We start from the raw sequence: 125,722 nt of genomic DNA, 5'->3' as shown, positions 1-125,722 counted from the left end.
AGGGATCCCTGTGGCCCAGGCTCCACAGTGAGCAAATGAGAAAGACAGCTCAACTCTCGTCCTTCGCTGGGTTGGGGGTACAGGACTATACATCTTTAACTTTCAGCTTGGTCGATGCTTTAGGCAGGTGTGTGGGTGGTGTGTGTAGCTGAAATCTCCATTGATGAGTGATGATTAGCCATTCCATTTGTGTCTACCCCTGTTACAGTTTTTCTCAATTGCTAAAACACTAAAACCCATTGGCTGAACAAAGTTCTCAGTTGCCTGGACTCATTTAGCTAATTATGCAGTCTGTTGTAAATACCTTAAACCATTTCACATGGTAAAACACAATTTGCAGATCTCACTTAGACTTTTCAGCAAAACTCTAAACACATTCTCATTCTCAAAACACATTCTGCACTCTAATGCACATGTCATCCATACTGGTAAACACAAGTGGCAACAATCAAATACAAATAGAGAACACATATCATTGATTGAACACAACCACTCAAAATTGATTTAACCTGTTTCAAGTGATGCGACACAATCAATATAAGCCAGTTCACAGAGCAAACAGGTTGTTGAAGGTGGGGGAGAAAGTCTGAGAATGGATTGAAGAAACAATGTGAGAGGGCGAGGACGAGTGCGTATGCGAGGTGGGCGATGAGGAGGAGGAGGAGGAAGAGGAAGACAAAGAGTGGAAATATCTGATGAAATTCGAGCAACAGTTAAAGACCATGTTCGTGTCCATGGACTGACAATGAGGGAAGCAGGACTTAGAGTGCAACCCAATTTGAGATGATTTTCTGTGTCCACCATAGTAAGGACATTCAGAGAAGAGAACCGGTACAGTATACTACTGTATTTTTGTAATTGTAAATGTACTGTACTACACTGTATGCAGCTGTTTCAATAGACATTTGTAAAGTTAATCACTGTTACTATTGTACTGCATGAATATGTTTTGTAACTGCACAACTATAAATAAGTATTTGGTCATATATGCTGTCTTCTTATACATGTACCACCTAATAGGATTTAGTTTTATTTTGTGTATGTGTGAGTTAAGTTTTGTTTTGTCCTCTAAATTGGCCATCCCATTCAACAGTACAATGAATGTCATTGTTAGTATTGCTGTCTTTTGAATTTGATTTTTTATTGTAAAATAATAAACATATTATAAAAATTAAAAAAATATTTCTGGCTCTCACAGACCTGTAACTTCTTCTTTAAGAGGCTCCTCTGTCCTCCACTCGTTACCTGTATTAATGGCACCTGTTTGAACTGGTTAACAGTATAAAAGACACCTGTCCACAACCTCAAACAGTCACACTCCAAACTCCACTATGGCCAAGACCAAAGAGCTGTCAAAGGACACCAGAAACAATATTGTAGACCTGCACCAGGCTGGGAAGACTGAATCTGCAATAGGTAAGCAGCTTTGTTTGAAGAAATCAACTGTGGGAGCAATTATTAGGAAATGGAAGACATACAAGACCACTGATAATCTCCCTCGATCTGGGGCTCCACGCAAGATCTCACCCCGTGGGGTCAAAATGATCACAAGAACAGTGAGCAAAAATCCCAGAACCACACGGGGGACCTAGTGAATGACCTGCAGAGAGCTGGGACCAAAGTAACAAAGCCTACCATCAGTAACACACTACGCCGCCAGGGTCTCAAAACCTGCAGTGCCAGACGTGTCCCCCTGCTTAAGCCAGTACATGTCCAGGCCCGTCTGAAGTTTGCTAGAGAGCATTTGGATGATCCAGAAGAAGATTGGGAGAATGTCATATGGTCAGATGAAACCAAAATATAACTTTTCGTGTTTGGAGGACAAAGAATGCTGAGTTGCATCCAAAGAACACCATACCTACTGTGAAGCATGGGATGGAAACATCATGCTTTGGGGCTGTTTTTCTGCAAAGGGACCAGGACGACTGATCCGTGTGAAGGAAAGAATGAATGGGGCCATGTATCGTGAGATTTTGAATGAAAACCTCCTTCCATTAGCAAGGGCATTGAAGATGAAACGTGGCTGGGTCTTTCAGCATGACAATGATCCCAAACACACCGCCCGGGCAACGAAGGAGTGGCTTCGTAAGAAGCATTTCAAGGTCCTGGAGTGGCCTAGCCAGTCTCCAGATCTCAACCCCATAGAAAATCTTTGGAGGGAGTTGAAAGTCCGTGTTGCCTACAACAGCCCCAAAACATCACTGCTCTAGAGGAGATCTGCATGGAGGAATGGGCCAAAATACCAGCAACAGTGTGTGAAAACCTTGTGAAGACTTACAGAAAACGTTTGACCTCTGTCATTGCCAACAAAGGGTATGTAACAAAGTATTGAGATAAACTTTTGTTATTGACCAAATACTTATTTTCACCATAATTTGCAAATAAATTCATTAAAATGTGATTTTCTGGATTTTTTTTTTCATTTTGTCTGTCATAGTTGAAGTGTACCTATGATGAAAATTACAGGCCTCTCTCATCTTTTTAAGTGGGAGAACTTGCACAATTGGTGGCTGACTAAATACTTTTTTGCCCCACTGTACAATGTATGTGAATCAGAAGTCTAATTGTGCCCTACAGTATAGCACTCTCTCTGTACGACTTACAAAATCCTACATAAAGTATATTGTATTTCTACACAGACAATATTTGACTTGGAATCCTTGGACAGACCCCATAAGTTCATCTTTGTCGATGAAGCAGGCTTCAATCTAACAAAGAGGAGAAGGAGAGGCTGAAACATGATTGGACAGCGGGCCATTGTTGAAGTCCCTGGTCAACGAGGTGGCAATGTCACAATCTGTGCTGCTATCAGCAACCATGGTGTTCTACATCACCATGTTACACTCGGGCCATATAACACCCACCTTCTAAGATTTATTGCCAATCTAAGAGATATTTTATTTGAGCAGCAGGTTCAAGAGCAGCAGGGTCAAGAGCTAAATGAGAATCCAATTCTCACCTATGTGATAGTGTGGGACTGTCAGTTTCCACCGAGCTGCTCAGGTAAGGGAATGGTTTAACATCAATGGGCAGTTTATGAACTTGTACTTCCCTCCATACTCGCCTTTCCTGAATCCGAGGAGTTTTTCTCCTCTTGGAGATGGAAAGTGTATGATAGACAACCCTACACCAGAGTAAATCTGCTGCAAGCCATGGATTTAGCCTGTGGTGATGTAGGTGAGGAATCATGTCAGGGCTGAATACGGCACACAAGAGGCTTCTTCCCCCATTGCCTCAGGAGGAACAATATTGCTTGTGATGTCGACGAAGTGCTCTGGCCTGACCCAGCCCAAAGACAAGAAGAAGCACATTGATCACATGTTTACTCCTTTGATTGTTGTCCCTTTTAGTATTGTATACTGTAGTACAGTGCATTGTAGGCTGTATACTGTACAATGGACAAATTGTATGGCCCTGAACATTGTGCTTTCCATTTATTAACAGTACTGACTGCTCAATAGATTTTGACTGGTTGCAGGTTCATATCAACAAAGAACAAGAATTACGATATCACAGAGACAAAGGACAAGTTTGTGAGATGGGTACAGTACTGTAAAAATAGGGGTACAAGAGGAGGAGGAAGAACAAAAAACAAAATTGCAAAGAGCAAAGCAGAGTAGTAATTTCTGATCAATTTTGAGCTACTATGATAGAACATGTTTTCGTTCATCAAAAGAAAATGACGGAAAATATGAATATTTTTTTAGATTAAAAATGTACTTCTCCTTGAGAATTGTATGTTTTAAACAATGTGTTTTCTATTTTCGGTGTATTGTTTACTGACTGCTTAAGAGTGTATATCATTTTGATCACTTTGTTTATGATTTGAGAGCAGTGTTTGGTTTTGGACACAGGTAAATCTGTTCTGAGGAGAATGTTTCATTTTGCGAGAGGAGTCAGAGGTTATGTAAATGGTGCTTGGAGATGAGGTTTTGTGTTTAATGTTTTCAGGAAATGGAGCAAAGGTTTCAGAAATTGTGTTTTAGCAATTGAGAAAACTGTAATAACTGACTGTGAGGGACCAATGACTGTGGCGCTCCCTGCTGAGTGATTCTGATTGGCCGCAACGAGGTGACATGAAAACATTGACTCACTCAGCATTGCTATGAATTGCTTTGAACTAGTCTAAGGATAGAGTGCTACTTTTATTAAACTATTTTACGCTAGCCTAACTCCAGGATAGAGTCAGGGGGTTAGACAGTGGGTGATGGGTTGGTGTGGGTGTGATGGGTTGTGGTGGGGGGAGGGGTTGGGGGTGGGTTTCTGTGGGTGTTTGTGTATGGATGGATTACAATCACAGATAATTGGGGAGTGCTTAAAAACCCTCTCTGTATCCAGCGGTTTGTAGGATTAGGAAGGGATTTAGTCATGGAGAGATTTTGATGGCAGAAATGCAGGTCATTTATTTTCATAACTGAAAGTAGTATACTCTCTCTCACACACACACACACACACACACACACACACACACACACACACACACACACACACTCACACACACACACACACACACACACATGGGTCCATAATTAGTCTTCTGGCATCGTGGAATTGGCCTCAGGAAAGAGGGAGAAAACACAAGTACCCTGCCACTCCTCTAAACAGCCGGCACAAGGAGAGGGAGCCTTGAAAGAAAAGCCTAATTGAATTAGCGTAGCAGCGCGGTTGTTAAGTATAACAATCAGATCATGTGGAGGAAGCATGGCGGATGGGAGGGGGAACTGATAACGAGGAGGGGGGCGGACGATTCAGCGGTGCAAGAGAGATGCATGCAGGGAATAATGTGGCGCTGCTTGTCCAAACATTGTGTCTGTGTGTGCAATTCTATGAAACATTCCCAAGAGTGAAATGTTGAGTGGCTCTGAGTTGTGGTCTACGTAGGCTACTATACATCCTCCATCTGCACCAAAAATGATGCAGAAATTACAAACGCTTGAATAAACGACTCGGGAATAGAGGTCAGAGGTTGAGTAATGGGGATAGCGAGGGATGCCGAGCACTCCCATAACATACCGGCATAATGATTCAGTATGATGTATGTGGACCCTCCCCATACACACACCTTCTAAATGTGAATGTTAGTACAGAGACACTATTCTCGGCTCCCCCCCGAGAGTTGTTGGAATAACTCCGACCCCGGTAGAAGACTAATGAGTAGAAACTCAACTTAGCTGAAAAGAAGACAATAATATCCTTGTTATTATATCTCAATGTTGGGAGTATCCCCTTTCACTGTTTGATAATGTTGTAGTGATAACGGGGTAAAGGGGACATGATAGCAGACAACGGTGTGGTTTCTTCCCCTCAGGCAGGTGTCACAGTAATAACCCACTGGGTATGGCAGTAGCCCCTCTGTCATCAATATTGGACTCCTTCGTCTCAATTAAATAATGAATTGGTTGGAGATCACATGACAGGCATGGTGGCTGAACAACCCAAAGGGGGAGATGTACCTAGTGGGGTACACTCAGGCACAAGAGGCAGTAAGTCTATTGACTATTCAGATTCAAATGACTCTAGAAACCTATGTTTTTTATATTCTATAATATGAATCCCAAGTCATTAGAAATTGCCTGTGAAAGCGTGTGTGAAATCCTGTATATAATACATCATTAAATTATGATTCAAAAGACATATGACAGTAATCAAAACCCTTAATATAACATAAAAGTTGGACAGAGGTTGTCACCTGTGACAATGGTATGTAACAAAAAGTGGGGGGGTTACAGGTACAGTACGTTTTCAATTTCAATGTATACGTTTATAGAACATGTACCCGTAGGCTTCCACCCCAAAGAAAAACAACAGGAAGAAATACATACAGAGTTTTAAGTGATAATAAATTCAATATGAACAGGAAAAGAAAACAAAAAAGAAGTGGGCCTCCACCCCATTACCCCAACCCCATTACCCCAACCCCCACCCCACCCCATTACCCCAACCCCATTACCCCAACCCCACCCCATTACCCCAACCCCATTACCCCAACCCCCCCCACCCCATTACCCCAACCCCACCCCATTACCCCAACCCCCACCCCATTACCCCATCCCATTACCCCAACCCCCACCCCATTACCCCAACCCCCACCCCATTACCCCAACCCCACTTACCCCAACCCCATTACCCCAACCCCACCCCATTACCCCAACCCCACCCCATTACCCCAACCCCATTACCCCAACCCCCACCCCATTACCCCAACCACCACCCCATTACCCCAACCCCATCCCATTACCCCAACCCCCACCCCATTACCCCAACCCCCCCCATTACCCCACCCCATTACCCCAACCCCCACCCCATTACCCCAGCCCCACCCAGCCAACATGTCTCCATCCAAACCCCACCCCATTACCCCAACCCCACCTAGCCAACATGTCTCCATCCAACCCCCCCTTTGTGCATTCAAATTGCCATTGATAAAATGCAATTGTGTTTGTTGTCTGTAGCTTATGCCTGCCCATAACATTACCCCATTGCCACCATGGGGCACTCTGTTCACATCAGTAAACCGCTTGCCCACACAACACCATACATGTGGTCTGCGTTTGTGAGGCCATGGACATACAGTACATCCAAATTCTCTAAAATGACATTGGAGGCGGCTTATGGTAGAGAAATGAACATTGGCAACAGCCCTGGTGGACATTCCTGCAGTCAAAAAACTTGAGATGTCTGTGCCATTGTGTTGGGTGACAAAACTGCACATTTTAGAGTGGCCTTTTATTGTCTCCAGCACAAGGTGCACCTGTGTAACGATCATGCTGTTGAGTCAGCTTCTTGATATGCCACAACTGTCCGGTGGGTGGATGATCTTGGCAAAGGAGAAATGCTCACTAACAGGGATGTAATATACATTTGTGCCACCTTTTCCTTAGAGAAATAAGGTTTTTGTGCATATGGAAAATTTCATGGATCTTTTTTTTCAGCTCATGAAACATGGGACCAACACTTTTTGTGTTTATGTTTTTGTTCAGCGTATATATATACTGTATATTGTTTTGATGTATTTGTTGGGTTTTATTAATTGTTTATTTGTATGTGACTTTAGCTGAGATTATTCTTTACAGAGTATATTTGTCCAGGACTCATTTGTTCCTTGATGAGCACCATTCATTCTCGCTGTCGATAAGTCTAATGCTATAACTTCTAACAATAACTGTATCCACTGGTGAATTGTTAGTGAGGTGATTGCCATCTAAGAGACAACATATTTTTGCGGCAGTGCTGCCTGCCAGCAGTAATGGTCTCTGATTGGTTGAGAGGTTCAAGGAGCTATCATCGTTAAGTAACTTCATAGATGCAAAGCTTTGAATAATAACATTCATGCATTTCAAAATGGATTTTGTAACTTTGGCCCAGAAGCATTTAACTGCAGAGCACTTCCACATCATTTGAAGAAATTTACCTACCTGATTTAGGGAACAGTTGGTAGTTGGGGCAAATTTCATCATAAAATGTTTCCTTGGTGTTAAATACAGTCTGTGAAGAAACAATTTATTATTAAGTTGATATCTTTATTTTTTTCTGCCCAAACAAATCAGCAGCATCAGACCCTCGTAAAAAGAGAAAAGGGTTATTTAGCTCATTCAGGTAGCTTTATTTAAATGATCCACAGGTCTGAAATGAGGACAAACTGAGAAATGTAGCCGCAGGTTTCAGAAATAATCTCTCCTGCAGTTGAGTTGGTTGTTTGTTACTATTTTTCTCCTGCTGCTACCTGATGCTCAGCTATTCATCTTGTTCTAAAGGGGATTTAGGGCTCTACTCACGCCGATACACTTTAGCCAACATCTGCATAGATTGTCACGGGAAGTAGGGGTGCTGACGGCGCTGCAGCACCCCCTGATAAATCACAAGTAAAACATTTTACATTTTTAATTGTGACAAAAATGTCCATCCGTTATGCGGGTGTCTGCTATCGCAGGTTAACGCTTGATCTGATTGAATAATAGTGTCTATGAGGTTGGCAGTTTTGGACTTGTAATTGATCAGCGGCTGCTGCAGCATTTCTGCAATGATGGTGGCAGGGAAATCAGGCGCAGGAGAGTGAACTTGGTATAAATGGAGCAGTTTAATAAATGCTAAAAAACTCAGAAAACCAATATATACAAAAATAATATAGAAGGATACAAAACCCATCACACACCAGAACATGACTTGGACAAAACATACAACAAACAATCACTGACAAAGACATGAGGGGAAACAGAGGGTTAAATACACAACATGTAATTAATTGATGGGATGGAAACCAGGTGAGATGGAAGACAAGACAAAACCAATGGAAAATGAAAAATGGATCAGCGATGGCTAGAAGGTCGGTGACGTCGACCACCGAACATCGCCCGAACAAGGAGAGGAACTATGGCGGAAGTCGTGACAATTTCAGAGTGATGTTGATGTTCAGTTAGTGACGCATGAGTGACTTAATATGTTTAAGTCACACATACCAGTAAAGCTATCAGTTACATAAAAAACAATACAGTGCATACAGTATACCACACAGAATGGGACCAATACAGTGCATACAGTATACCACACAGAATGGGACAAATACAGTGCATACAGTATACCACACAGAATGGGACCAATACAGTGCATACAGTATACCACACAGAATGGGACAAATACAGTGCATACAGTATACCACACAGAATGGGACCAATACAGTGCATACAGTATACCACACAGAATGGGACAAATACAGTGCATACAGTATACCACACAGAATGGGACCAATACAGTGCATACAGTATACCACACAGAATGGGACCAATACAGTGCATACAGTATACCACACAGAATGGGACCAATACAGTGCATACAGTATACCACACAGAATGGGACAAATACAGTGCATACAGTATACCACACAGAATGGGACAAATACAGTGCATACAGTATACCACACAGAATGGGACAAATACAGTGCATACAGTATACCACACAGAATGGGACAAATACAGTGCATACAGTATACCACACAGAATGGGACAAATAAAATTAAATGGTGGCCTACATAATCATGTCTGACAGTACCTTGCTACTATCAGCAGTGACAGTGGGCTGAATAAGATGTTCTACCTGTGGTACAGAGCGGGTGAGAGGAAAGTGGAGGAGGAAGGTGACATTTCCCAGAAGCTGAGCCTCACCAGGCCACGACAGCAGACACCTACTTATGTCTCTCTCTCTCTGGGATGATTACAACAAAGATGGAACTGATTCAGTCCCCTAGCAGAACCCTGCCTCTAACCATCTGCCCCAAACAGTAGTCTCACACGCAGCCCACCTCTCCAGAGTGGCACAAGGTATTTTATATCCCATCGATCAACTTAACACAACGGCCTCTGTTCTCTAACTCGAAGAAAACTACTTCCTGGAGTGCCTACTAACAGCTTTCTTTGTCAAATGCCACATCCAATGCAGAGTCACAATGTATAAACTACGGAATCCTTAACTTTTGCCAAAACTTCAAATCAAACAAGCCACCAGGCTGCTGAACACTTGAACTGGACTGACTCACTCACTCACGCACGCATGCATGCACGCACGCACGCACGCACACACACACACACGCAAACACACACACACACACACACACACACACACACACACACACACACACACACAACACACGCTGCTACCAGACAGACTCTTTTTATGCTGCTCAGTTTATACACTGCCACCCCGCTTTCCCCAATATACATGTAAATATTGGACTATAAATTATTTCTTACTTCATTATACTTCTGCTAGAATGTTTATTCTATTCTACTGAGCAATTTCCAAAATGTTCGTATTCTTATCTTGTATTATTTCTTATTACTGCAAGTAAGCATTTGGTTGGACGATGTATACCATGCATATCCCGTACATACGACTAATACTATAGAGTGAATATTAAATAAATGTGGCTACCCTGCCGCCTATGGGGGCGCCGAGTGGTTAGAGTGTTGGACTAGTAACCGAAAGGCTGCAAGTTCGAATCCCTGAGCTGACAAGGTACAAATCTGTCGTAATGCCCCTGAACAGGCAGTTAACCGTCATTGAAAATAAGAATTTGTTCTTAACTGACTTGCCTAGTAAAATAAAGGTCAAATTAAAAATACAACTTTTTAATACTATTTCATCTTTGTTGCTGAGTCATGGTGGGTGCAGTCGGCTGAAATGGAGAGCAGGGTATGCTGAGGTCAGCGTTAGGCCTCAGTGAACACCGTTTTCTAGTGGCTCCCATTAACAATTTGGCTACTTTGTCCGTCTTAAATATGAGACCGTAAACAGTAGAAAGATGTGTGTCAGGGGGAAGGACAGCTGTAGTGAAGCCAGGTGTCAGAACCACTCTAAATGCTGGTTCTCAACGCAGAGGACTCTTGTCGATGGGTGACTTTGGACGGCTCATAATAATGACTGCAATGAAGTGAATGGAATAGTATCAAACACAAGGAAATCATGGGTCTGATTTGTTTGATACCATTCCATTCATTCCATTCCAGCCATTACTATGAGCAGCCATTACTATGAGCAGCCATTACTATGAGCTTGTCCTCCCCAATGAAGGTACCACCAGCCGTCTGTGTGTTAGAATGTCATTAGCACAACATAAGAGGTTCCCTGTGTTTAGTCATGTTTAGACCGTTAACATATCAAATTATGTAACACTGTCATGCTGCATGGAGCAAACAGCTACTCTAAATTGCAGCCCGTGGCAAACCTGTTATTATGTCTGACAGGCAGGTACCGTAGCTAAACACTTTGACATGAGGGCGTAAAGTCACTTTTCATCAGTGCTGTGTCTGTTCGTCAACTGTGCTGTGTCTGTACAGTCATCGTTCTTCAGAGGCTAGCTCCCTCCCAGTCACCAGTCTATGCTAGCTAGCAGCTCAATTACGATATGTCCTCTCTGAAGCTAATCAAGCCCTTTCACTGTTCTTCCTCTGTGAACAAGACCGTCATTAGCCCAATTCCCCTCCCTCTGATGGTTAATGTGCATGGCATCAACCTCCTGAGCCAAATAGCAGGTTTAGACACAATACGAAGACTAGAGGGACATTCTGGACACCGGTTTAGACAATAGAGGAATCAACAAAGCAGGAAATGAGTGTTTTTATCTGGGGTAATAACCACCTGTGTCTGTGGGAATGTTGGGTGTTCTGGCACAGCTGTTAGGACAACTTGGAGACTGCATAAGAAGATGACTTACTGAAGAGTCTTACCTTCAGAATCAAGACCTTTAGAATCAAGACCATTAGAATCAAGACCTTCAGAATCAAGACCTTCAGAGTCAAGACCTTCAGAGTCAAGACCTTCAGAATCAAGATCTTCAGAAACAAGACCTTCAGTATCAAGACCTTCAGAGTCAAGACCTTCAGAGTCTTACCTTCAGAATCAAGATCTTCAGAAACAAGACCTTCAGTATCAAGACCTTCAGAGTCAAGACCTTCAGAATCGAGACCTTCAGAATCAAGACCTTCAGAGTCAAGACCTTCAGTATCAAGACCTTCAGAGTCAAGACCTTCAGTATCAAGACCTTCAGAGTCAAGACCTTCAGAATCAAGACCTTCAGAGTCAAGACCTTCAGAATCAAGATCTTCAGAATAAAGCCACAGCTATTTTTTTCTTATTTTTTTTCTGCAGAGATGCCATGCTCGCCATCCTGGCTGAATTACTCATTAGTAGCATTCAAACACATTTATTTAATATTCAGTAATCACAGAATGTACACAAACGGCATGTTTCTTTAACAGTAAATCATTTATATTTATTCTACTCTAACTGTATGTAGTTACACTATCAATTGGTATAATTTGAGGCAAACAAACAATATACTTTCTCAATTCTTTTCATCAGATAGACATCTAGAACATTGGCAATTTAGAGTGAAAATTGCCAAAATTGCTCCCAGCTAGAAAATATATATTCAGCTAGTCTAGCGGCAAACTAGTGGAGAACGGAGATGGTAATGAAGGCTGTGGGTTATCTGGGAGACACATTTCTTCCCATTAAAATGTTTCCTCCCACTATTACCACCATAATTGCACCCACTTGACATGAACATGGTCCACTGCTTGGTCAGCTGAAGATGAGTCACTCTGAACAATAACACAGACAGCAGGTTTATACAAATCCCAATTGTTGGTTAAAAGATGGGGATATAATGTGTTAAAAATAAGCCTTATTGCTTTGCTTTTCACTTGTCATTTGCCGTGGTGTGTGTAGTGATACTTCAAATAGAACAGTAAACAAGTATTTTTGCCTCATACCCATGGTATATAGTCTCACATACACACGGCTGGGATGCAGTTTTAGCCAATGTACATTATTAACTGAGTAGTTCGAGCCCTGAACGCTGATTGGCTGAAAGCCATGGTATATCAGACCTTATACCATGGGTATGACAAAACATGCATTTGTATTCTACTAACTATGATGGAAACCTGTTTATAATAGCAATAAGGCACCTCAGGGGTTTGTGGGGTATGGCCAATATACCATGGTTAAGGGCTGTATCCAGGCAGTCCGCGTTGGGTCATGCACAACAACAGCCATTAGCCAAGGTATATTGGCCATATACCACACCCCCTCTGGCCTTATGGCTTAAATAACACAATAACTATATGGCAACAACAGTCCTCTTTCTGCCAATCCAAGCCCTGACAGGGGAACCAGGCTAATGATTGAAGGTTCATGGTTTATTCTGCTCTTTACCTGACATTTAAATAGGAAGGTACCATTTGGTAGGTAGCTAGTTACTAATTGTGTTGAATTGAAGTATCAATACCTTTTGTTTCCACATAATTTCTTAGTAAATACTATATACAAGAATTACCATATGAAATAATACTGTGTAATTTAAGTGTTACAGATTGAAGCTCTCCTGTCTCCTGGCACTGGCAGATCAACGATGGGTCTAATTATGAACCCTTGGCCAGTGAGCGTTCTCTATGGATTTTTTCATTGGAAAATTACCATGGCAGTGACCCGCGACACTACCAACCAAGGAGCTGGTTGGCGCTGGGGGTTTTGGATACACAATATATGTAGAGGAAATGTAAATGTTTTAAATATCCTCTCCGGTGTGAGTGGAAAACGTGGGAAAGATGATTTATTCTCAGGACAGAAAACGTCTTATGATTCTCTAGAATCTAGATGGGATATAATGTATATCCAGGAGGAAAGAGAACATTTCCCTTGATGACACATTGCACCCTCAACCATTTATAACTCTATCTGAAATGTGTGGCGCACGGACACACACACACACACACACACACACACACACACACACACACACACACACACGCACACGCACGCACGCACACACACACACACACACACACACACACACACACACACACACACACACACACACACACACACACACACACACACACACACACACACACACACGCACACGCACACACACACACACACACACGCACACGCACGGTATAAACCTCAAGTCATTTTCATTTCAGACGTTGGTTAAGAGATACAGCCATGCAGAAAATGGAAAATATCCCTTGAATTTTGAGTTACCTATTTGAATGTCCTTCCCTTACTTCCCAAAGATATACAATACAACCCAAAATGTCAGAATCCTTAACCTATAGCCTTTAGATCAATTTGCTTAAAATAGTATAGTCAGATGTTAGCAGTTAAGCAATTAGAGAGTGAAATACTTTCCAAGAACAGCCGGGACAAGGACAAAGCCAATTCTAAATTGGTGTGACATTTACATTACGTGACTCATATGTGACTCATACAGTATGTGATGAACTATAAGCAGTGATTGAAATCAAACTACCCATCGTTGTCTAATCTGATGTAATGTAATTATGATTTATTGTTTATGCGTTGAGTATTCAGTAATATTTGATTAGAGACCCCATTAACAGTTGCCAAGGTTGCAGTTACTCTTCCTGGGTTCCAAACACATTAGGCACATAAGAAATACATAAAACAACAGTTACATCAAAAACATTATGACACCACTACAAATCTACAACACCAAATGTACAATACCAACATACAACTATACTAGAGTGTACGTGTGTGTAGAGTGTGTCTGCTAGTGTATATGTGTGTGTGTGTGTGTGTGTGTGTGTGTGTGTGTGTGTGTGTGTGTGTGTGTGTGTGTGTGTGTGTGTGTGTGTGTGTGTGTGTGTGTGTGTGTGTGTGTGTGTGTGTCTCCGCATTGTTCCATATTTCCTCAGCACCAGTCCTAACGGGGAGTTGTGTTGACGAGCCCATTTCTTGCCTGTCAGACATACCGTTTGGTGCTGTCATGTAGTCCTCCATAACAGATGATTCACTGCAACTCTTCCCCATCATAGGACTCTTACTGATGTAACACCAGCCCCCCTACAGTATGTACCCATCAACAGATGTCGACTTTCACAGAACGCAGCAGGGAAGGCTGGTTCAAACAAAACGCTCACGGCACAAACACAGGACACACACCTCGAGGTGTCATCACTCCAGTATCAAATCAAATCAAATCGAATTGTATTGGTCACAAACACGTGATTAGCAGATGTTATTGCGGGTGTAGCAAAAGGCTTGTGCTTCTAGCTCTGACAGTGCAGTACTATCTAACAAGTAATACATAACAAATTAAACAACATACACCCCATACACACAAATCTAAGTAGGAATCTATTTAGACTATATACATATGAAAGAGCAATGTCAGAGTGGAACGGACTAAGATACAGTAGAATAGTATAGAAAAAAACTGTATATACATATGAGGTGAGTAATACACGATATGTAAGCATTATTAAGTGAATGAGATACCGTAGAACAGTTTAGAATACAGTATATACAATGAGATGAGTAATGCCAGATAGATATGTAAACATTATTAAGTGAATGAGATACCGTAGAACAGTTTAGAATACAGTATATACATATGAGATGAGTAATGCCAGATACATATGTAAACATTATTAAGTGAATGAGATACCGTAGAACAGTTTAGAATACAGTATATACATATGAGATGAGTAATGCCAGATAGATATGTAAACATTATTAAGTGAATGAGATACCGTAGAACAGTTTAGAATACAGTATATACATATGAGATGAGTAATGCCAGATACATATGTAAACATTATTAAGTGAATGAGATACCGTAGAACAGTTTAGAATACAGTATATACATATGAGATGAGTAATGCCAGATACATATGTAAACATTATTAAAGTGAGTAGTGTTCCATTCCTTAAAGGTGCCAGTGATTCCTGGTCTATGCCTACAGGCAGCAGCCTCTAATGTGCTAGTGATGGCTGTTTAGCAGTCTGATGGCCTTGAGATAGAAGCTGTTTTTCAGTCTCACGGTCCCTGCTTTGATGCACCTGTACTGACCTCACCTTCTAGATGATAGTGGGGTGAACAGTCAGACGTTTTTGGCCTTCCTGTGACATCGGGTGCTGTAGGTGTCCTGGAGGGCAGGTAGTTTGCCCACTACTCACTTTAATAATGTTGGGAAGACCGCACCACCCTCTGGAGAGCCTTGTGGTTGCGGGCGGTAAAGTTACCGTACCAGGCTGTGATACAGCACGACCGGATGCTTTCAATTGTGCATCTGTAAAGATTTGTGAGGGTTTTAGGTGACAAGCCAAAGGCTTTGTTGCGCCTTCTTCAGCATGCTGTCTGTGAGGGTGGTCCATTTCAGTTTGTCAGTGATGTGTACGCCAAGGAACTTGAAGCTTTCCACCTCCTCCTCTGCGGTCCTGTTGATGTAGATAGGGTGGCGCACCCTCTGCTGTTTCCTGAAGTCCATGATCATCTCCTTTGTTTTGTTGATGTTGAGTGAGAGGTTGTTTTCCAGGCACCACACTCCCAGAGCCCTCACCTCCTCGCTGTAGGCTGTCTCGTCATCGTTGATAATCAGGCCTACTAGTCTGCAAACTTGATCTTTGAGTTGGAGACGTGCTTGGCCACGCAGTAATGGGTGAACAGGGAGTACAGGATGATGCTGAGCATGCACCCTTGTGGGGCCCAGGTGTTGAGGATCAGCGGAGTGGAGGTGATGTTTCCTACCCTTACCACCTGGGGGTGGCCCGTCAGAAAGTTCAGGACCCAGTTGCACAGGACGGGGTTCAGACCAGGGCCTCAAGCTTAATAATGAGCTTGGAGGGTACTATAGTGTTGAATGCTGAGTTGTTTAGTCAATAAACAGCATTCTTACATAGGTATTCCTCTTGTCCAGATTGGATAGGGCAGTGTGCAGAGTAATGGCGATTGCATCGTCTGTGGATCTATTGGGGCGGTATGCAAATTGAAGTGGGTCTAGGGTGGCAGGTAAGGTTGAGGTGATATGATCCTTGCCTCGTCTCTCAAATCACTTCATGATGACAGAGGTGAGTGTTATGGGGCGATGGCCATTAAGTTCAGTTACCTTTGCTTTCTTGGGTATGGGAACAATGGTGGCCATTGAATCATGTGGGGACAGCAGAGATTGAAGAGATTGAATATGCCCATAAACACACCAGCCAGCTGGTCTGTGCATGCTCTGAGGATGCAGCTAGGGATGCCGTCTGGACTAGCAGCCTTGTGAGGGTTAACACGTTTAAACGTTTTACTCGCGTCGGCCACGTACAAGGAGAGGCCACAGTCCTTGGTAGCAGGCCGCGTCGGTGGCACTGTGTTATCCTCAAAGCGTGCATAGAATGTGTTTAGCCTGTCCTGAAGCAAGACATCATTCTCATGGGACATGACATGTACAGTTGAAGTCAGAAGTTTACATACACCTTACCCAAATACATTTAAACTCAGTTACACACAATTCCTGACATTTAATCCTAGTAAAAATTCCCTTTCTTCGGTCAGTTAGGATCAGCACTCTATTTTAAGAATGTGAAATGTCAGAATAATAATAGAGAGAATGATTTATTTCAGCTTTTATTTCATTCATCACATTCCCAGTGGGTCAGAAGTTCACATACACTCAATTAGTATTTGGTAGCATTGCCTTTAAATTGTTTAACTTGGGTCAAATGTTTTGGGTAGCCTTCCACAAGCTGAATTTTGGACCGTTCCTCCTGACAGAGCAGCTGTAACTGAGTCAGGTTTGTAGGCCTCCTTGCTCGCACACACTTTTTCAGTTCTACCCACAATTTTCTATAGGATTGAGGTCGGCGCTTTGTGATGACCACTCCAATACCTTGACTTTGTTGTCCTTAAGCCATCTTGCCACAACTTTGGAAGTATGCTTGGGGTCATTGTCCATTTGGAAGACCCATTTGCGACCAATCTTTAACTTCCCGACTGATGTCTTGAGATGTTGCTTCAATATATCTACATAATTTTCCTCCCTCATGATGCCATCTATTTTGTGAAGTGCACCAGTCCCTCCTGCAGCAAAGCACCCCCACAACATGATGCTGCCACCCCCGTGCTTCACGGTTGGGATGGTGTTCTTCGGCTTGCAAGCCTCCCATTTTTCCTCCAAACATAACGATGGTCATTATGGCCAAACAGTTCTATTTTTGTTTCAGGACATTTCTCCAAAAAGTACGATATTTGTCCCCATGTGCAGTTGCAAACCGTAGTCTGGCTTTTTTATGGCGGTTTTGGAGCAGTGGCTTTTTCCTTGCTGAGCGGCCTTTCAGGTTATGTAGATATAGGACTCATTTTACTGTGGATATAGATACTTTTGTACCTGTTTCCTCCAGCATCTTCACAAGGTAATTTGCTGTTGTTCTGGGATTGATTTGCACTTTTCGCACCAAGGTACATTCATCTCTAGGAGACAGAACGCGTCTCCTTCCTGAGCGGTATGACGGCTGCGTGGTCCCGTGGTGTTTATACCTGCATACTATTGTTTGTACAGATGAACGTGGTACATTCAGGCATTTGGAAATTGTTACCAAGGATGAACCAGACTTGTGGAGGTCTACAATTTTTTATCTGAGGTCTTGGCTGATTTCTTTTGATTTTCCATGAAGTCAAGCAAAGAGGCACTGAGTTTGAAGGTAGGCCTTGAAATACATCCACAGGTACACCTCCAAATGACTCAAATGATGTTAATTAGCCAATCAGAAGCTTCTAAAGCCATGACATCATTTTATGGAATTTTCCAAGCTGTTTAAAGGCACAGTCAACTTAGTGTATGTAAACTTCTGACCCACTGGAATTGTAATACAGTGAATTGTAAGTTAAATAATCTGTCTGTAAACAATTGTTGTCAAAATTACTTGTATCATTCACACAGTAGATGTCCTAACCTACTTGCCAAAACTATAGTTTGTTTACAAGACATTTGTGGAGTGGTTGAAAGCGAGTTTTAATGACTCCAATCTAAGTGTATGTAAACTTCCAACTTCAACTGTATGTTACTGTCACTATTGAGAGTGAAGGCACTTACAACTGAATGCAATGTGTTTTATTAGCCACATGGTTTGGTTGTTTTTGGAGGCTGATCCTTCTGGCTGTCTCCATGGTGCTGCCTGTCCAACTCGTCAGATAGTTCATGTTGAACCAGGACAGAATTAATTGACTGCGGGCTGCTCTGGATATGAAAGGGCCCTTGCCTGCCCTTTCTATAGTATTCATCACGCATCTCAGAAATCTCTGTCCCTCTCATTGCTATCAATCCCTCCATCCCTCTCTTCTCCCCATCTCCCTCACTCTCTCCACCCCATCTCACTCTCTCTCTTCATCCCCATCTCCCTCCCTCTCTCCCCATCTCCCTCCCTCTATTCTCCCCATCTCCCTCCCTCTCTCCCCCATCTCCCTCCCTCAGTCCTCCCCATCTCCCTCACTCTCTTCTCCCCATCTCCCTCCCTCAGTCCTCCCCATCTCCCTCCCTCCCTCCTCTCCATCCCTCCCTTCTCCCTCCCTCTCTCTCCCCATCTCTCTCCCTCTCTCTTCCCATCTCCCTCTCCCCTCCCCATCGCCCTCTCTCCACCCCCCATCTCTTCTCCCCATCTCCCTCCTCCCCATCTCTCTCCCTCCTCCCCAGACACCTCAAAGGGAGAGTCGTGACTTACTCCAATCCTAGGAGGAATTGTCACCGTCCTCACATGGCTGCACATGGACAGACTTGTTCTGTTCAACTTCAATCAGAACATTCCCATCATTTTTATGGAGGTTTTTAAATCAATAGAATACATTGGAAATGCTAAGAAAGTGACCCCAATTCCCAATTCCTTTGAGTAGTTTGACATGCACACCAAAATATTGAAATTCTGCCCATTCAGTTCTCCGCATTTTCTACGGATTTTTCATAGAATGAATTCAAATTGATATGACCACACTTCCAATTATGTTTTTGACTTGAAACCCAATAGTTTTTTTTTAACATAGTACAAGTCACAAGCATATTGATAAAGCTTTTATTATTATAAGTAATTCGTAATTTCACAGAATACTGCATTGCAACATGACAACGGCAAACTATGTGCCCATAATATTCTCCAGTGAACTTCCAGAATACTCCATTTGTGCTGTCAACATGCTTCATAGTAGAATGTCCTTTATCCCTACAATACTGTCAACTCTATTGTTCACTAAGAAAACAACATGAACCGTGAGAAAACAGTGTCTGCTTTATTACCAGCATGCAAAACAACAGTTCATGCATCTGCCTTATCTGCAATATGGACTACTGAGGACGCAGACATTTCTAAAGGTAGCTAGTTCATTCACTGTGGTCCAAAATGTTTTACAATGTATGAATATCAAGAAATTTAGCAAAATCTCAACAAACTCTTATAAAAAAAGGAACGGGGGTGTTCTATACATTCCTTCATCGATAGTTGTTCATCTGTAGGGATGACAGTTTGGTTGTTCGTTTGTGTGTCCCCACCATACCAATGCTTTGAATGATACAGTTGCTTTACAGATGCAAGCCTCGGAGGCCACGCATGCACAATGAAAAGAACAAACAAACGAAGAGCAAAACAGTAGACTTTTCAGTTAGTCAGCGTAAGGTGCTTTCTGTTGTATCGAGTGCGTTGGGCCCTTCCTCTCAGGGGGCGAATGTCCTGGAAGACTCGAACTCACTGGGCACTTTGGGCTTGATGCCCTTGTTGTTGTAGTAGTCAACCACCTGGTTGGGCACTTCTGCTAGGACAGTCTTCGCCAGCTCTGCAGGTGAGCCCTGGAGAAGGACAGAGAAGGACCTGTCACTTCCTGTAACACTCAGGTAACCTCCCAGTTCCCCAGGTAACCCTCCCAGTTCCTCTGGTAACCCTCTTAGTTCCTCAGGTAACCCTCCCAGTTCCTCAGGTAACCCTCCTAGTTCCTCAGGTAACCCTCACAGTTCCCCAGGTAACCCTCCTAGTTCCCCAGGTAACCCTCCTAGTTCCTCAGGTAACCCTCCTAGTTCCTCAGGTAACCCTCACAGTTCCTCAGGTAACCCTCACAGTTCCTCAGGTAACCCTCACAGTTCCTCAGGTAACCCTCCCAGTTCCTCAGGTAACCCTCCTAGTTACTCAGGTAAACCCTCCTAGTTCCTCAGGTAACCCTACCAGTTCCTCAGGTAACCCTCCCAGTTCCTCAGGTAACCCTCCTAGTTCCTCAGATAACCCTCACAGTTCCTCAGGTAACCCTCACAGTTCCTCAGGTAACCCTCCCAGTTCCTCAGGTAACCCTCCCAGTTCCTCAGGTAACCCTCCTAGTTCCTCAGGTAACCCTCCTAGTTCCTCAGGTAACCCTCCCAGTTCCTCAGGTAACCCTTCCAGTTCCTCAGGTAACTTCCTAGTTCCTTAGATAACCCTCCCAGTTCCTCAGGTAACCCTCCTAGTTCCTCAGGTAACCTCCCAGTTCCTCAGGTAACCCTCCCAGTTCCTCGGGTAACCCTCCCAGTTCCTCAGGTAACCCTCCCAGTTCCTCGGGTAACCCTCCCAGTTCCTCAGGTAACCCTCCCAGTTCCTCGGGTAACCCTCCCAGTTCCTCGAGTAACCTCCTAGTTCCTCAGGTAACCCTCCTAGTTCCTCAGGTAACCCTCCCAGTTCCTCAGATAACCCTCCCAGTTCCTCAGATAACCCTCCCAGTTCCTCAGATAACCCTCCCAGTTCCTCAGGTAACCCTCACAGTTCCTCAGATAACCCTCCTAGTTCCTCAGGTAACCTCCTAGTTCCTCAGGTAACCCTCCCAGTTCCTCAGGTAACCCTCCCAGTTCCTCAGGTAACCCTCCCAGTTCCTCAGATAACCCTCCCAGTTCCTCAGGTAACCCTCACAGTTCCTCGGGTAACCCTCACAGTTCCTCGGGTAACCCACCCAGTTCCTCGGGTAACCCTCCCAGTTCCTCAGGTAACCCTCCCAGTTCCAGTAAAGACTCACATGTTTGAAGTTGCGGAAGGGGACGAACTGGACGATGTCTCGTAGGCAGGGCTCCCCCTTGGGCGAGCGAAGGATTCCGTCATCTCCATCCAGCATCTGCATGTCACTGAAGTCAGCACTTCCCACACCTACAATAATGATGGACATGGGCAAGTGGGAGGCTTGGACGATGGCCTCGCGGGTGTCTGCCATGTCTGTGATCACTCCGTCCGTTAGGATGAGCAGAATGAAGTACTGCTGCAGAGATAAAGGAAGGCAATGACTGGGGAGAAACGTGAGAGAGTAATGTCTGTGGGGTGTGTTGGAAATACATGTTGAGCATAACTCTAAAACGTTGCGGAAGTCTCCCATTGACATCAATACATGATTTAAGCTCAATCTAGGTTCAAGCTATCCTCCCAATCAATTGGTTCCAAGGAGAGGAGGACAACTGACAGCTAGCTTACCATGGCCTCCTTGGTGTGCATTTCCTGTGAAGCGGAGCTGGCTACTTTCTGGATGATGGGGGCGATGTTGGTGGGGCCGTAGAGCTGAAGCTTAGGAAGGCATGTCTGATAGGCCTCCACCACCCCTTGGATACCTGCACACCCATAGACATATGTTGGAAAAACACAGAATAACACACACACAGTAACACTCACAGTCATGAACTTCTGGAGAACTCTGGGTATTTGGGGACACACGACCAACAGCAATGCACACAGGTGGGAAGGTATCTTTGTGGAGTAATTGAGACCCATGATATTCCAGGATATTTTTCACTTTGTGGGAAGCAGTCACTCTGTGAATAGTTAGTTACCTTCACAGCTGCATTGACTTGTATTTATCTCTTCTCACCACCACATGGATCACCACATGAGTGGCCTCCCATTCGGCTGAGCAGCAGAAGTAATGCTATTTACTGATTGAGTGGGCATTTGAGGTCACACACACACATCTGTGGAGAACTTCACTTAATTAACAACCCCTCCATCACAACCTCACTGGTCACACACACACACACACACACACACACACACACACACACACACACACACACACACACACACACACACACACACACACACACACACACACACACACACACACACACACACACACACACACACCCACACCCCCATCCACCCATCCACCCATCCACCCACCCACAGCTAGTGTAGACTAACAGTGAAATGCTTACGGGCCCTTTCCAAAAATGTAGAGAGGAACATTTTAACAAATTATTATAACAAGTGTAATAAATCCACAATGAGTAAGGATAACTTGGCGATATACACAGGGTAGCAGTACTGAATCCATGTCCATGGGTACGAGGTAATGGAGTTCGATATGTAGATATAGGTAGGAGTAAAGTGACTAGGCAACAGGGTAGATAATAAACAGTAGCAGCAGTGTCTGTAATGAGTCAAAAGAGTTAGTGCAAAAAGGGTCAATGCAGATAGTCCGGGTAGCTATTTGGTTAACTATTTAGCAGTCTTATGGCTTGAGGGTAAAAGCTGTGTGCCGGGCCCTGTTAGTTCCAGACTTCAGTACCGCTTTCTGTGCAGAAGCAGGGAGAACAGTATATGACTTTGGTGGCTGGAGTCTTCCTCTGACACCACCTGGTATAGAGGTCCTGAATAGCAGGGAGCTCAGCACCAGTGATGTACTGGGCCGTACACACTATCCTATGAAACGCCTTGCGGTCGGATACCAAGTGTTGATGCAGCCAGTCAAGACGCTCTCAATGGTGCAGCTGTAGAAGGGGAAGAGTTGTGCCTTATTCATGACTTTGTTGGTGTGTGTGGGCTATGCAAATTCCTTAGTGATGTGGACACCGAGGAGCTTCAAGCTCTTCACCCGCTCCACTACAGCCCTATCGATGTAGATGGGGATGTGCTCTGCCCTCTGTCTCCTGTCGTCCACAATTGGCTCCTTTGTCTTACTGACATTGAGGGAGAGGTTGTTGTCCTGGCACCACACTGCCAGGTCACTGACCTCCTCCCTATAGGGTCTCTCATCGGGTCATGTTGTCAGCAAACATAATGATAGAGTCGTGAGTGGCCAGGCAGTTGTGGCTGAACAGGGAGTACAGGAGGAGACTAAGCACACACTCCTGAGTGGCGGCTGTGTTATTGCCTACCCTCACCACCTGGGGGCGGCCTGTCAGGAAGTCCAGGATTCAGTTTCAGACGGTAGTGTTCAGTCCAAGGGACCTGAGCTTAGTGATGAGATTTGTGGGCACTATGGTGTTGAATTGCTGACCTGTAGTCGATGAACTGTGTTCTCACACGGGAGAGGGCAGTGTGGAATGCAATAGAGGTTACGTCATCTGTGGATCTGTTGGGGTGGTATGCAAATTTAATTGGAATGGGTATGTGAATTGGAGTGGGTCCACACACAGAGAGAGAGAGAGAGATTTCATTTCATCAGTGAGAGGCTCTCCTGAGGGGATGAGAGTGTGAGTGTGTGGAGAGGTGTAGAGCAGCAACATTAAGATATCTGGAGGTCTCATTACTGACCACTATACTGCAGACATCTGGAGATCTGATCACTGACCACTATACTGCAGACATCTGGAGGTCTGATTACTGACCACTATACTGCAGACATCTGGAGATCTGATCACTGACCACTATACTGCAGACATCTGGAGATCTGATCACTGACCACTATACTGCAGACATCTGGAGGTCTCATTACTGACCACTATACTGCACACATCTGGAGGTCTCATTACTGACCACTATACTGCACACATCTGGAGGTCTGATTACTGACCACTATACTGCAGACATCTGGAGGTCTGATCACTGACCACTATACTGCAATGTGGATGTGGACAACTGCTCGTCGAACATCTCATTGTCATGCTGAAACAGGAAAGGGCCTTCCCCAAACTATTGCCACAAAGTTGGAAGCACATAATCGTCTAGATTGTCATTGTATGCTATAGCGTTAAGATTTCCCATCACTGGAGCTAAGGGGCCTAGCCCGAACCGTGAAAAACAGACAGAACTTTTATTCCTCCTTCTCCAAACTTTACATTGGCATTAGACATGGTTATCTTAGGTCTGTGTGCGGCTGCTTAGCCATGGAAACCCATTTCATGAAGCTCCCGACGAACAATTGTGCTGATGTTACTTCCAGAGGCAGGTTGGAACTCGGTAGTGAGTGTTGCAACCGAGGACAGATGATTTAAACATGATACGTTCTTCCAGTTCTGTGAGCTTGTGGCATACCACGTCGCGGCTGAGCCATTGTTGCTCCTAGAGGTTTCCACTTCACAATAACAGCACATACAGTTGACCGGAGCAGTGCCAGCAGGGCAGAAATTTGACGAACTGATTTTTTGGAAAGGTGGCATCCTATGACGATGTCATATTGAAAGTCACTGAGCTCTTCAGTAAGGACATTCTACTGCCAATGTTTTTGTATGACTGTGTGCTTGATTTTATACACCTGTCAGGAACAGGTGTGGCTGAAATAGCCGAATCCACTAATTTGAAGGGGTGTCCACATACTTTTGTATATATAGTGTATCTTACACAAGCACAAACACCGGCACGTACACACACAGGCACAGCTTGCCACTCCCTCTACCCACAGTAATGCAAACGTTCACCTTCAAACAGATATCAATATCAATAATTGGTACAGGCACAAAGAAAGACAGTTTTTGACTGAGCGTGTGTGTGTGCGCGCATTGGTGTGTGTCCACATCTAACAGCATCTGTACGACAGTCAGTTTTCATGCATGAAAAACAGCAAGCTATGCCCTCTGCCTTGGGAGGTGGGCTGGAAGCTTGCCTGACAGAGGAGTACTGAGACTGATCTATTCTTGGCAAGAATCTCTGGACTGGATCAGAACCTGTCTGGCTCCTCTCCATCCATCCAGGGCAGCTGCCAATCAAAAAAAGCAAGATAATAAAGTGACACGAATACAAGGTAGAAAGTGGAGGATGAGCTGAAAAGCTGAAAAAGTGTTAGGGCTGTGTGCAGGTAAGCTGGATAGATCAAATGAGATCAATTGAATTAAACTTGGCAACTTTGTAACATATTTAACTGTTTCTATGAGAATGAAGCCTCACTTTTCAAGGAGAATCATATTCACTTGATAATGATGCACTTGAAGTCAGAAGTTGACATACACTTAGGTTGGAGTCATTAAAACTCATTCTTCAACCACTCCACACATTTCTTGTTAACAAACTATAGTTTTGGCAAGTCGGTTAGGACATCTACTTTGTGCAAGACACAAGTAATTTTTCCAACAATTGTTTACAGACAGATTATTTCACTTATAATTAACCATATCACAATTCCAGTGGGTCAGAAGTTTACATTCACTAAATTGACTGTGCCTTTAAACTGCTTGGGAAATTCCCTAAATTGATGTCATGGCTTTAGAAGCTTCTGAAAGGCTAATTGACATCATTTGAGTCAATTGGAGGTGTACCTGTGGATGTATAGTACGCAAGTATAAACAACAATGGACCACGCAGCCGTCATACCGCTCAGGAAGGAGACACGTTCTGTCTCCTAGAGATGAACATACTTTTGTGTGAAAAGTGCAAATCAATCCCAGAACAACAGCAAAGGACCTTGTGAAGATGCTGGAGGAAACAGGTACAAAAGTATCTATATCCACAGTAAAACGAGTCCTTGTATTGACGTAACCTGAAAGGCCGCTCAGCAAGGAAGAAGCCACTGCTCCAAAACTGCCATAAAAAAGCCAGATTACGGTTTGCAACTGCACATGGGGACAAAGATCATACTTTTTGGAGAAATGTCCTCTGGTCTGATGAAACAAAGAACTGTTTGGCCATAATGACCATTGTTATGTTTGGAGGAAAAAAGGGGAATGCTTGCAAGCCGAAGAACACCATCCCGACCGTGAAGCCGGGAGGGCAGCATCATGTTGTGGGGGTGCTTTGCTGCAGGAGGGACTGGTGCACTTCACAAAATAGATGGCATCATGAGGAAGGAAAATGATGTGGATATATTGAAGCGACATCTCAAGATATCAGTCAGGAAGTTAAAGCTTGGTCGCAAATGGGTCGTCCAAATAGACTATGACACGAAGCATACTTCCAAAATTGTGGCAAAATGGCTCAAGTACAACAAAGTCAAGGTATTGGAGTGGCCATCACAAAGCCCTGACCTCAATCCCATAGAAAAATAAAGTGGCCAAATAACTTCCTAAAATGAATCCTCTTTACAAGGGGTGTAGAGTCTGACTGGCATACACATGCAGTGTGTTAGTTTCACGTTTGGGGAAGATCATTTTCACAAAAGAAATGCACCTTTATAATAAAAGCATTACAAGCCAAATCACATTTGTGGCCACTTTTGATTATGGTGTTTTCCCACTAATGGAACATTCGTGCATATAGCCTATGTGTGCGCATTGCTGCGCTTATAATGTGAAGAAATAGCATAATAGTGTATCACATTTTAAGTTAAACGTTCTAATCTGTTGCGTCAGCCTCATTGCGTAAATGAGGGGGGATGCTAGTGGTTGTATTAAATTTGGGGTCTATCATATCCCACAACTGTTCCAGACTATGTTTGGAATATTTATTTCTCGCACAGAATAGGTCAACTTTTGTACTATGGGGGATGGTAGATTTACATAGGTTAGTTCTTTTGCTGTTGGTTAGGCCTATTCATCTTGTAGGTTGAAAAGTAAATGTTGACAGTTCTTCCAATATCTTCAATATGCACCTTGGAATTGGATAAGGACGCGCGCAGTTGTGTCCCCAAAGTGTCTGTCTTCACTTGTAGCCTGTGAGAAAGACCCGATCACGAGAGCCATATGAGTGAGAAGTGCTTTGGAGCAGCAGCACTCAAGGAGTAGGGAACAACAGCCACTGGCCGCAAAAGGAATGGAGTTTCTTTAGGGTGCATTAGGGCCACACAAAGGGGATGCTGCCGGGAAGTTGAGGCATTATCAAGTGCTTGTCAAATTCTGAATGAGAGACTGATGAAGTGTGTAGAACCAAAAAATGTGATCATATTACTCCAGTGCTAGCCTCCCTACACTGGCTTCCTGTCAAGGCAAGGGCTGATTTCAAGGTTTTACTGCTAACCTACAAAGCATTACACGGGCTTGCTCCTACCTATCTCTCTGATTTGGTCCTGCTGAACATACCTACACCAACGCTACGGTCAAAAGAAGCAGGCCTCCTAATTGTCCCTAGAATTTCTAAGCAAACAGCTGGAGGCAGGGCTTTCTTCTATAGAGCTAAATTTTTATGGAATGGTCTGCCTACCCATGTGAGAGACGCAGACTCGGCCTTTATTTAAAGACTCATCGGTCTTTATTAAAGACTCATCTCTTCAGTGGGTCATATGATTGAGTGTAGTCTGGCCCAGGAGTGTGAAGGTGAATGGAAAGGCTCTGGAGCAACGAACCGCCCTTGCTGTCTCTGCCTGGCCGGTTCCCCTCTTTCCACTGGGATTCTCTGCCTCTAACCCTATTACAGGGGCTGAGTCACTGGCTTACTGATGCTCTTTCATGCCGTCCCTAGGAGGGGTGCGTCACTTGAGTGGGTTGGGTCACTGATGTGATCTCCCTGTCTGGGTTGGCGCCCCCGCTTTGGTTGTGCCGTGGTGGAGATCTTTGCGGGCTATAGTCGGCCTTGTCTCAGGATGGTAAGTTGGTGGTTGAAGATATCCCTCTAGTAGTGTGGGGGCTGTGCTTTGGCAAAGTGGGTGGGGTTATATCCTTCCTTTTTGGCCCTGTCTGGGGGTATCATCAGATGAGGCCACAGTGTCTCGTGACGCCTCCTGTCTCAGCGTCCAGTATTTATGCTGCAGTAGTTTATGTGTCGGGGGGCTGGGGTCAGTTTGTTATATCTGGAGTACTTCTCCTGTCTTATCCGGTGTCCTGTGTGAATTTAAGTATGCTCTCTCTAATTCTCTCTTTCTCTCTTTCTTTCTGCTGCTCCAGTTTCAACTGTTCTGCCTGCGGCTATGGAATCCTGACCTGTTCACCGGACGTGCTACCTGTCCCAGACCTATTATTTGACCATACTGGTCATTTATGAACATTTGAACATCTTGGTCATGTTGTGTTATAGTCTCCACCCGGCACAGCCAGAAGAGGACTGGCCACCCCTCATAGCCTGGTTCCTCTCTAGGTTTCTTCCTGGGTTTTGGCCTTTCTAGGGAGTTTTTCCTAGCCACCGTGCTTCTACACCTGCAATGCTTGCTGTTTGGGGTTTTAGGCTTGGTTTCTGTACAGCACTTTGAGATATCAGCTGATGTACGAAGGGCTATATAAATAAATGTGATTTGATTTGAACAGCCTGCACAAAAAAAAACAAAGCAGAGCTCATGCCTTTCAAGCAACGTTTTTAAAATCATCATTAGAGTCTCATCATGCAGCCTTACAATGTACTAAAAATCAAAACATATAGCCCAACGTTTGTAGTACCTATTTCTATGTTAACCACTCAATACGGAATAGCCGCATGTGCGCACTTCCTCAAATCAATGGGAGGAAATATCTATTTCCTATTTCAATGGGAGGAAATTCTATTTTATTCAGCTTTGTTCAATTGTATTCCTCATACTATACAATAATGCCATGGAATTCTAACCAGATCTTGTCTACTAAATGAACTAGTGTATCCCACAGCCATATGGCATAGCCAGATCAGGACCTAACATAAGGACAACTCAGAGTATGCTATTCTGTTGTTCTGAAATAGACTACATTTTCTTCATATCATGTTTCTTTAGACCTGTCTAAAATACATAATGGATTCATTAGACTTTTTAAAATGTAGATGTTCCAAAGGTCTGCATCAGTAGCTTGTAGGCTGTGTGGAAGCCAAGAGATGTTAAATGTGTTTATGTTAATTAACGGTCAATTGGAACACTGCTTGACAATTACCGGCTGACGAAATGTTGTGACTGCCACAGCCCTAACCCAGACCATTATTCATTCGGACTGCCAGATGGTGAAGATTCATCACTCCAGAGAACGGGTTTCCACTGCACCAAGTCCAATGGCAACGAGCTTTACACAACTCAGCCGACACTTGGCATTGCTGTTAAGGGAATTTTTATCAATATTGACTAATTATGTATACATTTCAATCAGAATACTATTATGTTACTGTATATCTACTAATCAGAATACTATTATGTTACTGTATATGTATGAATTTTCTTTCTTAATCCTAGTACTGAATATAATGTGTGTAAATATAATCAAGAATTAGAACAATGACTGTCTGTTCCTTGGTAGAAATGAATGAACTATATATCTTCAGACTGGCTAGAATGCTTATCTACACAAGAAGACCTTGGCTCGGTCATAAATTATATTAAATTGGTAGGGAGACGATTTGGGAAGGCTTGAGATACTGCCTTTGTACCAGGGTGGGAGAAGAGACGGGTTGGTACTGGAACTAATGACGTCATTTTCAGTTTATAACCTGTGGTAAACTATATCGTGTTCAGTACTCTCGTGAATAAAATCTGCTGTTTGACTTTAAGACTGGGCTCTGTCCATTACTATAAAATAAGGGTCTTACAAATCCTTATGAATTGACAGAGTGTTTAATTTTAATTGGGTGGTAAAACATAGCGCAATTTAATTCATGCAACAATTGTGCATAGTGATATTAGGCTTGTGTGTGCATAGTGATATTAGGCTTGTGTGTGCATAGTGATATTAGGCTTGTGTGTGCATAGTGATATTAGGCTTGTGTGTGCATAGTGATATTAGGCTTGTGTGTGCATAGTGATATTAGGCTTGTGTGTGCATAGTGATATTAGGCTTGTGTGTGCATAGTGATATTAGGCTTGTGTGTGGCTGCTCAGCCATGGACGAAGAGTTCTTGTACTGATGCTTCCAGAGGCAGTTTGGAACTCAGTAGTAGTGTTGCAACCGAGGACAGACGATTTTTACATGCTAAGCGCTTCAGCACCCAGCGGTCTGTTCTGTAAGCTTGTGTAGCCTACACCACTTCGAGGCTGAGATGTTGTTGCTCTTAGATGTTTCCACTTCACAATAACATCCCTTACCGGGGCTGCTGTTGCAGGGCAGAAATTTGAAGAACTGACTTGTTGGAAAGGTGGAATCCTATAACGGTGCCATGTTGAAAGTCACCTAGCTTTTCAGTAAGGCCATTCTACTACCAATGTTTGTCTATGGAGATTGCATGGCTGTGTGCTAGATTTTTTTACACCTGTCAACAACGGGTGCGGAGGAAATAGCAGAATCCACTCATTTGAAAGGATGTCCACATACTATTGTATATATAGTGTACATTACAATCAAATAGCCACAGTAGCCTACTACTTGGCCATTGTTAAAACAGTCAGATAAAGCTGGTACAGCCTCAGTGTTCACAGTAAAACAGTCAAATAAAGCTGGTACAGCCTCACTGTTCACAGTAAAACAGTCAAATAAAGCTGGTACAGCCTCACTGTTCACAGTAAAACAGTCAAATGAAGCTGGTAGAGCCTCAGTGTTCACAGTAAAACAGTCAAATAAAGCTGGTACAGCCTCAGTGTTCACAGTAAAACAGTCAAATAAAGCTGGTACAGCCTCACTGTTCACAGTAAAACAGTCAAATAAAGCTGGTACAGCCTCACTGTTCACAGTAAAACAGTCAAATGAAGCTGGTAGAGCCTCAGTGTTCACAGTAAAACAGTCAAATAAAGCTGGTACAGCCTCAGTGTTCACAGTAAAACAGTCAAATAAAGCTGGTACTGCCTCACTGTTCACAGGAAAACAGTCAAATAAAGCTGGTACAGCCTCACTGTTCACAGTAAAACAGTCAAATAAAGCTGGTACAGCCTCACTGTTCACAGGAAAACAGTCAAATAAAGCTGGTACAGCCTCACTGTTCACAGTAAAACAGTCAAATAAAGCTGGTACAGCCTCACTGTTCACAGTAAAACAGTCAAATAAAGCTGGTACAGCCTCACTGTTCACAGTAAAACAGTCAAATAAAGCTGGTACAGCCTCAGTGTTCACAGAAAAACAGTCAAATAAAGCTGGTACAGCCTCACTGTTCACAGTAAAACAGTCAAATAAAGCTGGTACAGCCTCACTGTTCACAGTAAAACAGTCAAATAAAGCTGGTACAGCCTCACTGTTCACAGTAAAACAGTCAAATAAAGCTGGTACAGCCTCACTGTTCACAGTAAAACAGTCAAATAAAGCTGGTACAGCCTCACTGTTCACAGTAAAACAGTCAAATAAAGCTGGTACAGCCTCAGCCTAAAACAGTCAAATGTGGTACAGCCTCACAGTAAAACAGTCAAATAAAGCTGGTACAGCCTCACTGTTCACAGGAAAACAGTCAAATAAAGCGGGTACAGCCTCACTGTTCACAGTAAAACAGTCAAATAAAGCTGGTACAGCCTCACTGTTCACAGTAAAACAGTCAAATAAAGCTGGTACAGCCTCACTGTTCACAGTAAAACAGTCAAATAAAGCTGGTACAGCCTCTGTGTTCACAGCAAACGCTGCGGTTGCTGGCATGCCTCTCTAACCGTTACCCACCCTGGTGTCTGTGCGGTAGTTCTAACCCTCGGGGCTCATTATCTGACTACAGCACAGACCTGGCCTCTCTCCTCCAGACATGATGTCCCTGTGGGGCAGTCAGGGTATTTAGCATTAAGAGTCCACTTTAATGTGAAGAAAGGAAGGCTGGCTGCCACCAGGTTGATTGACGTACGTTGATCCCCTGTGGTGCGCGATGACAGCGGCTTCATCCAGGCCTGTCTGTGGGACTTTATGCAGGTCACCTTTGGCTGTTCAACATTTTCCTGAAGCTGATTCTGAACAAACTGTAGACTCACTGTTAAAGAGATGTGCTTCTATTATCTGGTTAATGTGTTATTAAAGATATGTGGTTCTATTATCTGGTTAATGTGTTATTAAAGATATGTGGTTAATGTGTTATTAAAGAGATGTGTTTCTATTATCTGGTTAATGTGTTATTAAAGAGATGTGGTTCTATTATCTGGTTAATGTGTTATTAAAGAGATGTGCTTCTATTATCTGGTTAATGTGTTATTAAAGAGATGTGCTTCTATTATCTGGTTAATGTGTTATTAAAGAGATGTGCTTCTATTATCTGGTTAATGTGTTATTAAAGAGATGTGCTTCTATTATCTGGTTAATGTGTTATTAAAGATATGTGGTTAATGTGTTATTAAAGATATGTGGTTAATGTGTTATTAAAGAGATGTGCTTCTATTATCTGGTTAATGTGTTATTAAAGATATGTGGTTAATGTGTTATTAAAGATATGTGGTTAATGTGTTATTAAAGAGATGTGCTTCTATTATCTGGTTAATGTGTTATTAAAGATATGTGGTTCTATTATCTGGTTAATGTGTTATTAAAGAGATGTGGTTAATGTGTTATTAAAGAGATGTGGTTCTATTATCTGGTTAATGTGTTATTAAAGATATGTGGTTAATGTGTTATTAAAGAGATGTGGTTCTATTATCTGGTTAATGTGTTATTAAAGAGATGTGGTTATATTATCTGGTTAATGTGTTATTAAAGATATGTGGTTCTATTATCTGGTTAATGTGTTATTAAAGAGATGTGGTTCTATTATCTGGTTAATGTGTTATTAAAGAGATGTGGTTCTATTATCTGGTTAATGTGTTATTAAAGAGATGTGGTTCTATTATCTGGTTAATGTGTTATTAAAGAGATGTGGTTCTATTATCTGGTTAATGTGTTATTAAAGATATGTGGTTCTATTATCTGGTTAATGTGTTATTAAAGAGATGTGGTTCTATTATCTGGTTAATGTGTTATTAAAGAGATGTGGTTCTATTATCTGGTTAATGTGTTATTAAAGAGATGTGGTTATATTATCTGGTTAATGTGTTATTAAAGATATGTGGTTCTATTATCTGGTTAATGTGTTATTAAAGATACATTTATGCTTTTAATATTTAATAGTTAATAGTTATTCAGTGCAAGGGGAAATTGACCCCAATTTTGCCAATTTAAGGTAACAACCCACCCCAGAGCTGGTGATGAGCATTTGAAATAAAGCATTTTGACAGTCTGATTTCAAAGGCAGGGTGAACCTCTAATCTGTTTGAGGCGAAGCACCTACCTGCACATTCTGGGTTTTCCTCATTAAAATTCACTGCAAAATCATGAGAAACCTGGAGGAAGATAAAAAATATGGACTATTGATCATCATGGAACAGTGAGACAAAGGAACACACACACACACACACACACACACGCACGCACACTAACACAGAGTTGGCCAGAAGCAATTCAATCACACAATCAAATGTAAAAGTCGACTGATGCATTTATGTGGGTTGGATAATGAGCATAATTGCGAGCCATGGTACCCCCCTCCCCTCCTCTCTGGACCAGAGGCAGCATCATGTGTCAGCCAGGGGTAGCACCAGTCACCCAGGCAGAATGGCCAGTATTTCCTGCTGGGCAGTTCAGTGACTCAGAGAGTCAATCCAGCAGTAGAGAACCCTGGGCTGGACCGGCCCATTCTGTGTGACAGAACAGTGCAGAGCAGAGGCCAACGGGGTCCAGCGGGGGCCAGCGGGGGCCAGCCGGGTGTCGTAATCACTACAGAAGCAGGAGAGCAGAGCCAGAGTCTCACCTCATCTCATCTTGTCACAGGAGTGATTACGACACCCTGCTGAGGCTGAGCCATAGCCCAACTCTATGAAAAATATGGTTGGAAATTACCTTGAAGTCGGGCGGAATCTGAGCGCCGAAGCCAAACGCTGGGAACATTTTGTCACTGGATTGAAATGCATGCAGGGATAGAAAACAAAAGAGTGATTAGAATTTGAGCAATGGCACACTTGATTTTGAGCCAGGGATTGTTATCTGAAACACATGCCCATAAACAAGTCCATTCTGCTGGCGACCCAGGACTACCATGGGCTCTGAATGACTTCTCATTTACATAACCTCTGAGTCACTGGACAACTAGAGGAAACTTTCAAACACAAACTTTGAAAAGTTATTTTTTCAGGAGAGGAGGAATCAACATTGAAGTCACGAGCAACAGTCATTGCACAACATTTCATATAATAGCTGTTAACGATTGGCCTCACCTGTCGTAATCCTGGCAGATCTCCCCTACAGCGACCAGAGCTTTGAGGTACTCGTTAGGCTGGTATGGGTGGATGTAGTGTAGGGAGCAGCTGTTGTGAGGATCCCCGTTCGAGGCGGTGAAATCAATAGCTACCTGGGAAGACAAGTGGCAATCAAAGGGGAGTTTGACTCCAATTACCTCAAATGTATGCACCTTCCCTTTACACCTCTCACTCTGACACATACACCATCGCACCTTCCCTTTACACCTCTCACTCTGACACATACACCATCCCACCTTCCCTTTATACCTCTCACTCTGACACATACACCATCTCACCTTCCCTTTACACCTCTCACTCTGACACATACACCATCCCCCCCTTCCCTTTACACCTCACACTCTGACACATACACCATCGCACCTTCCCTTTACACCTCTCAATCTGACACACACACCATCCCCCTTCCCTTTTACACCTCTCACTCTGACACACACACCATCCCACCTTCCCTTTATGCCTCTCACTCTGACACACACACCATCCCCCATTCCCTTTACACCTCTCACTCTGACACACACACCATCGCACCTTCCCTTTACACCTCTCACTCTGACACATACACCATCCCACCTTCCCTTTACACCTGTCACTCTGACACATACACCATCCCACCTTCCCTTTACACCTCTCACTCTGACACATACACCATCCCACCTTCCCTTTACACCTCTCACTCTGACACATACACCATCCCACCTTCCCTTTACACCTCTCACTCTGACACATACACCATCGCACCTTCCCTTTACACCTCTCACTCTGACACATACACCATCCCACACTCTCACTCTGACTTCACTTTACACTTCTCACTCTGACACATACACCATCCCACCTTCCCTTTACACCTCTCACTCTGACACATACACCATCCCGCCTTCCCTTTACACCTCTCACTCTGACACATACACCATCGCACCTTCCCTTTACACCTCTCACTCTGACACATACACCATCCCACCTTCCCTTTATACCTCTCACTCTGACACATACACCATCTCACCTTCCCTTTACACCTCTCACTCTGACACATACACCATCCCACCTTCCCTTTACACCTCTCCCTCACTCTGACACATACACCATCCCACCTTCCCTTTACACCTCTCACTCTGACACATACACCATCTCACCTTCCCTTTACACCTCTCACTCTGACACATACACCATCGCATCTTCCCTTTACACCTCTCACACACACACCATCCCCCCCTTCCCTTTACACCTCTCACTCTGACACATACACCATCCCACCTTCCCTTTATACCTCTCACTCTGACACACACACACATCCACCTTCCCTTTACACCTCTCACTCTGACCTTCCCTTTACACCTCTCACTCTGACACATACACCATCACACCTTCCCTTTACACCTCTCCCTCACTCTGACACATACACCATCCCACCTTCCCTTTACACCTCTCCCTCACTCTGACACATACACCATCCCACCTTCCCTTTACACCTCTCCCTCACTCTGACATATACACCATCCCACCTTCCCTTTACACCTCTCCCTCACTCTGACACATACACCATCCCACCTTCCCTTTATACCTCTCCCTCACTCTGACACATACACCATCCCACCTTCCCTTTATACCTCTCACTCTGACATATACACCATCCCACCTTCCCTTTACACCTCTCCCTCACTCTGACACATACACCATCCCACCTTCCCTTTATACCTCTCCCTCACTCTGACACATACACCATCCCACCTTCCCTTTACACCTCTCACTCTGACATATACACCATCCCACCTTCCCTTTACACCTCTCCCTCACTCTGACACATACACCATCCCACCTTCCCTTTATACCTCTCCCTCACTCTGACACATACACCATCCCACTCTGTCTGCTCTGCTATCCTCTTCTACTCTGTTGGGCTTGTTCCCCCCCTCTCTCTTTTGTCATCTCTTATTCTTTTTCTCCTTATTTAAAGTCAGTAATCTCTTTGATTCTTTCTCTCTCGTCTGTGATCTATGGATACATTGTTCCTTGTTAGAAACGGTTCGAGGCAGAACGTTTCTCATCTGTTGTTCAGCCTGGCACAGAGAGAGAGCCTAACACTCTCGCCAAGGGATCTGAAGGAAGTATGGAGCCCATTTAAATGTCAACATCAACCACGGTCGCCTTTTAGGTGGTAGGAATAAAAGGAAAAGTTAGTGTGTCATAAGAGCAAACACTTCCTGGTCAATTAAGTGTACCTCAGTAAAACCTCCCTTGAGAAGTAGTTTCACACAAACACTATTTACAGGCAGGGGGCAGAGGGCATCCCTTAGCCAGATAAACAACAGATAATTAGTGTTCACAGCTTGGAGAAAGGGATTCTTGAAAAGCTGCAGCTAATAGCAGAGGTTTGTTTCCCAGGTGGTGAAAATGAACCATTCTAACTATTAGAACAAAAGAGGATTATTTATGTAAGCTCCCTAAGCTAATGCCTAGGCTTAAGCTCGGCAGGCTAACTCAGTCTTGTGGCATACACATGACCCTGGTTAAAACCCAGTCTGTCACATATACGTCACCCAACTAAAAAGAGAATAATGAGGGCAGTGTCATTTTTTAAATGTCATATGCATTATTTTGTGTATTTGAATACATTTTGGCATCCTGTGTGTGAATGTGTGAGTCATGCATGTTAGTGTGAGTGTCAGTGTGAACTCACTGTAAACTGGATCTGACAGCCTCCCATGATGTAATCCAGGAAGGAGTGCATCTTGATGATCTGTGGATGGGAGACAGCAGTTGAGGGCGGGGGACCTCAGCTATCCACAGTGAGAATTGGCACCAATCTCTTGGGGATGACATGACAGACACAGTAACTGACCACTTAGGAGCATCTTATCCCTTATTCCAGCCTATTACAAAGCAGCTAGTTTAGCATGTTACCCATTAGCTTTGAGAAAGCAGCTGGCTGTGGGTGTTGTTCATTATGTCTCTGTTACAACTGGTGTCAAATGTTGGCCAGTGTTGGGAAATATCAGAGAGGAAGAAGTGGGGATTTACTCCGGCCAAAATCTGTCTACGTGAGATAAGCCTTTTTTTGGTCTAAGCGAGTGTGTCGAATTACGAGCCTTATTTAATCTAACAGAAGTTAAATAATGTTTAGGCTGTTACAAATTATATAAGTGGATGAACATGGCATTCCGGCAACTTTAGGAAATACGACTTAGTTGTGCCTGTTGTTCACACACGTATCTGCCCTCTCATTAGCTAGAATCCTTCCACTTTATCTCGCCTCCTCCCACCTGCCTCCCATCTTTGAGAACATGTAAACTCAGCAAAAAAAGAAACGTCCTCTCACTGTCAACTGCGTTTATTTTCAGCAAACTTAACGTGCAAATATTTGTTTAAACATAACAAGATTCAACAACTGAAACATAAACCAAACAAGTTCCACAGACATGTGACTAACAGAAATTGAATAATGTGTCCTCCTCATGGACTGCACCAGATATGCCAGTTCTTGCTGTGAGATGTTACCACACTCTTCCACCAAGGCACCTGCATATCCTGGACATTTCTGGGGAAAATGGCCCTAGCCCTCACCCTCTGATCCAACAGGTCCCAGATGTGCTCAATGGGATTGAGATCCGGGCTTCTTCGCTGAACATGGCAGAACACTGACATTCCTGTCTTGCAGGAAATCATAAGCAGTATGGCTGGTGGCATTGTCATGCTGGAGGGTCATGTCAGGATGAGCCTGCAGGAAGGGTACCACATGAGGGAGGAGGATGTCTTCCATGTAACGCACAGCATTAAGATTGCCTGCAATGACAACAAGCTCAGTCTGATGATGCTGCAACACATCCCCCAAGACCACTACAGATCCTCCACCTCCAAATCGATCCCGCTCCAGAGTACAGGCCTCGGTGTAACACTCAGTGAAGAGCACTTTTTGCCAGTCCTGTCTGGTCCAGGACGGTGTGTTTGTGCCCATAGGTGACGTTGTTGCCGGAGATGTCTGGTGAGGACCTGCCTTACAACAGGTCTACAAGCCCCCAGTCCAGCCTCTCTCAGCCTATTGCGGACACTCTGAGCACTGATGGAGGGATTGTGCGTTCCTGGTGTAACTCGGGCAGTTGTTGATGCCATCCTGTACCTGTCCCGCAAGTGTTGTCATGTCTGCTCCTGCTCTTTCCTCCCCCTGGTGCTTGAAGGCCACAGGTTGCCCTGCATCATGCACTCCTGCCATCCATCACACACACCTGCCTGCCCTCGTCATGCGCATCAGCGTTATTGGACTCACCTGGACTCACTTATCACCTGTTAATTTCCTCCACTATATTTGTCAGTTCCCCAGCTCTGTTCCCTGCTGCATTGTATTGTTTTCTGACGCTGTTCCTGTCTCGTTCCATGTCCGTTATTTATAAAATGTTTTACGCCCTGTACCTGCTTCCTCTTTCCAGCGTCAACTCATGTGACAGAATGCAGCAGCCAACGCCCTAGCTGGCTCGAGAGGTTTCCTTGCCCTAGCTGACTCGAGAGGTTTCCTTGCCCCGGTTGGCTTGGAAGGCGCCCATCCCACATCGGGCCTCAGCCAGATCGCCAGTTCTTGTTCGCCCAGCCGGTCCAGGAGTTTTTGTTTTTGTGTTGTTGGTGACGTCGGGGTGGATTCTGCGGCCGATGGAACCTGGGGTGCCTAAGCCGGCCCGTCGGGCTTTTACGCCCTGGCTGGCTCGGGAGGTTTCCTTGCCTCAGTTGGCTCGGTGGCTTCCCATCCCACGTCACACTCCACCGGATCTTTGGGCTCCCTCTCTGCAGCGGGATCGACAGGCGTCTTGACTCAGCCAGATCCTCGGGCTTCCATGCCTCAGCTGGGTCGCCAGGCACTCACGCTCCTGCCGTTTGTCAGGATTCCACGCCCCAACCGGCTTGCCCAGCGCCCACGTCTCGGCCGGTTAGCCCAGGTGGGACGCCTGGGGGGGTACTGTCACGTCTACTCCTGCTCTTCCCTCCCCCTGGCGCTTGAGGGCGCCAGGTTGCCCTGCATCATGCACTCCTGCCATCCATCACGCACACCTGCCTTCCGTCGTCACGAGCATCAGCATTATTGGACTCACCTGGAAAGTTTTACTCCCCGTTCCTGCTTTGTCTCTCAAGCGTCAACTCATGTGACAGGTGTGATGTTCGGATGTACCCAGACACGTGGTCTGCCACTGCGAGGACGGTCAGCTGTCCACCCTGTCTCCCTGTAGTGCTGTCTTAGGCATCTCACAGTATGGACATTGCAATTTATTGCCCTGGCCACATCTGCAGTCCTCATGCCTCCTTGCAGCATGCCTAAGGCACGTTCACGCAGATGAGCAGGGACCCTGGACATCTTTCTTTTGGTGTTTTTCAGAGACAGTAGAAAGGCCTCTTTAATGTCCTAAGTTTTCATAACTGTGACCTTAATTACCTACCATCTGTAAACTGTTAGTTTCTCAACGACCATTCCACAGGTGCATGTTCATTAATTGTTTATGATTCATTGAACAAGCATGGGAAACAGTGTTTAAACCCTTTACAATGAAGATCTGTGAAGTTATTTGGATTTTTACTAATTACCTTTGAAAGACAGAGTCCTGAAAAAAGGACATTTATTTTTTTGCTGAGTTTATTTCCTTTGTTGGAGCGGTCACTCGACTATCTTCTCAATATAATAGATCATCTTGGTAAGTAGCAATCTGCCTATAAAGACACTGAGAAAGGCCAGCACTTATTTAATGGGAATATGTCTGCATTTAAAAACAACATTAGCTATTCCACAGTGTCTCCATGCAGACATAGTTGTCCCCAAAATGATACTAATTTTAAGGTCATCCGTGGGTTCAGCAGATGGAAGAAATGTCATATTAGTCAGATTCCATCTGATCACAATCGTCCTTCACATCCACAACAGCAACAGGATGATAAATGTTCTGGAACCGTCTGCCAATGAGACTTAGACATCAGGTTAGAGAAAGTGGTGGGTGGAGGAAGGATGGAATGAGTGTGTGAATGAGAGAGAGTCGTGAATCACCTTGCACTGATTGAGAATGACGATACCAGAGTTCTTGTAATTCTTCTTCTTGATCTGATACTTGGGGTTTATACACTCCCATTGGACCTGGCGTTGATCAAATATAAAAAAACACTATCACAATAAGTACAGTATCATCCCTACAGTATGTGACTTGGTGGTGGGAGACTGACTGTGCTAAACAGAGATGAAAAGAATCATTAAAAAAATAACAGGATTGATAGACTATATCATCCCATTGGATAACATGGAGTGATGGTAGTGGAGGCCAGACAATGGAGTGAAAGAAAGCAATATGATCCACAGCAATGAGAAGATGCAAGGAAATGGAACTGTGGAGCGTGTTAGGGAGAATAATTAGCAAATCCAAGCAACAACAGCCTGACGAGGTTTGGTTTCTGGATCATTTGTTCGTCACTAATGAGGGGAGCGTTATCCATACATGCCTGTACAGATTAGCCCAGACATTTCAATCTGCTGCTCAAAAACAGAAAACTCCTGTGTTAAAATCCACCACTTTTTCTCTAAGGGTCATGGGAGAGAAAAACAAAGCATCAGTCACCTAATCGTCTCAGGGACAGGCTGTCCGTGCTGTTCTCTGTCGTTCTCTTTAGCTCACAAAACCGATTATATAACCATTATCATAAAAGTGGATACCCAACTAGTTGTAGCTCCATGAATGATTAGCAGATAATGGGTAAAAAAAAAACTAGATATCTCCATCAGCCAAATCACCAATTTCAGTAGGAGTCAAAAAGCCCCTGTGTATCCTACAGCATATGTGGCATTGGAGTCTAATGAAATGGGCCGCACTGTAATGGGTTTAATGCCAGCAGGTCCTGCAGTCTTCTTAAAATCCATGAAGGAGCCAATTAGTGGTGTGACCGGCCTTTAAAAGCTTGCTGCGTTTGAGGCCCGAGCACCGTAGGGTTTATTTAGACTACGAAGTGAGCCACATTGTACTATAATTAGCCTAGAAGCCTCAGCCTGGAGCTCCTTTTGTGTGCTAATGAAGACACAGCTGTCTGCCTGGGCCAGTCGGCGTGATGAAGGAGAGGCGTCCAGCGTTGTACGGCAGTACGGGTTGTCACCTGTCATCCTCACCATGAACGTCGACTAATTAAATGCATTCTTTCTTGTTCTTGTTCCAAGGGAAGCTGTTCGGTTTGCAAAACTCTGGACATTAGGTAAAAACTTAAAATGTCTTAAAACAGTCTCCTCAAACTGTCTCTTTAAGTGGTGATGAAGGCTGATCTCCATTAAAAGAGTAAAAAATAAATCTGTCTATATCAAAGTGCCTTCAATTGAAATCAAGGTTAAGTACCCTTTGACCTTTCAGGGCTGCAGTCCCGTTATCATTTTACAGAAATAATAATTTTTTTAGGGCTTAGGTATACAAAACGCTTGTGCAGATCCATCCGAATGTCGGACGAAAACTTCAAAAAGTTATATTACAGGTCGAAGAAACTTGTCAAACTAAGTATAGAATCAATCTTTAGGGTGTTGTGGAGAGTTCTCCAACTGGAGAATTCCTTTGTGTGTAGAGTTTGGATTTCATCTCAGGTTTTTGCCTGCCATATGAGTTCTGTTATACTCACAGACATCGTTCAAACAGTTTTAGAAACTTCAGAGTGTTTTCTATCCAATACTAATAATAATATGCATATATTAGCAACTGTGACTGAGGAGCAGGCTGTTTACTCTGGGCACCTCTGGGCAACTTTCATCCAAGCTACTCAATACTGACCCTGCAGCCATAAGAAGTAAGGTAAGGGTTATGGTTAAGGTTAGGGTGAGGGAAGGGGTTAAGGTTAGGGTAGGGTAGGGATGTCACAAGGATGCCGAATAGCACTAACCATGGCTCAATGGATCCATTACCAAGCATTCTGAGCTGGAAGGAAACGGCAAGGATTCTTTCCTAAACACACCAGGCAGGACAGAACTTTCACTCTCTCACACCCTTGTCCTCCATACATTGAAGGAGAGAGTGCTGATTTCTGAATTACACTGGTACATAGAGAGAGACAGAGGAGACGGTGGCTACCGGATGATGGGGAGGCTCCTAGCTGAGAGAGATCCATTGTCATTTGTTTGGTTTTTCCTGAAGGCTTCTGTCCTACTCTTCCCTGTGGAGCGCTGAAATATCCTCAGCACCCAATGAGAGAAGTAAGTATCTCCTCCGGGGGAGAAAAATGTCCTGAGCCCCAAATGGCCCCATGCCACTGCATTTGGTCACGTCCCCCAGAGAGAGGACTCTACCCTCTGGTCACATCCCCCAGAGAGAGGAGTCTACCCTCTGGTCACATCCCCCGGAGAGAGGACACTACCCTCTGGTCACATCCCCCAGAGAGAGGACGCTACCCTCTGGTCACACCCCCAGAGAGAGAGGACGCTACCCTCTGGTCACATCCCCCAGAGAGAGAGGACGCTACACTCTGGTCACATCCCCCAGAGAGAGGACGCTACCCTCTGGTCACATCCCACAGAGAGAGGACGCTACCCTCGGGTTACATCCCCCAGAGAGAGGACGCTACCCTCTGGTCACATCCCCCAGAGAGAGGACGCTACCCTCTGGTCACATCCCCCAGAGAGGACGCTACCCTCTGGTCACATCCCCCAGAGAGAGGACGCTACCCTCTGGTCACATCCCCCAGAGAGAGGACGCTACCCTCTGGTCACATCCCCCAGAGAGAGGGACGCTACCCTCTGGTCACATCCCCCAGAGAGAGGACACTACCCTCTGGTCACATCCCCCAGAGAGAGGACTCTACCCTCTGGTCACATCCCCCAGAGAGAGGACGCTACCCTCTGGTCACATCCCCCAGAGAGAGGACGCTACCCTCTGGTCACATCCCCCAGAGAGAGGACGCTACCCTCTGGTCACACCCCCAGAGAGAGGACGCTACCCTCTGGTCACATCCCCCAGAGAGAGGACGCTACCCTCTGGTCACACCCCCAGAGAGAGGACGCTACCCTCTGGTCACATCCCCCAGAGAGAGGACTCTACCCTCTGGTCACATCCCCCAGAGAGAGGACACTACCCTCTGGTCACATCCCCCAGAGAGAGGACACTACCCTCTGGTCACATCCCCCAGAGAGAGGACACTACCCTCTGGTCACATCCCCCAGAGAGAGGAAGCTAGATAAACCTTCAGAGGAGTTGGATGAAAACAAATCTCCAGTCGGCAACCCACATGAGCTCTGCCTCTCTAACCCACTTTCTCTCTGCTCTGACATTTCATCTGGAGAGACATACATTGCAGTGAGTACAGAATCATATCAGAGTGTGATTCCTACAGTCTGAGAAGTCTTAGGTATATAATAATGATCATGTTTCACATTGTATAAATGATTGGAGACAAGCGCAGGAATACGTAATAGGGGGGTTTTAATACTCCACCCAAATTACACAACATGCCATGAAAGGCAGGACGAAGCCCAAAACAAACACGTATACAAACACACAGGGATGTAACCCAGACAAAAGAACAAGGTTAAACCTCTAATAAATACAAAGGACGAGACCCAGAATAACAAGGCACGGGATGAGACCAGTAATTACACTGCACGGGATGAGACCAGTAATTACACTGCACGGGATGAGACCAGTAATTACACTGCACGGGATGAGACCAGTAATTACACTGCACGGGATGAGACCAGTAATTACACTGCACGGGATGAGACCAGTAATTACACTGCACGGGATGAGACCAGTAATTACACTGCACGGGATGAGACCAGTAATTACACTGCACGGGATCCGTAATAACAATTGCATAAAACACGCAGCATGAACGCCAAAACAAAGGTACTCACAGGACCAACAGACATGGTAACAATAATCGACCAGGACAATGGGGAACAGAGGGCACATATACAGTATACAATTACTAATCAGGGAAAATGGTATCCAGGAGTGCGTAATTAGACAGTTCAGTATAGAACTACAGAACTGGTGCAGGAAGTAGCAGCAGTACTGGGGGAATCCGTGACAGGCATCTAGCAATGATCATTTTACAAACCTGATTGATGCCTTCGCTACCTAAAAGAAAAACAACCAACACTATCTAAAAAAAACAGCCAACCCCACTTTTAAACTCGCACAACACCTGTACAGCCTACCTGTCTCCCATCCATTGCCCCTCTCATCTCTTTGAATGTGGCCTGATATTCACCAATATAGTCGTGCTTCCCATTGGAGTCCCAGTCCCACACTGTGCACTGATAGAGAGAGAAAGAGAAAGAGAGAGAGAGAGAGAGGAAAGGGAGAGAGAGAGAGAGAGAGAGAGAGAGAGAGAAGAGAATGAGAGAGAGAGAGAGAGAGAGAGAGAGAGAGAGAGAATGAGAGAGAGAGAGAGAGAGAGAGAGAGAGAGAGGAGAGCAAAGGGAGAGAGAGAGAGAGAGAGAGAGAGAGAGAGAGAGAGAGAGAGAGAGAAGGGAGGGAGAGAGAGAGAGAGAGAGAGAGAGAGAGGAAAGGGAGAGAGAGAGAGAGACAGAGAGAGAGAGAGAGAGAGAGAGAGAGAGAGAGAAAGAGTAGGTTAGAAAAAGTGACTTCAGTTAATGATCAAATACTACGGTGTCAATATGTACATATCACCTAACCCATCTGTGAATGCTGCAGTTGAACAAGATCTCCAGACTGAATGTGATCAACTATGTGGTGTCATGTAGATTCTGGTATGGTTGAAAGCTCTTCCCCTGGTGTTCACACTCGTTACAACTCACTGGGACCAGTTCCAGAACTAGAGCAGACTCCCCTGTGATGCTTCTTCATTAATAAATCAGTAAGGCGACATTGCTGGAGTTTTAATAGTCTCATGAAATATAGAATTGAGGATGTGAAAGGCTTTTGACATAAGACAGAGAGAGAGAACATTGAATTTGTGTGTATATGTTTATTTTGTTTAACATTATACATTTTTAAATTAATCATTACACTTAATTTTTAAGCACACGTTTCATCATAATTTCTTATAAAAAGATCTGTCAGCGGTATTTTGCAGAGGGAGAACACTAACTGTACCAGGCAAAAAGTACCCCCTCAACCCCCCTCCCTTTTCTCCTTAGTAAGTGGTTTCTTCCAAGGTGCGCCACCGAGCAAAGATATGCTAGGCAGGTCGCTAGATACTCTTGTGCATGCAGACAGTATCGTCAGTTGAGGAGGAGAGAGAGTGTTGAGTTACATGCACAGCGTTTGATTTGATTTTAGCTGCCAGTGATGGGTAGGACTCGCAGGAGTTTATGTTTGTAAATCGTTGTCCGGGTCGTTGTCCCGTTGGAAGGTGAACCTTCACCCCAGTCTGAGGTCCTGAGAGCTCTTGAGCAGGTTTTCATCAAGGATCTCTCTGTGCTCCATTCATCTTTTCCCGGATCCTGCTTGTCTCCCAGTCCCTGTTGCTGAAAAACATCCCCACCGCATGATGCTGCCCCCACCATGCTTCACCGCCAGACGTGACACTTGGCATTCAGGCTAAAGAGTTCAATCTTGGTTTCATCAGACCAGAGAATCTTGTTTCTCAGAGAATCTTGTTTCTCATGTTCTGAAAGTCTTTAGCTGCCTTTTGGCAAACTCCAAGCGGGCTTTTATATGCCTTTTACTGAGGAGTGGCTTCCGTCTGGCCACTCTACCATAAAGGCCTGATTGGTGGTGCTGCAGAGATGGTTGTCCTTCTGGAAGGTTCTCCCATCTCTACAGAGGAACTCTGGAGCTCTATCAGAGTCACCTTCGGGTTCTTGGTCACCTCCCTGACCAAGGCCTTTCTCCACCGATTGCTCAGTTTGGCCGGGCGTCCAGCTCTAGGAAGAGTCTTGGTGGTTAAGAATGATGGAGGACACTGTGTTCTTGGGGCCCTTCAATGCTGCAGACATTTTTTGGTAAACTTCCCCAGATCTGTGCCTCGACACAATCTTGTCTCTGAGCTCTATGGACAATTCCTTTGACCTCATGGCTTGGTTTTTGCTCTGACATACACTGTCAACTGTGGGACACAAGTGTGTGCCTTTCCAAATCATGTCCAATCAATTTAATTTACCACAGGTGGAATCCAATGAAGTTGTAGAAACATCTCAAGGATGATTAATGGAAACAGGATGCACCTGAGCTTAATAGCAAAGGGTCCTAATACTTATGTAAATAAGGTATTTCTGTTTTTTTACTTTTAATACACTTGCAACATTTCTAAAAAACTGTTTTCGCTTTGTCAATATGGGGTAGTGTGTGTATGTTGATGAGTATTTGTATTTATTTTAATATTTAAAAAAATAAGGCTGTAACGTAACAAAATGTGGGAAAAGGAATGGGGTCTGAATACTTTCCGAATGCGCTGTATGTACAGTAACAGTGTGGCAGTTGTACTAAACTCCTATGGCATAACATTTGTCATGGAATCAATGTGCATCATTCATTAAAATGACATTTGAACAGGTACAGAGGTAAGCTTAGATAGCCTTCTTTTTCACTTCTTTTTTTGTACATAGTATTAGACATAATGATTATGGCTCTAGATTGCAGGAACAAGCTGTTTCAGTTGTTCGAAAAATACTAAACCCTCAGAATTCCAGATGGGGGCTGCCAGTCCCACACACACAGCCTTCATCCTCACGTACCTCTAAAATAATGGCTGCATCACGCCACTCTTCGTGTGTGTGTGTGTGTCTAGGTTTCACATGGATCATGGATAAATAAACTGACCTCTGACCCTCATTTGGCCATTAGCTATGCTGAACATTCATCTATGATACACATTCACTACAGTGGCCATTCCAGGACAGCCTCCTACATCCATGGTTGTGTCAAGTGTCAGAACCGTGGCATTGTAACGTCTGTTTAATAAATGTGTGTTCAATGAATGCTCTTGTATTATACAGTTTGTGATAAGGAGGTTAACCTGAGCTAACATTAACAGCATCTTGTGAAAAGTCCCATTGGAGGGGACTTTGATGCTATGATGCTACTATTATGATGTTACTATTATGATGTTACTATTATGAGACTACTATTATGATGTTACTATTATGATGTTACTATTATGAGGCTACTATTATGATGCTACTATTATGATGTTACTATTATGATGTTACTATTATGAGGCTACTATTATGATGTTACTATTATGAGGCTACTATTATGATGTTACTATTATGAGGCTACTATTATGATGTTACTATTATGATGCTACTATTATGATGTTACTATTATGAGGCTACTATTATGATGTTACTATTATGATGCTACTATTATGATGTTACTATTATGTGCTACTATTATGATGTTACTATTATGATGTTACTATTATGAGGCTACTATTATGATGTTACTATTATGAGGCTACTATTATGATGTTACTATTATGAAGCAACTATTATGATGCTACTATTATGATGTTACTATTATGTGCTACTATCATGTGCTACTATTATGGTGCTAGTGGGCAAGGCAGCATGGGACACACCATGTCCCACTGGATGACCAATCCCAACTAACAAACAGGAAGCTCTTTCCCTGAAACCACTGGTTGTTAAGCAGTGGCTCTGTATAATTTGAATACTTATTTCAAAAGGGTTTGCTGATACCGTGGGTGCAGTTAATATTAGTAGTAATATGGTCAGACAGTTTCTTAGCCTTCAACGTTTAAATGTGAATGATCTCTTTAGCTCCATGTCATTTCCTGCCCTGGGGTTAATTGCTGTTGGCCCCACCAACACACATCCAACCCTACAGTGACCTCATCCCTCATACCCCTAAAGAGCACCACCGTGGCAACTGGGGCTGATTGAAATCTTGGGATGGAGAGGAGAGGTGTGATTGGTAACATGGAGGGATTGGGACAAAAGGTAGGTGGGAGGGAGTTGGGGGTGGGGGCATCGAGAGCTTCACCTCCTCCCACCTCAGCACCACCCTCTCTATCTCCTTGACTGGAGAGGAGGGAATGAAGAATAGAGGGAAGGAGAGAGAGAAAGAGAGAGAGAGAGACTCAGTGCCCCTAAACACAATGAGACACTGCTGCAGCTCATTGTTGGTGCCTAAATGTTTAATGAGAAAGTCTTATTTGTTTAGAGCAGGCCTTTCAGGCGCTCATTAGACTAACTGTAGTTTAATGATTTAGTAATGCCAGGGAGTTAGAAAGGGGGGAAAAGGCAATAATACACACACACACAAACAAGCACACACACACGAGGCAATAAAGGAAAAGGGGAAAGATGCCGACCATGTGAGACAGAGGGAGGGTGGCTGAAAGAGTACACGAGAGGGAGGAAAGAGGTGGTGGGGGTGGGGCGTTTGAGAGTCTCTCTCTTTCCACTCCCCTGGTCTAATAGACGTCCCCTGTCTTGGTCCTGTATGATCAGGCCAAGCCACAAATGACTCGTCTAGAGAGCCCTCAAACTCAACTCTGGACCTCGATGCCAGTTCATTTTTACATTGTTCCCCTCTAATCAGGGACTGATTGACTGGAGAGGAGGAAATGAAGAATAGAGGGAAGGAGAGAGAGACCTGAGAGACTGATTTAGACCTGGGACACCAGGTGGGTGGTATTAATTATCAAGTAGAACAGAAGACCAGGGGTAAGAGTTGAATACCCCTGCTATAGAGAATCCCCTTCCTCCCTAGTCTAGCCCTCCCTCCTGACTCTAGTATACAAACCCCTTATAGGATTGAGGCCATGGTGCTGAAATCAGTATTGCTCACCTGCCAGTCAGTCCACTACTGTGGCAAAAGTGCTCAATCAGGTCCCCTGGGCTGGCAAGAAGACATAGAGCCAAGCACATACATACATACAATCAATCAGACACACACGTCTATACCTTTAGAGGCCGGTCATGGTCTCCACTGCAGAGGGAATTCAGGGAAGTCTTGAAGGTTTTCCACACCGGGTTAAGGTTGTTCATAACAGTCTGTGAGTGAAACAGGAAAGAGAAATGTAAATAGGCTAAAGTAATTGGATGGATCCGTTTGAACAAAACGACTGCTGGTTTTACCTCTGTTCTGTGCACAAGCTGTAGCGTGTCGTCATCGTTCATCCTGAAGATCTCCAGGAAAGGGTCTGATTTGCTAAAAAAGTCCTGCACAGAGAGATACACAGTGGGCTTTCAGAAATACATCAACGACCATCTTAATGCCATGCTGAGGGATTGCAATATTTCCCTCCCAACCGCTTTGGCCCTAAAACTGTGAAAGTGGTCAATAAAATACCTAACGTTGTTGTGAGGAAGATGGTTGCCATGTTGTCCAAATTCATGCGTTTATCAAAGTCAACAACACACTGAGGTCCTCTACAAACGCTCCTGTATGTGTATAGGTAATCTACATGGAATATATATTACACATAGAATATACTGTACTGACATCTATCTAACTCTCTGCCACTATATATCTTCCTGTGAGGCTGGTCTCTCTCCTTCCTGTTCAATGATTCATAGAGCTGAGCTGTGATGCAATCTGTAGGAGGGTTATCTCTGGTAACTCCCTAGACGGGTGCCAAAACTCCTGAACAGCTAAATTAGCTGAAGAAATACTGTACCTCATACAATACTCCAGACCCTGAGGTTGTAACTCGTTACAGTATACAGCTAAGACGCCTTTCAAATTGTCTTGGTACTTTGACTTATCTAATAAGAGCAGCACTGGGAAGTAGAAAATCACAGATTGTTCACAACACTTTTGAACAACAAGTAGAAATGTAAAATTGCAGATTGCATTTCTTCAACGAGCAGGACGCACAGGATGTACTTCAGACACCCGGCAAGGCCAAAATCCCTGTCATTGGAAAGAGACGCAGGTATAGAGGATATAGGGCGGGGTGCCTTGTAAGGATCTGCCAACGGCGAGTGGGAAATCAGCCCTTACCATCAGTATTACTTGCCAACGTACAATCATTGAACAATAAATTAGACGACGTACGATCAGGAATATCCTACCAACAGGACATCAAAAACTGTAATATCTTATGTTTCACCAAATCGTGGCTGAATGACGACATGGATAACATTCAGCTGGTTGTAACGCCCGGGGTGTAGTGGGAAAGAAGTCAGGCGCAGGAAGCAGAGAGTTCAGGGTAGCGCTACTTTGTAATGCACCACAACGGTGAACAGACGCCATCCCAAACAAATGCCCCAAACACAGGGGACTTAAACAGTCCAGCAAAATCCAAACACATGGACAACCGTGACATACAGCCGTGTACACAGGTACACTGAAAATAATCCTGCACAACCAGCAGGCGGGCCGGGTGGTAAATAAAGCCCAACCAATTAACCTAAACTAAACACAGGTGCAACCAATAAACAGAAAAGGGGGAAAAGGGATCAGTGGCAGCTAGTAGCCTGTGACGACGACCGCCGAGCGCCACCCGAACAGGAAGGGGAGCCACCTTCGGTAGGAGTCGTGACACTGGTGGGATATACGCTGCACCGGCTAGATAGAACAGCACACTCCGAAGACGAGGGTGGTCTGTGCATATTAGTAAACAACAGCTGGTGCACGAAATCTAAGGAAGTCTCTAGATTTTGCTCGCCTGAAGTGGAGTATCTCATGATAGTGTTCATCTATATTTTTTGTGGCTGTTTATTTACCACCACAGATGGATGCTGGCACTAAGACCTCACTCAGTCAGCTGTATAAGGTAATAAGCAAGCAGGAAACTGCTCACCCAGAGGCGGAGCTTCTAGTGGCCGGGGACTTTAATGCAGGGAAACATTAATCCGTTTTACCTCATTTCTATCAGCATGTTATATGTCAACCAGAGGGGGGAAAAATTCTAGATCACCTTTACTCCACACACAGAGACGCGTACAAACCTTTCCCTCGCCCTCCTTTGGCAAATCTGACCGTAATTCTATCCTTCTGATTCCTGCCGACAAGCAAAAACTAAAGCAGGAAGCACCAGTGACTCGGTCTATTAAAAAGCAGTCAGATGAAGCGGATGCTAAACTACAGGACTGTTTTGCTAGCACAGACTGGAATATGTTCCGGGATTCTTCCAATGGCATTGAGGAGTACACCACATCAGTCACTGGCTTTATCAATAAGTGCATCGAGGAAGTCGTCCCCACAGTGAAAGTACATACATAGCCCAACCAGAAGCCATGGATTACAGACAACATTCCCACTGAGCTAAAGGGTAGGTGCGGAACTCTAACCTGGAAGCTTATAAGAAATCCTGCTATGCCCTGCAACGAACCATCAGACAGGCAAAGCACCAATAAAGGACTAAAATTGAATCGTACTACACCGGCTCCGATGCTCGTCGGGTGTGGCAGGGCCTGCAAACTATTACAGACTACAAACGGAAGCACAGCCGTGAGCTGTCCAGTGACATGAGCCTACCAGACGAGCTAAATCACTTCTATGCTCGCTTCGAGGCAAGCAACACTGAGGCAACACTGAGGTAGCCGTTGTGAGTAAGGCCGCTGGCAAGGCATGAGCTGACCAACTGGCAGGTGTCTTCACTGACATTTTCAACATGTCCCTGATTGAGTCTGTAATACCAACATGTTTCAAGCAGACCACCATAGTCTCTGTGCCCAAGAACACGAAGGCAACCTGCCTAAATGACTACAGACCCGTAGCACTCAAGTCCGTAGCCGTGAGTGCTAGGCTGGTAATGGCTCACATTAACACCATTATCCCAGAAACCCTAGACCCACTCCAATGTGCATACCGCTCAAACAGATCCACAGATGATGCAATCTCTATTGCACTCCACACTGCCCTTTCCCACCTGGACAAAAGAAACACCTACGTGAGAATACTATTCATTGACTACAGCTCAGCGTTCAACACCATAGTGCCCTCAAAGCTCATCACTAAGCTAAGGATTCTGGGACTAAACACCTCCCTCTGCAACTGGATCCTGGACTTCCTGACGGGCCGCCCAGAGGTGGTAAGGGTAGGTAGCAACCCATCTGCCACACTGATCCTCAATACTGGAGCATCTCAGGGGTGTGTGCTCATTCCCTTCCTGTACTCCTTGTTCATCCACGACTGCATGTCCAGACACGACTCCAACACCATAATTAAGTTTGCAGATGACACAACAGTGGTAGGCCTGATCACCGACAACGACGAGACAGCCTATGGGGAGACACCTGGCCGGGTGGTACCAGAATAACAACCTATCCCTCAATGTAATCAAGACAAAGGAGATGATTGTGGACTACAGGAAAAGGAGGACCGAGGACGCCCTCATTCTCATCGAGGGGGCTGTAGTGGAGCAGGTTGAGAGCTTCAAGTTCCTTGGTGTCCACATCACCAACCAACTTGAATGGTCCAAACACACCAAGATAGTCGTGAAAACCTTTCCCCCCCAGGAGACTGAAAAGATTTGGTATGGGTCCTCAGATCCTCAAAAGGTTCTACAGCTGCAACATCGAGAGCATCCTGACTGGTTGCATCACTGCCTGGTACGGCAACTGCTCTGCCTCCAACCGCATGGCACTACAGAGGGTAGTGCAAACAGCCTAGTACATCACTGGGGCTAAGCTGCCAGCCATCCAGGACCTCTACACCAGGTGGTGTCAGAAGAAGTCCCTAAATATTGTAAAAAGACCCCAGCCACCCCAGTCATAGACTGCTCTCTCTTCTACCACATGGCAAATGGTACCGGAGCGCCAAGTCTTGGTGCAAGAGGCTTCTAAACAGCTTTCACCCCCAAGCCATAAGACTCCTGAACCGGTAATCAAATGGCTACCCAGACCATCTGCATTGTGTGTCCCCTCCCCCAACCCCTCTTTTTACGCTGTTGCTACTCTCTGTTTATCATCTATGCATAGTCACTTTAACTATACCTACATGTACATATTACCTTAATTAGCCCGACTATCCGGTGCCCCCACACATAGACTCTGTACCCCTGTATACAGCCTCGCTACTGTTATTTTCACTGTCATTTTACTGTTTTTTTATTTCTTTACCGATCTATTGTTTACCTAATACCTATTTTTTACTTAAAAATTGCACTGTTGGTTAGTGCTTGGAAGTAAGCATTTCACTGTAAGGTTGTTGTATTCACTGTAAGGTTGTTGTACCTGTTGTATTCGGCACACGTGACAAATACACTTTGATTTGATTTGAATTGGGGCCAGCAATGGTCATGATATATCCTGGTCTGGTTAAGCACACCTGATGTCTGATCCTAGTACTACAATCAACTTGACTGGATGCTCCAGGAGAAAAATTCTCTCAAAACACCTGCTGATCAGAATAAATCTGCAGTTCCAAAAACACGAAATCAATCATTTATAAACACGATTCTTACTGATAGGATACTGATAGGAAAGTTAAGAGCACATCGCTTTGATTGATTGCATTTCTCCCTGCAGATGCAATGCTTATTTGCATTTTAGTGCTGGAATAATGTACTATAGCACCTGTGGTGAGGGAAAACTTATTTCAGTTGAAGGCGGACACACACACACACACACACACACACACACACACACACACACACACACACACACACACACACACACACACACACACATCTTCCATTTAGTGGAGATTAACTCATTTAAATTAGACTGTGATTAGAGATACACTGGGGCTGAGAAAGACACCAGGAGACTTAAAAACATCTCTTGTACTTAACCACAAACACACCACACACACCTCTGCTCTCTCTCTCCTTTCTTATCTCCCCATCTGTGTGAGCCAGAACCACAAACACAGCAGGAGAGACTGAGATGGGGAGTTGGGTGGATCATAGATCCTCATTGAGGAGGGATTGGTTCTCTGTATCTAATGTGTTTCTGTTGTAATTATTCTTCTGATGGGATTTTCCCAATGAAGCATAGCTCTATGTGTATAATCACTGTTCTGAGACCAGTTGATGCCATGGTTAATGGAGAGGATATACAATAATGTAATGCATTCATAATCAATTACCGAGCACAAATTAAACATGTTCTGTAGCGTTGCAACCTTACCTTGTCGTCAAGTTTCCTGGCACTGAAAGAAAGTTCCACATAATCATCATTCCCTGTCAGCTCCTCGGCGGTGACCTGCAGGTACATAACACACACCTGGATCTAATATTCACACACAACTGGTTCTAATATTCACATACCTGGTTCTAATATTCACACATACCTGGTTCTAATATTCACACACACCTGGTTCTAATATTCACACACCTGGTTCTAATATTCACACACAACTGGATCTAATATTCACACACAACTGGATCTAATATTCAAACACCTGGTTCTAATATTCACACACCTGGTTCTAATATTCACACACACCTGGTTCTAATATTCACACACCTGGATCTAATATTCACACACAACTGGATCTAATATTCACACACAACTGGTTCTAATATTCACACACCTGGTTCTAATATTCACACACCTGGTTCTAATATTCACACACACCTGGTTCTAATATTCACACACACCTAGATCTAATATTCACACACACCTGGTACTAATATTCACACACACCTGGTTCTAATATTCACACACACCTAGATCTAATATTCACAAACACCTGGTACTAATATTCACACACACCTGGTTCTAATATTCACACACCTGGTTCTAATATTCACACACACCTGGATCTAATATTCACACACACCTAGATCTAATATTCACAAACACCTAGATCTAATATTCACAAACACCTGGTACTAATATTCACACACACCTGGTTCTAATATTCACACACACCTAGATCTAATATTCACACACACCTGGTACTAATATTCACACACACCTGGTTCTAATATTCACACACACCTAGATCTAATATTCACAAACACCTGGTACTAATATTCACACACACCTGGTTCTAATATTCACACACCTGGATCTAATATTCACACACACCTAGATCTAATATTCACAAACACCTAGATCTAATATTCACAAACACCTGGTACTAATATTCACACACACCTGGTTCTAATATTCACACACAATATTCACACTACCTGATCTAATATTCACACACACCTGGTACTAATATTCACACACACCTGGTTCTAATATTCACACACACCTAGATCTAATATTCACAAACACCTGGTACTAATATTCACACACACCTGGTTCTAATATTCACACACCTGGATCTAATATTCACACACACCTAGATCTAATATTCACAAACACCTAGATCTAATATTCACAAACACCTGGTACTAATATTCACACACACCTGGTTCTAATATTCACACACCTGGTTCTAATATTTACACACACCTGGATCTAATATTCACACACACCTGGTACTAATATTCACAAACACCTGGTACTAATATTCACACACACCTGGATCTAATATTCACAAACACCTGTACTAATATTCACAAACACCTGGTTCTAATATTCACACACACCTGGATCTAATATTCACACACACCTGGTTCTAATATTCACACACACCTGGATCTAATATTCACAAACACCTGGTTCTAATATTCACACACACCTGGTTCTAATATTCACACACACCTGGTACTAATATTCACAAACACCTGGTTCTAATATTCACAAACACCTGGATCTAATATTCACAAACACCTGGATCTAATATTCACACACACCTGGTTCTAATATTCACACACACCTGGTTCTAATATTCACAAACACCTGGTTCTAATATTCACACACACCCTGGTTATAACCAGAAACCAGAAAAAAGGTATGTTTATGAATGAAATAGTGAACTTGTAATCATTGTAGTAAAACGCATGATAGGCATATTGTCTTTCATACTTTGTTCTGTATCTGCCTCCAGATTCATATGTATTTGTCAACTGTTTAGATATGAAATACTGTGGAACCACTCCTCATCTGGTCTAATATAAGTCCTATTGACACTTTCTTTCTGCTGGGAGCTCGTTTTTCATAATGACCTTGAGATACCGCTCTATTTAGTTCTCTCTTTATATAGTACTATTGTGTGTGTGTGTGTGTGTGTGTGTGTGTGTGTGTGTGTGTGTGTGTGTGTGTGTGTGTGTGTGTGTGTGTGTGTGTGTGTGCGTGCGTGTGTGCGTGCGTGTGGCCCAATAAAATATGATTTACACTATTAAGAATGCCTTGATGCCTTTGTTAAAATAGGTTATTTTCCATGCATAAGCAAACAGGCAATGTGCTTCAGAAACAACAATATGTATGTTCATCTCAAACAGACACATGCATGCATATCTATTTGTTAAGTTCAGATGCTACTCTACACCAAACTCAGAAAGTGTCAAAAATAACTCCCGTATCTGAATTAAAGTTTGCCTGGTCACTTTTGAATTTAGATTAGGTGGTAGTCTTCTCAAATCAAATCAAATTGTATTGGTCACAGACACCTGATTAGCAGATGTTATTGCGGGTGTAGCGAAATGCTTGTGCTTCTAGCTCCGATAGTGCAGTAATATCTAACAAGTAATATATAACAAATTACACAACATATACCCAACACACAAATGGAATGAATTAAGACTATATACGTACAGACGAGCGATGTCAGAGCGGAACGGACTAAGATCCAGTAGAATAGTAAAGAATGGAGTATATACATATGAGATGAATAATGCAAGTTCAAATGTAAACATTATTAAGTGAATGAGATTTTATTTATTTGACCTTTATTTAAGTCAGTTAAGAATTCTTATTTTCAATGCCTAGGAACAGTGGGTTAACTGCCTGTTCAGGGGCAGAACGACAGATTTGTACCTTGTCAGGTCGGGGATTTGAACTTGCAACCTTCCGGTTACTAGTCCAACGCTCTAACCACTAGGCTACCCTGCTGTAGAATAGTATAGAATACAGTATATACAAATGAGATGAGTAATGCAAGTTAAAATGTGACCATTATTAAGTGAATGAGATGCCGTAGAATAGTATAGAATACAGTATATACAGTATATACAAATGAGATGAGTAATGCCAGATATGTAAACATTGTTAGTGTTCCATTCCTTAAAGTGGCCAGTGATTTCTAGTCTATAACTATAGGCAGCAGCCTCTAATGTGCTAGTGATGGCTATTTAACAGTCTGATAGCCTTGAGATAGAAGCTGTTTTTCAGTCTCTCGGTCCCTGCTTTGATGCACCTGTACTGACCTCGCCTTCTGGATGATAACGGGGTGAACAGGCAGTGGCTCGGGTGGTTGATGTCCTTGATGATCTTTTTGGCCTTCCTGTGACATCGGGTGCCGTAGGTGTCCTGGAGGGTGGGTAGTTTGCCCCCGGTGATGCGTTGGGCAGACCGCACCACCCTCTGGAGAGCCTTGCGGTTGCGGGCGGTGCAGTTGCCATACCAAGCATTGATACAGCCCAACTGGATGCTTTCAATTGTGCATCTGTAAAAGGCGCTGTTGCGCCTTCTTCACCACACTGTCTGTGTGGGTGGTCCATTTCAGTTTGTCAGTGATGTGTACGCCAAGGAACTTGAAGCTTTCCACATTCTCCACTGCTGTCCCTTCGATCTAGATAGGGGGGGTGCACCCTCTGCTGTTTCCTGAAGTCCATGATCATCTCCTTTGTTTTGTTGATGTTTAGTGAGAGGTTGTTTTCCAGGCACCACACTCCCATAGTCCACACCTCCTCCCTGTAGACTGTCTCATCATCGTTGGTAAGTAAGCCGACTAGTGTTGTGTTGTCTACAAATTTGATGATTGAGTTGGATGCGTTCTTGGCCATGCAGTCATGGGTGAACAGGGAGTACAGGAGGGGGCTGAGCACGCACTCACCCTTGTTGAGGATCAGCGGAGTGGAGGTGATGTTTCCTACCTTTACCACCTGGGGGCGGCCCGTCAGGAAGTTCAGGACCCAGCTGCACAGGACGGGGTTCAGACCAGGGCCTCAAGCTTAATGACGAGCTTGGAGGGCACTATGGTGTTGAATGCTGAGCTGTAGTCAATAAACAGCATTCTTACACAGGTATTCCTCTTGTCCAGATTGGATAGGGCAGTGTGCAGAGTGATGGCGATTGCATCGACTGTGGATCTATTGGGGCAGTAAGCAAATTGAAATAGCTCTAGGGTGGTAGGCTTAGGTAGAGGTGAAATGATCCTTGACTAGTCTCTCAAAGCAATTCGTGATGACAGAGTTGAGTGCTATGGGGTGATAGTCATTAAGTTTAGTTACCTTTGCTGTGCTTTAGACAGACAGACAGACAGACAGACAGACAGACAGACAGACAGACAGACAGACAGACAGACAGACAGACAGACAGACAGACAGACAGACAGACAGACAGACAGACAGACAGACAGACAGACAGACAGACAGACAGACAGACAGACAGACAGACAGACAGACAGACAGACAGACAGACAGACAGACAGACAGACAGACAGACAGACAGACAGACAGACAGACAGACAGAAAGAAAGCTAGAGAGAGAGAGGGAACTAGGTGACAGACAGGGGCCTTACCATGATGAAGGACTTGCTCACTGTGCTGCCCTGTTTGAGCAGTGGTTTGGTGAGCTTCCTCTGGGACACAATCTGTTTGGAGAGAGATAAGAGGTGAGACTCCCCTGACTCGGTGCCTCACATCAACAACACAGCAACTCAGGAGAACCAGAAGGGGGGAACTGGGACGAGGGAATCACCGGCAGTCAAAAGAGTTTTGCACAAATGTCTGAAGTAAAAGAGAGTGTGGTTGTATAGGGTGAGGTTGGGGAGTTCTGACGAGAAGTTTTGCCGTAAACACATGCTGGAAAGATGCCATAAAATAATTGGATGCTGTGAGGCTTTCCACATTATGCAAGTAAGATGCAATGTGAGAGTCTTTGTAAAGGTTCAAAGCCCTCTCAGTAAATTCTCAATGCTGGAATATTTGCATGGTACAGTAGGTCTATTGGATGATTTTGAGAATAAAATATGAAGTAAAACTGTAGAAATACAGTAAAACCCCGTGGCGAATCCTATTCACAATATATGGTGTTTCTAAATGATGCCTCTTATTTGCATTGAGATGTACCCACAGTCCCACCGTCTCCTTGGAGACACAACAGAGTGGAACAAAATGAACAGCTCATCCATATGAACATCTCCCAGAAGTTAGAGGGAAAAGACAGAGAGAGAGAGAGAGAGAGAGAGAGAAGGGGGAGAGAGGGAGGCAGAGAGTGGTACTTTGAAACTTGGATCAAACTCAAAATAAATACTGGAGTTCATAACACATGAAATTAGTTTCTGGAGAATTCCTCAGTACAACTAGATGAAGATAGCAGGGCCTATGAACCTTGTGTCAGCAGTGGTGGGGAAGAATCATTTAATGTTGGCATAGACACACAATAATACCAGAGAGAGGCTCAGAAGGCTCAAACATTCCAGGCCTGCTGGCGTACCGGACGCCAACTGTTTCAGCCGACAGCTGCATGTAGCAAAACACTCTTAATGAAAGTCTGGGGGATTATTTCATTACGTGCCTTATCGCTATTTGCACGTGGCATGTCATTGTACTGGAGACGGACTGTATGCAAACATTACACAGAGAGAGCTCCCTTTTGCCGGTGAAAAGCGTTGATTTAAAAACACGCTACACTGCCCGACCAACTGCCACTAAACCACTTAACTTGCTTGTTTTTTTTACGTTACAGGAAATGACCCGTGCAGAGAGGGAGGGTGAGAGGTAGGTGTTGTCTTTCTTGAGTAAAAAGCCTCTGCTAACTGCTTTTAATGGTATCTAAGTTCAGCTCGGTCCAGCATTAGCACTTAGCACTTAGCTTTGTGTCAGAGATAGCGTGTCGGAGTTAGTGTGGCGTTGCCGTGAGAACACACCTGTCCCAGTGTGCACTCCATGGCCCCCAGAAAGTCAGCCTCCTTGATGCCGTTGTGATTGCTGCTGATGTCATAGAGCTCGTAACGTAGCCGCTGTACTTCCTCAAAGTAGAAGTCCACGGTGAAGACTTTAGAAAAGGTGGGGCTTATAGAGCTACGGATCACCTCTGTCCTGTCAACCTGCAGAGAGAGAGAGAGAGAGAGAGAGAGAGAGAGAGAGAGAGAGAGAGAGAGAGAGAGAGAGAGAGAGAGGGAGGAGAGGGAGAGAGAGAGGAGGAGGGAGAGAGAGAGGGAGGGAGGGAGGGAGGGAGGGAGGGAGGGAGGGAGGGAGGGAGGGGGAGGGAGGGAGGGAGGGAGGGAGGGGGAGGGAGGGAGGGAGGGAGGGAGGGAGGGAGGGAGGGAGGGAGGGAGGGAGGGAGGGAGGGAGGGAGGGAAGGGAGGGAGGGAGGGAGGGAGAGGGAGAGAATGATTGTGTGCCCAGTGGGTTTCAGAAATAAATAAAATAGTGAAACATCTAAAAAGTTATCACTTTAAGATAAAACTAAATATTTAATTAAAATACCAAATAATTAATTAAAATACACTGTTTGCAATGAAGGTCTACAGTAGCCTCAACAGCACTCTGTAGGGTAGCACCATGGTGTAGACGGAGGACAGCTTGCTTCCCCCTCCTCTGTATACATTTACTCCAAAACAAAACCTACGGACCCGGAATTCTTACTGGTTGGTAGGTGATCAAATACTTATGTCATGCAATAAAATGCAAATTAATTACTTAAAAAGCATACAATGTGATTTTCTGGATTTTGTTTTAGATTCCGTCTCTCACAGTTGAAGTGTACCTATGATAAACATGACAGACATCTACATGCTTTGTAAGTAGGAAAACCTGCAAAATCGGCAGTGAATCAAATACTTGTTCTCCCCACTGTATATCCATCCTGCCCTGCCTTTCTAAAATCTTCGAAAGTCAAGTTAATAAACAGATCACCGACCATTTCGAATCCCACCGTACCTTCTCCACTATTCAATCTGGTTTCCGAGCTGGTCATGGGTGCACCTCAGCTACGCTCAAGGTACTAAACGATATCATAACCGCCATCGATAAAAGACAGTACTGTGCAGCCTTCTTCATCGAAGTTTGTGAGACTTTTTGGTGACAAGCCAAATTTCTTCAGCCTCCTGAGGTTGAAGAGGCGATGCTGCGCCTTCTTCACGATGCTGTCTGTGTGGGTGGACCAATTCAGTTTGTCTGTGATGTGTACGCCGAGGAACTTAAAACTTACTACCCTCTCCACTACTGTCCCATCTCTGCTGTTTCCTGAAAGCCACAATCATCTCCTTTGTTTTGTTGACGTTGAGTGTGAGGTTATTTTCCTGACACCACACTCCGAGGACCCTCACCTCCTCTCTGTAGGCTGTCTCGTCATGGTTGGTAATCAAGCCTACCACTGTAGTGTCATCCGCAAACTTGATGATTGAGTTGGATGCGTGCATGGCCACGCAGTCGTGGCCGAACAGGGAGTACAGGAGAGGGCTCAGAACGCACCCTTGTGGGGCCCCAGTGTTGAGGATCAGCGGGGTGGAGATGTTGTTACCTACCCTCACCACCTGGGGGCGGCCCGTCAGGAAGTCCAGTACCCAGTTGCACAGGGCGGGGCAAATTGGAGTGGGTTTAGGGTGTCAGTGTAACAGTATAACTTTAGACCGTCCCCTCACCCATACCCGGGTGTGAACCAGGGACCCTCTGCACACATCAACAACAGTCACCCACAAAGCATCGGTACCCATCGCTCCACAAAAGCCGCAGCCCTTGCAGAGCAAGGGGAACCACTACTTCAAGGTCTCAGAGCAAGTGACGTCACCGATTGAAAAGCTATTTAGCGCGCACCACCGCTAACTAGCTAGCCATTTCACATCCGTTACATCAGGTGATATGGTCCTTGACTAGTCTGTCAAAGCACTTCATGATGACGGAAGTGAGTGCTACGGGGCGGTAGTCGTTTAGCTCAGTTACCTTAGCTTTCTTGGGAACAGGAACAATGGTGGCCCTCTTGAAGGATGTGGGAACAGCAGACTGGGATAAGGATTGATTGAATGTGTCCGTAAACACACCAGCCAGCTGGTCTGCGCATGCTCTGAGAGCGCGGCTGGGGATGCCGTCTGGGCCTGCAGCCTTGCGAGGGTTAACACGTTTAAATGTTTTACTCAAGTCGGCTGCAGTGAAGGAGAGTCCGCATGTTTTAGTTGCGGGCCGTGTCAGTGGCACTGTATTGTCCTCAAAGCGGGCAAAAAAAGTTATTTAGTCTGCCTGGGAGCAAGACATCCTGGTCCGTGACGGGGCTGGTTTTCTTTTTGTAATCCGTGATTGACTGTAGACCCTGCCACATACCTCTTGTGTCTGAACCGTTGAATTGCGACTCTACTTTGTCTCTATACTGACGCTTAGCTTGTTTGATTGCCTTGCGGAGGGAATAGCTACACTGTTTGTATTCGGTCATGTTTCCGGTCACCTGGCTCAAACAGAGAGGGATGCTATGTTAGCTAGCTGGCTATGCTATCCAATACTGGAACTCTTCCAAGTCAAGGTAAGCTTTTTAGGTTTAATTTATTTATTTCCACCGGGGTTTGCCCGGTGTAACTGCTAAACTGCTTGCTACACTGTACAGCATGATTGTAGCAGGTTTACTAATGCGTTCGTTTTCTAAAGACTTGACATTAGCTAAATAGGTGATAACGATGTAGGCTGTGTGTAGCAGTTATGATATGAAGGTTTAGCTTGGAATGTTTTTTTTTGCCTAGTCACAGAAAGCTCATGTGTTGTGCACTGAAGTCCACAAGCAAAGGGAAATGTGAGAGAAGGAGAGAGCGTAGATGTGAGAAGGAATTATCCAACGATCAAAATGATCATGCTGTTTGTATATGGGGAGGCAGGTAGCCTAGTGGTTAGAGTGTTGGACTAGAAACTGAGAGGTTGCAAGATCAAATCCCAGAGCTGACAAGGTAAAACATCTGTTGTTCTTCCCCAGAACAAGGCAGTTAACCCACTGTTCCTAGGCTGTCATTGAAAATAAGAATTTGTTCTTAACTGACTTGCCTAGTTAAATAAAGGTCAAATAAATAAATATGGGAGTGAAATGTGTTTGTGTAACAGTTGTTAAAGTACTATGTGAATTTCACCAGGTTCATATATCAATATGTTGTGTTGATGTGTTATGCATGCCTGCATCCTGGGAGAAGGGGAGTGTGTACTTACGTTTTGCCCTGCGTGCTCGTGCTCAAATCATTTTGATGCACTGAGAGAGGTAGGCACGCTTTTTCTGTCTTCAGAAAAGTTAGATTCTTTTAAGTACAAAGTCATACACAGTGTTTTGTTCATGAATAATGATGTATATTTAGAGGTTACTCATAAGTGGATGGTATTGTTAAGATGCACTTGTAATTGTACTTTTTAGGATGATATCAACATTCTGAATTCAACATGTGGTTAATAGCTAGCTAAGGTATTAGCAGGCTATTGTATGTGTGAACGATGGCTAGCTCCTCGAATGATCCCAGTCCCTCCTATTGTGCATCTGTTGTAGAAAGAGGCGACGATTCTCAGAACAGATGTGCTCTACAAATGTTTTATTTCCTTTTGGATGCAGATGCAGAGAGTCAGTTCTGCTTGATTAAAACAACCTGATCTCCAAAGTCCACGTTTATAGTCTCTATCAACCACACACAACGCAGAGTTACATCGGTGCAGTATAGCACCGGTTACATTTGCGTCCGATCAGTGGTATATTAATTCTGTTGAAAAAATATATTAAACGGAACAAAATGGGGATAAACATACTTGAATCTGTCCAAAGGAAACTGTTGTTTGCAACTGTTGGACTAATTACAACACCCTAGATCCGCTAGATGAAGGCAAGAGTGTGCAAGGAGGTATTTAATGTGTCTCTGTCTGTCATCCAATTACTCACATTTCTTGCAACCTTTGCACTTGAAAACTTCAATTCATAGGCTAGGTTGTAGCAACCTCATGATGAGTAAAGCCTAAACCCTATCGCTGTTACATTAAAGCTAGGTAAATGGAATGTGAATGACAGGCAGCAGGTAGCCAAGTGGTTACAGGGCTGGACTTGTAACTGAAAGGTTGCAAGATCAAATCCCAGAGCTGACAAGGTAAAAAATATGCTATTCTGCCTGAACAAGGCATTTACCCACTGTTCCTGGGCTGTCATTGAAAATAAGAATTTATTCTTTACTGACTTGCTTAGTTAAAATAAAATCCAATATGCTACAATAGAAATAAGGCCATGCTAATAAACACATATATTGTCCTCCCTCATCTTAAATGGCACCGACTGCCACTGGTATATTCTGATAGTGTTAGTCTGGGGGGAGAGGGACACAATGCAGAAATAATGATATCTATTGATATTGTAATGTTGCATTTTTTTTGGTTCAGCAATTTAGCTTCAGGCATGCTTTAATTGGCTCCTGAGAGGTATTTCTTGGCAGTGCCATCTGGCTGTTAAGTAGAAGTATTGAGATCTAGTCACAGACTAACAGACCTAACAGGCAGTAAGACAGAGAACAGTAGAAGGACCTAACAGACAGTAAGACAGAGAACAATAGAAGGACCTAACAGGCAGTAAGACAGAGGACAATAGAAGGATCTAACAAGCAGTAAGACAGAGAACAATAGAAGGATCTAACAGGAAGTAAGACAGAGGACAATAGAAGGATCTAACAGGCAGTAAGACAGAGAACAATAGAAGGATCTAACAGGCAGTAAGACAGAGGACAATAGAAGGATCTAACAAGCAGTAAGACAGAGAACAATAGAAGGATCTAACAGGAAGTAAGACAGAGAGCAATAGAAGGATCTAACAGGCAGTAAGACAGAGAACAATAGAAGGATCTAACAGGCAGTAAGACAGAGGAGCAATAGAAGGATCTAACAGGCAGTAAGACAGAGAACAATAGAAGGATCAGGCAGTAAGACAGAGACAATAGAAGGATAAGACAGAGAACAATAGAAGGATCTAACAGGCAGTAAGACAGAGAACAATAGAAGGACAACAGGCAGTAAGACAGAGGACAATAGAAGGATCTAACAGGCAGTAAGACAGAGGACAATAGAAGGATCTAACAGGCAGTAAGACAGAGAACAATAGAAGGACAACAGGCAGTAAGACAGAGGACAATAGAAGGACCTAACAGGCAGTAAGACAGAGGACAATAGAAGGATCTAACAGGCAGTAAGACAGAGAACAATAGAAGACCTAACAGGCAGTAAGACAGGACAATAGAAGGACCTAACAGGCAGTAAGACAGAGACAACAGGCAGTAAGACAGAGGACAATAGAAGATCTAACAGGCAGTAAGACAGAGAACAATAGAAGGATCTAACAGGCAGTAAGACAGAGGACAATAGAAGGACCTAACAGGCAGTAAGACAGAGGACAATAGAAGGATCTAACAGGCAGTAAGACAGAGGACAATAGAAGGATCTAACAGGCAGTAAGACAGAGAACAATAGAAGGATCTAACAGGCAGTAAGACAGAGGACAATAGAAGGACCTAACAGGCAGTAAGACAGAGGACAATAGAAGGATCTAACAGGCAGTAAGACAGAGGACAATAGAAGGATCTAACAAGCAGTAAGACAGAGAACAATAGAAGGATCTAACAGGAAGTAAGACAGAGAGCAATAGAAGGATCTAACAGGCAGTAAGACAGAGGACAATAGAAGGACCTAACAGGCAGTAAGACAGAGAGCAATAGAAGGATCTAACAGGCAGTAAGACAGAGAACAATAGAATGATCTAACAGGCAGTAAGACAGAGGACAATAGAAGGATCTAACAGACAGTAAGACAGAGGACAATAGAAGGATCTAACAGGCAGTAAGACAGAGAACAATAGAAGGATCTAACAGGCAGTAAGACAGAGGACAATAGAAGGACCTAACAGGCAGTAAGACAGAGAACAATAGAAGGACTAACAGGCAGTAAGACAGAGGACAATAGAAGGATAAGGCAGTAACAGGCAGAGGACAATAGAAGGATCTAACAGGCAGTAAGACAGAGGACAATAGAAGGATCTAACAGGCAGTAAGACAGAGGACAATAGAAGGATCTAACAGGCAGTAAGACAGAGAACAATAGAAGGATCTAACAGGCAGTAAGACAGAGGACAATAGAAGGATCTAACAGGCAGTAAGACAGAGGACAATAGAAGGATCTAACAGGCAGTAAGACAGAGGACAATAGAAGGATCTAACAGGCAGTAAGACAGAGGACAATAGAAGGATCTAACAGGCAGTAAGACAGAGGACAATAGAAGGATCTAACAGGCAGTAAGACAGAGGACAATAGAAGGATCTAACAGGCAGTAAGACAGAGAACAATAGAAGGATCTAACAGGCAGTAAGACAGAGGACAATAGAAGGATCTAACAGGCAGTAAGACAGAGGACAATAGAAGGATCTAACAGGCAGTAAGACAGAGGACAATAGAAGGATCTAACAGGCAGTAAGACAGAGGACAATAGAAGGATCTAACAGGCAGTAAGACAGAGGACAATAGAAGGATCTAACAGGCAGTAAGACAGAGAACAATAGAAGGATCTAACAGGCAGTAAGACAGAGGACAATAGAAGGATCTAACAGGCAGTAAGACAGAGAACAATAGAAGGATCTAACAGGCAGTAAGACAGAGGACAATAGAAGGATCTAACAGGCAGTAAGACAGAGAACAATAGAAGGATCTAACAGGCAGTAAGACAGAGGACAATAGAAGGATCTAACAGGCAGTAAGACAGAGAACAATAGAAGGACAGTAAGACAGAGGACAATAGAAGGATCTAACAGGCAGTAAGACAGAGGACAATAGAAGGATCTAACAGGCAGTAAGACAGAGACAATAGAAGGATCTAACAGGCAGTAAGACAGAGGACAATAGAAGGATCTAACAGGTAGTAAGACAGAGGACAATAGAAGGATCTAACAGGCAGTAAGACAGAGGACAGAGGACAATAGAAGGATCTAACAGGCAGTAAGACAGAGAACAATAGAAGGATCTAACAGGCAGTAAGACAGAGGACAATAGAAGGATCTAACAGGCAGTAAGACAGAGGACAATAGAAGGATCTAACAGGCAGTAAGACAGAGGACAATAGAAGGATCTAACAGGCAGTAAGACAGAGGACAATAGAAGGATCTAACAGGCAGTAAGACAGAGAACAATAGAAGGATCTAACAGGCAGTAAGACAGAGGACAATAGAAGGATCTAACAGGCAGTAAGACAGAGAACAATAGAAGGATCTAACAGGCAGTAAGACAGAGGACAATAGAAGGATCTAACAGGCAGTAAGACAGAGGACAATAGAAGGATCTAACAGACAGTAAGACAGAGGACAATAGAAGGATCTAACAGGCAGTAAGACAGAGGACAATAGAAGGATCTAACAGGCAGTAAGACAGAGGACAATAGAAGGATCTAACAGGCAGTAAGACAGAGGACAATAGAAGGATCTAACAGGCAGTAAGACAGAGGACAATAGAAGGATCTAACAGGCAGTAAGACAGAGAACAATAGAAGGATCTATAGTAGAAGAACAGACAGAGAGCAAGCTGCTACTCAGTGAGAAATGCACTTGAATTGAATCAACCACATTTGTCTGTTCTGTGAAACCCCCAGACAAGGAATCCCTCTGGTGCTGCTCAGTTTACATTGATCTGGGTTCATGTGTCCAAAATGGTAGCTGTGTTGGTATCAGTCTGTTTTTGGGTGTCAGACTGAACTGAAGTCAGCATTTTACTGGATTCATGATGGTCATTTCAAAGAATGTGTCACTCAATTGTGTTTCCCTTTCAGTTGTATATCATAAGGGATCAATGCTGTGTTCGTACTATAAATTATTTCTGCCAACATTGGGTCCCTTGCTCTGTTTTCAAGATTCATTGTGTTATGTCTCAAATCATGTGGTCCCTGATGGTGGAATACAATGGCAACACCAAATAGTCGTCTGTCATTTATCTGCTTTGTCCTGTGCCCTTTTCATGTGCCAGCTTGTGTCAGGGTGCAGGTAGCCTCTTGTAATAGCCATGTGTCTCCTATAGAGGGGAATCTAGAGGTCTGGCATGTGGCACAAGGCTAGAGTAAAGGCCTCTCTGTGTTCTAGATCCTCCCAACAATACCTATAGAGGGGAATCTAGAGGTCTGGCATGTGGCACAAGGCAGAGTAAAGGCCTCTCTGTGTTCTAGATCCTCCCAACAATACCTATAGAGGGGAATCTAGAGGTCTGGCATGTGGCACAAGGCAGAGTAAAGGCCTCTCTGTGTTCTAGATCCTCCCAACAATACCTATAGAGGGGAATCTAGAGGTCTGGCATGTGGCACAAGGCAGAGTAAAGGCCTCTCTGTGTTCTAGATCCTGAGGTCTGGATGTTAATGTGGCAAAGGCAGAGTAAAGGCCTAATCTGTGTTCTATCCTCCCAAAAAAACTACTGTCTTATACACAGAGGTCTGGCATGTGGCACAAGGCAGAGTAAAGGCCTCTCTGTGTTCTAGATCCTCCCAACAATACCTATAGAGGGGAATCTAGAGGTCTGGCATGTGGCACAAGGCAGAGTAAAGGCCTCTCTGTGTTCTAGATCCTCCCAACAATACCTATAGAGGGGAATCTAGAGGTCTGGCATGTGGCACAAGGCAGAGTAAAGGCCTCTCTGTGTTCTAGATCCTCCCAACAATACCTATAGAGGGGAATCTAGAGGTCTGGCATGTGGCACAAGGCAGAGTAAAGGCCTCTATATTTATAATTTCCCATCAATTCCCATGATTAAAGTGGCTGTGTTCTAGATCCTCCCAACAATACCTATAGAGGGGAATCTAGAGGTCTGGCATGTGGCACAAGGCAGAGTAAAGGCCTCTCTGTGTTCTAGATCCTCCCAACAATACCTATAGAGGGGAATCTAGAGGTCTGGCATGTGGCACAAGGCAGAGTAAAGGCCTCTCTGTGTTCTAGATCCTCCCAACAATACCTATAGAGGGGAATCTAGAGGTCTGGCATGTGGCACAAGGCAGAGTAAAGGCCTCTCTGTGTTCTAGATCCTCCCAACAATACAAAGGAAATGTTTTGTTGTTGTTGGACATGTTTGTCCCATTTTCACATGGAATAACCCTTCAATGAATCCCTTTGATCCAATGTACCACGTATTAGACATCAGACCACACCTGTCCAACTGCACTGACTTTGAAAACAAACCATTTATTTAACAAAGGGAAACTTGTAATGTACCTAATTGAACAAAATAAACACATTTTCTAAAGGGGCCACTTTTGCACTCCATCTCTCCCTGAGAGCAGGCTCTCTCTCTCTCACCGGCTGGTGAAAAGGTTGTGAAAACATCACCAGCCCATTTAGTAGCTCCAGACAGATGTTCCCTGGTCACCATAGCAACATCTGCCTTATTCTCTAGCTCTGGCACCTACCCAGAATGCAACATTGCACAGAAAGAGTAGATAGACATGAGCAGATCCCCTCCTGACTCCACAGTGCCAGGATGAACACCTGTTATCAGAACTTCATCCAACATACCGACGGGGAGATCTAGTGAGTCTGTTGAACATCCGGTTGATCACAGTGCACCTTCTTTCAGATTCTGCTCCAGTTGTTTGGTTAAGTTAATGGTGCTCAGTTTATAAGGCTGTTGCATTCATATTCTCCATGGCTGAGTCACAGAGGAGGGAACGAACCTTGGAGCAACAGGTCCATTATGCAGGTCAGGAAGAAGATACAAGAGAGACCAATAGGATAAAGGCTCTGGGTTGAAAGCCAGTAGAATAATGAAAAGTATAGGAACATAGCATTAAAAATATTGCACTCCTATCTTTTTACTTACATCCTCTAGACCAAAGGAGAGGAGAGGAGATTGAACATGATTAGATAACAGAGGAAAAGATGAAGAGGAGAGAGGAAGAGAGGAGAGGAGAGATGAGAGGAGGAGAGGAGGAGAGATGAGAGGAGAGAGGAGGAGAGATGAGTGAGGAGAGGAAGAGAGGAGAGGAGGAAGAGAGGAGAGGAGGAGAGAGGAGGAGAGGGAAGAGATGAAGAGAGGAGGAGTGATGAGAGGAGGAGAGGAGGAGAGAGGAGGAGGGAGGAGGAGAGATGAGTGAGGAGAGGAAGAGAGAAGAGGAGGAAGAGAGGAGAGGAGGAGAGAGGAGGAGAGGGAAGAGATGAAGAGAGGAGGAGTGAAGAGGAGAGAGGAAGAGAGGAGAGGAGAGAAGAAGAGAGGAGAAGAGAGGAGAAGAGAGGAGAGAGGAGAGAGGAAGAGTGGAGAGGAGAGAGGAAGGGAGGAAGGGAGGAAGAGAGGAGAGAGGAGGAGAGGAAGAGAGGAGAGATGAGAGGAGAGATGAGAGGAGACAGGAGAGAGGAGACAGGAGAGAGGAGAAAGGAGAGTGGAGAGGAGAGAGGAGACAGGAAGAGTGGAAAAGTAGAGAGTGGGAAGTGTAGAAAGGAGAGGAGAAGAGAGAGGAAGAGAGGAAGAGAGATGGGAGGAGAGAGAGACGAGAGGAGAGATGAGAGGATAGAGCAGGAGAGATAAGTGAGGAGAGGAAGAGAGGAGAGGAGGAAGAGAGGAGAGAGGAGAGGAGACAAGAGAAGAAGAGAGGAGAAGAGAGGAGAGAGGAAGAGTGGAGAGGAGAGAGGAAGGGAGGGAGGAAGAGAGGAGAGAGGAGGAGAGGAAGAGAAGAGAAGAGAGATGAGAGGAGACAGGAGAGAGGACACAGGAGAGAGGAGAGTGGAGAGTGGAGAGAGGAGAGGAGAGAGGAGACAGGAAGAGTGGAAAAGTAGAGAGAGGAAACATTTAGAAAGGAGAGCAGAAGAGAGAGGAAGAGAGAAGGAGAGTAAGAGAGGTTGAGAGAGGAGAGATGAGAGGAGAGATGAGAGAGGAGAGGAGAGGAAGAGTGGAAAAGTGGAGAGGAAGAGTGGAGAGAGGAGAGGAGAGTGGAAGAGAGGAGAAGAGTGACGAGTAAGAGAGGAGAGGAGAGAGGAAGAGAGGAGCTAGGAAGAGAGGAAAAGAGGAGAAGAAATGAGAGAAGAGAGGAAGAGAGGAAGATAGGAGAGGAGAGAGGAAGAGATGTTAAGAAGAGAGTATGAGAGATGAGAGGAGAAGGGAGAGAGGAAGAGTGTAGAGGAGAGAGTAAGAGAGGAGGAGCAGGGTCTCTAAGATGAAGATAGGGAGAGAGGAGAGGAGGAGCAGGGTCTCTAAGATGAAGAGAGAGAGAGGAGAGGAGGAGCAGGGTCTCTTAGATGAAGAGAGGGAGAGGAGGAGCAGGGTCTCTAAGATGAAGAGAGGGAGAGGAGGAGCAGGGTCTCTAAGATGAAGAGAGTGTGAGAGGAGAGAGGAGTGGAGGAGCAGGGTCTCTAAGATGAAGAGAGGGAGAGAGATGAGAGGAGAGAGCAGGGTCTAAGATGAAGAGAGAGAGAGAGGAGAGGAGGAGCAGGGTCTAAGATGAAGAGAGAGAGAGAGGAGAGGAAGAGCAGGGTCTCTAAGATAAAGAGAGAGAGAGAGGAGAGGAGGAGCAGGGTCTAAGATGAAGAGAGAGAGAGAGGAGAGGAGGAGCAGGGTCTAAGATGAAGAGAGAGAGAGAGAGGAGAGGAGGAGCAGGGTCTCTAAGATGAAGAGAGAGAGAGAGGAGAGGAGGTGCAGGGTCTCTAAGATGAAGAGAGAGAGAGAGAGGAGGGAGGAGCAGGGTCTCTAAGATGAAGAGAGGGAGAGGAGAGGAGAGGAGAGGAGAGGAGAGGAGAGGAGAGAGGAGAGGAGAGGAGAGGAGAGGAGAGGAGAGGAGAGGAGAGGAGAGGAGAGGAGAGGAGAGGAGAGGAGAGGAGAGGAGAGCAGGGTCTCTAAGATGAAGAGAGGAAGAGAGGAGAGGAGGAGCAGGGTCTCTAAGATGAAGAGAGTGAGAGAGGAGAGGAGAGGAGAGGAGAGGAGAGGAGAGGAGAGGAGAGGAGAGGAGAGGAGAGGAGAGGAGGAGGAGAGAGAGAGGAGAGAGGGAGAGGAGAGGAGAGGAGAGGAGGAGGAGAGGAGGGAGGGTCTCTAAGATGAAGACAGGGAGAGAGGAGAGGAGGAGCAGGGTCTCTAAGATGAAGACAGGGAAGAGAGTGAGAGAGGAGAGGAGAGGAGAGGAGAGGGAGAGGAGAGGAGAGGAGAGGAGAGGAGAGGAGAGGAGAGGAGAGGAGAGGAGAGGAGAGGAGAGGGAGAGGAGAGGAGAGGAGGAGCAGGGTGTCTAAGATGAAGACAGGGAGAGAGGAGAGGAGGAGCAGGGTGTCTAAGATGAAGACAGGGAGAGAGGAGAGGAGGAGCACGGTCTCTAAGATGAAGACAGGGAGAGAGGAGAGGAGAGGAGGAGATATGGGAAAAGAAAGGAGGGTCTACTTTGACAAGAGAAGTTATTCCACCACGCGTGTTAACATCCAAACATACAGTAGCTCAGATAATTGCATTTCTCAGACAAGCCTGTTAAAAGGCTGCTCTCTAAAAATACACTTTTTCCGAGTACTTCTGGTGCGGTGAAGCTTAATGACTCTACCGTGCTAACACTTCAGCCTCATTGTTGTGTTGCCATGGTGCCAGCATTGATATGAGGAGGAAGAGAGACCTGATTTACAGCAAGCACTTCAGACGGCCCAAAAATGTTAAGTGACTGTCCCAGAGGTATCTCCCTGAAACCCAGCGGGACCAACCAGGCTCCAACGCTGTCTGGAACGGATGCAGAGGGAGGGTGAGAGCGAGAGGTGTGTATATATTTTTCTCTCACGTCTGTCATCTTTCTCTCCCTTCTTCAACATAGGTCCGTGACCCACACAAAATAACCAACCAAGCCCATATTAGTATCCCACATTTCTCCTCAGTTCCTCCTCTTCACTCCTCCCATTGGTGGCCACTGGGTTTGATTTCATTCATATCACATAATATAATTCAATATTATTTCACATTCCCACCTCCACATCAGGTAGTCAGAGCGCAGGCTGCGGGTTAGAGGTAGTTTCCCTGAGGCTAATCAACGTTAGCCTTTTCTCATATGACTCTCGTGCAGAATGGAGGACCCACGGGGGCACACGGTGGAGCTGGGAAATGCCACCCTGCATACATTACCATTTCAACCTTCTCTGTGCTCCGCAGCTACAATAATTCTCCTCTTCATTAGTTTGTCATTTTAAAGGCTAAGTGGAGTATAATGTAATTGCTCATATGAACCACTACAGGTAACAGATGACCCTAGATAACTGTAAATAACTGACCATCATGAGATCAAAACAGTTAGTGATAGTCCCACCAACTAGTTTATAAACTAGGGCTTCTCAGAAACCTTCAGAAACATCTAAATGATTTCTTAAACCGTTGAAACTGGAACCTGGAGGACAAATGTTCCCACTTTGGCTGTACTGCTTCATCAGGATGCCAATATCCTGTCTGTTCATCGCCACATTACAGACAGGGATGTCTGAATGGGTTCACAGACACGCCTCCTACATCAGATAGTGTAACTTAATGCTCCAGAGGTGAATACACTGCTCACAAAAGGCTCTTTTCACCATCGCAATAACGCTTTTCTAGATGAGTGCAACTCGTGTGACGAAATGGGAGAGAGAGAGGCAGAAGCTACTGTGTGTGTGTGTGTGTGTGTGTGTGTGTGTGTGTGTGTGTGTGTGTGTGTGTGTGTGTGTGTGTGTGTGTGTGTGTGTGTGTGTGTGTGTGTGTGTGTGTGTGTGTGTGTGTGTGTGTGTGTGTGTGTGTGTGTGTGTGTGTGTGTGTGTGTGTGTGTGTGTGTGTGTGTGTGTGTGTGTGTGTGTGTGTGCTACAATTACTGATGGAAAGCAAACTTACTAACGCAAAAGAGATGTTCAGCTCATGCCAACATCTGGTGCAGAAGAGTCAAGCTGAGTGGAGACAAGTGTACACTTCACAGGAGTCAAAGCCAGCACTTTGACAAGTGTACACTTCACAGGAGTCAAAGCCAGCACTTTGACAAGTGTACACTTCACAGGAGTCAAAGCCAGCACTTTGACAAGTGTACACTTCACAGGAGTCAAAGCCAGCACTTTGATAAGTGTACACTTCACAGGAGTCAAAGCCAGCACTTTGACAAGTGTACACTTCACAGGAGTCAAAGCCAGCACTTTGACAAGTGTACACTTCACAGGAGTCAAAGCCAGCACTTTGACAAGTGTACACTTCACAGGAGTCAAAGCCAGCACTTTGACAAGTGTACACTTCACAGGAGTCAAAGCCAGCACTTTGACAAGTGTACACTTCACAGGAGTCAAAGCCAGCACTTTGACAAGTGTACACTTCACAGTAACCCAAGACCTCCACTTTGCAGAAATCAGAACAACATCGTATTATTGCTGCATATACAGTAATTCTGCTATTCAACAATGAGACCAATGAGTGATGTTAGAAGTGCCACCCACAACAACATTTATTAGTCTGGTTACCCAGAATACAGTTCAAATGGGTAGTCAAGGAGTCAAACCAATACAGTTCTTTTCTCAAGGTAGGACTGGGTGCTATACCGTATTTTACGGTACCGGTATTGATGCACGGACCGGCTTGGGTTTTTACTTTACCTTCTATAACGGTATTTGAATGTTTGGTTTGTTAAAATGTGATACGCAGTGTGTAACGTCCATTTTATAGTTTACTTCGCTACTTGAGTCATCTCTCTCCACAATGCTTTCCACACAGACCTAGCCCCGCCCCCTGTCACTTAAGGAGTTTGTTGTTCCTCGACCAGGGGACACGTGTTCTCACTTAAGGAGCACATTTGTTGTTCCTCGACCAGGTGTTCAGTCTGCATGGTCAATGCAGCACATGCAACAATGTTGATGACAATGACGCTGTTTTCACTTTGCTTCTTATTATAAATCCACTAGTGTTTTATAATGACACTATTGTTTGTGTTTCTTATATCTGCAAACAGCTAGTTTGTATTTTATTAGCCTCTAATGCTAATCGCTCTTTAGCTGCCTAGCTAGTTAATAAATGTACTGAATCAGAGCAAACGTAATTAGCTGTACATCCTGATAATACCAGTGATGGTTTAGACCTAAATCATCATGTTGTTTGTGCAACAGTATCTTCTAAATCAAAGAGGAATATGCAGAGCATGAATATTTTAGCTACATGAAGTAGCACATTAAATGTAACCAAATATTACAAGGTCTCCTAGGAAACACTTATCAACACATTAGTTCCTACCCTGTCACAATAACTCCTCCCTGGCATTTTCATTCGTTGTCATGTCAAACAACACTGTATTAAAAGTGCCCACAATTATATTCTACCTATACCTCTGGACCTCTGGCAGTCTCTACGGGGGTGCCACAGGGTTCAGACCTCGGGCCGTCTCTCTTCTCTGTATACATCAATGATGTTGCTCTTGCTGCTGGTGATTCTCTGATCCACTTCTACGCAGACAACACCATTCTGTATACTTCTGGCACTTCTTTGAAAACTGTGTTAACTAACCTCCAGACGAGCTTCAATGCCATACAACTCTTCTTCCATGGCCTCCAACTGCTCTTAAATGCAAGTAACACTAAATGCATGCTCTTCAACCGATCGCTGCCCGCACCTACCCGCCCGTCCAGCATCACTACCCTGGACGGTTCTGATCTAGAATATGTGGACAACTACAAATACCTAGGTGTCTGGTTAGACTGTAAACTCTCCTTCCAGACTTACATTAAGCATCTCCAATCCAAAATTAAATCTAGAATCGGCAACAAAGCATCCTTCACTCATGCTGCCAAACATACCCTAGTAAAATTGACTATCCTACCGATCCCTGACTTCGGCGATGTCATTTACAAAATAGCCTCCAAAACTCTACTCAGCCAATTGGATGTAGTCTATCACAGTGCCATCCGTTTTGTCACCAAAGCCCCATATACTACCCACCACTGCGACCTGTATGCTCTCGTTGGCTGTCCCTCACTTCATATCTGTCGCCAAACCCACTGGCTCCAGGTCATCTATAAGTCATTACTAGGTAAAACCCCGCCTTATCTCAGCTCACTGGTCACCATAGCAGCACCCACCCGTAGCATGCGCACGATATTGTTCTTTATTTGATTTATTTTGCTCCTTTGCACCCCAGTACTGCTACTTGCACACTCATCTTCTGCACATCTATCACCCCAGTGTTTAATTTGCCATACTGTAACATTTTTGCCACTATGGCCTATTTATTGCCTCACCCCCCTTATCTTACCTCATTTGCACACACTGTATATATACTTTCTCTATTGTATTATTGACTGTATGTTTGTTTATTCCATGTGTAACTCTGTGTTGTTGTTTGTGTCAAACTGCTTTGCTTTATCTTGGCCAGGTCGCAGTTGTAAATGAGAACTTGTTCTCAACTGGCCTAACTGGTTAAATAAAGGTGAAATAAAATTTAAAAAATTGAATTAGAATAATCATTCTATTTCCATGAATAGAATGATTCACTCAAGTGTTTTGCTCTAAATCGCAAGCCAAATCACAATTGCAACATTTGGTTAAAAAGAAGGCCTAGATTGTTTGCCCAGATTGTGCAGCCCAATGTAGCAGTGTGGAAATTATATCAAATGACTACAGGAAATGCAGAAATTGATAAAAATGCTGAAAATGATTTTTGGTTGAAGATGAAATTAACAACATAAAACAATGAGAATGGAGAAAGCCCTTTTGAAATCACTTAGAATCTATGTGTTGCCAACCTAGAGTCACACACTACCATTAATTCTTATGGATATGACAACAGCCAGTGAAAGTGCAGGGCGCCAAGTTCAAAACAACAGAAATTTCATAATTACAATTCCTCAAACATACATGTATCTCAGACCATTTTAAAGGTAATATTGTTGTTAACCCCACCACAGCGTCCAATTTCAAATAGCACCACAAACGATTATGTTTGGTCACCACCAAGCCACAGAAAAACACAGCCATTTTTCCATCCAAAGAGAGGAGTCACAAAAAGCACAAATAGAGATAAAATGAATCACTAACCTTTGATGATCTTCATCAGATGACACTCATAGGACTTCATGTTACACAATACATGTATGTTTTGTTTTATAATGTTTATATTTATATTTAAAAAATCTGAGTTTACATTGGCGCGTTACGTTCACTAGTTCCAAAAACATCCAGTGATTTTGCATAGCCACATCGATTCAACAGAAATACTCATCATAAATATAGATGAAAATACAAGTTATACACATGGAATTATAGATATACCTCTCCTTAACTTCCTATGGTATAGGGGACGCTTGCGTCCCACTTGGCCAAAAAGCAGGGAAAATGCAGCGTGGCAAATTCAAATAAATTGATATAAAAATCAAACTTTCATTATATCACACATGTAAGATACTCAATTAAAGCTACACTCGTTGTGAATCCAGCCAACATGTCAGATTTTTAAAAGGCTTTTCGGCGAAAGCATAAGAAGCTATTATCTGATGATAGCACAACAGTAAACAAAGAGGGTAGCATATTTCAACCCTGCAGCGCTATACAAAACGCAAAAATAAAATATAAAACATGCCTTACCTTTGACGAGCTTCTTTTGTTGGCACTCCAATATGTCCCATAAACATCACAATTGGTCCTTTTGTTCGATTAATTCCGTCCATATATATCCAAAATGTCAATTTATTTGGTGCGTTTGATCCAGAAAAAAACAGCTTCTGCAAACGTCACTAAAAAAATATTTCAAAAGTTGCCTATAAACTTTGCCAAAATATTTCAAACTACTTTTGTAATACAACTTTAGGTATTTTTAAACGTTAATAATCGATCAAATTGAAGACAGGTCTATCTGTGTTCAATACAGGAACACAACAAACCAAGCTACTTTTCAAGTCTTGCGCAACTCTCAACAGTGTTACGCAGTTCCTAGTTGGCCCTACTTCTTCATTGCACAAATGAATAACCTCAACCAAATTCCAAAGACTGGTGACATCCAGTGGAAATGGTAGGAACTGAAAACAAGTTCCTAAGAAATATCGTTTGCCAATGAGAAATCAGTGAACAGACAGAGACCTCAAAAAAAATATATGAACGGTTAGTCCTCGGGTTTTTTTCTGCTACATAAGTTCTGTTATACTCAAAGACATGATTTAACGTGTTTTCTATCCAAATCTACTAATAATATGCATATCTTATATTCTTGGCATGAGTAGCAGGAAGTTGAAATTGGGCTCGCTATTTATCCAAAAGTGAAAATGCTGTCCCCTATACCGTAATAAGTTAATGCAACCGCTGTGTCAGATTTCAAAAAAACTTTACGGAAAAAGCAAACGATGCAATAATCTGAGACGGCGCTCAGAAAAAATAATAAAATCATCCGCCATGTTGGAGTCGACAGAAACCAGAAATAACGTAAATATTCCCTTACCTTTTTATTTAACTAGGCAAGTCAGTTAAGAACAAATTCTTATTTTCAATGACGGCCTAGGACCAGTGGGTTAACTGCCTGTTCAGGGGCAGAGCGACAGATTTGTACATTATCAAGTCGGGGGCTTAAACTTGCAACCTTCCGGTTACTAGTCCAACGCTCTAACCACTAGGCTACCCTGCCACTACCCTTTGATGATCTTCATCTGAATGCACTCCCAGGAATCCTAGTTCCACAATAAATGCTTGATTTGTTCGATAATGTCCATTATTTATGTCCAAGTAGATACTTTTGTTAGGGCTCAGGTATACAAATCCAAACGCTCGTGCAGGTCCCGCATAACTTCGGACAAAAACTTCAAAAAGTTATATTACAGGTCTTAGAAACATTTCGAACTAAGTATAGAATCAATCTTTAGGATGTTTTTATCATAAATCTTCAATAACGTTCCAACCGGAGAATTCCTTTGTGTGTAGAGAAGCCATGGAACGCAGGTCGATATCATGTGAAATGTGCCAGGAAATGACCAGGAAATGGCTCTCTGCCAGTAACCTGACTCATTCAGCTCTTATTCAGGCCCCTAACACAGTAGAAGCCTCATTCAAGTTTCTAAAGACGGTTTACATCTAGTGGAAGCCCTAGGAAGTGCAACTTCATCCATATCCCACTGTGAATTCAATAGGGGCTGGGTTGAAAATCGACCAACCTCAGATTTCTCACTTCCTGTTTGGATTTCTTCTCGGGTTTTTGCCTGCCATATGAGTTTTGTTATACTCACAGACATCATTCAAACAGTTTTAGAAACTTCAGAGTGTTTTCTATCCAATACTAATAATAATATGCATATATTAGCAACTGGGACTGAGGAGCAGGCCATTTACTCTGGGCACCTTTCATCCAAGCTACTCAATATTGCCCCTGCAGCCATAAGAAGTTCATGCAAATTTGGAACTGTTATTATTCGAAAACATTAAATACTGTAAAATACCATCCAATTTGTTTAAAATACCATGATATGATATTTTGGCCATATCGCCCGGCTCTAACTCAAGCTATGGTTAACTGTAGATTCATACACACATACATGTAATCAAATCAAATCCAATTTTATTGGTCACATTCACATGGTTAGCAGATGTTAATGCGAGTGTAGCTAAATGCTTGTGATTCTAGTTCCAACAGTTCAGTAAGAGGGGCACCATAGGGAAACAAAGAGAGAGGAGAGTGGAGGAAGAGGAGCACCATAGGGAAATAGAGGGAGAGGAGAGTGGAGGAAGAGGAGCACCATAGGGAAATAGAGGGAGAGGAGAGTGGAGGAAGAGGAGCACCATAGGGAAATAGAGGGAGAGGAGGGTGGAGGAAGAGGAGCACCATAGGGAAATAGAGAAAGAGGAGAGTGGAGGAAGAGGAGCACCATAGGGAAATAGAGGGAGAGGAGGGTGGAGGAAGAGGAGCACCATAGGGAAATAGAGAAAGAGGAGAGTGGAGGAAGAGGAGCACCATAGGGAAATAGAGGGAGAGGAGAGTGGAGGAAGAGGAGCACCATAGGGAAATAGAGGGAGAGGAGAATGGAGGAAGAGGAGCACCATAGGGAAATAGAGAGAGAGGAGAGTGGAGGAAGAGGAGCACCATAGGGAAATAGAGGGAGAGGAGAGTGGAGGAAGAGGAGCACCATAGGGAAATAGAGAGGAGGAGAGTGGAGGAAGAGGAGGACCATAGGGAAATAGAGAGAGAGGAGAGTGGAGGAAGAGGAGCACCATAGGGAAATAGAGGGAGAGGAGAGTGGAGGAAGAGGAGCACCATAGGGAAATAGAGGGAGAGGAGAGTGGAGGAAGAGGAGAGGACCATAGGGAAATAGAGAAAGAGGAGAGTGGAGGAAGAGGAGCACCATAGGGAAATAGAGGGAGAGGAGAGTGGAGGAAGAGGAGCACCATAGGGAAATAGAGAAAGAGAGAGAGGAGGAAGAGGAGCACCATAGGAGATAGAGGGAGAGGAGAGTGGAGGAAGAGGAGCACCATAGGGAAATAGAGGGAGAGGAGAGTGGAGGAAGAGGAGCAATCATAGGGAAATAGAGAGAGAGGAGAGTGGAGGAAGAGGAGAATCATAGGGAAATAGAGGGAGAGGAGAGTGGAGGAAGAGGAGCACCATAGGGAAATAGAGGGAGAGGAGAGTGGAGGAAGAGGAGCACCATAGGGAAATAGAGAGAGAGGAGAGTGGAGGAAGAGGAGCACCATAGGGAAATAGAGGGAGAGGAGGGTGGAGGAAGAGGAGCACCATAGGGAAATAGAGAAAGAGGAGAGTGGAGGAAGAGGAGCACCATAGGGAAATAGAGGGAGAGGAGGGTGGAGGAAGTGGAGCACCATAGGGAAATAGAGAAAGAGGAGAGTGGAGGAAGAGGAGCACCATAGGGAAATAGAGGGAGAGGAGAGTGGAGGAAGAGGAGCACCATAGGGAAATAGAGGGAGAGGAGAGTGGAGGAAGAGGATAACCATAGGGAAATAGAGAGAGAGGAGAGTGGAGGAAGAGGAGCACCATAGGGAATTAGAGGGAGAGGAGAGTGGAGGAAGAGGAGCACCATAGGGAAATAGAGAGAGAGGAGAGTGGAGGAAGAGGAGCACCATAGGGAAATAGAGGGAGAGGAGAGTGGAGGAAGAGGAGCACCATAGGGAAATAGAGGGAGAGGAGGGTGGAGGAAGAGGAGCACCATAGGGAAATAGAGAAAGAGGAGAGTGGAGGAAGAGGAGCACCATAGGGAAATAGAGGGAGAGGAGGGTGGAGGAAGAGGAGCACCATAGGGAAATAGAGAAAGAGGAGAGTGGAGGAAGAAGAGCACCATAGGGAAATAGAGGGAGAGGAGAGTGGAGGAAGAGGAGCACCATAGGGAAATAGAGGGAGAGGAGAGTGGAGGAAGAGGATAATCATAGGGAAATAGAGAGAGAGGAGAGTGGAGGAAGAGGAGAATCATAGGGAAATAGAGGGAGTGGAGAGTGGAGGAAGAGGAGAATCATAGGGAAATAGAGAGAGAGGAGAGTGGAGGAAGAGGAGCACCATAGGGAAATAGAGAGAGAGGAGAGTGGAGGAAGAGGAGCACCATAGGGAAATAGAGAAAGAGGAGAGTGGAGGAAGAGGAGCACCATAGGGAAATAGAGGGAGAGGAGGGTGGAGGAAGAGGAGCACCATAGGGAAATAGAGAAAGAGGAGAGTGGAGGAAGAAGAGCACCATAGGGAAATAGAGGGAGAGGAGAGTGGAGGAAGAGGAGCACCATAGGGAAATAGAGGGAGAGGAGAGTGGAGGAAGAGGATAATCATAGGGAAATAGAGAGAGAGGAGAGTGGAGGAAGAGGAGAATCATAGGGAAATAGAGGGAGAGGAGAGTGGAGGAAGAGGAGCACCATAGGGAAATAGAGGGAGAGGAGAGTGGAGGAAGAGGAGCACCATAGGGAAATAGAGAGAGTGGAGAGTGGAGGAAGAGGAGCACCATAGGGAAATAGAGGGAGAGGAGGGTGGAGGAAGAGGAGCACCATAGGGAAATAGAGAGGAGGAGTGGAGGAAGAGGAGCACCATAGGGAAATAGAGAGGAGGGAGAGAGGAAGAGGAGCACCATAGGGAAATAGAGAAAGAGGAGAGTGGAGGAAGAGGAGCACCATAGGGAAATAGAGGAGAGGAGAGTGGAGGAAGAGGAGCACCATAGGGAAATAGAGGGAGAGGAGAGTGGAGGAAGAGGAGCAACCATAGGGAAATAGAGAGAGAGGAGAGTGGAGGAAGAGGAGCACCATAGGGAAATAGAGGGAGAGGAGAGTGGAGGAAGAGGAGCACCATAGGGAAATAGAGAGAGAGGGAGAGGGAGGAAGAGGAGCACCATAGGGTAAATAGAGGGAGAGGAGAGTGGAGGAAGAGGAGCACCATAGGGAAATAGAGGGAGAGGAGGGTGGAGGAAGAGGAGCACCATAGGGAAATAGAGAAGAGGAGAGTGGAGGAAGAGGAGCACCATAGGGAAATAGAGGGAGAGGAGAGTGGAGGAAGAGGAGCACCATAGGGAAATAGAGAAAGAGGAGAGTGGAGGAAGAGGAGCACCATAGGGAAATAGAGGGAGAGGAGAGTGGAGGAAGAGGAGCACCATAGGGAAATAGAGGGAGAGGAGAGTGGAGGAAGAGGATAATCAGGGAAATAGAGAGAGAGGAGAGTGGAGGAAGAGGAGAATCATAGGGAAATAGAGGAGAGGAGAGTGGAGGAAGAGGAGCACCAAATAGGGAAATAGAGGGAGAGGGAGAGTGGAGGAAGAGGAGCACCAGGGAAATAGAGAGAGAGGAGAGTGGAGGAAGAGGAGAATCATAGGGAAATAGAGAGAGGGAGAGTGGAGGAAGAGGAGCACCATAGGGAAATAGAGAGAGAGGAGAGTGGAGGAAGAGGAGCACGAGGTAAATAGAGAGAGAGGAGAGTGGAGGAAGAGGAGCACCATAGGGAAATAGAGAGAGGAGGAGTGGAGGAAGAGGAGCACCATAGGGAAATAGAGAGAGAGGAGAGTGGAGGAAGAGGAGCACGAGGTAAATAGAGAGAGAGGAGAGTGGAGGAAGAGGAGCACCAGGGAAATAGAGGGAGAGGAGAGTGGAGGAAGAGGAGCACCATAGGGAAATAGAGAGAGAGGAGAGTGGAGGAAGAGGAGCACGAGGTAAATAGAGAGAGAGGAGAGTGGAGGAAGAGGAGCACGAGGTAAATAGAGAGAGAGGAGAGTGGAGGAAGAGGAGCACGAGGTAAATAGAGAGAGAGGAGAGTGGAGGAAGAGGAGCACGAGGTAAATAGAGAGAGAGGAGAGTGGAGGAAGAGGAGCACGAGGTAAATAGAGAGAGAGGAGAGTGGAGGAAGAGGAGCACGAGGTAAATAGAGAGAGAGGAGAGTGGAGGAAGAGGAGCACGAGGTAAATAGAGAGAGAGAGAGTGGAGGAAGAGGAGCACGAGGTAAATAGAGAGAGAGGAGAGTGGAGGAAGAGGAGCACCATAGGGAAATAGAGGGAGAGGAGAGTGGAGGAAGAGGAGCACCATAGGGAAATAGAGAGAGAGAGGGAGGAAGAGGAGCACGAGGTAAATAGAGAGAGAGGAGAGTGGAGGAAGAGGAGCACGAGGTAAATAGAGAGAGGAGAGTGGAGGAAGAGGAGCACGAGGTAAATAGAGAGAGAGGAGGAAGAGGAAAGAGGAGCACGAGGTAAATAGAGAGAGAGGAGAGTGGAGGAAGAGGAGCACGAGGTAAATAGAGAGAGAGGAGAGTGGAGGAAGAGGAGCACGAGGTAAATAGAGAGAGAGGAGAGTGGAGGAAGAGGAGCACGAGGTAAATAGAGAGAGAGGAGAGTGGAGGAAGAGGAGCACGAGGTAAATAGAGAGGAGGAGGAGAGTGGAAATAGAAGAGGAGCACCATAGGGAAATAGAGAGGAGGAAGAGGAGGAAGAGGGAGGAAGAGGAGCACCATAGAGGAGAATGGAGGAAGAGGAGCACGAGGTAAATAGAGAGAGAGAGGAGAAGAGGAGCACCATAGGGAAATAGAGAGAGGGAGGAAAGGAGAGAGAGAGGAGAGTGGAGGAAGAGGAGCACCATAGGGAAATAGAGAGAGAGGAGAGTGGAGGAAGAGGAGCACCATAGGGAAATAGAGAGAGAGGAGAGTGGAGGAAGAGGAGCACCAGGTAAATAGAGAGAGAGGAGAGTGGAGGAAGAGGAGCACGAGGTAAATAGAGAGAGAGGAGAGTGGAGGAAGAGGAGCAGAGGTAAATAGAGAGAGAGGAGAGTGGAGGAAGAGGAGCACGAGGTAAATAGAGAGAGAGGAGAGTGGAGGAAGAGGAGCACGAGGTAAATAGAGAGAGAGGAGAGTGGAGGAAGAGGAGCACGAGGTAAATAGAGAGAGAGGAGAGTGGAGGAAGAGGAGCACGAGGTAAATAGAGAGAGAGGAGAGTGGAGGAAGAGGAGCACGAGGTAAATAGAGAGAGAGGAGAGTGGAGGAAGAGGAGAGGAGCACGAGGTAAATAGAGAGAGGAGAGTGGAGGAAGAGGAGCACGAGGTAAATAGAGAGAGAGGAGAGTGGAGGAAGAGGAGCACGAGGGAAATAGAAATAGGGAAGAGAGAGTGGAGGAAGAGGAGCACGAGGTAAATAGAGAGAGAGGAGAGTGGAGGAAGAGGAGCACCATAGGGAAATAGAGAGAGAGGAGAGTGGAGGAAGAGGAGCACCAGGTAAATAGAGAGAGAGGAGAGTGGAGGAAGAGGAGCACCATAGGGAAATAAATAGAGAGAGAGGAGAGTGGAGGAAGAGGAGCACCATAGGGAAATAGAGAGAGGAGAGGAGAGGAAGAGGAGAGGACCATAGGGAAATAGAGAGAGAGGAGAATGGAGGAAGAGGAGCACCATAGGGAAATAGAGAGAGAGGAGAGTGGAGGAAGAGGAGCACGAGGTAAATAGAGAGAGAGGAGAGTGGAGGAAGAGGAGCACCATAGGGAAATAGAGAGAGAGGAGAGTGGAGGAAGAGGAGCACCATAGGGAAATAGAGAGAGAGGAGAGTGGAGGAAGAGGAGCACGAGGTAAATAGAGAGAGAGGAGAGTGGAGGAAGAGGAGCACGAGGTAAATAGAGAGAGAGGAGAGTGGAGGAAGAGGAGCACGAGGTAAATAGAGAGAGAGGAGAGTGGAGGAAGAGGAGCACCATAGGGAAATAGAGAGAGAGGAGAGTGGAGGAAGAGGAGCACGAGGTAAATAGAGAGGAGGAGAGTGGAGGAAGAGGAGCACGAGGTAAATAGAGAGAGAGGAGAGTGGAGGAAGAGGAGCACGAGGTAAATAGAGAGAGAGGAGAGAGGAGGAGAGTGGAGAGGAGCACCAGGGAAATAGAGAGAGAGGAGAGTGGAGGAAGAGGAGCACGAGGTAAATAGAGAGAGAGGAGAGTGGAGGAAGAGGAGCACCAGGGAAATAGAGAGAGAGGAGAGTGGAGGAAGAGGAGCACGAGGTAAATAGAGAGAGAGGAGAGTGGAGGAAGAGGAGCACCATAGGGAAATAGAGAGAGAGGAGAGTGGAGGAAGAGGAGCACGAGGTAAATAGAGAGAGAGGAGAGTGGAGGAAGAGGAGCACCATAGGTAAATAGGAGGAAGAGGAGAGGGGAAATAGAGAGAGAGAGAGAGTGGAGGAAGAGGAGCACGATAGTAAATAGAGAGAGAGGAGAGTGGAGGAAGAGGAGCACGAGGTAAATAGAGAGAGAGGAGAGTGGAGGAAGAGGAGCACGAGGTAAATAGAGAGAGAGGAGAGTGGAGGAAGAGGAGCACGAGGTAAATAGAGAGAGAGGAGAGTGGAGGAAGAGGAGCACCATAGGGAAATAGAGAGAGAGGAGAGTGGAGGAAGAGGAGCACCAGGGAAATAGAGAGAGAGGAGAGTGGAGGAAGAGGAGCACGAGGTAAATAGAGAGAGAGGAGAGTGGAGGAAGAGGAGCACGAGGTAAATAGAGAGAGAGAGAGTGGAGGAAGAGGAGCACGAGGTAAATAGAGAGAGAGGAGAGTGGAGGAAGAGGAGCACGAGGTAAATAGAGAGAGGAGAGTGGAGGAAGAGGAGCACGAGGTAAATAGAGAGAGAGGAGAGTGGAGGAAGAGGAGCACCATAGGGAAATAGAGAGAGAGGAGAGTGGAGGAAGAGGAGCACCATAGGGAAATAGAGAGAGAGGAGAGTGGAGGAAGAGGAGCACGAGGTAAATAGAGAGAGAGGAGAGTGGAGGAAGAGGAGCACGAGGTAAATAGAGAGAGAGGAGAGTGGAGGAAGAGGAGCACGAGGTAAATAGAGAGAGAGGAGAGTGGAGGAAGAGGAGCACGAGGTAAATAGAGAGAGGAGAGTGGAGGAAGAGGAGCACGAGGTAAATAGAGAGAGAGGAGAGTGGAGGAAGAGGAGCACGAGGTAAATAGAGAGAGAGGGTGAGTCAGATGGAGGGACAAAGAAGAAGGAAGATAAGAAAGAGAGAGGGAGAAAACAATTAAGTAAATATTTCAACCTGAGGCGAAAACTATGAACTGTGACAGGTTTTTTCTTTCTCTATATCCTTTATGTGATTGTGAAATGAACCTTGCAACAAAACAAATAAATTACATGACAAATGTACTGTTGTGATAGTAGGCCTATAGCCTGTTTCTGCCTGGCTAGCTAAGCCCTGTTTCTGCCTGGCTAGCTAAGCCCTGTTTCTGCCTGGCTAGCTAAGCCCTGTTTCTGCCTGGCTAGCTAAGCCCTGTTTCTGCCTGGCTAGCTCAAGCCCTGTTTCTGCCTGGCTAGCTAAGCCCTGTTTCTGCCTGGCTAGCTAAGCCCTGTTTCTGCCTGGCTAGCTAAGCCCTGTTTCTGCCTGGCTAGCTAAGCCCTGTTTCTGCCTGGCTAGCTCAAGCCCTGTTTCTGCCTGGCTAGCTAAGCCCTGTTTCTGCCTGGCTAGCTAAGCCCTGTTTCTGCCTGGCTAGCTAAGCCCTGTTTCTGCCTGGCTAGCTAAGCCCTGTTTCTGCCTGGCTAGCTAAGCCCTGTTTCTTGGCATAGCGAGTTGAGCAACGATGATAAAATACTGCTTTATCTATGACAGACTTTCACACTGGGCTACCAAAACGCCTGTGACTGAGACAGACGTGTGTGTGTGTGTGTGTGTGTGTGTGTGTGTGTGTGTGTGTGTGTGTGTAATAATAAGTGTAATAACTTCAACATTTCACCTCATCAATCATTTTGTTCCAAATCATTCTCGTTTTTGTCATGTTCTTCTTTCAGGTTCCCTTGTCTATGTGTACAGAAGAAGCAGAAATAACAACCAATCATGAAAGCATTGCTTAGCTTTCAATATGGCTGCCAAGCTGATACATTCACAGGAACACTGTTGCCAATTAATGGAGGAACACCGAAGGGAAAGTCAGGACAAAGGATTCCACTACGGCATAGTTGGAATGTTGTCCTTTTTTCAAATCTGTCTAAACATGGGCTCATATGCCTGTTTTAATGAGCATGTGTGTGTGTGTGTGTGTGTGTGTGTGTGTGTGTGTGTGTGTGTGTGTGTGTGTGTGTGTGTGTGTGTGTGTGTGTGTGTGTGTGTGTGTGTGTGTGTGTGTGTGTGTGTGTGTGTGTGTGTGTGTGTGTGCATTCGGACTGTGGCATCACTTGAGATAACAGATGCTGCAGGCCCATTCAGCTCACTGGCTGACAGGCAATCTGCAGAGCAGTGTGAGTTCACTGTGGAGACAGACCCCTATATCAGACAACCACACACACACAGACACACACACACACAGACACACACAGACACACACAGACACACACAGACAACCACACACACAGACACACACAGACACACACAGACACACACAGACACACACACACACTCAAACCTTTTCCAATTGAAAGAAAAATAGACAGGGTGGTAAATAATATATCAAAGATCGAGGAAACCTTCAATTACTTTTTTGTTTAAAGTAAAGGCTACCTGACGGCCTTCCCATTCCTAATTCATACCGTACCTTACGCTTGGATAGCACACACACATTCTATTTTGATTGGAGGGGTGTAACAGCGAAGTCTTTCTCCTACAGAATGGATGGCTGCCCATGATATATTCCCTTGGGCCACAGACAAGGTAAGAAGCTGCTCGCAACAACTGTGAGTCGAGCATCACTCTCCAACTAAGCCGAGAAATCCCTCATTAAAATCCCGAGGACATTTCATTAAAGAGAAGCAACTTCATTCCACAGGCACAGCATTAAAGTGTCATGAACATATAATTAGAATTAGTTCTATTTCTATGGTTATGAACAGGGCAGAGAACAGTGTTATGATGATGATACTTAACTACAAAGGGCATAGTGTTGAAGTCGCCCAAAACAATAAAATGCCACCACATGATAGCCTGGTACATCTAGTAAAGTTCAGGGGTATTCAAACCTGTGTGGCGACCCCACTGCAATTTCCCCACGACCCCACTTTACAAACCACTATTAAGCCATAATGCCAGAGAGGCTGTGGTGCATATTGTCACGACTATAGTGGAAGTTAAAGGCAATTCCCCAAAAGAAAGATGGTGGCTTTAAAATGTCATTTCAACCAATTAGTACCATTAAATATGTCTAACAATAATGATGAAATATGATTCAAAGACTCTTTCAATTAATTGGTTGCCTTTACCAGAGGCATTCAATTAGTATCTAATTAATGTTCAGCTAAAAATGGTATATTCATAGATGGTGCATGCCCAGGATAAAATGACAAGAAACACTACTTTAGGCTTAACCAGTGAAGATGGCCATCAAATCACCTCCCAGGTGAAACCAGCCTACAATCACCTCTACAATCACCACCAGGACAGACAAAGACAACATTGTTAGAGACCCATGAAATGAGACTGCTAACAAGACAATTTTCCACAACATGAACACAATAAGCACCTAGAAGACATCCAGTCCTCCTCCAGACCAGGGGATCAGGGGAGAGAGGTGGCCTGGTTAGGGTGGAGAGGAAGCTGAAATAAACCAACCACCTAGGGGTAGCTGGGGCTGGCATGAGGGTGAATACATATGCATGCACCACTTTTCAGTTTGTTAAATAAATAACAAATAAAGTGCACTTTTCATTTTAAATATACATTTTATTTTATTTATTTTTTCCATTTTTTTTTATATATATATATATATATATAAATATTACTTCATATTTTTTTAAATTATATATATATATATATATATATATAAATATTACAAAAAAATCTTCATATTTTTTAAATTTATATATATATATATATATATATATATATATATATATATATATATATATATATATATATATATATAAATTTAAAAAATATGAAGAAAAAAAATGGAAAAAATAAATAAAATAAAATGTATATTTAAAATGAAAAGTGGTGCATGCATATGTATTCACCCTTTGCTATGAAGCCCCTAAATAAGATCTGGTACAACCAATTACCTTCAGAAGTCACACAGTTTGTTAAATAAATAAAGTGCACTTGTGTGCAATCTAAGTGTCACATGATCTCAGTATATATACACCTGTTCCGAAAGGCCCCAGAGTCTGTAACACCACTAAGCAAGGGGCACCACCAAGCAACGGGCACCATGAAGACCAAGGAGCTCTCCAAACAGGTCAGGGACTAAGTTGTGGAGAAGTACAGATCAGGGTTAGGTTATAAAAAAATATCTGAAACTTTGAACATCCCACGGAGCACCATAAATTATATATACATTTAAAAAATATGAAGAAAAAAAATGGAAAAAATAAATAAAATAAAATGTATATTTAAAATGAAAAGTGGTGCATATAAATATATATATATATATATATATATATATATAAATATATATGTCATTTTTTTCATTTCACTTCACCAATTTGGATATTTTGTTTATGTCCATTACATGAAATAAAAATAAAAATCCATTTAAAGTACAGGTTCAATAGGCAACAAAATAGGAAAAACGTCAAGGGGATGAATACTTTTGCAAGGCACTGTATTATCTCTAACCAGACATGAAGTACACAGGAGAGCAGCACTAGTAAATATGTTGTTGAGTGACGCAACACACAGCACGGCGCGTTGGAGCCGTCATGGCACATCTGCAGTACAATGCTAATTTGTGTCTCCAGATGGACAACCAGTTAATAACAAATCAATGGAACAAATCAATGGCACAATTAAAACTGGAGTAATTGGATTAAGGGACAAATAGAGAGATCAACCATCTGCTTTGTTGTCATGGTCACTTGGCAGGCACAACAAGCTTCCCACTAAAGTCAGGAAAGCGGAGTCCCTGCCCATCTCCCAAAAACATCTGAAACCCTACCTCTTTGAAGAGTATCTCAAATAATGGTAACAGGGCACTTCTCTTTTCCTAAAATACTTTGTTCAGAGAAAATGTACTTGACACGATTGTGATGTGTTGTTGTCTCACCTAGCTTGAGTCAATGAGTATCAAACTCTTTGTTATGGCAAGCCTAAATCATTTCAAGAGTAAGCATTTGCTTAACAAGTCACATAATAAGTGGCATGGACTCCACACATACAATTAGCTGTAAGGTCCCTCAGTCAAGCTATTAATTCAAACACAGATTCAATCACAAAGACCAGAGAGGTCTTTCAATACCTCGCAAAGAAGGGCAGCTATTGGTAGATGGGGGGAAAAAATCATAAAGCAGACAATGAATATCCCTTTGCTCATCGTGAAGTTATTAATTACACTTTTGATGGTGTATCAATACACCCAGTCATTACAAAGATACAGGCATCCTTCCAAACTCAGTTTCCAGAGAGGAAGGAAACCGCTGAGGGATTTCACCATCAGGCCAATGGTGACTAAAAAACAGCTTCAGAGTTTAATGGCTGATGGGAGAAAGCTGAGGATGGATCAACCACATTGTAGTTACTCCACAATACTAGCCTAATTTGTCAGGGGAAAAGATGGAAGCCTGTACAGAATCAAAAATATTCCAAAACATGCATCCTGTTTGCAATAAGGCACTAAAGTAAAACTGCAAAACATGTGGCAAAGAAATGAACATTATGTCCTGATTAGAAAATGATATGTTTGGGGCAAATCCAACACAACATATCACTGAATACCGCTCTTCATATTTTCAAGCATGGTGGTGGCTGCATCATGTTGTGGGTATGCTTGTCATTCAAGGACTAGGGAGTTTTTTTAGGATAAAAAGAAATGGAATAGAGCTAAACACAGAACAAATCCTAGAGGAAACCCTGATTCACTCTGCTTTCCACCAGACACTAGGAGACAAATTCACCTTTCAGCAGGACAATAACCTAAAACACAAGGCCAAATATACACTGGAGTTGTGTACCAAGACAACATTGAATGTTCCTCGGTGGCCTAGGTCTGACTTAAATCAGCTTAAAAATCTATGGCAAGACATGACAATGGCTGACTAGCCATGATCAACAACCAACTTGACAGAGCTTGAAGAATTTTGTAAATAATAATGTGCAAATATTGTATAATCCCAGTGTGCAAAGGTGATTCCACTGTAGCCCTCAGGGGGATGAACACGTAAATACAGAGCATTTTGTGTAGATCGTTGACAGAAACTGACAATTAAATCCATTTTAGTCTCACTTTGTAACACAACAAAATGTGTGAAAAATCAAGAGGTGTGAATGCATTCTGAAGGCACTGTATCTTAAGATGAATGCACTAACTGTAAGTAGCTCTGGATAAGAGAGTCTGATGACTAAAATGTTAAAATGTAACACGGATGTAATGTCCAATCATCAGTTTTGGAGGGTTGATTGGTACCTCATTTTGGTTTGGTAAACACATTGATTAAGACTTTTATGGGTTTCTTTTTTCTTTACTCAGCAAATAGCTTCATTATGCAAATGCATTTCCTGTGAATAAATATCTCTTTTGACAGAATCCTCTTGCTTATTTGGTGAAGCATTCAGAAATTCATATCCATGTACTAGGCAAACCTCATAGCTGGTAATACTGTATATTCCACATCCTTGAGGTGAACCAAATCAACATTTAAAAACACATAAGGGATAGTAAGAGAAGGAAACATCTCAGTCCGTTAGCAAGCCAATGTTTTTGATTCGACATACAGAATAATGAGACTTCTTCCTGTATCTCCAACTCTTCAGAAAGTCCATGTAGTCATCTGTAATCACATGTTGAGATCTATCTCACCAAAGAAAGCCCTGAGGGGATTTAGGATTGAACAGAACCATCTACAGGACATATCCTCCAATTGACCCTGAAACATTACACCATTGTTAACATTGAAGATGGTTCTTATATTGCAAGTTGTAATAAGACTGGCACTGCAATGTTAATTACTTGTCAGAACAGAGTGAGAGGCCACTTACCTCCAGCCACTGTCCGTGGGACTGCATTTTGATGAGTACGCAGGGATCTGGCTTGGACAGGGCGTCCCGGTCTGAGATGCCCTTGCAGGTCACCCGCAGCTCCACTTTGGCCAGGCATGGGCTGTTGAACAGACCAAGGGTGTTGGCCGCAGACTCATAGATGTTGCTCATGGTGTGTGTGTGTGGCGAGTGTTCTGCGAGGGAGACAAACACACATATCACAGTGATTACAGGGAGTCGTCACTCATCATTCAGCACACGCACGCGCACACACACATACTTCCTCTACTTTATTCACAAATACACACAAACATCCCCAAACACTGTACATTCAGGAAACTTGATTATCACGAGGACTCTTTGTTCCTTTAGAAGCCCCTCCGCCCCCACAGCTGTCAAACTGCTGCTAATTATCCCATGCTGATTTGATGAGCACACCAGACAGGATATGATAGCATTTTCCTGTCCAGCAATCACCTAATTAATCTCAACCCTCCAATTAGACCGTCAAGGTAAATGAGATCCGTGAGATGAAGTGATGATCCCAATCAAGCTCTTGCTGCTAGTGATTCTCTGATCCACCTCTACGCAGACGACACCATTCTGTATACTTCTGGCCCTTCTTTGGACACTGTGTTAACTAATCTCCAGACAAGCTTCAATGCCGTACAGCTCTCCTTCCGTGGCCTCCTACTGCTCTTAATTGCAAGTAAAACTAAATGCATGCTCTTCAACCGATCGCTGCACGCACCTGCCCACCCGTCAAGCATTACTACTCTGGACGGTTCTGACCTAGAAAATGTCAATAACTACAAATACCTAGGTGTCTGGCTAGACTGTAAACTCTCCTTCCAGACTCACATTAAGCATCTCCAATCAAAAATTAAATCTAGAATCGGCTTCCTATTTCGCAACAAAAGCATCTTTCACTCATGCTGCCAAACATACCTTCGTAAAACTGACTATCCTACCGATCCTTGACTTCGGCGATGTCATTTACAAAATAGCCTCCAATACTCTACTCAGCAAATTGGATGCAGTCTATCACAGTGCAATCCATTTTGTCACCAAAGCCTCATATACTAACCACCACTGCGACCTGTATGCTCTTGTTGGCTGGCTCTCGCTTTATATTCGTTGCCAAACCCACTGGCTCCAGGTCATCTATAAGTCATTGCTAGGTAAAGCCCCACCTTATCTAAGCTCACTGGTCACGTGGACTGGGAGATGTTTCGTATTGCGTCAGACAACAACATTGACGAATACGCTGATACGGTGTGCGAGTTCATTAGAACGTGCGTTGAAGATGTCGTTCCCATAGCAACGATTAAAACATTCCCTAACCAGAAACCGTGGATTGATGGCAGCATTCGTGTGAAACTGAAGGCGCGAACCACTGCTTTTAAATCAGGGCAAGGTGTCTGGTAACATGACTGAATACAAACAGTGCAGCTATTCCCTCCGCAAGGCTATCAAACAAGCTAAGCGCCAGTACAGAGACAAAATAGAATCTCAATTCAACGGCTCAGACACAAGAGGCATGTGGCAGGGTCTACAGTCAATCACGGACTACAGGAAGAAACCCAGCCCAGTCACGGACCAGGATGTCTTGCTCCCAGGCAGACTAAATAACTTTTTGCCCGCTTTGAGGACAATACAGTGCCACTGACACGGCCTGCAACGAAAACATGCGGTCTCTCCTTCACTGCAGCCGAAGTGAGTAAGACATTTAAACGTGTTAACCCTCGCAAGGCTGCAGGCCCAGACGGCATCCCCAGCCGCGCCCTCAGAGCATGCGCAGACCAGCTGGCCGGTGTGTTTACGGACATATTCAATCAATCCCTATACCAGTCTGCTGTTCCCACATGCTTCAAGAGGGCCACCATTGTTCCTGTTCCCAAGAAAGCTAAGGTAACTGAGCTAAACGACTACCGCCCCGTAGCACTCACATCCGTCATCATGAAGTGCTTTGAGAGAGTAGTCAAGGACCATATCACCTCCACCCTACCTGACACCCTTGACCCACTCCAATTTGCTTACCGCCCAAATAGGTCCACAGACGATGCAATCTCAACCACACTGCACACTCCCTAACCCATCTGGACAAGAGGAATACCTATGTGAGAATGCTGTTCATCGACTACAGCTCGGCATTCAACACCATAGTACCCTCCAAGCTCGTCATCAAGCTCGAGATCCTGGGTCTCGACCCCGCCCTGTGCAACTGGGTACTGGACTTCCTGACGGGCCGCCCCCAGGTGGTGAGGGTAGGCAACAACATCTCCTCCCCGCTGATCCTCAACACTGGGGCCCCACAAGGGTGCGTTCTGAGCCCTCTCCTGTACTCCCTGTTCACCCACGACTGCGTGGCCATGCACGCCTCCAACTCAATCATCAAGTTTGCGGACGACACAACAGTGGTAGGCTTGATTACCAACAACGACGAGACGGCCTACAGGGAGGAGGTGAGGGCCCTCGGAGTGTGGTGTCAGGAAAATAACCTCACACTCAACGTCAACAAAACTAAGGAGATGATTGTGGACTTCAGGAAACAGCAGAGGGAACACCCCCATCCACATCGATGGAACAGTAGTGGAGAGGGTAGCAAGTTTTAAGTTCCTCGGCATACACATCACAGACAAACTGAACTGGTCCACTCACACAGACAGCATCGTGAGGAAGGCGCAGCAGCGCCTCTTCAACCTCAGGAGGCTGAAGAAATTCGGCTTGTCACCAAAAGCACTCACAAACTTCTACAGATGCACAATCGAGAGCATCCTGGCGGGCTGTATCACCGCCTGGTATGGCAACTGCACCGCCCTCAACCGTAAGGCTCTCCAGAGGGTAGTGAGGTCTGCACAACGCATCACCGGGGGCAAACTACCTGCCCTCCAGGACACCTACACCACCCGATGCTACAGGAAGGCCATAAAGATCATCAAGGACATCAACCACCCGAGCCACTGCCTGTTCACCCCGCTGTCATCCAGAAGGCGAGGTCAGTACAGGTGCATCAAAGCTGGGACCGAGAGACTGAAAAACAGCTTCTATCTCAAGGCCATCAGACTGCTAAACAGCCACCACTAACATTGAGTGGCTACTGCCAACACACTGTCAATGACACTGACTCTACTCCAGCCACTTTAATCATGGGAATTGATGGGAAATGATGTAAATATATCACTAGCCACTTTAAACAATGCTACCTTATATAATGTTACTTACCCTACATTATTCATCTCATATGCATACGTTGATACTGTACTCTATATCATCGACTGCATCCTTATGTAATACATGTATCACTAGCCACTTTAACTATGCCACTTGGTTTACATACTCATCTCATATGTATATACTGTACTCAATATCATCTACTGTATCTTGCCTATGCTGCTCTGTACCATCACTCATTCATATATCCTTATGTACATATTCTTTATCCCCTTACACTGTGTATAAGACAATAGTTTTTTTGGAATTGTTAGTTAGATTACTTGTTCGTTATTACTGCATTGTCGGAACTAGAAGCACAAGCATTTCGCTACACTCGCATTAACATCTGCTAACCATGTGTATGTGACAAATAAAATTTGATTTGATTTGATTTGATTTGACCATAACAGCACCCACCCGTAGCACATGCTCCAGCAGGTATATTTCACTGGTCATCACCAAAGCCAATTCCCCCTTTAGCAGTCTTTCCTTCCAGTTCTCTGCTGCCAATGACTGGAACGAATTGCAAAAATCACTGAAGCTGGAGACTCATATCTCCCTCTCTAACTTTAAGCACCAGCTGTCAGAGCAGCTCACAGATCACTGCACCTGTACATAGCCCATCTGTAAATAGCCCATCCAACTACCTCATCCCCACACTGTTTATTTTTTGTTGTTGCTCCTTTGCACCCCAGTATCTCTGTTTGGACATTCATCTTCTGCACATCTATCACTCCAGTGTTTAATTGCTAAATTGTAATTATTTCACTACTATGGCCTATTTGTTGCCTTATCTCCCTTATCTTACCTCATTTGCATACACTGTAAATAGACTTTTCTATTGTGCTATTGACTGTATGTTTGTTTATTCTATGCTTAACTCTGTGTTGTTGTTTGTGTCGCATTGCTTTGCTTTAACTTGGCCAGGTCGCAGTTGTAAATGAGAACATGTTCTTAACTGACCTACCTGGTTAAATAAAGGTGAAAATAAAAAATAAAAATGGACTAATACCAAATCTCCTGGTGCAGTGTTAGGCTCTTATATTCCTTTGAGAGCTTGGTAATAGGTTCTATCTGCAAAAAGATGATTCTGAGATAATTGGCATTGAATTGTGTCAGCTATTTTTTATCTTCTATTCTTTTGAACGTAACATGAATTGTGGGGTATTTAGAGTACTGTATAGGTAGAGAACATTGAACAGAACAAGGCTATGTCAATAACATACATCTAACAAATATGCAGATAGAACCTTATAGTCCCAAGCTCTTGGCTTGATAATAACTAATCAAAAGGAAGTGATACTATGGATCAGAAGACAACAGCAGCTTGTTAATTCAGACAAGGTTACCACCAATGTAGCCCTGGGGAAGAAGACAGGGTTACCACCACTGTAGCCCTGGGGAAACAGACAGGGTTACCACCACTGTAGCCCTGGGGAAGAAGACAGGGTTACCACCACTGTATAGCCCTGGGTAAGCAGACAGGGTTACCACCACTGTATAGCCCTGGGTAAGCAGACAGGGTTACCACCACTGTATAGCCCTGGGGAAACAGACAGGGTTACCACCACTGTAGCCCTGGGGAAACAGACAGGGTTACCACCACTGTATAGCCCTCGGGAAGCAGACATGGTTACCACAACTATAGCCCTGGGTAAGCAGACAGGGTTAGCACCACTGTAGCCCTGGGTAAGCAGACAGGGTTACCACCACTGTAGCCCTGGGGAAGCAGACAGGGTTACCAGAACTGTAGCCCTGGGGAAGCAGACAGTGTTGCCACCACTGTAGCCCTGGGGAAACAGACAGGGTTACCACCACTGTATAGCCCTGGGTAAGCAGACAGGGTTGCCACCACTGTAAACCTGGGGAAACATACAGGGTTACCACCACTGTAGCCCTGGGGAAACAGACAGGGTTACCACCACTGTAGCCCTGGGGAAACAGACAGGGTTACCACTACTGTATAGCCCTGGGGAAACAGACAGGGTTACCACTACTGTATAGCCCTGGGGAAACAGACAGGGTTACCACCACTGTAGCCCTGGGGAAACAGACAGGGTTACCACCACTGTAGCCCTGGGGAAACAGACAGGGTTACCACCACTGTAGCCCTGGGGAAGTAGACAATGTTACCACCACTGTAGCCCTGGGGAAACAGACAGGGTTACCACCACTGTAGCCCTGGGGAAACAGACAGCGTTACCACTAGTGTATAGCCCTTGGGAAGCAGACAATGTTACCACCAATGTAGCCCTGGGGAAACAGACAGGGTTACCACCACTGTAGCCCTGGGGAAACAGACAGGGTTACCACCACTGTAGCCCTGGGGAAACAGACAGGGTTACCACCACTGTAGCCCTGGGGAAACAGACAGCGTTACCACTAGTGTATAGCCCTTGGGAAGCAGACAATGTTACCACCACTGTAGCCCTGGGGAAACAGACAAGGTTACCACCACTGTACCCTGGGGAAACAGACAGGGTTACCACCACTGTACCCTGGGGAAGCAAACAAGGTTACCACCACTGTACCCTGGTGAAGCAGACAAGGTTACCACCACTGTACCCTGGGGAGGCAGACAAGGTTACCACCACTGTACCCTGGGGAAGCAGACAAGGTTACCACTACTGTAGTCCTGGGGAAGCAGACAAGGTTACCACCACTGTAGCCCTGGGGAAGCAGACAAGGTTACCACCACTGTACCTTGGGGAAACAGACAGGGTTACCACCACTGTAGCCCTGGGGAAGCAGACAGGGTTACCACCACTGTAGCCCTGGGAAAACAGACAGGGTTACCACAACTGTAGCCCTGGGTAAGCAGACAGTGTTACCACAACTGTATAGCCCTGGGGAAACAGACAGGGTTACCACCACTGTAGCCCTGGGGAAGCAGACAGTGTTACCACCACTGTGGTCCTGGGGAAACAGACAGGGTTACCACCACTGTACCCTGGGAAGCAGACAGGGTTACCACCACTGTAGCACTGGGGAAACAGACAAGGTTACCACCACTGTACCTTGGGGAAACAGACAGGGTTACCACCACTGTACCCTGGGGAAACAGACAGGGTTACCACCACTGTACCCTGGGGAAGCAGACAAGTTTACCACCACTGTACCCTGGGGAAGCAGAGAAGGTTACCACCACTGTACCCTGGGGAAGCAGACAAGGTTACCACCACTGTAGCCCTGGGAAAACAGACAGGGTTACCACCACTGTAGCCCTGGGTAAGCAGACAGGGTTACCACAACTGTGCCCTGGGGAAACATACATGGTTACCACCACTGTAGCCCTGGGGAAGTAGACAGGGTTACCACCACTGTAGCCCTGGGGAAGCAGACAAGGTTAACACCACTGTACCCCTGGGGAAACAGACAGGGTTACCACCACTGTACCCTGGTGAAACAGACAGGGTTACCACCACTGTAGCCCTGGGGAAGTAGACAGTGTTACCACCACTGTAGCCCTGGGGAAACAGACAGGGTAACCACCACTGTAGCCCTGGGGAAACAGACAGGGTTACCACTAGTGTATAGCCCTGGGGAAGCAGACAATGTTACCACCACTGTACCCTGGGGAAACAGACAGGGTTACCACCACTGTACCCTGGGGAAGCAGACTGGGTTACCACCACTGTAGCCCTGGGGAAACAGACAAGGTTACCACGACTGTACCCTTGGGAAACAGACAGGGTTACCACCACTGTACCCTGGGGAAGAAGACAAGGTTACCACCACTGTACCCTGGTGAAGCAGACAAGGTTACCACCACTGTACCCTGGGGAGGCAGACAAGGTTACCACCACTGTACCCTGGGGAAGCAGACAAGGTTACCACTACTGTAGCCCTGGGGAAGCAGACAAGGTTACCACCACTGTACCTTGGGGAAACAGACAGGGTTACAACCACTGTAGCCATGGGAAAACAGACAGGGTTACCACAACTGTATAGCCCTGGGTAAGCAGACAGGGTTACCACCACTGTATAGCCCTGGGTAAACAGACAGGGTTACCACTACTGTATAGCCCTGGGTAAGTAGACAGGGTTACCACCACTGTAAAGGGTAAGCAGACAGGGTTACCACTACTGTAGCCCTGGGGAAGCAGACAGGGTTACCACCACTCTAGCCCTCGGGAAGCAGACATGGTTACCACAACTATAGCCCTGAGGAAGCAGACAGGGTTACCACCACTGTAGCCCTGGGTAAGCAGACAGGATTACCACCACTGTAGCCCTGGGTAAGCAGACAGGGTTACCACTACTGTAGCCCTGGGGAAACATACAGGGTTACCACTACTGTATAGGCCTGGGTAAGCAGACAGGGTTACCACCACTGTAGCCCTGGGGAAACAGACAGGGTTACCACCACTGTAGCCCTGGGGAAACAGACAGGGTTACCACTACTGTATAGCCCTGGGGAAACAGACAGGGTTACCACTACTGTATAGCCCTGGGGAAACAGACAGGGTTACCACCACTGTAGCCCTGGGGAAACAGACAGGGTTACCACCACTGTAGCCCTGGGAAAACAGACAGGGTTACCACAACTGTAGCCCTGGGTAAGCAGACAGTGTTACCACAACTGTGCCCTGGGGAAACAGACAGGGTTACCACCACTGTAGCCCTGGGGAAGCAGACAGTGTTACCACCACTGTGGCCCTGGGGAAACAGACAGGGTTACCACCACTGTACCCTGGGGAAGCAGACAGGGTTACCACCACTGTAGCACTGGGGAAACAGACAAGGTTACCACCACTGTACCTTGGGGAAACAGACAGGGTTACCACCACTGTACCCTGGGGAAACAGACAGGGTTACCACCGCTGTACCCTGGGGAAGCAGACAAGTTTACCACCACTGTACCCTGGGGAAGCAGAGAAGGTTACCACCACTGTACCCTGGGGAAGCAGACAAGGTTACCACCACTGTAGCCCTGGGTAAGCAGACAGGGTTACCACCACTGTAGCCCTGGGGAAACAGACAAGGTTACCACCACTGTACCCTGGGGAAGCAGACAGGGTTACCACCACTGTAGCCCTGGGGAAACAGACAAGGTTACCACCACTGTACCCTGGGGAAGCAGACAGGGTTACCACCACTGTAGCCCTGGGGAAACAGACAAGGTTACCACCACTGTAGCCCTGGGGAAACAGATAGGGTTACCACACCTGTAGCCCTGGGGAAACAGATAGGGTTACCACACCTGTAGCCCTGGGGAAGCAGACAGGGTTACCACCACTGTACCCTGGTGAAACAGACAGGGTTATCACCACTGTAGCCCTGGGGAAGTAGACAGTGTTACCCCACTGTAGCCCTGGGGAAACAGACAGGGTTACCACCACTGTCGCCCTGGGGAAACAGACAGGGTTACCACTAGTGTATAGCCCTGGGGAAGCAGACAATGTTACCACCACTGTACCCTGGGGAAGCAGACTGGGTTACCACCACTGTAGCCCTGGGGAAACAGACAAGGTTACCACCACTGTACCCTGGGGAAGCAGACAAGGTTACCACTACTGTAGCCCTGGGGAAGCAGACAAGGTTACCACCGCTGTACCCTGGGGAAGCAGACAGGGTTACCGCCACTGTACCCTGGGGAAGCAGACAGGGTTACCGCCACTGTAGCCCTGGGGAAGCAGACAAGGTTACCACCACTGTACCTTGGGGAAACAGACAGGGTTCCAACCACTGTAGCCCTGGGAAAACAGACAGGGTTACCACAACTGTAGCCCTGGGTAAGCAGACAGGGTTACCACCACTGTATAGCCCTAGCTAAACAGACAGGGTTACCACCACTGTAGCCCTGGGTAAGCAGACAGGGTTACCACTACTGTAGCCCTGGGGAAGCAGACAGGGTTACCACCACTCTAGCCCTCGGGAAGCAGACATGGTTACCACAACTATAGCCCTGAGGAAGCAGACAGGGTTACCACCACTGTATAGCCCTGGGTAAACAGACAGGGTTACCACTACTGTATAGCCCTGGGTAAGTAGACAGGGTTACCACCACTGTATAGCCCTGGGGAAGCAGACAGGGTTACCACCACTGTAGCCCTGGGGAAACAGACAAGGTTACCACCACTGTAGCCCTGGGGAAACAGATAGGGTTACCACACCTGTAGCCCTGGGGAAACAGATAGGGTTACCACACCTGTAGCCCTGGGGAAACAGATAGGGTTACCACACCTGTAGCCCTGGGGAAACAGATAGGGTTACCACACCTGTAGCCCTGGGGAAACAGATAGGGTTACCACACCTGTAGCCCTGGGGAAACAGATAGGGTTACCACACCTGTAGCCCTGGGGAAACAGATAGGGTTACCACACCTGTAGCCCTGGGGAAACAGATAGGGTTACCACACCTGTAGCCCTGGGGAAACAGATAGGGTTACCACACCTGTAGCCCTGGGGAAGCAGACAGGGTTACCACCACTGTAGCCCTTGGGAAACAGACAGGGTTACCACCACTGTAGCCCTGGGGAAGCAGACAGGGTTACCACCACTGTAGCCCTTGGGAAACAGACAGGGTTACCACCACTGTAGCCCTGGGTAAGCAGACAGGGTTACCACTACTGTAGCCCTGGGGAAGCAGACAAGGTTACCACCACTGTACCCTGGGGAAGCAGACAGGGTTACCACCACTGTACCCTGGGGAGGCAGACAAGGTTACCACCACTGTACCCTGGGGAAGCAGACAAGGTTACCACCACTGTACCCTGGGGAAGCAGACAAGGTTACCACCACTGTACCTTGGGGAAACAGACAGGGTTACAACCACTGTAGCCCTGGGAAAACAGACAGGGTTACCACAACTGTACCCTGGGGAAGCAGACAGGGTTACCACCACTGTATAGCCCTGGGTAAACAGACAAGGTTACCACCACTGTACCTTGGGGAAACAGACAGGGTTACCACCGCTGTACCCTGGGTAAGCAGACAAGGTTACCACCACTGTACCCTGGGGAAGCAGAGTAGGTTACCACCGCTGTACCCTGGGGAAGCAGACAGGGTTACCACTAGTGTATAGCCCTGGGGAAGCAGACAATGTTACCACCACTTTACCCTGGGGAAGCAGACTGGGTTACCACCACTGTAGCCCTGGGGAAACAGACAAGGTTACCACTACTGTAGCCCTGGGGAAGCAGACAAGGTTACCACCACTGTACCCTGGGGAAGCAGACAGGGTTACCACCACTGTACCCTGGGGAAGCAGACAGGGTTACCACCACTGTACCCTAGGGAAACAGAAAGGGTTACCACCACTGTACCCTGGGGAAGCAGACAAGGTTACCACCACTGTAGCCCTGGGAAAACAGACAGGGTTACCACCACTGTAGCCCTGGGGAAGCAGACAGGGTTACCACCACTGTAGCCCTGGGGAAGCAGACAAGGTTACCACCACTGTAGCCCTGGGGAAACAGACAGGGTTACCACCACTGTACCCTGTTGAAACAGACAGGGTTACCACCACTGTAGCCCTGGGGAAGTAGACAGTGTTACCACCACTGTAGCCCTGGGGAAACAGACAGGGTTACCACCACTGTAGCCCTGGGGAAACAGACAGGGTTACCACTAGTGTATAGCCCTGGGGAAGCAGACAATGTTACCACCACTTTACCCTGGGGAAGCAGACTGGGTTACCACCACTGTAGCCCTGGGGAAACAGACAAGGTTACCACCACTGTACCCTGGGGAAGCAGACAATGTTACCACCACTGTACCCTGGGGAAGCAGACTGGGTTACCACCACTGTAGCCCTGGGGAAACAGACAAGGTTACCAACACTGTACCCTGGGGAAGCAGACAAGGTTACCACTACTGTAGCCCTGGGGAAGCAGACAAGGTTACCACCGCTGTACCCTGGGGAAGCAGACAGGGTTACCGCCACTGTACCCTGGGGAAGCAGACAGGGTTACCGCCACTGTAGCCCTGGGGAAGCAGACAAGGTTACCACCACTGTACCTTGGGGAAACAGACAGGGTTCCAACCACTGTAGCCCTGGGAAAACAGACAGGGTTACCACAACTGTAGCCCTGGGTAAGCAGACAGGGTTACCACTAGTGTATAGCCCTGGGTAAACAGACAGGGTTACCACCACTGTAGCCCTGGGTAAGCAGACATGGTTACCACCACTGTAGCCCTGGGTAAGCAGACAGGGTTACCACTACTGTAGCCCTGGGGAAGCAGACAGGGTTACCACCACTCTAGCCCTCGGGAAGCAGACATGGTTACCACAACTGTAGCCCTGAGGAAGCAGACAGGGTTACCACCACTGTAGCCCTGGGTAAGCAGACAGGGTTACCACCACTGTATAGCCCTGGGTAAGCAGACAAGGTTACCACCACTGTACCCTGGGGAAACAGACAGGGTTACCAGCCAGTACCCTGGGGAAGCAGACAGGGTTACCACCACTGTAGCCCTGGTGAAACAGACAAGGTTACCACCACTGTAGCCCTGGGGAAACAGACAGGGTTACCACACCAGTAGCCCTGGGGAAACAGACAGGGTTACCACACCTCTAGCCCTGGGGAAACAGATAGGGTTACCACACCTGTAGCCCTGGGGAAACAGATAGGGTTACCACACCTGTAGCCCTGGGGAAACAGATAGGGTTACCACACCTGTAGCCCTGGGGAAACAGATAGGGTTACCACACCTGTAGCCCTGGGGAAACAGATAGGGTTACCACACCTGTAGCCCTGGGGAAACAGATAGGGTTACCACACCTGTAGCCCTGGGGAAACAGATAGGGTTACCACACCTGTAGCCCTGGGGAAACAGATAGGGTTACCACACCTGTAGCCCTGGGGAAGCAGACAGGGTTACCACCACTGTAGCCCTGGGAAACAGACAGGGTTACCACCACTGTAGCCCTGGGGAAGCAGACAGGGTTACCACCACTGTAGCCCTTGGGAAACAGACAGGGTTACCACCACTGTAGCCCTGGGTAAGCAGACAGGGTTACCACTACTGTAGCCCTGGGGAAGCAGACAAGGTTACCACCACTGTACCCTGGGGAAGCAGACAGGGTTACCACCACTGTACCCTGGGGAGGCAGACAAGGTTACCACCACTGTACCTTGGGGAAACAGACAGGGTTACAACCACTGTAGCCCTGGGAAAACAGACAGGGTTACCACAACTGTATAGCCCTGGGTAAGCAGACAAGGTTACCACCACTGTATAGCCCTGGGTAAACAGACAGGGTTACCACTACTGTATAGCCCTGGGGAAGCAGACAAGGTTACCACCACTGTAGCCCTGGGGAAACAGACAGGGTTACCACCACTGTAGCCCTGGGGAAACAGACAGGGTTACCACTAGTGTATAGCCCTGGGGAAGCAGACAATGTTACCACCACTTTACCCTGGGGAAGCAGACTGGGTTACCACCACTGTACCCTGGGGAAGCAGACAGGGTTACCACCACTGTACCCTAGGGAAACAGAAAGGGTTACCACCACTGTACCCTGGGGAAGCAGACAGGGTTACCACCACTGTACCTTGGGAAACAGACAGGGCTACCACCGCTGTACCCTGGGGAAGCAGACAAGGTTACCACCACTGTACCCTGGGGAAGCAGACAAGGTTACCACCGCTGTACCCTGGGGAAGCAGACAAGGTTACCACCACTGTAGCCCTGGGAAAACAGACAGGGTTACCACCACTGTAGCCCTGGGGAAGCAGACAGGGTTACCACCACTGTAGCCCTGGGGAAGCAGACAAGGTTACCACCACTGTAGCCCTGGGGAAACAGACAGGGTTACCACCACTGTACCCTGTTGAAACAGACAGGGTTACCACCACTGTAGCCCTGGGGAAGTAGACAGTGTTACCACCACTGTAGCCCTGGGGAAACAGACAGGGTTACCACCACTATAGCCCTGGGGAAACAGACAGGGTTACCACTAGTGTATAGCCCTGGGGAAGCAGACAATGTTACCACCACTTTACCCTGGGGAAGCAGACTGGGTTACCACCACTGTAGCCCTGGGGAAACAGACAAGGTTACCACCACTGTACCCTGGGGAAGCAGACAAGGTTACCACTACTGTCGCCCTGGGGAAGCAGACAAGGTTACCACCACTGTACCCTGGGGAAGCAGACAGGGTTACCACCACTGTACCCTGGGGAAGCAGACAGGGTTACCACCACTGTACCCTAGGGAAACAGAAAGGGTTACCACCACTGTACCCTGGGGAAGCAGACAGGGTTACCACCACTGTAGCCCTGGGGAAACAGACAGGGTTACCACACCTGTAGCCCTGGGGAAACAGATAGGGTTACCACACCTGTAGCCCTGGGGAAACAGATAGGGTTACCACACCTGTAGCCATGGGGAAACAGATAGGGTTACCACACCTGTAGCCCTGGGGAAACAGATAGGGTTACCACACCTGTAGCCCTGGGGAAACAGATAGGGTTACCACACCTGTAGGCCTGGGGAAACAGATAGGGTTACCACACCTGTAGCCCTGGGGAAACAGATAGGGTTACCACACCTGCAGCCCTGGGGAAACAGACAGGGTTACCACCACTGTAGCCCTGGGGAAGCAGACAGGGTTACCACCACTGTATAGCCCTGGGGAAGCAGACAGGGTTACCACCACTGTAGCCCTGGGAAGCAGACAAGGTTACCACCACTGTACCCTGGGAAACAGACAGGGTTACCACCACTGTACCCTGGGGAAGCAGACAGGGTTACCACCACTGTAGCCCTGGGGAAACAGACAAGGTTACCACCACTGTAGCCCTGGGGAAACAGATAGGGTTAACACCTGTAGCCCTGAGGAAACAGATAGGGTTACCACACCTGTAGCCCTGGGGAAACAGATAGGGTTACCACACCTGTAGCCCTGGGGAAACAGACAGGGTTACCACCACTGTAGCCCTGGGGAAGCAGACAGGGTTACCACCACTGTACCCTAGGGAAACAGAAAGGGTTACCACCACTGTACCCTGGGGAAGCAGACAGGGTTACCACTACTGTATAGCGCTGGGGAAGCAGACAGGGTTACAACCACTGTAGCCCTGGGGAAACAGACAGGGTTACCACCGCTGTACCCTGGGGAAGCAGACAAGGTTACCACCACTGTACCCTGGGGAAGCAGACAAGGTTACCACCGCTGTACCCTGGGGAAGCAGACAAGGTTACCACCACTGTAGCCCTGGGAAAACAGACAGGGTTACCACCACTGTAGCCCTGGGGAAGCAGACAGGGTTACCACCACTGTAGCCCTGGGGAAGCAGACAAGGTTACCACCACTGTAGCCCTGGGGAAACAGACAGGGTTACCACCACTGTACCCTGGTGAAACAGACAGGGTTACCACCACTGTAGCCCTGGGGAAGTAGACAGTGTTACCACCACTGTAGCCCTGGGGAAACAGACAGGGTTACCACCACTGTAGCCCTGGGGAAACAGACAGGGTTACCACTAGTGTATAGCCCTGGGGAAGCAGACAATGTTACCACCACTTTACCCTGGGGAAGCAGACTGGGTTACCACCACTGTAGCCCTGGGGAAACAGACAAGGTTACCACCACTGTACCCTGGGGAAGCAGACAAGGTTACCACTACTGTCGCCCTGGGGAAGCAGACCCACCACTGGGGGAAGCAGACAGGGTTACCACCACTGTACCCTGGGGAAGCAGACAGGGTTACCACCACTGTACCACAGAAAGGGTTACCACTGTACCCTGGGGAAGCAGACAGGGTTACCACCACTGTAGCCCTGGGGAACAGGGGTTACCAACCTGTAGCCCTTGGGAAACAGACAGGTTACCACCACTGTACCCCAGACAGGGTTACCACCACTGTAGCCCTGGGGAAACAGACAGGGTTACCACCACTGTAGCCCTGGGGAAAGACAGACAGGTTACCACCACTGTAGCCCTGGGGAAGCAGACAGGGTTACCACCACACTGTAGCCCTGGGGAAGCAGACAGGGTTACCACCACTGTACCCTGGGGAAACAGACAGGGTTACCACCACTGTAGCCCTGGGGAAACAGTACCCTGGGTTACCACCACTGTAGCCCTGGGGAAGCAGACAGGGTTACCACCACTGTAGCCCACAACTGTAGCCCTGGGTAAGCAGACAGGGTTACCACCACTGTAGCCCTGGGGAAACAGACAGGGTTACCACCACTGTAGCCCTGGGGAAACAGACAGGGTTACCACCACTGTACCCTGGGGAAGCAGACAGGGTTACCACCACTGTAGCCCTGGGGAAACAGACAGACAGGGTTACCACCACTGTAGCCCTGGGGAAACAGACAGGGTTACCACCACTGTAGCCCTGGGGAAGCAGACAGGGTTACCACCACTGTAGCCCTGGGTAAGCAGACAGGGTTACCACCACTGTATAGCCCTGGGGAAGCAGACAGGGTTACAACCACTGTAGCCCTGGGGAAACAGACAGGGTTACCACCACTGTAGCCCTGGGGAAACAGACAGGGTTACCACCACTGTATAGCCTGGGTAAGCAGACAGGGTTACCACCACTGTAGCCCTGGGGAAGCAGACAGGGTTACCACCACTGTAGCCCTGGGGAAGCAGACAGGGTTACCACCACTGTAGCCCTGGGGAAGCAGACAGGGTTACCACCACTGTAGCCCTGGGGAAAGCAGACAGGGTTACCACTACTGTAGCCCTGGGGAAGCAGACAGGGTTACCACCACTGTAGCCCTGGGGAAACAGACAGGGTTACCACCACTGTATAGCCCTGGGAAGCAGACAGGGTTACCACCACTGTAGCCCTGGGGAAACAGACAGGGTTACCACCACTGTAGCCCTGGGGAAGCAGACAGGGTTACCACCACTGTAGCCCTGGGGAAACAGACAGGGTTACCACACCTGTAGCCCTGGGGAAACAGAGGTTACCACCACTGTAGCCCTGGGGAAGCAGACAGGGTTACCACCACTGTAGCCCTGGGGAAACAGACAGGGTTACCACCACTGTAGCCCTGGGGAAGCAGACAGGGTTACCACCACTGTAGCCCTGGGGAAGCAGACAGGGTTACCACCACTGTAGCCCTGGGGAAGCAGACAGGGTTACCACCACTGTAGCCCTGGGGAAAGACAGGTTACCACCACTGTAGACCTGGGGAAACAGACAGGGTTACCACCACTGTAGCCCTGGGGAAAACAGACAGGGTTACCACCACTGTAGCCCTGGGGAAGCAGACAAGGTTACCACCACTGTACCCTGGGGAAACAGACAGGGTTACCACCACTGTAGCCCTGGGGAAGCAGACAAGGTTACCACCACTGTAGCCCTGGGGAAACAGACAGGGTTACCACCACTGTAGCCCTGGGGAAACAGACAGGGTTACCACTAGTGTATAGCCCTGGGGAAGCAGACAATGTTACCACCACTGTACCCTGGGGAAGCAGACAGGGTTACCACCACTGTAGCCCTGGGGAAACAGACAAGGTTACCACCACTGTACCCTGGGGAAGCAGACAAGGTTACCACCACTGTACAAGGACAAGGTTACCACCACTGTACCCTGGGGAAGCAGACAGGGTTACCACCACTGTAGCCCTGGGGAAACAGACAGGGTTACCACCACTGTAGCCCTGGGGAAGCAGACAGGGTTACCACCACTGTAGCCCTGGGGAAACAGACAGGGTTACCACCACTGGGGGAAGCAGACAGGGTTACCACCACTGTAGCCCTGGGGAAGCAGACAGGTTACCACCACTGTAGCCCTGGGGAAGCAGACAGGGTTACCACCACTGTAGCCCTGGGGAAACCACAGACAGGGTTACCACCACTGTACTGGGGAAGCAGACAGGGTTACCACCACTGTAGCCCTGGGGAAACAGACAGGGTTACCACCACTGTAGCCCTGGGGAAACAGACCACCACTGGGTTACCACCACTGTAGCCCTGGGGAAGCAGACAAGGTTACCACCACTGTAGCCCTGGGGAAACAGACAGACACCACTGGGACAGGGTTACCACCACTGTAGCCCTGGGGAAACAGACAAGGTTACCACCACTGTACCCTGGGGAAGCAGACAGGGTTACCACCACTGTAGCCCTGGGGAAGCAGACAAGGTTACCACCACTGTACCCTGGGGAAGCAGACAGGGTTACCACCACTGTACCCTGGGGAAGCAGACAGGGTTACCGCCACTGTAGCCCTGGGGAAGCAGACAAGGTTACCACCACTGTACCTGGGGAAACAGACAGGGTTACCAACCACTGTAGCCCTGGGAAAACAGACAGGGTTACCACAACTGTAGCCCTGGGGAAGCAGACAGGGTTACCACCACTGTATAGCCCTGGGTAAACAGACAGGGTTACCACCACTGTAGCCCTGGGTAAGCAGACAGGGTTACCACCACTGTAGCCCTGGGTAAGCAGACAGGGTTACCACTACTGTAGCCCTGGGGAAGCAGACAGGGTTACCACCACTCTAGCCCTCGGGAAGCAGACATGGTTACCACAACTATAGCCCTGAGGAAGCAGACAGGGTTACCACCACTGTATAGCCCTGGGTAAGCAGACAGGGTTACCACCACTGTAGCCCTGGGGAAGCAGACAAGGTTACCACCACTGTACCCTGGGGAAGCAGACAGGGTTACCACCACTGTAGCCCTGGTGAAACAGACAAGGTTACCACCACTGTAGCCCTGGGGAAACAGACAGGGTTACCACACCTGTAGCCCTGGGGAAACAGACAGGGTTACCACACCTCTAGCCCTGGGGAAACAGATAGGGTTACCACACCTGTAGCCCTGGGGAAACAGATAGGGTTACCACACCTGTAGCCCTGGGGAAACAGATAGGGTTACCACACCTGTAGCCCTGGGGAAACAGATAGGGTTACCACACCTGTAGCCCTGGGGAAACAGATAGGGTTACCACACCTGTAGCCCTGGGGAAACAGATAGGGTTACCACACCTGTAGCCCTGGGGAAACAGATAGGGTTACCACACCTGTAGCCCTGGGGAAGCAGACAGGGTTACCACCACTGTAGCCCTGGGGAAACAGACAGGGTTACCACCACTGTAGCCCTGGGGAAGCAGACAGGGTTACCACCACTGTAGCCCTGGGGAAACAGACAGGGTTACCACCACTGTAGCCCTGGGTAAGCAGACAGGGTTACCACCACTGTAGCCCTGGGGAAGCAGACAAGGTTACCACCACTGTACCCTGGGGAAGCAGACAGGGTTACCACCACTGTACCCTGGGGAGGCAGACAAGGTTACCACCACTGTACCCTGGGGAAGCAGACAAGGTTACCACCACTGTACCCTGGGGAAGCAGACAAGGTTACCACCACTGTACCTTGGGGAAACAGACAGGGTTACAACCACTGTAGCCCTGGGAAAACAGACAGGGTTACCACAACTGTATAGCCCTGGGTAAGCAGACAAGGTTACCACCACTGTATAGCCCTGGGTAAACAGACAAGGTTACCACCACTGTACCTTGGGGAAACAGACAGGGTTACCACCACTGTACCCTGGGTAAGCAGACAAGGTTACCACCACTGTACCCTGGGGAAGCAGACAGGTTACCACCGCTGTACCCTGGGGAAGCAGACAGGGTTACCACTAGTGTATAGCCCTGGGGAAGCAGACAATGTTACCACCACTTTACCCTGGGGAAGCAGACTGGGTTACCACCACTGTAGCCCTGGGGAAACAGACAAGGTTACCACTACTGTAGCCCTGGGGAAGCAGACAAGGTTACCACCACTGTACCCTGGGGAAGCAGACAGGGTTACCACCACTGTACCCTGGGGAAGCAGACAGGGTTACCACCACTGTACCCTAGGGAAACAGAAAGGGTTACCACCACTGTACCCTGGGGAAGCAGACAAGGTTACCACCACTGTAGCCCTGGGAAAACAGACAGGGTTACCACCACTGTAGCCCTGGGGAAGCAGACAGGGTTACCACCACTGTAGCCCTGGGGAAGCAGACAAGGTTACCACCACTGTAGCCCTGGGGAAACAGACAGGGTTACCACCACTGTACCCTGTTGAAACAGACAGGGTTACCACCACTGTAGCCCTGGGGAAGTAGACAGTGTTACCACCACTGTAGCCCTGGGGAAACAGACAGGGTTACCACCACTGTAGCCCTGGGGAAACAGACAGGGTTACCACTAGTGTATAGCCCTGGGGAAGCAGACAATGTTACCACCACTTTACCCTGGGGAAGCAGACTGGGTTACCACCACTGTAGCCCTGGGGAAACAGACAAGGTTACCACCACTGTACCCTGGGGAAGCAGACAATGTTACCACCACTGTACCCTGGGGAAGCAGACTGGGTTACCACCACTGTAGCCCTGGGGAAACAGACAAGGTTACCACCACTGTACCCTGGGGAAGCAGACAAGGTTACCACTACTGTAGCCCTGGGGAAGCAGACAAGGTTACCACCGCTGTACCCTGGGGAAGCAGACAGGGTTACCGCCACTGTACCCTGGGGAAGCAGACAGGGTTACCGCCACTGTAGCCCTGGGGAAGCAGACAAGGTTACCACCACTGTACCTTGGGGAAACAGACAGGGTTCCAACCACTGTAGCCCTGGGAAAACAGACAGGGTTACCACAACTGTAGCCCTGGGTAAGCAGACAGGGTTACCACTAGTGTATAGCCCTGGGTAAACAGACAGGGTTACCACCACTGTAGCCCTGGGTAAGCAGACATGGATACCACCACTGTAGCCCTGGGTAAGCAGACAGGGTTACCACTACTGTAGCCCTGGGGAAGCAGACAGGGTTACCACCACTCTAGCCCTCGGGAAGCAGACATGGTTACCACAACTATAGCCCTGAGGAAGCAGACAGGGTTACCACCACTGTAGCCCTGGGTAAGCAGACAGGGTTACCACCACTGTATAGCCCTGGGTAAGCAGACAGGGTTACCACCACTGTAGCCCTGGGGAAGCAGACAAGGTTACCACCACTGTACCCTGGGGAAGCAGACAGGGTTACCACCACTGTAGCCCTGGTGAAACAGACAAGGTTACCACCACTGTAGCCCTGGGGAAACAGACAGGGTTACCACACCAGTAGCCCTGGGGAAACAGACAGGGTTACCACACCTCTAGCCCTGGGGAAACAGATAGGGTTACCACACCTGTAGCCCTGGGGAAACAGATAGGGTTACCACACCTGTAGTCCTGGGGAAACAGATAGGGTTACCACACCTGTAGCCCTGGGGAAACAGATAGGGTTACCACACCTGTAGCCCTGGGGAAACAGATAGGGTTACCACACCTGTAGCCCTGGGGAAACAGATAGGGTTACCACACCTGTAGCCCTGGGGAAACAGATAGGGTTACCACACCTGTAGCCCTGGGGAAACAGATAGGGTTACCACACCTGTAGCCCTGGGGAAGCAGACAGGGTTACCACGACTGTAGCCCTTGGGAAACAGACAGGGTTACCACCACTGTAGCCCTGGGGAAGCAGACAGGGTTACCACCACTGTAGCCCTTGGGAAACAGACAGGGTTACCACCACTGTAGCCCTGGGTAAGCAGACAGGGTTACCACTACTGTAGCCCTGGGGAAGCAGACAAGGTTACCACCACTGTACCCTGGGGAAGCAGACAGGGTTACCACCACTGTACCCTGGGGAGGCAGACAAGGTTACCACCACTGTACCTTGGGGAAACAGACAGGGTTACAACCACTGTAGCCCTGGGAAAACAGACAGGGTTACCACAACTGTATAGCCCTGGGTAAGCAGACAAGGTTACCACCACTGTATAGCCCTGGGTAAACAGACAGGGTTACCACTACTGTATAGCCCTGGGGAAGCAGACAAGGTTACCACCACTGTAGCCCTGGGGAAACAGACAGGGTTACCACCACTGTAGCCCTGGGGAAACAGACAGGGTTACCACTAGTGTATAGCCCTGGGGAAGCAGACAATGTTACCACCACTTTACCCTGGGGAAGCAGACTGGGTTACCACCACTGTACCCTGGGGAAGCAGACAGGGTTACCACCACTGTACCCTAGGGAAACAGAAAGGGTTACCACCACTGTACCCTGGGGAAGCAGACAGGGTTACCACCACTGTACCTTGGGGAAACAGACAGGGCTACCACCGCTGTACCCTGGGGAAGCAGACAAGGTTACCACCACTGTACCCTGGGGAAGCAGACAAGGTTACCACCGCTGTACCCTGGGGAAGCAGACAAGGTTACCACCACTGTAGCCCTGGGAAAACAGACAGGGTTACCACCACTGTAGCCCTGGGGAAGCAGACAGGGTTACCACCACTGTAGCCCTGGGGAAGCAGACAAGGTTACCACCACTGTAGCCCTGGGGAAACAGACAGGGTTACCACCACTGTACCCTGTTGAAACAGACAGGGTTACCACCACTGTAGCCCTGGGGAAGTAGACAGTGTTACCAACACTGTAGCCCTGGGGAAACAGACAGGGTTACCACCACTATAGCCCTGGGGAAACAGACAGGGTTACCACTAGTGTATAGCCCTGGGGAAGCAGACAATGTTACCACCACTTTACCCTGGGGAAGCAGACTGGGTTACCACCACTGTAGCCCTGGGGAAACAGACAAGGTTACCACCACTGTACCCTGGGGAAGCAGACAAGGTTACCACTACTGTCGCCCTGGGGAAGCAGACAAGGTTACCACCACTGTACCCTGGGGAAGCAGACAGGGTTACCACCACTGTACCCTGGGGAAGCAGACAGGGTTACCACCACTGTACCCTAGGGAAACAGAAAGGGTTACCACCACTGTACCCTGGGGAAGCAGACAGAGTTACCACTACTGTAGCCCTGGGGAAACAGACAGGGTTACCACACCTGTAGCCCTGGGGAAACAGATAGGGTTACCACACCTGTAGCCCTGGGGAAACAGATAGGGTTACCACACCTGTAGCCATGGGGAAACAGATAGGGTTACCACACCTGTAGCCCTGGGGAAACAGATAGGGTTACCACACCTGTAGCCCTGGGGAAACAGATAGGGTTACCACACCTGTAGGCCTGGGGAAACAGATAGGGTTACCACACCTGTAGCCCTGGGGAAACAGATAGGGTTACCACACCTGCAGCCCTGGGGAAACAGACAGGGTTACCACCACTGTAGCCCTGGGGAAGCAGACAGGGTTACCACCACTGTATAGCCCTGGGGAAGCAGACAGGGTTACCACCACTGTAGCCCTGGGAAGCAGACAAGGTTACCACCACTGTACCCTAGGGAAACAGAAAGGGTTACCACCACTGTACCCTGGGGAAGCAGACAGGGTTACCACCACTGTAGCCCTGGGGAAACAGACAAGGTTACCACCACTGTAGCCCTGGGGAAACAGATAGGGTTACCACACCTGTAGCCCTGAGGAAACAGATAGGGTTACCACACCTGTAGCCCTGGGGAAACAGATAGGGTTACCACACCTGTAGCCCTGGGGAAACAGACAGGGTTACCACCACTGTAGCCCTGGGGAAGCAGACAGGGTTACCACCACTGTACCCTAGGGAAACAGAAAGGGTTACCACCACTGTACCCTGGGGAAGCAGACAGGGTTACCACTACTGTATAGCGCTGGGGAAGCAGACAGGGTTACAACCACTGTAGCCCTGGGGAAACAGACAGGGTTACCACCGCTGTACCCTGGGGAAGCAGACAAGGTTACCACCACTGTACCCTGGGGAAGCAGACAAGGTTACCACCGCTGTACCCTGGGGAAGCAGACAAGGTTACCACCACTGTAGCCCTGGGAAAACAGACAGGGTTACCACCACTGTAGCCCTGGGGAAGCAGACAGGGTTACCACTACTGTAGCCCTGGGGAAGCAGACAAGGTTACCACCACTGTAGCCCTGGGGAAACAGACAGGGTTACCACCACTGTACCCTGGTGAAACAGACAGGGTTATCAACACTGTAGCCCTGGGGAAGTAGACAGTGTTACCACCACTGTAGCCCTGGGGAAACAGACAGGGTTACCACCACTGTAGCCCTGGGGAAACAGACAGGGTTACCACTAGTGTATAGCCCTGGGGAAGCAGACAATGTTACCACCACTGTACCCTGGGGAAGCAGACTGGGTTACCACCACTGTAGCCCTGGGGAAACAGACAAGGTTACCACCACTGTACCCTGGGGAAGCAGACAAGGTTACCACTACTGTAGCCCTGGGGAAGCAGACAAGGTTACCACCACTGTACCCTGGGGAAGCAGACAGGGTTACCACCACTGTACCCTGGGGAAGCAGACAGGGTTACCACCACTGTACCCTAGGGAAACAGAAAGGGTTACCACCACTGTACCCTGGGGAAGCAGACAGGGTTACCACCACTGTAGCCCTGGGGAAACAGATAGGGTTACCACACCTGTAGCCCTTGGGAAACAGACAGGGTTACCACCACTGTAGCCCTGGGTAAGCAGACAGGGTTACCAACACTGTAGCCCTGGGTAAGCAGACAGGGTTACCACTACTGTAGCCCTGGGGAAGCAGACAGGGTTACCACTACTGTAGCCCTGGGGAAGCAGACAAGGTTACCACCACTGTACCCTGGGGAAGCAGTCAGGGTTACCACCACTGTACCCTGGGGAAGCAGACAGGGTTACCACCACTGTAGCCCTGGGACAACAGACAGGGTTACCACAACTGTAGCCCTGGGTAAGCAGACAGGGTTACCACTACTGTAGCCCTGGGGAAGCAGACAAGGTTACCACCACTGTACCCTGGGGAAGCAGACAGGGTTACCACCACTGTAGCCCTGGGACAACAGACAGGGTTACCACAACTGTAGCCCTGGGTAAGCAGACAGGGTTACCACCACTGTAGCCCTGGGGAAGCAGACAGGGTTACCACCACTGTATAGCCCTGGGTAAGCAGACAGGGTTACCACTACTGTATAGCGCTGGGGAAGCAGACAGGGTTACAACCACTGTAGCCCTGGGGAAACAGACAGGGTTACCACCACTGTAGCCCTGGGGAAACAGACATGGTTACCACTACTGTATAGTCCTGGGTAAGTAGACAGGGTTACCACCACTGTAGCCCTGGGGAAGCAGACAAGGTTACCACCACTGTACCCTGGGGAAACAGAAAGGGTTACCACCACTGTACCCTGGGTAAGCAGACAGGGTTACCACCACTGTATAGCCCTGGGTAAGCAGACAGGGTTACCACCACTGTATAGCCCTGGGTAAACAGACAGGGTTACCACTACTGTATAGCCCTGGGTAAGCAGACAGGGTTACCACCACTGTATAGCCCTGGGGAAACAGACAGGGTTACCACCACTGTATAGCCCTGGGGAAACAGACAGGGTTACCACTACTGTATAGCCCTGGGTAAGCAGACAGGGTTACCACCACTGTAGCCCTGGGGAAACAGACAGGGTTACCACCACTGTAGCCCTGGGGAAACAGACAGGGTTACCACTACTGTATAGCCCTGGGGAAACAGACAGGGTTACCACCACTGTAGCCCTGGGGAAACAGACAGGGTTACCACCACTGTAGCCCTGGGGGAACAGACAGGGTTACCACCACTGTCGCCCTGGGGAAGCAGACAGTGTTACCACCACTGTGGCCCTGGGGAAACAGACAGTGTTACCACCACTGTGGCCCTGGGGAAACAGACAGGGTTACCACCACTGTGGCCCTGGGGGAACATACAGGGTTACCACTAGTGTATAGCCCTGGGGAAGCAGACAGGGTTACCACCACTGTATAGCCCTGGGTAAGCAGACAGGGTTACCACTACTGTATAGCGCTGGGGAAGCAGACAGGGTTACAACCACTGTAGCCCTGGGGAAACAGACAGGGTTACCACCACTGTAGCCCTGGGGAAACAGACATGGTTACCACTACTGTATAGTCCTGGGTAAGCAGACAGGGTTACCACCACTTTAGCCCTGGGGAAGCAGACAGGGTTACCACCACTTTAGCCCTGGGGAAGCAGACAGGGTTACCACCACTGTAGCCCTGGGGAAGCAAACAGGGTTACCACAACTGTAGCCCTGGGTAAGCAGACAGGGTTACCACTACTGTAGCCCTGGGGAAGCAGACAGGGTTACCACCACTCTAGCCCTCGGGAAACAGACAGGGTTACCACCACAACTATAGCCCTGAGGAAGTAGACAGGGTTACCACCACTGTAGCCCTGGGTAAGCAGACAGGGTTACCACCACTGTATAGCCCTGAGGAAGAAGACAGGGTTACCACCACTGTAGCCCTGGGGAAACAGATAGGGTTACCACACCTGTAGCCCTGGGGAAACAGACAAGGTTACCACCACTGTACCCTGGGGAAGCAGACAGGGTTAACACCACTGTAGCCCTGGGACAACAGACAGGGTTACCACAACTGTAGCCCTGGGTAAGCAGACAGGGTTACCACTACTGTAGCCCTGGGGAAGCAGACAGGGTTACCACCACTGTATAGCCCTGGGGAAGCAGACAGGGTTACCACCACTGTACCCTGGGAAGGCAGACAAGGTTACCACCACTGTACCTTGGGGAAACAGACAGGGTTACAACCACTGTAGCCCTGGGAAAACAGACAGGGTTACCACAACTGTATAGCCCTGGGTAAGCAGACAAGGTTACCACCACTGTATAGCCCTGGGTAAACAGACAGGGTTACCACTACTGTATAGCCCTGGGGAAGCAGACAAGGTTACCACCACTGTAGCCCTGGGGAAACAGACAGGGTTACCACCACTGTAGCCCTGGGGAAACAGACAGGGTTACCACTAGTGTATAGCCCTGGGGAAGCAGACAATGTTACCACCACTTTACCCTGGGGAAGCAGACTGGGTTACCACCACTGTAGCCCTGGGGAAACAGACAAGGTTACCACTACTGTAGCCCTGGGGAAGCAGACAAGGTTACCACCACTGTACCCTGGGGAAGCAGACAGGGTTACCACCACTGTACCCTGGGGAAGCAGACAGGGTTACCACCACTGTACCCTAGGGAAACAGAAAGGGTTACCACCACTGTACCCTGGGGAAGCAGACAGGGTTACCACCACTGTACCTTGGGGAAACAGACAGGGTTACCACCGCTGTACCCTGGGGAAGCAGACAAGGTTACCACCACTGTACCCTGGGGAAGCAGACAAGGTTACCACCGCTGTACCCTGGGGAAGCAGACAAGGTTACCACCACTGTAGCCCTGGGAAAACAGACAGGGTTACCACCACTGTAGCCCTGGGGAAGCAGACAGGGTTACCACCACTGTAGACCTGGGGAAGCAGACAAGGTTACCACCACTGTAGCCCTGGGGAAACAGACAGGGTTACCACCACTGTACCCTGTTGAAACAGACAGGGTTACCACCACTGTAGCCCTGGGGAAGTAGACAGTGTTACCACCACTGTAGCCCTGGGGAAACAGACAGGGTTACCACCACTATAGCCCTGGGGAAACAGACAGGGTTACCACTAGTGTATAGCCCTGGGGAAGCAGACAATGTTACCACCACTTTACCCTGGGGAAGCAGACTGGGTTACCACCACTGTAGCCCTGGGGAAACAGACAAGGTTACCACCACTGTACCCTGGGGAAGCAGACAAGGTTACCACTACTGTCGCCCTGGGGAAGCAGACAAGGTTACCACCACTGTACCCTGGGGAAGCAGACAGGGTTACCACCACTGTACCCTGGGGAAGCAGACAGGGTTACCACCACTGTACCCTGGGGAAGCAGACAGGGTTACCACCACTGTAGCCCTGGGGAAACAGACAGGGTTACCACACCTGTAGCCCTGGGGAAACAGATAGGGTTACCACACCTGTAGCCCTGGGGAAACAGATAGGGTTACCACACCTGTAGCCATGGGGAAACAGATAGGGTTACCACACCTGTAGCCCTGGGGAAACAGATAGGGTTACCACACCTGTAGCCCTGGGGAAACAGATAGGGTTACCACACCTGTAGCCCTGGGTAAACAGACAGGGTTACCACCACTGTAGCCCTGGGGAAACAGATAGGGTTACCACACCTGCAGCCCTGGGGAAACAGACAGGGTTACCACCACTGTAGCCCTGGGGAAGCAGACAGGGTTACCACCACTGTATAGCCCTGGGGAAGCAGACAGGGTTACCACCACTGTAGCCCTGGGGAAGCAGACAAGGTTACCACCACTGTACCCTAGGGAAACAGAAAGGGTTACCACCACTGTACCCTGGGGAAGCAGACAGGGTTACCACCACTGTAGCCCTGGGGAAACAGACAAGGTTACCACCACTGTAGCCCTGGGGAAACAGATAGGGTTACCACACCTGTAGCCCTGAGGAAACAGATAGGGTTACCACACCTGTAGCCCTGGGGAAACAGATAGGGTTACCACACCTGTAGCCCTGGGGAAACAGACAGGGTTACCACCACTGTAGCCCTGGGGAAGCAGACAGGGTTACCACCACTGTACCCTAGGGAAACAGAAAGGGTTACCACCACTGTACCCTAGGGAAGCAGACAGGGTTACCACTACTGTATAGCGCTGGGGAAGCAGACAGGGTTACAACCACTGTAGCCCTGGGGAAACAGACAGGGTTACCACCGCTGTACCCTGGGGAAGCAGACAAGGTTACCACCACTGTACCCTGGGGAAGCAGACAAGGTTACCACCGCTGTACCCTGGGGAAGCAGACAAGGTTACCACCACTGTAGCCCTGGGAAAACAGACAGGGTTACCACCACTGTAGCCCTGGGGAAGCAGACAGGGTTACCACCACTGTAGCCCTGGGGAAGCAGACAAGGTTACCACCACTGTAGCCCTGGGGAAACAGACAGGGTTACCACCACTGTACCCTGGTGAAACAGACAGGGTTACCACCACTGTAGCCCTGGGGAAGTAGACAGTGTTACCACCACTGTAGCCCTGGGGAAACAGACAGGGTTACCACCACTGTAGCCCTGGGGAAACAGACAGGGTTACCACTAGTGTATAGCCCTGGGGAAGCAGACAATGTTACCACCACTTTACCCTGGGGAAGCAGACTGGGTTACCACCACTGTAGCCCTGGGGAAACAGACAAGGTTACCACCACTGTACCCTGGGGAAGCAGACAAGGTTACCACTACTGTCGCCCTGGGGAAGCAGACAAGGTTACCACCACTGTACCCTGGGGAAGCAGACAGGGTTACCACCACTGTACCCTGGGGAAGCAGACAGGGTTACCACCACTGTACCCTAGGGAAACAGAAAGGGTTACCACCACTGTACCCTGGGGAAGCAGACAGGGTTACCACCACTGTAGCCCTGGGGAAACAGATAGGGTTACCACACCTGTAGCCCTTGGGAAACAGACAGGGTTACCACCACTGTAGCCCTGGGTAAGCAGACAGGGTTACCAACACTGTAGCCCTGGGTAAGCAGACAGGGTTACCACTACTGTAGCCCTGGGGAAGCAGACAGGGTTACCACTACTGTAGCCCTGGGGAAGCAGACAAGGTTACCACCACTGTACCCTGGGGAAGCAGTCAGGGTTACCACCACTGTACCCTGGGGAAGCAGACAGGGTTACCACCACTGTAGCCCTGGGACAACAGACAGGGTTACCACAACTGTAGCCCTGGGTAAGCAGACAGGGTTACCACTACTGTAGCCCTGGGGAAGCAGACAAGGTTACCACCACTGTACCCTGGGGAAGCAGACAGGGTTACCACCACTGTAGCCCTGGGACAACAGACAGGGTTACCACAACTGTAGCCCTGGGTAAGCAGACAGGGTTACCACCACTGTAGCCCTGGGGAAGCAGACAGGGTTACCACCACTGTATAGCCCTGGGTAAGCAGACAGGGTTACCACTACTGTATAGCGCTGGGGAAGCAGACAGGGTTACAACCACTGTAGCCCTGGGGAAACAGACAGGGTTACCACCACTGTAGCCCTGGGGAAACAGACATGGTTACCACCTGGGTAAGTACTGTTAGTCCTGTACCCTGGGTAAGCAGACAGGGTTACTGTATAGCCCTGGGGAAACAGACCGGGTTACCACCACTGTAAACCCTGGCCCTGGGTAAGCAGACAGGGTTACCACCACTGTAGCCCTGGGGAAACAGACAGGGTTACCACCACTGTAGCCCTGGGGAAGCAGACAAGGTTACCACCACTGTACCCTGGGGAAACAGAAAGGGTTACCACCACTGTACCCTGGGTAAGCAGACAGGGTTACCACTACTGTATAGCCCTGGGTAAGCAGACAGGGTTACCACCACTGTATAGCCCTGGGGAAACAGACAGGGTTACCACCACTGTATAGCCCTGGGGAAACAGACAGGGTTACCACTACTGTATAGCCCTGGGTAAGCAGACAGGGTTACCACCACTGTAGCCCTGGGGAAACAGACAGGGTTACCACCACTGTAGCCCTGGGGGGTTACAGACAGGGTTACCACCACTGTACCCTGTAGCCCTGGGGAAACAGACAGGGTTACCACCACTGTAGCCCTGGGGAAACAGACAGGGTTACCACCACTGTACCCTGGGGAAACAGACAGGGTTACCACCACTGTAGCCCTGGGGAACACCACCACTGTCGCCCTGGGGAAGCAGACAGTGTTACCACCACTGTGGCCCTGGGGAAACAGACAGTGTTACCACCACTGTGGCCCTGGGGAAACAGACAGGGTTACCACCACTGTGGCCCTGGGGAACAGACAGGGTTACCACTACTGTATAGCCCTGGGGAAGCAGACAGGGTTACCACCACTGTATAGCCCTGGGTAAGCAGACAGGGTTACCACTACTGTATAGCGCTGGGGAAGCAGACAGGGTTACAACCACTGTAGCCCTGGGGAAACAGACAGGGTTACCACCACTGTAGCCCTGGGGAAACAGACATGGTTACCACCACTGTATAGCCCTGGGGAAACAGACAGGGTTACCACCACTGTATAGCCCTGGGGAAGCAGACAGGGTTACCACCACTTTAGCCCTGGGGAAGCAGACAGGGTTACCACCACTGTAGCCCTGGGGAAGCAGACAGGGTTACCACCACTGTATAGCCCTGGGTAAGCAGACAGGGTTACCACTATTGTATAGCGCTGGGGAAGCAGACAGGGTTACAACCACTGTAGCCCTGGGGAAACAGACAGGGTTACCACAACTGTAGCCCTGGGGAAACAGACATGGTTACCACTACTGTATAGTCCTGGGTAATCAGACAGGGTTACCACCACTGTAGCCCTGGGGAAACAGACAGGGTTACCACTACTGTATAGCCCTGGGTAAGCAGACAGGGTTACCACCACTGTATAGCCCTGGGGAAACAGACAGGGTTACCACCACTGTATAGCCCTGGGGAAACAGACAGGGTTACCACTACTGTATAGCCCTGGGTAAGCAGACAGTGTTACCACTACTGTATAGCCCTGGGTAAGCAGACAGTGTTACCACCACTTTAGCCCTGGGGAAGCAGACAGGGTTACCACCACTGTAGCCCTGGGGAAGCAGACAGGGTTACCACAACTGTAGCCCTGGGGAAGCAGACAGGGTTACCACTACTGTAGCCCTGGGGAAGCAGACAGGGTTACCACTACTGTAGCCCTGGGTAAGCAGACAGGGTTACCACTACTGTAGCCCTCGGGAAGCAGACATGGTTACCACAACGATAGCCCTGAGGAAGCAGAAAGGGTTACCACCACTGTAGCCCTGGGTAAGCAGACAGGGTTACCACCACTGTATAGCCCTGAGGAAGAAGACAGGGTTACCACCACTGCAGCCCTGGGGAAACAGATAGGGTTACCACACCTGTAGCCCTGGGGAAACAGACAAGGTTACCACCACTGTACCCTGGGGAAGCAGACAGGGTTACCACCACTGTAGCCCTGGGACAACAGACAGGGTTACCACAACTGTAGCCCTGGGTAAGCAGACAGGGTTACCACCACTGTAGCCCTGGGGAAGCAGACAGGGTTACCACCACTGTATAGCCCTGGGTAAGCAGACAGGGTTACCACTACTGTATAGCGCTGGGGAAGCAGACAGGGTTACAACCACTGTAGCCCTGGGGAAACAGACAGGGTTACCACCACTGTAGCCCTGGGGAAACAGACATGGTTACCACTACTGTATAGTCCTGGGTAAGTAGACAGGGTTACCACCACTGTAGCCCTGGGGAAGCAGACAAGGTTACCACCACTGTACCCTGGGGAAACAGAAAGGGTTACCACCACTGTACCCTGGGTAAGCAGACAGGGTTACCACCACTGTATAGCCCTGGGTAAGCAGACAGGGTTACCACCACTGTATAGCCCTGGGTAAGCAGACAGGGTTACCACCACTGTATAGCCCTGGGTAAACAGACAGGGTTACCACTACTGTATAGCCCTGGGTAAGCAGACAGGGTTACCACCACTGTATAGCCCTGGGGAAACAGACAGGGTTACCACCACTGTATAGCCCTGGGGAAACAGACAGGGTTACCACTACTGTATAGCCCTGGGTAAGCAGACAGGGTTACCACTACTGTAGCCCTGGGGAAACAGACAGGGTTACCACCACTGTAGCCCTGGGGAAACAGACAGGGTTACCACTACTGTATAGCCCTGGGGAAACAGACAGGGTTACCACCACTGTAGCCCTGGGGAAACAGACAGGGTTACCACCACTGTAGCCCTGGGGGAACAGACAGGGTTACCACCACTGTAGCCCTGGGGAAGCAGACAGTGTTACCACCACTGTGGCCCTGGGGAAAACAGACAGTGTTACCACCACTGTGGCCCTGGGGAAACAGACAGGGTTACCACCACTGTGGCCCTGGGGGAACATACAGGGTTACCACTAGTGTATAGCCCTGGGGAAGCAGACAGGGTTACCACCACTGTATAGCCCTGGGTAAGCAGACAGGGTTACCACTACTGTATAGCGCTGGGGAAGCAGACAGGGTTACAACCACTGTAGCCCTGGGGAAACAGACAGGGTTACCACCACTGTAGCCCTGGGGAAACAGACATGGTTACCACTACTGTATAGTCCTGGGTAAGCAGACAGGGTTACCACCACTGTAGCCCTGGGGAAGCAAACAGGGTTACCACAACTGTAGCCCTGGGTAAGCAGACAGGGTTACCACTACTGTAGCCCTGGGGAAGCAGACAGGGTTACCACCACTCTAGCCCTCGGGAAACAGACAGGGTTACCACCACAACTATAGCCCTGAGGAAGTAGACAGGGTTACCACCACTGTAGCCCTGGTTAAGCAGACAGGGTTAACACCACTGTATAGCCCTGAGGAAGAAGACAGGGTTACCACCACTGTAGCCCTGGGGAAACAGATAGGGTTACCACACCTGTAGCCCTGGGGAAACAGACAAGGTTACCACCACTGTAGCCCTGGGGAAACAGACATGGTTACCACTACTGTATAGCCCTGGGGAAACAGACAGGGTTACCACCACTGTATAGCCCTGGGGAAACAGACAGGGTTACCACCACTGTATAGCCCTGGGGAAACAGACAGGGTTACCACTACTGTATAGCCCTGGGTAAGCAGACAGTGTTACCACCACTTTAGCCCTGGGGAAGCAGACAGGGTTACCACCACTGTAGCCCTGGGGAAGCAGACAGGGTTACCACAACTGTAGCCCTGGGTAAGCAGACAGGGTTACCACTACTGTAGCCCTGGGGAAGCAGACAGGGTTACCACCACTCTAGCCCTCGGGAAGCAGACATGGTTACCACAACGATAGCCCTGAGGAAGCAGACAGGGTTACCACCACTGTAGCCCTGGGTAAGCAGACAGGGTTACCACCACTGTATAGCCCTGAGGAAGAAGACAGGGTTACCACCACTGCAGCCCTGGGGAAACAGATAGGGTTACCACACCTGTAGCCCTGGGGAAACAGACAAGGTTACCACCACTGTACCCTGGGGAAGCAGACAGGGTTAACACCACTGTAGCCCTGGGACAACAGACAAGGTTACCACCACTGTACCTTGGGGAAACAGACAGGGTTACCACCACTGTACCCTGGGGAAACAGACAGGGTTACCACCACTGTACCCTGGGGAAGCAGACAAGGTTACCACCACTGTACCCTGGGGAAGCAGAGAAGGTTACCACCAC

At 46.8% G+C, this 125,722-nt stretch overlaps 1 protein-coding gene across 3 annotated transcripts; it reads right to left on the bottom strand.

Moving 5' to 3' along the window:
* Positions 1 to 19,336: 19,336 nt before the first annotated feature.
* Positions 19,337 to 92,656, bottom strand: LOC112221279 (copine-4). 3 transcript variants are annotated; one of them, XM_042319148.1, is made up of 16 exons: positions 92,467 to 92,656; positions 60,163 to 60,342; positions 58,813 to 58,884; positions 54,360 to 54,434; positions 49,416 to 49,499; positions 49,242 to 49,331; positions 44,562 to 44,660; positions 40,437 to 40,523; positions 37,098 to 37,157; positions 34,376 to 34,509; positions 34,002 to 34,056; positions 33,394 to 33,445; positions 31,987 to 32,109; positions 21,748 to 21,881; positions 21,302 to 21,538; positions 19,337 to 20,117 (listed from the first exon to the last, which is right to left on the bottom strand). In XM_042319148.1, exons 1-16 carry the CDS (start codon positions 92,635 to 92,637, stop codon positions 19,986 to 19,988), a joined length of 1,785 nt encoding a protein of 594 aa, XP_042175082.1. In that variant the 5' UTR covers positions 92,638 to 92,656; the 3' UTR covers positions 19,337 to 19,985. The 3 variants fall into 3 exon arrangements, with proteins under 3 accessions (XP_042175082.1, XP_042175083.1, XP_042175084.1); XM_042319149.1 differs by lacking the exon at positions 31,987 to 32,109; XM_042319150.1 differs by lacking the exons at positions 40,437 to 40,523; positions 44,562 to 44,660.
* Positions 92,657 to 125,722: the final 33,066 nt, after the last annotated feature.

Source organism: Oncorhynchus tshawytscha, unplaced genomic scaffold (assembly GCF_018296145.1).
Source record: "Oncorhynchus tshawytscha isolate Ot180627B unplaced genomic scaffold, Otsh_v2.0 Un_scaffold_7589_pilon_pilon, whole genome shotgun sequence".
NCBI classification, from domain to species: domain Eukaryota; kingdom Metazoa; phylum Chordata; class Actinopteri; order Salmoniformes; family Salmonidae; genus Oncorhynchus; species Oncorhynchus tshawytscha.
This window is presented reverse-complemented; position numbering and strand designations above follow the sequence as displayed.

Bases quoted from the DNA above. Each gene is read 5' to 3' on its own strand.
- LOC112221279 (XM_042319148.1), bottom strand. From the start codon at position 92,637: ATGAGCAACATCTATGAGTCTGCGGCCAACACCCTTGGTCTGTTCAAC. The intron at 49,332-49,415 runs GTAAAACCAGCA...TTTCACTCACAG, and splicing joins AGCTTGTGCACAGAACAGAG to ACTGTTATGAACAACCTTAA. The intron at 37,158-40,436 runs GTGATTCACGAC...TCCCATCCACAG, and splicing joins TCATTCTCAATCAGTGCAAG to ATCATCAAGATGCACTCCTT.